The following is a 144,179-nucleotide window of genomic DNA, read 5'->3' as shown; positions in this document are numbered from 1 at the left end:
CTTCGGATTAGACAAAAACAACGCCATCTACGTTCTCAGACACAGCAACATTAAAAATAATCGCGTCATCAGATTACTCCTGATCGAAGATGATGATAATTATCATTACTGTCTAATCCAGAATCTTCCAAAATTAATAGGAAGTCAAATTACCACACATCAACATAAAATTCAAGTATGCGACAGATGCCTGAGTATATTCTACGGTCAAGGGGAAAAAAATGCTGATGAAGAACTCCGAGATCATCATGAAATGTGCAGTAAACATCCGGCTACGACTATCAAAATGCCTTCTCATGACATGATATTTTCCAATTACAAGGCGTTACTCTGGCATCCCGTGGTGATATGCGCCGACTTTGAAAGTTTCCAACTTCCACTCGCCACATGCGAACCGAATCCCAGCACATCGAGCACCACCGAAATTCTACATCACGAAGCCTGCGCTTTTGGATTAATAGTCAACAACACGGACAATCTTATTTTACATCGTGGCAATGATGCTCCACAAATATTCGTTCAAACCTTGAAGCGGATGGCCATACAATTCGCTCCTCTACTAAGAGAAGACAAAGCAATGGAGCCTCTTACCCAGGAAGAGAAGGAAGCATACGACCTTGCCTCTCAGTGTGGTGTGTGCGAAAATAACTTCACCCTCGAAAATGTCAAAGTTCGCCACCATAACCATCACACAGGAAAATATGTAGCCCCCCTGTGTAACAACTGTAATCTACAAATCAAGAAACCGAATTTTATTCCAGTATTCATTCACAATTTGGAGGGCTACGACGCCAAAATCTTCATAAAGGAGATGGGATGCGACGCTCAACCCATTAGCGTCTTAGCTCGCACCAACGAGAAATTCATTTCATTCAGCAAGAAGGTGGACGTTGGAAATGGCAATCACGTAGAAATTCGCTTCTTGGACTCCTACAACTTTCTGTCTTCGAGTTTGGCGACACTCGCGTCTCAACTCACCGACGATGATTTGATCGCCACCAGGAAATGTTTCGGCGACCAACATTTAGCACTGTTGAGACGCAAGGGTGTTTACCCGTACGAATACATGACGGATGCTTCCAAATTCTCAGAAACGTCGTTACCACCGAGAGAAGCATTCTACAGTCGTCTTAGCAACACCCGTTGCAGCGAAGAGGACTACCATCATGCTCAGCTCGTGTGGTCTACATTCTCTTGTCAAACCATGGGCGACTATCACGATCTGTATCTGAAGCTGGATGTTACGCTATTGAGCGACCGTTTTCATCTCCATCGCTCGAGAGGAATGGCAGCATATGGTTTGGACCCCGCTTTCAGCTACACCACACCGGGTTATTCTTGGCAGGCAATGTTAAAATCCACGAAGGTGAAGATAGAACTCATCAAGGACGTCAATCAACTTTTGTTTGTCGAAGAGGCAAAACGTGGTGGAATCGTCCAGTGTCCCCTTCGATACGTCAAGGCCAACAATCCATATGTTGGCGATTTCGATGCAGGGAAACCGACAAACTTCTTGGCATACTGGGACATGAACAACCTGTATGGTTATGCCATGTCCGAGACTCTGCCCATCGGAGAATACGAATGGATGAGCGAGCAGGAACTTCAAGATTGTTTGGAATGGAGCGAAGATCATGAAAATGGATGTTTCCTGAAAGTAGATTTGGAATATCCTGCATCGCTTCATCGAGAACACCATGGATTTGCGATGGCACCTGTGATGGAATCGACTCCGGAGAAGAAGCTGATGCTCACCTTCAAGAGCAAAGAGAATTACGTGGTGCATTATCGTCTCCTACAATTCTACCTCCAGCATGGATTGGTTTTGAAGCGCGTGCACTCGGGATTGAAGTTTAGACAGACCAGGTGGCTAGCGCCCTATATCGACGGCAACACTCAACGTCGAGCATCAGCTTCTTCTTCCGCAGACAAAGACCTATACAAATTAATGAACAACAGCATCTACGGCAAGAGCATGGAAGATGCGAGGAAAAGAAGAAATATCAACTTGGTCTCCGACCCGAAGAAAATAAACAAGCTCGTCGCTCAGCCCACGTACAAGAACTTCACGATACTGAGCGACACGTTGGTATTGATCGAACGTGCTCTCCGCCACATAACATTTGACAAACCAATCGCCGTGGGAGTCGCGATCCTCGAGTTGTCGAAGCTGGCCATGTACAAGTTTCACTACGACATCATGAAACCACGCTATGGAAAGGCGATCGAGGTGGCGTACACCGACACGGACAGCTTCGTGTACAACATCCACACCGATGATCTATACGAAGATCTGAAAAACATGAGCCAGCATTTCGACTTCTCTAATTATCCCAAAGATCACGCTCTCTTCGACAACAGCCAGAAAATGACGATCGGGAAGATGAAGGATGAAGTCAACGGCCGCATCATCGCAGAGTTTGCTGGTCTTCGAGCGAAAATGTACGCCATCAAAATTCAGGATGAGACCGAAATAAAAAAGGCAAAGGGGGTGGGGCGTTCGAGCACAAACAAACTGACCGTAGAAGATTACAAGTCGTGCTTGTTCGACAAAAAAATCAAACGCATGACCGAACATCGGATCACGAGTACCATCGACCAGTTGCATACATCCGCAATCAACAAAGTGGCGCTTGATCCCGACGACACCAAATTGAGGTTGCTGGACTGCAACATCCACACCCGAGAATGGGGATGCCATGACGAGGAAGAAACCTGCTCGCACCATTAGACTTCTGCATCAAAAAAGTACGTATTATTTCTTGCACCACTTTTGTTTTTAAAAAAAACACAATCATTCACACTTATTTTTGCATTCGCATTTTTTATATTTTTCTATTATTTTTTTAAAAAAAACAATCATTCACACTAATTTTTGCATTCACACTTTTTTTTTTATATTTTTCTATCATATTATGTACACTATTTTGAGGATATTTTTTTATTTCTTTCAGATGCAGCACCCCCTACGGAAACTTTTTTAGTTCTTACACATTCTATTCTTAACCAAAATTTTTTTCTTCTCTTCAATCATAAAACACACACATTACACACGGAGGTCCTCTGTAGGGAGTCATGGGGGGGTTTAAAAAAAAGAACCCATGAAACTCTACAAAGGCATGGCTTTGTTAGCCGTGGCCATTAGAACTGTGTTGGGCACCACGCACCCCTGGCGGGATATTTTCTTTTTTTTGGGGGCCAGGGATTTCCTTAACAAAAAATAAAAATTTTGATTATCACACATACACATTGTAGAAGATTACACCTGAGAGTTTTAATAACAAAACATTGTGGCAGATTACGCTGAGAGTGCAAGGTGGTGGTAGATTACACTGAGGGGTCTTACAGTAAGAGGAGACGGCCTTATAGGAAAATATCGTAAGTCATTTCAAATATAGGTCAAAGAACGATGTTAGCAAAATTTGCAGAAGGTAAAAGATAGCTTAAAATACTGATGCCAGAGCTTTTCTTCTTCTTCTGTCTAATTTTCTCTCATTGTAGGTTAGTTTAGTCCGTAAAACGGATTACGCTGAGAGCAAAAGTTTATTAGCAGGTCGTGGTAGATTACACTGAGGGGGGGCCTTACAGTAAAAGAGAGGCAGCCTTATAGGTAAGTCATTTCAAATGAAGGTCAAAAAGCGAGGTAGCATAAGAGCAAGATTTGCAGAAGGTAAAAGATAGCTTAAAAAAACTGATGCCACAGCTTTTCTTCTGTCTAATTTTCTCTCATTGTAGGTTAGTTTACCCCGTAAAACGGATTACGCTGAGAGCAAAAGCCTATTAGCAGGTCGTGGTAGATTACACTAAAAAAGGGGGGGAAGGGGAGAGAGGGGGGGGGGCTTACAGTAAAAGGGAGGCAGCCTTATAGGAAAATATCATAAGTCATTTCAAATGTGGGTCAAAAAACGAGTTAGCATAAAAAATAGCTTAAAAAGTAATGGCAGAGCTTTTCTTCTCTCCATTTTTCTCTCATTGTAGGTTAGTTTAGTGCATAAAACAAAAACCTTGGTGATTTTTCGAGTAAGAAGTTGGCAACACTGCTCGTGCCTTACGCGAGAAATCCATTAAGGCGAGAAAGTAGGTCAAAAGATGGGCCTAGGATCGGCGGTTCCACCTACTGACAGTCTTCAACACTCGATGGTCTCTGTAGGTCAACATGGGAGGTTGGCCTGCACCCTTTTGGGGTTGTACACATCCCTTCACTATAACATCGGAAACAGTGGACAGAGCGATGTTTAGGAGGTTGGAAATCTCATGCACAGACTTCTTACACAAGTGATACCCAACCACCTGACCATGTTAAAAGTCCATGAGTTCCTCAGACCATCCCATACTGCTGTCTCACCCTGTCTGCAGACTACTGAGTTCGCTGACTATGTGTTCCATGGGATAGATGGCAGTACTGTGTCGCCCTCTATGATAAACACACGTTTCGCGGTGTGTCCGGATACTTTTGATCACATAGAGTATGTCCACAAGAAGTTCTTTGTTTGTGTTTGGCTGCCTTGGTGTCATGATAGACTGGTTGTTAAAACTGCAGGGGTCACTGTGAGCGATGTTACAATGTTACATGTACAGTCATGGACACTGCTGGCTTGTAATGAATACATTGACTTTCAATGGAATTGTTACAAGCTGGCAGTGTCCGTGACTGTACATCTTGAATAAAAATTACGTAGATTTTTCAGTGAAAAAGGCAGGGTTCGATCAGGACTCGAACCCTGTCTCCAGCATACCATGCAATTGCTCTACTGGCCTGGCATCGCCTGATTTTTTGCTGTTTTACCTGTGTGTGTTCGTCTCTGCAAGTGCTACTGCAACGGGATCTGTTGCCTTTGAAACACTGTACACAGGCAAAACAGCAACAGCGATAAATCAGGCGATGCCAGGCTAGCTTGGTAGCTCAGTTGTAGAGCAATGGTACAGTATGCCAGAGACCCGGGTTTGAGTCCTGGTCAAGTCTGCATCTTTCACTCAGAATTCTACGTAGTACATCTCCTGTGTGTGCCTAATTTAATGAATAAAAACTGTATAAAATCAGTTTCGCACTGTCAGTTGACAATGATAATGGATTTTAAAAACAGATGTTAACAACTTCAAACAATATTAATATTGTCTTTGTACAACTACCCAATACTAAGAAAAAGTTGTTTCGCAAAATTGATTAGAACATTATTTTTACGAACTTTGAAAAATGATAATTAAGAATTTTGTTTAAGACCTTTCTGCCTACACCGTACTAAAATTTCATCACGATTATTTATACGATTTCAAAGAGAGCAATGGTTTGCAAAACCAAAAAATGCACTTTATTTGTTCTCACAACGATTAAGAATGTAAGGCATACTTAAAAAAAAAGTGGTTAGCATCAATTAACACAGAATTGAATAAGCTAAATTTGATATAACTCATTTTTATGTAGGTCTATTGGATAATTTTTAATTGGAGTCAAAACTCTTGTATAATTTTTAATCCGACAGTAATGGCACACATCAGTCCAAATTAAATTAACATGTCCAAAATTTTAGTACCTGTTCACACAGATTACATACATATTTGTACGGATTAAGAATTGACAGTGATAAGTAAAATATTTCATGACTGAATAAGGGGAAATTCATTTACTTTAATGAATGAGATTGGCTAATATGGCGGTTGTTACAGGTTTTTGCTTCAAATCTTGCCCTGATTATAGACTTGAGTTTCACTACTAGCTAAGTGTCAAAAAGCAATACAAAATATGCTAGATTTATTATATTTTTTAGGCTGATCATTCTAATATCTATTAAAATAGTTGTTACCCATAGTCAAAAGAAGACGCTCCTTAAAAACATTAATTACTCAATAAAATAATGACGGAATCTTTTGTATGATAGAAATTACATTTCGATGAGGCTTTGTGGGATTCCAGCAATGGGAATGGTAAGACATGGTTATAAACTGCTGACACAATACTTCGTTGCAGGAGTGGTTTAAAGAAAGATGCTCCTTAACATCTATTCATTATTCCGTGAGAATAATGACAGAATTCCTTGTGAAAATGCTTAGAAGGCATAGAAATGACAATTAAATTAGAGGTTTCTTCACATACGGCAAGCATGCAGTGGGAAAGATAAGTGACAAATATGCACCTGCTGCCACAACACTTTCCACAACATAATGACAGAATTACTTTACAACATGCTTAAAAAGGATAGAAATGAAGTTTAAATGAGATATTTCAGAACATATGGCATGCATTTTGTGGGAAAGATAAGAAACGAATATATATTGCTGCTACACCGGGTTGAAGGGAAACGCTCTTTAGAAATTAACCGTTATTCCACAAAATAATGGCAGAATTCCTTGAAAATATGTAGAAATGAAGTTTCAATAAAATACTTCTCCACATGTGGCATGCATTGAGTGGGGGATATGTATTGCTGCCACAACACTTCGTTGCAGGAGTGGTTTGAATGATTTGCTGCCACAACAGTTAGTTGCTGGAATGGTTTGAAAACAGATGCTCTTTAAAAATTATCTAATTTTCCACAACATGATGGCATAATTCCTTGAGAAAATCCATTTCAAGAAAGCAGAAATTATGTTCAAATAAAATATTTTCTTCATGTGGCATGCATTTCGTTTTGAAAGATACGAAACGGGTAGGGTATTGCTGCCACAACACTTCATTGAAGGAGCGGGTTGAAGGAAGACGTTTCAAGAATTAAATTTTATCCGACAAAAAGAAATAAAAGAAAGGACGGAAATCATTGAAGAGTGTAGATACGAAATTTAAACCAGATATATTTCAAAACGTATGGCATGTATGTTGTGGAAAAGATAAGAATCGAGTATGCATTGCTGCCACAACACTCTGGGTTGAAGGGAGACGCTCCTTAAAAATTAACCATTATTTTGAAAGTATGTAGAAATAAAGTTCAAAATGAAATATTTCTCCACATGTGGCAAGCATTTAGTGGGAATGATACGAAACCGATATGTATTGCTGCCACAACACTTTGTTGCGGGAGAGGTTTGAATGTATTGCTGCCACAACACTTCGTTGCAGGAGAGGTGTGAATGTATTGCTGCCACAACAGTTTGTTGATTAATCTGTCATCTAAGAATTCTGACACAATTTTAAAATGTACCGAATGTGAGGCTGATTGACTGATTGATTTGCTTTTACTTTACTTCACTTTTTTGCCACTTTTGGGTAATTTGCGAAGATGGGAATGAGTGATGATATGATGAAATTGATGAATGGAAACTCAGAAACATCCATGCCCAGGCCGGGATTCGAGACCCCTGGCGTCGTAGCGCGATTATGATATTGATGAGATCGTAATACATTGTTGTATGCAGTCACGAGGCCTTTGCTACTTACATGTAGTTTTTGTTGTTTAAGAATGTATGCACACAGTGGCGGCGATTATGTGTCTTAAGTGAGCAGGTTGGGGGGGGGGGGGGCAAGGATAGTTTACTTTGTACTGACTGCAATTAGAGAGAACCGTATTGAAAATTCGGTCAGATGATTTGGGTCAAATCCACTGGTAGACAAGGCTTAACCCACCATCCCTAATCATCGCCACTGACAATACATTGAACTAATATGATATGCTAAAATACGGTTCTAAATCTGTCACTTTGCCTTAGAATCCATTGCAGAATTTTATGTAGAAACCTGGTACTAACATATTAAATTTCATCATTTCCTCTACATACAGACGTTTTGAAATTCCGACAAATATCGACATACTAATGTATTGCAGCCACAGAGCAGCAGTGTCCTGTTATCTTTTAGAGTTGAACCAACTGTAGATGAAGATCTTTCAGCACCTCAGAGCTTGAACTTATATTAGACCAGTGGCGTGGCCTGGGATTTTTAAATGTGTTACCGGTTATCAGTAGGACATTTAAGGGAGGAGCCGTAAGACATGGGCGCCTGCCCACCTCATTCCCCCCCCCCCCCAATGTGTTCCAAGTAGTTTATATAATATTAATCTAGCACGTCTGCAATTCAATACTAGATTTTGGTAAAGTTATTAATCAGGAAAAAAAATGTTGACATAAGGACTGAAGTGAAATCGTAAACATTGGTTGTTGACACAATAATACGTAATTTGATACTTACAGAAACATCGAAGGCTACTTATAGAGCAGATCAATCCGACGACTCTTCTTTGAAAATAGTTATATGATGTTGTGGTCCCGGGTTCGAATCCTTGCTTGGGCATGGACGTTTGTGATGTCTATTCATCAATTTCATCATATCATCACTCATCCAAAAGTGGCACAAGCGAAGCAAAATCAATAAAATCAAATCAAAAAAGTTCTATGATGCTGTCATAAAGTGAAGTTTTTCATTTGAATTTGAATTTTTGGGTGCGTCATGGTCATGGTCCATGTTATCCACACCTGAATTCCACACTTTTCTTTCACCCGAAAATAGAGTACATGGCCAACAAAAGAGTTTCGACAACTGCGCACATCCACATAACCACGGATAGTCGTTATACCACGAAACATTGAAATGTCGGTCATATCCAGCAGACGACTTGGTTTTTAAATCGTTCAAAATAGGCTTTGGCCTTCCTTTCGCCACAATTTCGCTTTTTTCTGCAAAAGAACGAACCGAAAGATTGCTTCAAAATATCTTCTATCGCACGATTACACACACTGTTCAGATAGGATGAACCCGCCACCTCGGAACTCGGAGCAAGCTCCATTCCGCTTGTTAATTAATTGACAATGCCCGAAAACAACATCAAGACGAAATACACCACTCACAAAACTCGCACTGCACAGTCCCTCCCGCAAACCGTTGTTTACTTTTGTAACACGTGAAGCACGCTCCTTGCCCCCTCCCCTCTCAGCATCGGCGCTTCCCCAATATTTCCTTCGGAACCTGCAAGAAGTCCAGTTCTACTACTGTTGCCATCTTAGTTCTTTTGAAACCAGATTTGCCCAAATGGCGAAACTTTTCGTTTCAAATAAGACGTATGTAGAGTAGATGTAGTCTTCATCTGTTTCCTAACTACTCCCACTCCCATGTTTCGCTAAATCCATTGAAATTTCATTTCTGACACCACTACTATTTCGTATATTTTACGTCCCTTGCTACCTTTAAGGCTTTCGCTTTATAGGATAATCGTGACGATGAGGATGCATGGTGAATTATTGAAATAAAATTATTATTTCTTTGTGTAATTATTAATTTTTATAATTATGTAAGTAAAATAATAACAACGAACATTGAAATAACCATTTCTTGCTGAGGATTCTACCACCTCAAAAGCATTGCTTCAATCCGAAATTATCGCATTCCTGCGACAACGTATGTCAATCTCAATTATCAACAATTATCACAAATTCCTGTAACCGTGTATATGTGTGAAATATAGAATTTAGGTTGACATTTTTAGAAGGACAGCGGACCCCTTGACCATACCCATCCCTCTCCTCTCCTTCTCGCCCATGATGTCGAAGAAGGACAAAGAGGACTTTCGTAATCGCTGATATATTTATATATATATTTAGAGTAAATACAAAATATCACTTGGTAGTTTGCTTTTCCCCCAGTGTGATTTGATTTTTTAAAATTTTGATTTGGCGATTTAAGTCCACTCACGCACAGTAATGTTAATCGGGACAGTTTAAAGTGGGATCCGAACCACTTGTGCCTCCACCGGGTATCGAACCCGGGATCCCTTGATTACAAGGCGGCGACTCTACCATTGCGCCATCGTTCCCCAATGTAACTGGACACCTTCAGAGTAAGATAAACCCGATTAGGCGACTTAGCTCTTTTCTGTCAATTGAATATGGCAACACTGATCTGTATCCGGTAAGGATCACCGGCAACTGCCGCGGCTAAACAGTCATGCCATTAACCCGCCTCCTTCTCCCGTCGTAACAGTCTTTGCCGCGACGGAAAGTCTTTCTTGGGTGGGCGCGCCCTTTCCTCATGTTGCCTTAGGAGGGTACCGGATCAGTCCTCCTCTTCGCTTTTGCCGGTGTCAGAAAAAAATGTCAGTCTGCAATGTTTACTTTACGACAATATTACCAGTTTATGTACGTAATAATATTTTAAGACAGGTTCTTCAATTCTTTATATTTTGGTGTTACCTGCGGTAACAGCGGCTACATGCACGCCACGCCTCTGTAATTAGACTCTACTTCTGAATTGAGGAGGCCAACGATTTATTGAACGTATCTAAAAAATATGCTCATTTGCAATGCACTATGCTACTTCAAGATCAAGAAGCGTGAAGAGTGCTTCACAAACTATGAAATGACCCCTTGTGCCTCTGGCTATGGATTTTTCGGATTGACTTGATTTGTTTTAGTCTATATTAGGTCGTTTACTTACCACTTTTGGCTAATCGCGAAGATAATTGATTGATTGAGTTGGTGTTGTAAGTCCACTTTATGCACAGTAAGGCTAATCGGGACTGGAACTACAGTTTAAAGTGGGCTCCGAACACTGTGCAATGTGCCTCCACCAGGTATAGATCCTTCCGTGGCAGGTCCTGCGGCAAATAATCGAAAAAGGTGATCATCCAGGGAAACCAGCGATTTCTTTACTTCCAGATATGCATTCAATCCACACTGCAAATTGTGGGCAATCAAAGAGGTAAATCACACAAACACATCACATTTGATCAATTAATATTTCTGAAAGCACTCTACATCGTAGCCAATGAGAATTCGGATAGTCCTCTGAAGTAGCCCATACTATGGCTTGGTGGTCTTCATGTCAAGATGAGTTTCCTGGGATTTGTTGTTCATCTACTGGAAGATTCAGCAACAAATCAACAAATCCTTGAGATCATTTACGGAGGTAATACTGTTAAATCTATGATCACAGGAAAAGCGCCTCACTTCCAAGCAGTGACTGGATTTTGAAGACTAGCGAGGCACTGGGGTCTGGATTCACAGTCAGTATAATCCTCTGTAGGGCTCGTGTTGTCGTCCATATTGTCCCTTCATCCATTTCACCATATTATCATCAGTCCTCGTCTTCGCAATTAGCCAAAAGTGGCAGAAAAAATACGTAATATAAACTAAAACTAATCAAATGAATCCGAAGAAGCCATAGCCAGAGTCACGGGGGTAATTTCATAATTTATGCAGCACTCTTCACGCTACTTAAAGAACTTTGGTCGGAACTTATTCAAGAGTGGGTGGGGGGGGGGGGGCAGGTTTTCCAATTTACCAACAGATTTTTACAATCTCTTTTACCCCTATATATGTATATATATGTATATATGGGGTGGGGAGAGTACATATGTATACATACACAAATAGGCTATATGCATTATATATTCACATAACATTTAATAATTACATTATTAAATAATTACGAGACACATATTTATGTACGTAAACATACGTATATATATATATAATTATTAATACATATTATATTGTAATATATTTTTATATAGCTATTTATTAGGTATGCGTTTCTGACAAACCACGATAAATAAATTAACCCACTATTCGATGCTCTGTTGATTTCTTTAACGTCGTTTATTCTTACATTTAGCTAAACGGGGAGATGAGGGGAGGATATATAAATCTCTCCTTCCGTGGACTGTGTCAAGAAAGTGTCCATGTTGATCATACATTTTCGTAGCAAGGGGTAGGCTGTCGAGGGAGAAATGTCATCCACCCCTAAGACATCTCACTTCTTTTCGTCATGCCGACCTCCGTGGGGTAGTGGTTATTGCAGCGCGCTACGAAGACTGGGGTCCCGGATTCGAATCCCGGTCTGGGCATAGGTGTTATTTGTGAATGTCCTATCATTAATTTCTTCGTGCCATCATTCATTCTCATCTTCGCGATCAGACAAAAGTGGCAGAAAAGCGATGTAAAAATAAACTAAATCAATCAATGAATCAATCAATTATTTTTATCACAGAGTGTGTGAAGACCTCAACTGCCATAATTTTAGATAAAATTACGAGTTCCGATGAAATTTTCTGCCCTATTAAAGAAAACCGATAAACATAGGTAAATATTGCGTGTGGTACTGTTAGAAAATTAAATAAAGTGACAAAAATTTGATTCGAAGTCAACATTATACACAAGGGCTCAACGAAGCTGGATCTATGGGGTAGATTTTCGTTACATGAGTGACACTGTGGTGTTTCCTCACACATGGAAATGCTGAGCATATAAAGATTTTAATACTATACGCGCAAAAATATGCACTCAAAAATCCGTTGTCGTCGTGAAGGTGCCATGATAACGATCTAAAAATATAAAATTAATCACTATCAAACTCTGTATATTTTCAACGATCTCTGGTAGAACCTTCTCTGTAGTATGCATTATTCCCAGTCACATCTCATATATTTACATCACTTCTCCAATTTATCCACACAAAGTTGTTCTTCATCCGTCTCAACTTCACAAGTCTTGACAAATCAATAATTCTTCGGTCAGATGTTTCAGAGAATCATATGGAAGGCGGAGGGAGCGATTACCCCCCCCCCCAACTGAGATGGAGATCATGCCTTGTCAACATCTAAAACAAAATCACCCTCTCGAAGTAAATTTAAATGACCCGTGAACATAAGAAAAAATGGCGGTACTTCTAAAACTAAGCGATCAGTCAGCCACGTTTGGACACGACACAAAACTAAAAAAAAAAGAAGTCATCCGCTCTTCCCTTCCCACGTCACAAGTGCTTGATATGTCGTCTTATGTAATAATAATAATAATAAAAAAACTGAATGATTTTATTTTTTTCATATCCGCTTTTTCTATTTCTCATCACTATAGGTTGGAATATAAACAAGAAAATATACACTTAAAGCCGAGAGCGCGAAGAAGATATGATAATTGAGACGGTACTTCGTCTCGTCCTTATCTGTCCTTCAACACAGAAAACAAATGAGTCAATAAAATGCAAGGAGAGAAGTACAACTTACCAGTCTATTGCTTCTATATCAGGCGACTGACTTCAGTACAGTGATATTCAGACTTTCGGGCATTCAAAATGCAGCTGTTCTCTGTACCACCAAAAGGGAAGGGGGTAAGGGACTGCAATTTCCAAGAATATGCTATGCACTATGTCTGAGGCGGGTACTCTTTCTGGCACGGCCAATGACCTTCTTGACCGAGGGAGTTCCTAACGAGGGATTATTTCCACAAAGACCGAAGTAGCGATCAGAATATTTGCAAATGCATCTTGATCATAAACCGCTCTGTTCCTGAACGACTCGTTGGCTACTGTATTGGCGAAGTGAATGCGACTTCCTGACTTACGTCGTCTCTTGCTTCAGCTTGGAATGTTGGTTTATGTCAAGAAACTGAACACGATTTAAAAAAAAAAGTTGGGATGTTCACTTTCTCATTGCTGTATGTTTCAAAATAGACTAACCCCTTCCCCCTGAAGCTAGTTGAGGAGGCGTCGTGAGAGTCTTCCGCCGAGAGCCTAATTTTATCTTTCTCAAATTTTGAAAAATAATTTGCACAGTTGGAATGAAATGCCAAATTTTCCGGAGCCGCGGTGGTCTAGTCTGGCTGCCACATAGGAGACCCGATTTCGATTCCTAGGGTGGGAATTTTTCCTGCCTTGTTTCCGCATAAAGCGGCTCCGGGGTTCGCCCAACCTCAAATCAACGGGTACCTAGGGACAATTCTGCGGTGGGAAAGGGGGGGGGGTAAAGCCTACCGGAACGTGGTGCTCGTCACATCACCCCCAAAATGGCAGAGATCCCTTAAATGAGCCTACATGGCACGTGCTATACGCACGGGAAATGAAATGCAACGTTATAACCTTTTAAAAACATACAAGGACGCATTAAAAATATCCTCAATGAATCGATCGTAATTTCCAGAAAATTTTCGGAAAAGCGTTGGTCCGGGGAACCCTGGTTTGACTACGACTGTGACCCCAGGCGCTGAAAGATAAGTAATTACGAGAGAAGTTATTGCCAAAATGGCTGCAAGAGCAGATTGGGGCAGGTTGTGGTGCGTCAAATTTCACCTGAGGACCTTGTGTATGTGTGTGTTTGCATGGATCTCATTCACAGGGGCGGCGAATTCAAATTTCTCTGATATTGATAAATAGTTTGCACAGCTAGATTGAATAATAGCAAACACTGTGACATTTTACGACACGTATGGTAGGTCTGTGGCTAAGGGCATAGGTGCTGAACTTTGTCAGGACGGGTTGATGAGCGAGAGATCGAACACTGAGATAATTGAGGACAGGAGAAATATATTTTTTTCTTTTATGTTGGGAAGGGGGCGCCGTAAAGTTGTTATTCTGTCACTGAGGGAACAGCACCGATATGATCGAGACGGTACTTGTCAGTCTCTCGTCTTGTCTGGAAGGAGAGGTTTACCTCGTTCTCGGTCTTGTTTCCAGTTGTAAATGTTTATCTTGTATTGTGTCTCGTCTTGAAGTGTAAATACCCGTTCTGTTCGTTGTTTTTTTTTAAGATTTTACAGAGGTCTGTCTCATTCTTGGTCTCGTTTCGACAAGTCTTGGGGCCCGACCCTGTGGCCGAGTGGTTAGCACATCGCGCTGCGACGCCAAGGGTCCCGGGTTCAAGTATGGTCGGGTATGGTTGTTTGTGAATGTCCATTTTCATCCATTTCATCATTTCATCACTCATCCCCATCTTCGCAAATTAGCCAAGAGGCACAAAACGCGAAGTAAAATAAACTAAATCAATCAATCAATCAATCGACAAGTCTTGGAGGATCTAGTCTCGTCTTATCGTAGATGGAAAAGAAGCGATTTAAAATTAGGCTGTCCTCTGCCCCCTCGTTTCCCACTCCTTTCCCACCGGGGTACACTGGGTTAATTGTTTCATACCGAACTCGCCTGTACGTACAAAACCTGGTACATTCAATGGATACCTGGAAACGGAAGCAGCGAATTTCTAAAGGGATAATGCCACGTTACATTTGATTTGTGGAGACGTGGCTGCAATTCAAATCTGCACGTCAATCTTTGTGTCACGTACTTCTTGCTTGCGAAAACTTGAGGCTACGTTGGTCCAACTATCGCAAAAATATTTTTTCATTTTTTTTTTCAAAACAAGAGATAAGTTGGAGAAAATATAGTCTCATTTTTAGCATGCGATCGGGGGTGGGGTCAAAAATTCTATTTTCCCCCCTCGATGATGAGTGGGGTGCAACGGTTCCGACGTCCCTGAGCAAAGTGCATTGCAAATGAACATATTTTTGATATACGTTCAATAAATCGTTGGCCTGCTCAATTCAGAAGTAGACTCTAATGTAAGTTCAAGCTGTGAGGTGCTGAAAAATCTTTATCTACATTTGGTTCAACTCTGAAGGATAACAGGACACAACAGGACACTGCTGCTCTGTGTATTTGTATTTGTATTTATTTACATTTTCCTTGTGCGAGCTGTACGCTGTACGCACTACATTAATTTTACATTACACACACTTTCTCTTCCCTCAAAGTCGTGTATTAATATTGTACCTTCTTTACGTTAGTATACAAATAACTCTTATCAGTTGATCAGATACTAAAGAAAAAATTAAACATAATTAGTATATTTTAACAATCGAAATATTGCACATGCAAATAAAGTTGTGTGTCCGGTTCATTCGGCCTCCTGTCTGGAGACTTACTTGAATTTGAATTACTTTGTTGAATAATGTGGAAAACAAAACAGAACAGAACAAAACAAAACAAAACACATATACATTGCACACTGCTAGACCCTCAGTACACGTATTACACGCTCGGTTCACTTTGTGCGGTTTCTTCGTTCTTATCGCTGACCGCTAACGCCTTTCCTCGTCGCTCCCTCACTTCCCACAAATATCTCCCCACTCGTTGCACTAACTCACTTATGATTCCTCTTCTGTCTTCTACCACTTCCATTATTTCCCTCTCTGTTACGTTCTCAACCCACTTGTCTCGTAAATCACGCGTAGAGGGGCAGGCAGAGAGCAGATGCTCGCCCGTCTCTCCCTCCCCGCACAAAGAGCATATAGTTTCCCCTGCTTCATTCTTAATTTTTACTTGTTTCCAACCCCCCAGTCTGAACCATGCTATCCCTCCCATTTCTTTTTTGCCTACCAAATTTATGTATCTTGCTTTCCCCCAATCCCTTGATTTCAAATGATCTCTTAGTGAAGTCTTCGTCTGACAGTCGGCTAGTGTTTCTTGCCTGTCTATGTCCATAAGTCTCCCTCTAATTTGATTTTCAACTGATGTATCTACCCTCCCTCCTGCTTCCCAAACCCACCCCATCCCAATAGAGTTCAACATGTTTTTTATATCCCTCGCCCAGTTCCGTGTATTTTCTTCTCTTACTTGCATTATCAGACATTTACCCTTAAGTGTCGTGTTACCCTCCCTTGCTAGCTGAAGCCAATACTTTAAAGTTCTCATCCTAGCTTGTACTGTCTCTTTGCTTAGACCTAATTCTTTAAGTACCCCACAATTGGCAGTACTTCTACTTACACACAACACTTTTTTGTAGTATTCTGTTTGAATGCTTGCGACTGTGCTCCCTCCTCTTGCCCCCCACAGCTCAACCCCGTAGTTCAAAGTTCCTGTTATTATTGACTTGTACAAACCCTGAATCACTGAGAACGGCATTTGCGGTACTTTACTTATGGTACGTATTACTTGGTCTATTGCGAGCTTTGCTTTGCTTTTTCGTGTCTGTATATGTTGCGTCCAACTTCCAGTCATAGATAATGTTACTCCTAAGTACGTGAAACGCTTGACAGGCTCAATTACTTCCCCCCCGTAATTCCATTTTTCTTGTTTGCTGAAAGTATACCCATTTTTGAAAGCCATGATTTTAGTTTTTTTAATGTTAACTGTCATTTTGTATTTTTGGCACCCCTCGTATATGCTATTTAGTCCCCTTTGTAGCCCCTCTATTGTCTCCGACATGATGACTATATCGTCCGCATACAAGAGTACAGGTATCTCTTGCTCCCCTATAGATGGGGTTGCGCCCTGCTCCCATGATACTTCGTTCGCCACCCAATCAATGAAGAGAGAGAATAAAATTGGCGACAGGATACATCCTTGTTTTAACCCGGAATGCGAGGGTTGTAATGATGATACTCTGTGGCCATCGCATCTCACACAAAATTGTACGTTTTCATAAATAGCTTGTAGCGCCCTTATCATGCGCGCCGACATTCCTTTTTCTTGCAGTTTCCCCCACAAAATACCCCTGTGAACTTTGTCAAACGCCTTCTCGTAATCAATGAAGCACGCGTACAACTTTTTTCGTTTCTCTTTAATTCGCTCAAGTACTAATGTGTGCAATATGAATATATTATCTAGGGTACTATGCCCTTTCCTGAATCCTGCTTGTAAAGGGGAAATTTTATCAAATATTTCTGACCACTTTTGTATTCTACGGTTTAAAATATGCGTATATATTTTGCTCCATATTGGAAGCAAAGAGATACCCCTAAAATTGCCCGCTTCGCTCCTATCCCCCTTGCCTTTATATATAGGGCAAATTATTGATGTGGCCCAGTCCTTCGGGAAATGTCCCTCTTTGAAAATCTTATCTAGTAGTCTACGGATATTTTCTAACATATTAATGTCTTCCCCAATTGCTTTAAAGAAGTCCGTTCCGATATTATCCAATCCAGCCGCTTTCCCTTTTTTCAATTTCCCAATCGCCATTCTTAGCTCATCCACTCGTATATCCTCATCAAGTATCGGAATGTAGTCCCCTAGGAAGTAACGTTCCCGTGCAATTTCTGTTCGAGATGTCTCCCCCTCCCCTCCAAGTAAAGAACGACAGTGAGATTCCCAAATATGTGGCTCAATATGCACCCAGTTGTTTTTCTGACCCCTCAATGTACGTAGAACTCCCCATAATGCCGAAATATTCCTCTCCGAGATTGCCTTTCTAATTTCTTCGAATTTTTCAACTTGCCATTTTTCTTTTTCTTGCTCTAAAATGTTGTTATACGCTCTCCTGACCATGAGGTAGTTATTTCTGCTCTCTTCGCTATTTGTGTTTCTGTAGAGTTTCAAAGCTCGGTCCAACCTTTTCTTCATTATTTTGCATCTCTCGTTGTACCACCCCCCCTTAACATGTTTGCCCCCCTTCCCCTCTCCCTTTAACATATGACTTCCGGCCCTTTCGAGAATATGATATCCTAATCCCACTGCTTCCTGTATATTATTTCCCTCGATGGCTGTTTTAAAACGCTCTTGCAACATTTTTGTTACGTCATCGGTCATAATTATCTTGTATTGTTCCTCCCCCTCTTTAGTCTACACGTATTTGCGTAATATTTTCTCGGGCTCCAACGCAAGTTTGGGAGTGTCTGCGTTACTATGAGTATCCCACTGAACGTCGATTTCAAGTGGCATGTGATGCGATTGCGTTTGCGCCTGGACGTGAAAACCCTTAATTCTTTGTAACAGTTCGAGGGAGCCAATAGCATAATCAATAGTACTACTACCCCCCGCCCCCACGTATGTGAAGTGCCCCGGACAGTCTGTGAAAAATTTCCCATTTAATATTTGGAGCTTATGTAACCCGCATAGTTCTAGGAGTTGCCTCCCTCCCGCGTTTACTATTTTATCCCTGCTTTGTCTAGGTTGACCTAAGTACATGCCGTCATGAGTCGTTTGGTCACTATCTTGCCCCCCATAGACGTCCCAGGATACCTCCTCTTCCCCAATTCTGGCGTTTAGGTCACCAGTCACCAAGAAATTGGCCCCAGGATGTTCTTCCGTCAGTTGTTGAATAGTTGCCCCTAAATTGTCAAAATGTTGCTCTGAATAGAACTTGGAGCTTGGGGGTTGTCTGTAAACTGCCAGCACGATTAAGTTCAGGGACCCCGCTGCAAAATGGATTCCCAGGATTCCCTCCTTATCTATACATATCTGTTTTATAAACTTTTTCCATTTTTGTTTGAAAATGATTGCCAAGCCCCCCGGGTACCGCCCTCTGCTGGCCCTTCTACGCGTGATTTTTGAGAACCCCTCCCCCCATGACTCTGGCATGTTATTAGAGCTTCCCCACGTTTCTACGTAACACCGTATATCAAATTGCTCCACATACTCCCTAAAATTCTCGTCACAAAATCTTTTTGCTAGCCCTTCTACATTCCATACTACCACCCGTAGCCTGGGATCATCGTTCGGGTAAATTTCCTTGGGACCCTCCCCTTGAGACCCGAATAAACTGTTCCTGCACAAACTTTCCCCCTCTTTAGAGTCATTGACCCTCTTACCTTCTCTGTCGGTTTGGTCACTCTCTCCTGCCGCCTGCAAGTTTCCAATATTAGACGCCCCCTCCTCCTCTTCTTCTACGTCCGGCGATGGCCATCATATGTGCAACCCTCCGCGCCCCCTGCGGGTGGCGGGTGGGATCCTTTCTCCGTCATCCTGTCTTCGTTCCCTGAGGCGAGGGTCTCTTTGCGAGGCACTCCTTCTTTGGCCCTCCTGCTGTGAGGTAAACTGTCCACTTGATGTCGATCTCCCGTCCTGGTTGCTCGGCGTTGCCACATTGCAGTCCAGCGTCGTCTCCTCTTGCCTCCTTCGTAGCTCCTCCAGAGTCCATGGCCGGCCGTTTATATATAATGTCCTGTATTTGAGTTGCACTTTGCAGCCTTCCTCGCGAGCTTGGGTCATGAATGTCTTGAGTTCCCTTCTGTGCTGGCGCGTGTCGTACGTGCCGGATCTACAACCCTCAAAACACCGCAGTGCGGGGGAGGGGGGGCTGAGACAAGTAAGCTTTTAGGGGGCCGTCAGCCATGGATATAGTAGAGGGTTCGTATATGCGTATGTAAGAAACAAACGTAGTTACTCAGGGGTAGGGGAAACGAATACAATAGACCTATATACAGGTAAAGGTATGTGGGGGTAGGGTCCCACATATTTTCGATATCGTACATCTTGGAGATTCTGTGATCAGCACTACGCTCCGGCTGCCTTTTTGAGGCTGGTTGGGCCATGGAGCCGATTTATGGGAACAAAGCCGGAAAAATTCCGACCTTAGATCACCCACCCCAGGTCTCCCGCGTGGTAGTTAGACTAGAATCAAGTCAGACTACAATTTCACGAGAAATACAGCGGTGAAGGTTTTTTTCAACCTATCTTTATTCAGGAAAAAGTTATGACTGCATGATTGTAACAAATGCATCATTTTCCAGGTGTGAGAAAACATTGTCCTGTATATATCACATCACCACGGGCGCCGAAACTTTGGGGGGTGGGGGGAGGGTGTCAGGGCCTCCAGTTGTCGTTTGGTCTTCACCTATAAGGGGCCGAATGTATAACTTTCAACATGTTACATAACTTTTGCACACAGAAACTTCGAACACAACAGGTCGGAAATTACGCAGGATTCTGCTCTGAAATGGGCAAAATCAATAATATAGAGGCCTCTGTGATGGGGTAGTGTTAACGTCGTCGCCTTGTGGAGGCGAATGTAAATCGTGTTGTGCCTCCACCGGAATAGCGGTGGAGACACATGGCACAGTGGTTCGGATCATACCTTAAACTGTAAGCCCAGTTCCGATAAGCCTTTCTGTACATAAAGAAGACTTAAAGCAACAATTCAATTGATGAATCAATTCAATAATGTGGAACTATCACTCAGTTTGAGTGTCCAACTTTTACGCTAATTCTAAAAAATGAAGGGAAATATTTGAATATTTCTAATTAAATTAAGATTTATGGTAGCTCTATCAAACAAAAACCATAATTTAACAAATTTTTTATGTTCTATCATTTTGGTTATCTTCACCTTTTGTGTACAATGCACCGTTTTCGAGATTTTTTTAAAATTTTTAAGTTGAATTTTTGCCGCCATTTTCCAAGATGGCGGATTTTCCCCAAACATTTGGATGGGGGATCTTTAATATATTATTCACTATACCATTCCGCATAATCTGGCACAAGAAATATTTGTGTTGCAATTATTTCCGGGTTAGACCTTTTTTTCCCGTTCGTTTCCTCTACTATATACCCCGTATATCCGGGTCTTGTTATGTGAGTGTTGTCTTAAGCGGCCCATACACAGCTGTAAGATTACGTCGAAGTCATTAAATTTTGCACGCAACGAAGAAATCCGACAGTATTTGGGGAGCTGCGGATGATACGCACCGTATTTTTTGTACCCATTCAAAAGTTTAGGAGGCCTTAACTTTCAACCGTTTAGGCATCCGTAAAGGAAGACTCTCAGTGGAGATAATTGCCCCGCTGACCCCTCGGTCAAGCCTCAGCTATTGTGAACCACGAGGTACAACCGCTAATAGGTCCAGTTTTGGACCCTTTCGCGGAAAGCAGGTAGAAACGGTATAGGGGACTACCTGATGCTCTTTCTTGTAACTTTGCCGAAAAGATAACTTGAAACGCAATTCTCTGCTGATGGATCTTGACAAGCCACACTCAGACGAGTGTTCATCGGGTCCTATGGTAAAGAGATTGAAAAAAATCTTTTCAGAGTGAATATTTTCCTCTTTTATATTCACTAAATTCAAAAGACGAATTATATTCTCTACGAAATCTATTTCACTGTGCCATAAAATCTTTGCCGCTGCCTAAGTTCAGTGGTTGAGCATGTTGAGTGTAAGAATAATGATCTTTACACCAAAGGTTCTAGGTTCGAGTCCAGATCTTTATGTGTGTGTATGCCTCATCCCAATTTGTTTTTGAAATCTCTTTCATCCTATCACCATTAATCCTCATTGTCATGAATAATTTACAGATGTAGAAAACGTTAGTAATCAAATACAATGAAGACAAATATTTTCATCGCAATAAAATTGAAATATTATTACCGCCCTGACATTCTCTAAACATACATACATATTAAGAGGGTTTCTTTGTATAAAGGATTGTATGTAACCATGTGCTACAGCTAAAGTAGAAATCAAAAGTTCTGCTATCGTTGGGAGAGGGCCTTTGTAATAACGAATTCAAAGGTTGAATATTGTTCTTAGTTTTGTAATGATTAATCGAAAATCATTTCTTTTTGTTTGTACCTCCGACATGTATCTTCACAGGAAAGTTGAACTAACACTATAAAATTCATACAGATTAACAAAACTTAATTATTCAGTTTCTAAATTCAAATATTTTGGAATGACAATAACTAATGAAAATGATATGATCAATTGAGGTTAAAGTTGGAATAATTGTTTTTAAAAAAGGGGTAATATACCATAGAAAATAAGACTTTGTGGGTGGTACGGATATCATTGCCACAGGTGTTTTAAATAAATTGGAAATTTGGTGCTGAAGTGCTGCTGTTATATAAAATTGTACCTTTAATTTCATCTTCATCTCAGAAATAATGCCGAAACATGATAGATTAATAATCAGTGCTGCAAAATTAAGATTTAAAAGAAAATAGGATCGTTAACAAAAAAGACGAAAACGAAACTAAAAACATACACCGAATTTGTTTACGTCAATTGTAATTTTAACAATTTAAGTGCTTTATTGTTTAGAGTCAGTTAAAGAATAATTCATAATAATTCTGCGCAACTCCATTAATAACCAACGCTTTTTTTTTTACTTGATAATTGATATCACACTTTTCGACATGGCTAGTAAATATAATCATTTGTTTTATGTATACGCATTTATCGAGAATAGTTATTACAAAACATCTTCTGTTTCATGTCTTGCAACATCTAGGGAGTTCTTATTTACATGAATTATAATTTTGAAAGTGTGGTAACCAAAACAAAAATGAAGAACGAAAGTACGAGTGCAAAATGTCTGCTTCATACAACGAAAACATACATAACATTAAATTATAGGATAGGCTATAGAGTATAATAATAAATATCGTGGGCTTACATAGCACTTAATACACATTTTGGGGCAGGCCCTTACCCAGGATTTTTTTGAGGGAGGGCAGACCCATAGGCAAATTTTCATAAATTTTCTCTCATATTACAACACATACACACCATCACACACACACACACACACACACACACACACACACACACACACACACACACCCACACGCACAAACCCCCCCACACAAACACATATATATGTGTGTGTGTGTGGGGGGGTGTATTTGAGAGGGTAGTTAGAGAAATTTGCTCATTTTTCTACGAAATGTTGAAGAACAGCATTTTCTAACCTATATGTATGCAACCACGTGACAAATATTTGCAGTTGACCCTGACATTTGTTTCTGTCAGAGACCGAAAAGAAAAATTGTATGATGCGGGTAGACTACCATGTATGCATAAAACAAACAATTCAAGTAGCCTACGAAAAAGCAACATATGTGTGTGAGGTTGATAGATGAGGGTTCACACCCATCTTGCAAAGTCCCTGACTTTTCCATTTTACATAACTGGGTAATGATTTAACATGCTAAAAAAATAAGAGTTACACTTTTGTAAGTTAATCAAATCAATCACGTTTGTTGAATATTTTTGAAAATAAATGAAAGAACCATTTTATAAGCAATATTACCCAAAATGGAAGGTTGTTGGGAATATAAAACGTAACGTGTTTCCGGTTACAAATTCTGCCAAGCAAAAATCATTTAATTCCCCTGACTTTTCCAGATTTTGGAAGTTTTTTTTATTTCTTTAATAATAATAATTTGTTTCCAATGACCTCAGTCCTAGCCCTGTTTTCCTGACTCCTCCAGTTGTCCAGGACTTTGGAGTGAGTGCAAACCCTATAAATAAATTATCTGAAGGGAACGGCTAAGTGACTTCACCCTGGCAGTGTATCTGCTGGCATAATATTATTACTATGGTCTATTTTCACTTTTAAAATCTTATTCGACAGTAAAAATAAATGCCAGTGGCAACCAAGAAGCTATTAAATAGGGTTACATACATGTGGGATGGAAAATTCCATTTTCAATGGCTCGTAGGATCAATTTTTTTGGCCTTGATGTCCTCTGCACACTGTGAAAGTTGTCTGTTGTACGGTCACACCACTGTGCATTTATGTTCAAGGCAATTACAAGTAGAAAAGAAGAAAAGTTGCAGTAAAACAAATTCCGATTGACAGAATTTCGTAAATAATACGTAATGTACTTAATTTCTTGAGTGTTTTGGACAAATAACAATATGTGTTAAAAGTACTTCAGGCAATTTTTTGCCCCAAGAAGCTAGCAACGATTCTGTTGTGAAGTGGATTTTCCTATTTACATAATATCAATTTACCCTAAGCCATTGAGTGGCAGAATGGGCATCAGTTGCAGAAAACCCCTGATGGTGGAGAAAGAAAACAAAGTTTTTTATCCTTCTGCTCAGTGGTGGCGAAAAGGGATCACAGACCTTGCAGTGCGGGTGGAGAGCTAAATGCCCCTTATATGGTTGGTTTTGTATTGCAGTCATTGATGAACCTTTCTTCCATAACGTAAAGAGTATAGAAAATGCCCCCTCTATTCTAATTGTGAAACATTAGTGACACTGTAATAGAAGAAACAATTCAACAATCAAGGGGTTCCTATTTGTTGAGTGTGAAACAACTGTTTTTGACTCATAAAAGTTCAGACAATTTTAATAATGTACACAGTATTCTACAGAAAGTCCTACATAATCAGTACAATGTCTGTAGTGGTACAAGAGTCTTTTTTCCTTTATGGCAAGCAGTTTCCGAGCCGAGACGAAAAAGTCGGGACATGGATTAAAAGGAATGGACTGTCCCGACTAAATCGGAGCAAGCCTTGCATCAATATAGAACTAAAATAGCCCAAAATTGCAGACTGCAGACTTCTAGAGCCTGCTTCTGTCCAGAAACAACCTATTCATTTGCGCAAAGACAAAATCGAAATTAATGCAAAATTTGAAAAACTGTCAACGTAATTTTTGTAGGTTTTTATACGTTCAAATTAAAAATTTTCATGGCTCGAGGAGGCCCATGGCTCCCCTGGTCCCCTCCCCCTTGGGTACGGGCCTGTTTTGGGGATCATTTCAGGAGTTCGTCCGGTTCCTACCCCTCTTGTTGAATTACACATACTCTAAAAGCGCAGAATAAATTATGTATTATCGACGTATAGGGACGACCTTAATGACTTCAAGTTTATTTATCCCGTTCGACCTACCCGGTCGTTGCGTTGTATTATATTATATTAATTGTTAGATTCAGGAGAATGTAATTTTCGAAAATGTATGACTTGCTACATAATCTTAAAGGTTTACTATGCACATTTTTGTTGCAGATTTGTCCAAGCAACTCTTACATTCGATGTAAATAACTCTTGAATAGCCTTTCTATCGCGCTCCAATGTAAAGCTTAGGCAACCAAATGACGAACAAACTTCTTTTTGGAGCCAACCAGCTTGGCGCCGCCACCGGAAATATTTCAACAGTCTCAATCAAGTGACAATTTAAGACTTACTATGTATGTATTGAGAGCCTTGGTGATCTAATCGTTATGGCGTCTGACTGCCACACGGGAGACCCGGGTTCGATTTCCGGGGTGGGTGATATATGGTGGGAATTTTTCAGGCCCTGTCCCCGCATAAAGCACTTCTGGGGCTCACCCAGCCTCAAATTAATGGGTACTTGTGCAAAAACTAAGGATAAAGGCGGCCGGAGTGTGGTGCTGATCACATCACCTCCAAAATAACCGAGATCGAGAATATGTGGGGCCCTACCCCCACACCCCCTAAATATGCATTCATGGCACGGGGAACCTTAACTTTACTACCTTATGAAAGAACTGGATTTCCCCTTATAATAATACTTACTACTAATTATTTATTTGGCAATTTACAATGCCGTGTTGCTTACGTGATAATGTACTTGAACTTCAGTCACAAAAAAATTCCCACCAAAAGTTGTATGAAAGCAGTCTGCATCGACAAACCCATATACATGATCGACCTGAATATACCACATTTATTCCTGCCTGGTTTATGCAAATAAATGTGAGATAATTGTCCCAAACGCAGGGTGAGCGATGAAGTAAGTCTGGATTGTACATTCGCTTCAATTCGATTAATTTCATAGTCTATATTTATAGGCGAGGTTCAGCCAACCTCAGAAAAGAAATAAAGACATCGTAGAGTACATGAATATGAACATACATGAAAATTATGAGACATTACATGAACGATATAACCAACAATAACTTGTACATAAAAAAGATACTATGAAATGACAAAAGAACATAGATGAAATAGTGTGTGTGCAGTGCCGGATCTACAAATCTTGGTTCCCCTGCAAAATATTACCAAAGATAATATCTACCTACCTCTGCACACACACACACACACACACACACACACACACACTATATATATATATATATATATATATATATATATGCATCTATTTTAACGTGACTAGAGAAACAGCTTGAGTTCTGAACCATTCTGAATTTTGATTTAATCAATCCAATCTATACTTCTACGTACATTTGTAGACACAACATCATATCATTATCCATTATATTGATTGATTGATATAATTTATTTTACTTCGCATTTCTGCCTCTCTTGGCCAATCAGGATATTAAAGATGAATGGTGATAAGGTGAAATGATGAAAGGGCAATCACAAACACATATGTACAGCACATAACATAGAACACACTGACGATTATACTTGGTGAGAGTCCAGACACCAGAGTCTCGTTAATCTCAAAATTCAGTGGAGGGTGTACTAGGTAGAAGTAAGGTGAGAGAAAGTCATCCCTTAAACTCCCTCTCCCCTTTCATATTCTAATTTTTTTATGTAACATAAAACGTTTCGCGGTGCTTTCAATACCTATAGAACATTTCAGCATACAGAATTGGAATTTTACTGTTGATCGTTGAATAAGTCGAATTGTATACATTTGAAAGCAGATAAATTTTAGATAAAATTCGTTAAATGAATATAACATTTCTGCGAAATATAGGCCACCACTTCGAGAGCCTGGATGAGAGTTCCGCATTCAGTAATCTTCCATCCATAGAACCCACTCCACTGCTGCTTTTGGTTCTTGGCACGACCACCAGAGTCCGCTCGTGCTTGGAAGAATAGGGCTAGACGAGAAGAGCGTGCTGATAAAAGTGTACGTCTTTGTGTATGGGCCGAAAAGCTCGCGTAACGTACTTGCGTAAATAAGTTGCGGATTTGCACGGTTGCGTATGCGCGTCGTAACTCGCTGGATGAGTAATCTTCAATAGCAAGTTCGGTCATCGCCGTAGAGTGAAGCGACGCACACAACGACATGCATAGGGTTACCAGACGTCCGGATTTTCCCGGACATGTCCTACATTTTAGCCTTATGTCCGGCGTCCGGGAGGAATTTGAAAAATATCATAAATGTCCTACATTTTGAGCGTCACATAATATTAATTAGGAAAATACGTAACAGAAAAAAGTCATGCAAATTACAAGTGTATGGACTGCGCTTCCAAGCTCAATAGTGAAATTTACTTTGATTCAGTCATTGCACAAAAATAATAAAGTTTGTCCTGCTATTAAACAAACGGGAAAACGGAAGTAATTAATGAACAAAGTCTTGGGACCATATTCTGATAACGTCACTGTTCAATGCCTGAGCAGAATTTCTTGCCTTAGGGTTTAAACTGATAGAACAAGGTGTTGCCCATTCTTATTCAATATTCAATATAATTTGATTGTAAAGCAGGGGTATAGAGAACAAAGTTATTCAGGGTGTCTGTCAGTCGAGAAAGTCATGGAAGTCAAGAAAAAGTTAAAATCAACAAGTAGGTCAAGAAGTCACAAAAAAGGCAATAATTTAATCTTGTGGTAAAGAATCTTTGCTATTGATTGGTTGATTTAGTTTAATTTACTTCACTTTTTTCTGTCCCTTTGGCTAATCGCGAAGATGAGGATGAATGATGGTAAGATAAGATGGATGAATGGATAGTCACAAACATATAGGGACAACCGACACAATCCCCACATAAGATTATACTGGCTGTGAGTCCAGACGCCAAAGTCTCGCTTGTCTGCCAAACACAGTTCAGGATGCATTAATACGAAATTGCAGATCTAATTCTCTTCTTGAATTCAGCTTCAGTTTTCATCTTAACTGGCCCTTTGGTAGGGATTTTCATTAAATAAATATTTATTTTCTTAAGTACTAATTTCCAACTTTACCTAAGTAGGATCTAGAAAAGTCCAGAAAAAGTCAAGATTTCTGGATGTATTATTTTGGTAGACACCGTGTTATTGAACTAAAAACTTCCCAAGAGGAAACCATTTTAAATTACAGTAATTGCCGAATATTTGTTTGCCATTACAGGTCATAATTCAAATGTTGAGAGAGTATTTCATTACCATCAGCACAACAGACTCACGAGAGAATTATTCTTTCATAAAGTCTGTAAAATGTTTGGTATTGGTCCCTATAATTTCAACGAGTTTGACTGTCCACTCTAACATCAATATATAGTTTGACTAAACCTGAAATTATGATAAAAATTGTCTCCTCTGAGAAGTACCACTTAAAACAAGTAGTAAGAGGTGCATTGATTACTATGATTGCAAGTTTTAAAATTTTGCATTTAAACATTCGTTGGGAAATATTTTTTTTAAAAACTGAAAAGTGTCATTTTTCAACTACTTCCTAACGTGCTCTATAGAAATATGTATTATTTATTGAGAATGTGTTGCGTCCTACATTTTGACTTAATATCCTACATTTTGGGACAGCATGTCCTACATTTCCCTTACAGCGATCTGGTAACCCTAGACATGCAGGAAGCGATCATTTCAGGATCTACGGGTTTCGTATATTGTGGATGGCTATACAGTGGCGGAAATAAATATTTCCCCCCAAGGGGCTTCAATATCAGCAGCTATATGGGGGGAGGAATTCTTTCCAAGATTGTACACAAAGCTGTTTTTGTGGGTGATGCTGGTGAACACGTACCTCTAAATTTCTCTTACCCTACAGGGGGAGGGGGGAACACGTTCATAATTTTCAAAGGAAAGTTGAAAATTATTTTTTTAATATGGATATGTTTTGTATGTATATATGTTTCTATGTTCCTGTGTGCGTGCGTGTGTATATGTTTTTATGTTTTGTAATATTCGTACATTTCTGTGTTTCACTTACACAAAACTTTCCCGTGTCCGTTACCAATTATCAAAAGTCGGCTACATAGGCGTGCGCAGACTAATTTATTTTGGGGGTGCCTCAAGGGGTAATTAAATTGCCTATCTGGACAATGTTAGCCTAACTGTCGTAGCTTCATGTTCTTTTTTTAAAAAAACCATTACGTACATGAAGATGAAATTTAAACGTTACAGTGCCCCCAGTGGCGGAGTGGTAAGCACACAGCGCTTCGACGTCAGGGGTCCCGAGTTTGAATCCCGACCTGGGCATGAATGTTTGCGAGTGTCCATTCATCAATTTCATCATTACATCACTCGTTCCCATCTTTGCAAATTAGCCAAAAGTGGCACAAAAAGCGAAGTAAAATGAAGCAAATGAATGAATAAATTAAAAAATAAACGTTACAGTTTCTGGGTATCATTTTAGTACAGGTTTTCCTATCGTTGTGAAGATAAAATCGAATCCGAGACATCTTGATTGTGTTAAGATACGAATAGGAACAGCATTAACACACCAGCAGAAACGGCGACGGCGATACCGGTCTTGCTCCCCAACCCCTCCCCTGCAGAACTGATAGACATCAACTTGAATTCAGTAACACAATTGATGTACAAGAAAAATTTAAAGCCACGTGAAATAAATAGAACAATAATAATAACACGGTTACATTTTACCTACATTGTGATGAATACTATAAATATTGTAAGTTTGAAATTCTTTGTACTTCTCTAAAACATTGATCTTGGAGTCTAACCCTAGACTGCATTTATTCAGTCAAACGACTCTCTGGCGCCTGGGCTGTGATATAAGTTTGTGATTGTCCCTTCATCCATCTCATGGTATTGCCATTCACCTTCATCTTCGCAATTATCCCAAGTTGGAGAAATGCGAAGTAAAATAAATCAAATCAATCGGAGTCTACTTTGAAACTTGTTTGCTGTAATCGAGACTGTTGTATTCCACTAAAGAAATCGTGCTGATTACGTAGATCATTTTGCAAACTATTGTTGGCATTGTTAGCATTGTATTATTATTGCATTGGTCAAAATCATTTGTTTGACACTCGACAAGCATTCAAGGATTTCCTAATATCGCTGATGAACCCCGAATGAAAGGCCAGTGGCGCAGGAACGGGGGTGTACAGGGGCACATTGCACACCCCTAAATTTTTGGAGGGTAATACAGTACCCCCTAAATTCGTAGATCCAAGTGGTACCCTTTATACCCTCCTAAAATAATTTGACAGATGCAAGGTGCTTCTGTTAAAAAAAAAAAACTATTTTCTTAGCTCAGAACAAAAAAAAATGTTTAGTGCATGCAAACAATACCTTCTTTTCCAAAGGAATTCAAACCACTGTAAAGCCGCAGAGAGGGATGTGCGTACACGTCTGTTTTTCGACTTTACGACAATCAACAATATCAAACACCAACAAATGATCCCACAAGTTGTTAAGAGGTGGTGTTTACTGTTGAAAAGCAATTCTCAGATGTTTTCAGTAAATTTACAATGTTTATAAACTTATGTAATTGCTTTTATTTGGATAAATGATAACACAAATTTATTAACCCAGTGATAGCCTACATGATTATCTTATCGGAACATGTAATGTCCAAATTGTAATAATAATAAAAAACTAGATATAAAGGAATTCCAGGAACTATAACGAAGTTGAAGTTGTGCTGAGAACGAAGCATTTAATTATCATAGGGAAAAAAAACACGGAAAATGCAGACGAAACTAATGTGAACGCACTGGTTTTTCAAAGCAGTGCTGTTTCATCTGAACCTCAGGTTGTAACTGGGGCTCTCGGAAATGATTTGATAATAAAGCAGTTCACCTCGGTTAGTTCGTATGAACTTTCCAGCCTGATCATTACCAGTGCGTAGTTAAAGATCGGTTAGTTCATTGAACTCTCCAGCCTAATTATTACCTATTTTTGTGGGAGCAGGAAAAGGTTTTTTTGCCTTCACTCATCTCACTCAACAGGTCGATAGATGCCGTGGCTTGCCGCGAGGAGTTGATAGTTTCCTGGAGATGTGGCCTTGCTCGAAAAGGTTTATTATCCTAAAGCAGTTCACCTGTATTTGCAATGCTTGGGCAAGAGAAAAATGTAAACATACCATTGCAGTTCTTCCCCCAAAGATAATAACACAAGATGATAATAATAATAGAACTCACAATTTCATCGAGGCTGAAAAAGAAATACTTACTGAATAAAACAGCAACGTTAGCATGCCCATTTTCTTTTTCTGGTTACCTTTATGATTACAAACATTAATTAATTTTCAAACTATTTTCCCCGGTGGAGGCACATAGTGGTTCGGATCCCACTTTTAACTGTAGGTCCAGTCCCGATTAGCCTTACTGTGCATAAAGTAGACTTGAAACACCAAATCAATCAATCAATCAATCAATCAAACTATTTTCATCTTCGCACTTAATCGACTTGCGCCATTGCCAAACCTTTCCGTTAGAAGAGTCCACCCCTATTGTATCCCTAAAGAATTTCTTTCGTCATCTGGTTACATCTGGTTACATTGGAGCGCAATAGGATGGCTATTCAAACATTATTTTCAACGAAGGTAAGAATTTCTCGTGTAAATCGATAACAAAAATGTGTTTAGCAAACCTTTAAGATTATGTAGAAAGTCATAAGTTTCCGAAAATTACATTCCCCTGAACCTAAGAATTAATATATTAAAGCGCAACCGCAGGGTATCTCACACGGGCTAAATATAGTATGTTTATGCACAAAGAGCACTAAACGTGACCTAATTTGGTCGTCCCTAGCTGCCATGGGTCTATAATACAAAAATTTAGATTTTGACACTACGCCTTTATGTTTCCTCTTGTTGCGACTTGCGAGTATGTATAATTCAACGGCGGAAGTAGGAATCGGAGAATCTCCCCAAATTACAAAGAAAAAGTATATTAAGTGAGTAAGCGCATACGAATAGGAATATACACTTATCTGTGCTTGAACAGTCTTGTTCATTGCCAACACATTGGTTCTTACAAGAATGTCTTTCTGGAATTACAATTATTTTCGTCACATATTTTGTCCACAAATTTTAAAATAACAATACGATTAGAACACTCGGGTTTACACGTCATTTTCTTCAATAAAAAAGTACGCCGAGTTTTTAATTTCCTGCAGTAAAGGACAGTTTTCCTAGGTTAATATATATTTTGAAAAAATATGTATACTCCGTCCCAGCTAGCTGGGGAGCAGGCAAACGATAACAGATCTCTGCGCAAGTTGTGACGCGAGACGGCTCCACCAATGAACACGTGAGAGGAACGGAATTCCGTGGAGTGGGGGAAAGGGACTGCCTTCCCATCAGCGTCTACTGCTTCACTGTGGCCAATAGATTTGCCTCGTTTCTCTGACTCCAAGCGCGGCTTTGCTCCACAGTTAGCTGGGACAGGGTATATTTATCCTACGTTTACGTTGCTTTTCTCCGAAACTCCGAGAATACATAGTTAATTTAGTATTCTCTTCTCTTGCACCACTTTTGGATAATCGCGACAATGAAGATGAATGACGATTAGCAGTGTGGCACTACCTCCATTACTACCACCATCAACAATGTAATGATAGAATCACTACAAGATCCTTTTTTTCTATTTGTTTCGTGTATGTTCCATGTTATTTTTTTTAGTGACAGCTATACTTATTTCTTGTGGAGTTCCAATGTAAACTGCTGTAGCGCTGGCCTACGTGACGTTGAAACCCAGCTTGCAGAAGGCGGTTACTTTCAAATACTTGTTCCTTCAAGCCTGAGAGGGTGGAAAATTCCAGTTTTCTGTCTGTTTTTGAATCGCCTATATAAAGGGACCCGACTAGAAAGCGGGGTTGGCATTCTTACGTTTTTTGGGCAAGAGGGGAGACCTTTGGAATGTTCTTTCGGTGCCGGTAGAGTGGCTGGGCTAGTCATATGGCTAGCGGTCACGGATCAACCATTTGCTTTCACCGAAATTCATAGAAAAGTCCACGCATTTTTCTTGATTCGTTTGGTGACAAGCCAACGCTTAGTTTTCGGTGGACATTTGTTAATATTCTTAGAGGAACATCGTATCCGAGGGAAAAAAGGGACACGATTCATTTCAAGTATATGTCTATCCGTCGGTGAATAGGCAAGTAACTTGTTGCGCGAAATTATTAGATTAAATTTGTCGATTCGACACTGTAAAGGGGCCGGTTTTTATTTAATCTGGGATTAAAGGAACAGTGACAGGGTGGAAAAGGAATCATGACAGTTTTGTTTTTATATAATTTCAAGATCAGCGCATTATTAGTTGTTGTATTTTCAATCAAGTTTAGTCTATTTTTGCGAGGCAATTTTCATTATAAACAAGAAGGGGAGGGAATTAGAGAAACATGTCATGTAGCCTATGCTAGTGAGTGACAAGCTACATACATTTTTGAACTAGTACTGCTGGTCTAGGCCAGTGTAGAACCTCTCTTATATATATATTACAGTGTTTCAATTAAAGAGGATTATGTCATTTCTTATGTGGGGGTTATTTCTTATGTAATTCTTTGTATATATTTCATCCACGAAATAAATAAGTCTTTTTATATATTTTTAAACTGAATGTCTGGGTATCATTGAGATAAAAGAACTGAGTTTTTCCCTAATATCCATGGTAAAAAAATATGGTAGTTATTCTTTAATTCGATTGAACCACATTGTTAGTTTTTTAAAAATGTTTATGCTAATTATTTACTTGGGGAAGTAACGAAGACAAGTAACAGCCAAGGCTGGTTCTTCTCTCCAGAAGAGCAAGTAAAGCATTACAACAAAAACAACCAGCACTGTTTAAGTATCACCAGAGCAGGGCCGGATTAATCTATGGGCAACTGGGGCAATTGCCCAGGGGCCCCACCAAAAGGAAGAAGCTGTGAAGGGTCTCCACCAAAAAAATCTTTTATCCAGCTGGAAGGCAAGAAAAGTGTGTCTACTATAAGTGTTAAGCCTTTGGGAATTTTCTTGAAGAAAGTGGTGTTACTACAATTTCCACAATGAACCTGTCGGTAATTGTCCAGTAGATGGATCATGCATATGTAGTAACATATTTACTCTTAATTGTAAATAATATCATTTATAATAAATTATGTACGTAAGTACAGTCTACGGCTCAGTTCTCTGTTTCCGTCTGAACCCCTTTAGTATTTACTATATATGTATTGTAGTTACGGTGTTCACTCTTCATAATATACTGTAGACAATTTTCGTCCTGTAACTTTATTTTACTGTGCTATTCTCCCTGCAAACCTTTCTGCGATATGATCGATTGTGAATGTCTACTGATTCTAAAATCAGGTCTACCATTTCAACTGCTGAAAATTGGGTGTTAACATATTGAGCTAATAAAGCTCCTGGTAAAAAATAAAAAAAAAATGGGAGGAGGATTATTCTTGGTGGCCCAGGCTCCACCGCGTCTGTCTGTCACAAGGACCTCTATATACAAAAAATTGCCAGGTAAGATTATATCAGTGGCCCAGGCTCCACTTTGTCAAATGACCACGTCAAGGTCACGATTTATATTTCACAATTTTGATTGAGCAGAGGGGGTTCTCTCACTGCACCAACCGCCGCCAACCCTATGATAATCGTTTGAGTATCTTGAGTTTCTGTTTTAAGTCTACTTTATATACAGATAGACTAATCGGGACTGGATCTATATTTATAGCGGGATTGAACTAACTATTAGGCGTCCTCCGGATACCCAACTAGGGACATTTTAAATTACAAGGGTCACCTTTACCATTATGCTATAGGGGATGCAAAATATATCTGAAACTAAGAAGATATTTTGAATGGAATGTAGAACGTAGGAGGCACCGTTCACATTGAAGGGGAAGATGCCAGGAAATTGTCCCTCCACTTTCCTAACCTGTACATCTCTAATTTGATTCTCAGCGAAGGCAAGAATTTTATCCAATATTTTATATCACTTTTGTTATTGTTAATGAAGAATTCGAAGTAATAATTTGTCTTTAAATCTCAAGTTAGAAAGTCAGCAAAAATTATGTTTTTATACTAAATTTTACATTAATTGAAGATTTGCAAAGAAACAGTAAACCTTTTTGTTGGTTAATTGATTTAGTGTTTCAAGTCCACTTTATGCACAGTAAGGCTAAGCGGGACTGGACCTACAGTTTAAAGTTGAATCCGAACCACTATGTGCCTCCACCGGGTATCGAACCTTGAACCCCTTGATTACAAGGCGACGACGCCACCACTGCACCATCGGGAGGCCAGTGTAAACCTTTTCGTAATCGTTCCACTCCAAAAACAGATGTTTCTATAAGAGCCACATCAAGTTTGTTTGGAAGTAGTGCTGTTCTATGACACACACACACACACACACACACACACACACATATATATATATATATATATCTCCTCAACAGGTCCTATAGACCAGCAATGTCAAACTCAATTCGTGAGTAGGGCCCATTAACGATAATGTCAAAACTATCCGGGCCACACATCTAGAACCCCAACACCTTAAAATCCAGAACTAAGTGGTTCGACCCAATGGGGCCGAGGGGGGGGATTCCAGTGATTATTATTGCAGCATCTATATGTAAATTATATAGACCTCCCCCCATATTTTTTCATGGTTATAGTATTTTACATGTTACTTTCGAGTATAAATTGGTTACAATTGTAATTGTTTGTTTGCAATTATACTTTCGTTTCGCACAGATTTCACTGTTTTATTTAACAAGCTTCTCAAAAGTCTGCAATAAATTTTTTGTTAGCATGAAACTCTTAATGCAGACAACAAATGTTTTGTCAGTCATTCTTGATCATTCGGCTGTTTCATTAATCTTCATTATGGAAAACAACTTTTCACCAAGGCAAGTGCAACCAAAATTAATAAAATTTCTACAGCAAAATAGCTTATTCGAGGATACTGCTATGGGAGATACCTATAAGAAAAATCAAGGATAGCCCACCTATACGAGTTGCACTGCAATTAAATAAGTTCCATTCGAAGTCAGGACTTGCACATGCATCATCAAAAGAAAAGGGAGCAGAGCAGAACAAGATTATTGCCCTTCGCACCCTCTGAAGTCTTGAAACCTGTTTCCAACTTCATCACGTAGTATTTTTATTGTGGACAAATATTCCTGTCATTCCTGGTATTCCTGAGAAGTTGGGAAGGACAAATTATAACTTTATTAAAAAGTTTTAACATAACGGAAGATTGTAACTTTGCAAAATGGCTTCCACTTCCTTCAAAATATCAACTCTTGTGTCACGGGGAGGAATCATTCAAGTAGTTTTACTGTCATATCGAGATAAGAATCGCATCCACGAATGAAGGGAGCTAACCGAGCTAGCTCACAGACGTCCGTAATTTCGCATATTGTGAGCGAAAAAGCAACAACACGAACAATTTTCGCTTTCAATTGTTCATTGACTAAGTCATAAAACCTCTCCTCAACTGTATTTCTGATTTTTTTTATTAGCGTTGCTTCTCTGCCACGTTTGCCTAATGGCGACGATGAGGATGAGTAATGATATGATGAAATTGATGAAGGGACACATACAAAGAAAACCCATGCTTAGGCCAGGATTCGAACCCGCAACCTCCGGTGTCGCAACGGGTTGTGCTAACCACTCCGCCACAGATTATTTCAAATTTATTTCGTGATAAAGAAATACTTCTGAATGAATTTACTTTATCAGCGTACACAATTTCTACGCTTTTCAGTATTCACTTCACAACAAAAGTAAGCATTTCACTTGAAAAATCTACATTCCTCTTCTATAGTCCTTTTCTTACTCCAACGAAGTTTGGGCAGCGATATGGTTCTCTGAAACTTTTACAGAAACTGGCTTTTCTTCCAGGTAAATCCTTGAAAATCAAGAAACAGACTCATAGGCGACAGAAAGTATGCACGCTGCCCTCCCCCAGGTGACAAGATATTTTCGTACTTCAGAAGTAACCTGTCAATCAGCTTGCTTAGTTGACACAACACCTAGTCTATAATGGAATGTATACCTGTGTAGGGAAAATTGGTCAATGTGTTGAAGTTTGGATGAGTCTGGTCTTGTATCAAGAGAAAAGAGAAAACGGGATAACTACAAATGTATAGATAATTTCAAGCATGAAGTGTTAAGTGGGGCCAAGGCGGGCCGCATTAACGGATGCTGGGGCCCACATGCGGCCCGTGGGCCGCGAGCTTGACTGGCCGAAATATCAGGAGAAAAGTTGTTACCCTTCATCCACGAGACTCGAACCTGCGCGCGTCCCGTAGCTGGAGCACAATGCATGAAGCCTTAGACCGTACGGTCACGATGCAGAACAGCATCTAATGGCGAAAAAGTGGGGAACACCTGAAGATGAGTTTTTGTTTCCTAATTTTGATTTGACAAAGGGGGCTCTCTCACAGCACTAAGCGCCGTCAACCCTATGCCGGTCGTTTGAGTATCTTGAGTTTGAGTTTCTGTAAGTGTACTTTATGTATAGATAGGCTAATCGGGACTGGACCTACATTTATAGTGGGATTGAACTATTGGGCGTCCACCAGGTACCAAACTCGGGACCTTTTGACATTATGAGGGTCATCTTTACCATTACGCTATAGGGGAGGCAAAATATATCCGAAACTAAGAAGACATTTTGAATGGACATGTAGAATGTAGGAGGCAGGGTTCGCGCTGAAGATGAAGAAGACAGGGAATTCTACCTCCCCTTTCCTAACCTGTACATCTCTAATGTAATTCTCAACCAAGCCAAGAGTCTTGTCCTGCTACATTTTATGTCGCTTTTGTTATTGTTAATGAAGAATTCAAATTAATAATTTGTCTTTAAATCTCAAGTAAGCAAGTCAGCCAAAATTATGTTTTTATACTAAATTTTAGATTAATTGATGATTTACAAAGAAACAGTAGACCTTTTCATGATCCTTCCATTCTAAAAACAAATGTTTTGTAAGAGTCACATCAAGTTTATGCTTGGAAATAGCGATGTTCTAGGAACCACACACACACACACATATATGTAAGCAACAACAATAGTAGGCTATTGTAATTTGGAGAGGATGTGATTTGTGAGCGGAACAAGCATGGGAATTTAACGAAGTTCCTTTGCGAATTATGTGTGTGTATGTGTGTACACGTATTTTCTATCTGCACCGTTGACTCACAAAGTACTACATGTGAGGTAAAACTATCGAAACGTAACAAGAGGAAGCGCTACCACCCTCCCCGCCATTTCTACATTTTATTCAAATCGAACACGAGGCACGTATCTAGATATATATTTCGGAGGGGCGTCCTAACGTAATGTCTCAAAATAATAATATTTATAATGTTAAATTAAAATAAGTATAATTATATTAAATTAATTAATATATTTTTATTACATGAATAGGTAAGAAGGCGGTATAGCAACAGTGATACAGTATAACATCACGTATTCATTATCTAGCTTACGTGGAGTTAAGGTCGGCAAAATTTGTAAAAAATAGAAACTGCCCTGGCAAGGAAATTAATGTCAAATAGATAAAGAATATAATATTTATTGAGTATGAAAAAATAATGTTAGATCCAGTTGACGAAAGTAAAATTCCTGGTAATACTTTGCATGTTATTATAAGTAGTAATAATTCTTGCATAAATCTTCTTTGGTACTTTGTTAAGTCGTATTGCTTTCCAATATTTTTGCGGAAATAAACAATTTGTGATTAAACAACAACCTTATTTTCATTACTTAATTGAAGTTATTTTATGATCTCATTATTTTCATTATTTAATTTTTGTACTTGGTAAGTCTTTCGGGGGGAGGTTGGGACACCTGGACCCCCTAAATACGTCCTTCGCGGTAGGGGTCGAGATAAAGTTACTGTGTCACTGGTTCCAATTCACGGTAAATATGCTCTGCTTCTCTACACTCAAACATACACAAACTCATGGCCTTCCTGCTTTCTTGCCTGGGAAAGAGGCAATAAATCAAGCTGTGACCGCTAAGGGACCTTCTGACGAGGGGACGGAACCCAGCTGTGCAGAGGATTCAAACACCCGCGCGAACTAGCCCTCACCGTCAGCCTGAGGCAATTCGAACAGAGAAATCAAATGGCCAAGTGGCGAACTATGATGAATGAAATTCGGCTGAAGCGGCCGTATCTTTCGCCATCGATAATACATGACATTTTTAAACAATCATTTTGGGCTGTGCAAGTGACTTTTGAAAGAAAAGCCCTCCCTAGCTTAGTCGTAAAAGGATTGAGCATTACGTTAGTATGCATCATAATGGCCATTTTCGTTGGTGCTACCCACAAATCGTATAACCATTCTGTGCTTATTTATGTATTTCCTTATGGGAAATTGAAAAAAAAATAATGGAATTTGTGCACATTTATCGAACTGAAATTGCATAAATGTGTCATGTACTCAAAGTTTCATAAAGTAAGTTCACATCCACTGCGTCTTTTCCGGCAAATTTTTGTCCTGAAACGTTATATTCAACAAAATGCAAAAAAGCCCATGTTAAATTTAAGCAATTTCCACGGCGACCTTGGCCAAACTCCACCTCCCTCTTAAGTTTCCACCTTGATCTACGGGGACTGGACCGCCCCGGATTGCATGTTCACGTAAAGCGGGGTTGCTGTGCAATGTGTATGAATAGTCTATAGAGACTATGCGTGAGATCTTATGTGTGTGGAGGGATAGTGTCCGAATTGAGTACTCTGGTCCCGTTGTTATTAGTGATTTTTGTAGTTTGTAAAGCATGGTTGGTTGAAGGCCAGCGCTCTCGCTTCTGGAAGGGTTCAATGGGATACTGTTGGCCCAGAGGGGGGAAAATCCCTGTTACTTTGCCAGTTCCCTTTTCTGAGAATAATCCATGCTGGTTAGCGAATTGGCATCGCTGTAAGATTTTACCGCCGTTGTAAAATGAAGAGTTCCCTGTCCAAGGTTTGGTTTGGAAGCTACTACACGTCACCGATCACCTCCAGGCGCTGGTCGGCGAAGAATTTAACCGATGAAGCCTGGTGGTGGGTTTAAAGGAAAGGAACCCATCCCCATGTACTTTCGTTTTCTCCCGCGGTCGTTATTTGAGAGTGAAACATCAGTCACATTTGCTAATAGATTATTTTCTGTATTTAGTCTGGGCTTCAGAGATAGCCTAGCTAGCCTAGAATATACGCTACTGTTAAAAACAGTATATAAGTAGTGCATGCATCAGGAATGCTACTTGCCAGAATTTTGTTTTCTATCAAGAAGAAATCTCAAACTTCGCTGATGTTCGACAGGTTTCTTCTTTTGATTTCAGTTGACACTAACTAACAGAGTTCAGTTATCAATTTCTGTTGCTGTAATGCAAGATGCATCGTCTTCATATTTCTCCAAGAAATTAGTAGCAGATCCCACTAACTGTTTGTCGGTGTGTTCCGTTAGGGCTGGAAAATGTGAAACTTCTTTGATATGTTTCATACTCTATTGCTTACTTGATTTACTATAATATCCAAAGCACGGTAGAAAATCTTTACGTCAAAACAATTCAATGAGTCTAAAAATCCAACGCATTTGAGGACTGAAAGTGGTAAACGTTGTAAGTGCCAAAAGCGAAAGTGCTGGGAAATAGCACGTCAGTCCATAAGAACGTGCACGCTAGTGACCCCTTTACACGCCCTTTGAACCACTTAGAGAGCTACCAGCCACATTTCACGTTTACCACATTATAAAGCATGACACATTTCACAGTTTAACGTGGAAAACGGTGTTTGAATTATTGTGGCACTTACCTCGTTTACCAATTTTAGTCTTCATTTTCATGCCTGTCGTCTATCTTCGGCGACGAAATCAATGACTTGAACTATTCAGCTAATGAAGATTTTATTTTAATCTGGTAATCCACTTTCTACTTTTGTAGTGCATTTTCTGTCTGCAGTTCTAGAGGCATAAAAATACAATATATTTGATCGAAAATATATTTTAACGCCGGCAGAAAAATTTTGTGAACTATCGGTCTTTCATTTATCAATCTCACTGCGCCCCCTGCACCGCAAGGGTGGTGTCGAATGCATGCCGAGGGTTCCGGACTCCGATCCCCCACTAGTTACGCCTATGCTTGTGGCATACAGCAACCCTAATTTATTATCGATTTGCACGAGAAACCCTTCACTTCACTATGATTAATATAGCGTCTAATTAGCACCGCACACCGCTTTGTGCTTCAATGCAAAGCTTAGGACAACCTAAGAAACGAACGAAATTCTCCATTGGAAAAGTTTCTGACATCAGCGCCATCCAGTTGTCTATTTACAAGGTCTCTGTCCTCCAGACAACTGACTGTTCATAACTTCAGATTTTACCACCGTGTGGCGCCACTTTAGATTATGTTTGTTTGGAAGTTTGACTACGCGTTCGTTTCAAAGATTTCAGTATCTAATATTTCTGAAATTTCGATTTTTTCCAGTGCTTTAAACATGATACTCTCACAAACTTATGAGTACACGAAAATAATTCGTCTGTGCTTTGAAGAAGTTATTGCGGTGCTTGCTAAAATGTTTTATTTTCGTGTGCGTGCCTGTGCAAGTGTATACATTCTGTAACCAGTGGCATTTTTAAACTTGGAAACGCAAATTCTGCAATATTTCCCTGCATATCTAGATTAAAATTTATTTTTAATATTTATTTGCCCAAGAGGTTTGGTAGGGCCATGGCCTCGTATTGCCTTCCGATGTCGAACAAAAGGAATGAACCATCAGTTCGAAGATTGAAGTTGATCTACCGACGACGGAGGAAAAAAAATAAATTTTAATGCAAATTTGTTGGAAAATACTAATTATTAAAAGGTACGATTTGAAAATTCGCAACTGGCATTGCGTGAGAATACTGTGTTCAAAGTAAATACGTTGAACTATTTCCCTAGACAAGCTCCTGCTCAATTTTTAAAATTACGGCTCTTATATAAATAACTGAAATAATATGAATTATGTGTTGAATAATTCAAGGACACAAGCCTACAACTTAAATATATACCAGTAGTTAAACATTATTTCTCCTTTTCGCAGTTTTCAAATAAAAGTAAATATTTTCCTGTGATTACAGATTTTATTAGAGATTTAAAAATTGTTAAGATTTCAGACTATTTTTTTTTTAGTGCAAATGGCAATTCTGTTTCACCTTACACAAAAGATATGGAGTAGTCTGTTTTGTACCTCTTTGGTAGCTCCTAGTCCAAAGATTGCTATAGCTGCTTAACACAAGTGGGCTGCACCAGGTAGATTAGTTCTTTTTACAGTTTTTTTTAAATTTAATTTGTTAATCATAAGCGAGAGGAGAGAAATAATTGTTTATGTTGTTATTGTGTATATTTATAGTTTATAGCTTAATTATTTTGTGCATAAAACCATTTGTGGCCGCGGTGGCTCAGTCGGTAACGCGTCTGACTACCATGCTCAAGGTCCCGGGTTCGATCCCCGGCCGGTTCAAATCCGGGAACTTTTCTAACGGTGAAAGCGGCCCCGGCGCCCACCCAGCGTCGAATAACATGGGTACCTGGGGGAAACCCTGGGGGGTAAAGGCGGTTAGGGGCGTGATGCTGATCACATCACCCCCACTCACGACCGGATCAAGAAAGTGTGGGGCGTTACCCCCACACCCCCTATACGCCTTCATGGCGTGGTGCTATGCACAGGGGAACACTTTACTTTACTTTACCATTTGTGGCAAAATGTAAATGTCAATGAGGAATGCCTAAGAGTTCATATAACACTGTTGGTAATATTTCTTCTTATTATACATTTCGAAAATGTGCTTTTCATGGTTTATTTTTACTTTGGTGAACTTCTGCTTTTAAAATATTTGTAACAACTCCATTATGTTTTTCAGGCTGAGGCATAAGATTAACTGAAATGTTGAGCGTTCACCCGATCAGAATAACATCCACAATAAATTCGTCTACCATCAATTTTTTTGCACGTTTTTCACTTGTTTTCTCGAGGATGTTATAATTATTACAAATTTTCGGGATGTGTACAGTTTTTTTTTCTATTTCTGTATTCTTGTGATATGGGAATTGAAACAGGTCCAATGGGATTATGAATGTCGGCAGTGAAGGGTGAAAATTTCAGGTTCTTTTTATGTAATGTTGTGGAGCAGCTCAACTTTCAATTTCTGGATGTCAATCTTCGGCCCAAGTTACATATGTTTAATTGCGATTCCATCATGGTCTGCATGCATTTCTTACATGGTTCACTTTCGGTTTTTGTCTGTTTGGTAATGGTTCTGAATATTTGATGATTTTTTCAAAATTTCACAGTAGAAAATCAAGGTATTGCAGAATTATAGAAATGATTGTTACACACCAGTCCATAACGAAGACAACAGTAAACAAATGACTGGTGGCGAAACAAGTAGTATGTGAGAGTGTAGGGAAGTGAAAGAACATTTTCAAGCAAGCACACAGTAATAATCGGTAAAAGTTTACTATCCGTCGGACACCTATAACTTCTGAGTTCCGTCAATTTTTGACATTCGTACTTACCTATCTGCTTCGCGGAACATTCCGTGAACATCCCAGAATCGGTGCAAAATTTAAACAAAAAAATTTTTTTTGACTCAAATTTCCCACCGATTCCGGGCTCCGCCCCTGGGGTAATTGACCTACTGCCCCCAACCACTAACGGGGCCCCGCCTCCGCTCCAGCTCCCCGGCTTTTTCTAGAGACTCCCTGTTAAAGGCATGTTAGAAATTGGCCGGAGTCACCTGCTCCCAAAAGAGGCGCAAACTTTTAAATTTGAAGCAATCTGTTTCCAGGATACGGAAAACTTACCTGAATTTCACACAAAACACCTACCCGATGTTAGACAATACTACAGGAACTTATTACGGTAAGTAGTTTCTTCTGTAGAAATGAAGAAATCTGTCCGACGGATAGTAAACAAGTACCAAATAATGCTGAAACTCTGTAAGTGTGTGTTATCAGATGGCCCAAGTTCCATGTGTTTAATTGCGATTACTTCAGATTCTGTATGGTTTTACATGGTTCATTTTCTGTGTGTGCTTGAGAATGTTTTTTCACTTCCATACACTCCCAGATAATACTTTTCTTGCCTCCAGCCATTTGTTTACTGTAGTCTTGGTTATGGACTGGAGTGTAACAATCATTTCTATAATTCTGAAATACCTTGTCTACCTCCTATGAAACTGAAAAAGTCATTAATGATTCGGAACTGTTACCATAAAAAAATAATGCAGACCATGATGGAATCGTAATTACACATATAGAACTTGGGCCGTCTGCTAACACACTCAAAATTTCAGCGATTATGTACTGTGTGTTTGCTTGAATGTTTTTTCACTTCCGGACACTCCCACATAATTATTTTCTTGCCACCAGCAATTTGGGTACCAGTTAGATATAGTGAAAACACATTTAACTTATTTATTTCCGAATTATTTACATTTGTACTTACCTTATATGCATAGCGGAACATTTTTCAAGTTGAGATTTTTTTTTTTCACTGAAAAAAGTGTAATTTTTCACATTACAAGTATTTATTGGTCGTTGCTAATTCGCTTTCGTTACACACAATATGGCGGGCAAATCTTGACTCACGTTGTCTATCGTCAGCTCATATGCAGTGTTTCCAAACTTATGAACCGAAAAATGCCACACAAACTATTCACAAAAGATTTTTAAGCGAAAATTGATCCACAAACCATTCATAGAAGGTTAGGTTAGGTTCAGTTAGGTTAGGCAAACATAGAAAATTAAATTGGGAAAAATAACGCTCATACATCATCTTGTAAAACTACCGCGTGGTTGCTACACTAACACTTATTCACGGAAAAATTGTTTTTTAGGCTAGAATTGATCCACAAACCATTCACGGAAGGTTAGGTTAGGCAAACAGAAAATTTGAAGAAATGTGTTTTCACTATATCTAACTGTTACCTTACCACAATTTGTTTACTGTCGTCTTCTTTATGGGCTGCCATGTAGCAATAATTTCTATAATTATGCAATACCTCGTCTATCTCCTATGAAACTGAAAAGAATCATTAACGATGCGGAACTGTTACCGTATGAAAGCTTGCATACCATGATGAAATCACAATTCCACATATGCAACTTGGGTCGTCTGCTAACACACACTTAAGAATTTCAGCAATTATTTACTGTGTGTTTGCATCAGAATGTTTTTCCACTTCCGCACACTCCCACGTAATTCTTTTCTTGCCACCAGCAATTTATTTACTGTCTTCTTCTCTATGGGCTGCTATGTAGCAATCATTTCTATAATTCGGCAATGTTTCGTTCTTCCCTTAGGATACTCTGAAACAATCATTAAACATTCCGTAACGTGGCCCTAGTTCCATGTGTTTAATTGCGATTTTGTCATGCTTCACATGTATTTTTTGCATGGTTTTACTGTACATTTTGCTTGGGCCAGTACAGAAAACCCCTTTGTACCATCACATCACCTAGATGGCAGCATCAGTCCATAACTAAGACTACAATAAACAAATGGCTTGTGGCAAGGAAACTATTATGTAGGAGTGTGTGGAAGTGAAAGAACATTCTCAAGCAAACACACAGAAAATAATGGCTAAAACACTTGAGTGTGTCTTAACACAAAATGGCCCTAATTGCTTTTATAGTAAGATTATGCAGATCAGGTTTAGGGCTGTTCATGGTAGTGATTCAGAATGTTTAATGATTTTTCAAAGTTTCACAGTAGTAACACGAAGTATTGCAGAATTATAGAAATGGCTGTTACACAGCAGTCCATAACAAAGACAACAGTAATCCAATGGCTGGTGGCAAGAAAAATATTATGTGGGAGTGTAGGGAAGTGAAATAAACATTCTCAAGTAAGCACACAGTAAATAATCACTGATACTCTTAAATATGTGTTCTCAGATGACCCACGTTCCATGTGTTTAATTGCGATTTCTTCATGGTCTGCATGCATTTTTTACATGGTTCATTTTATATGTTTTTTTGAGAATTTTTCTTTACTTCCATACACTTCCAGATAATACTTTTCTTGCCTCCAGCCATTTGTTTAGTGTCATCTTAGTTATGGAGTGCTGTGTAACAATCATTTCTATAATTCTGCAATACCCCATCTATCTACTATGAAACTGAAAAATCATTAAAGATTTGGAACTGTTACCATAAAGAAGCATGCAGACCATGATGGAATTCCAATTACACATATGGAACTTGGGCCATCTGTTAACACATACTTAAGAGATTTCAGCGATTATTTACTGTGTGTTTGCTTAAGAATGTTGTTTCACTTCAGTAGACTCCCACATAATACTTTTATTACCACCAGCCATTTGTTTACTTTCGTCTTATTTATGCTCTGCTGTATAACAATCATTTCTATAATTCTGCAATACCTCGAAGAAACTGAAGAAAATCATTAAGGATTCGGAACTGTTACCGTATGAAAGCTTGCATACCATGATAGAATTACAATTACACATATGGAACTTGGGCTGTCTGCTAACACATGCTTAAGAATTTCTGCGATTAGTTACTGTGTGTTTGCTTGAGAATATTTTTTTCACTTCCGCACACTCCCACGTAATTCTTTTCTTGCCACCAGCAAATTTTTACTGTCGTCTTCTTTATGGGCTGCTATGTAGCAATCATTTCTATAATTCTGCAATGTTTCTTTCTTCCCCTAGGATACCCTGAAAAAAAATCATTGAACATTCCGTAACATGGCCCTAGTTCCATGTGTTTAATTGCGATTTTTTACTGTATATTTTGCTTGGGCCAGTACAGAAAATCCCTTTGTACCATCACGTCACCTAGATGGCAGCATTGGTTCATAACTAAGACGACAGTAAACCAATGGCTTGTGTTAAGAAAACTAGGTAAAAGTTCGGTATATCGGAGACACATTAAAATCGGATATTTCGTGTTTCGCATGGTTCGTACTTACCTATTGTGTAATACGGAACATAGTTCAAGGTGCCATTATGTTTTTTACACGAAAACAAACACAATTTTTCACATTTACAGTAATTTTTTTATTCCTTTCTTATCTTCCGTGACACACAATATGGCAGGCACGTTTTGACTCACGTTGTGCTAATGCAGTGTCTCCAACCTTCTTCACCGAAAAATACCAATTAAGGTGTTCGTCACGTGTGCAAATTGTACATTATGCACAGGTAGCTGACGGATAGCCCCACGAACCATTTCCGATAACATTACGTTAGGTTTGGTTTGGTTAGGCAAGCATAATGAAAAAAGGAGGGTTGGAAACACTGACAGGGGATTGTGTCAGGAAACGTACGCAGCATGCAGTTCACGTAGGCGAAGCAAATGAAAGCAATCGCAATTGTGCGTCGGTGAGATATTTCTCTTGAAAACTACATGATTTCCCGGTCAAATATATTCCACGATGAAAGAAAACACCTTGACGAATGTTGGAAACCTTGTAGAAACTCATTTCCATAAGTGGTTTCTAATGTAGAATTGAAGAAATGTGTCTCCGATATACCAAACTTTTACCGAAAACTATTATGTGGGAGTGTGTGGAAGTGAAAAAAGATTCTCAAGCAATATGTGTTAGTATGCAGCCCAAGTTCCATATGTTTAATTTTGATTCCATCATGGTCTGCATCTTTTTTAGTGTAACAGTTCCGAATCTTTAGTGGGGGCCTCCCCGATGGCGCAGTGGTAGCGTCGTCGCCTTGTAATCAAGGGATCCCGGGTTCTATACCCGGTGGAGGCACAAGTGGTTCAGATCCCACTTTAAACTGTAGGTCCAGTCCCAATTAGCCTTACTGTGCATAAAGTGGACTTAAAACAACAAATCAACCAACCAACCGAATCTTTAGTGATTTTTTTAGTTTCATAGGAGATAGACAAGGTATTGCAGAATTATTGAAATGATTGTTACACACAGTCCATAACTAAGAGAACACTAAACAAATGGCTGGTGGCAAGACAAGTATAATGTGGGAGTGTAGGGAAGTGAGAAAACATTCTGAAGCCAGTCCAGTACACAGTACATATTTGTTGAAACACTTGAGTATGTGTTATCGGGCAGACCAAGTTCCATGTGTTTAATTGCGATTTCTTAATGGTCTGAATGCATTTTTTACATGGTTCATTTTCTGTGTTCCTTTGAGAATGTTTCTTCACTTACATACACTCCCACATAATACTTTTCTTGCCTCCAGCCATTTGTTTACTGTCATCTTAGTTATGAACTGCAGTGCAACAATAATTTCTATAATTCAGCAATATCTTGTCGATCTCCAATGAAACTGAAAAAAGATAATTAAACATTCAGCACTGTTACTGTAAAAATTCATGCGGACCATGGTGAAATTGCAATTAAGCATATGGATCTTGGGCCGTTTGCTAGCACATACTTAAGAATTTCAGTGATTATTTACTGTGTGTTTGCTTGAGAAAGTTTTGCCACCAGCCATTTGTTCACTGTCATCTTAGTTATGGACTGCTGTGTAACAATCATTTTTATAGTTCTGCAATACGTAGTCTTTCTCCTGTGAATGTTTAAATCATTAAACATTTGGAACTGTTACCATGTCTTAAACCTGACCTGCCTAATCATACTATGAAAGCATTTACTGTGTGATTAAAAATTATAGGTACTTGAGTTTGAACTCAAATTAAAAATTAACCAGTAGACCTTCATTAATTCGGGTTACATCAGAATTTTGCTTATTCAATTTTGCTTTAATCTATAGTAACTAATTTTTTTCGAGCATGCTTTGTTGTTTATATCGTTCTGAGAACATAAAAATTGCCAAGTCTTTTTTTTTAGTTTTGCAAATGATCGCTCTCTTTGAAATTCTGTAATGAACGGGTTGTCCAATCATTATGAAATTCTAGTAGGGTGCAGGCAGAAAGGTTGTAAACACAATTTTTAATTTTCAGGTATTCAAAATTTATCAAATAACTGTTTTTAGCAATCTTGTGAAACAATATTTTGTTGTTATTGTCGAGTCTTACAAATACAATATGTACATGTAACATAACATCAATCTTCACCAGAGTATTCCAAATTTAGTGAAATGAATTAGTCCTGGAGCACACACGAATAAGGCAAAATATGAAAAAATCTGCCCCTTAATTATAACACAATTCTTATTATTGCAGTCAGATGTGTAACAGGCACTCTGTTGTTTCTCCTTACAGGTGATAGTTGTAAATTCTTTCAGTGCTCTTCAGGCATCTGTATTCCAGCTTTGTATTGGGTTTAGGTGAACACTATGTTGCCATTCGTCACCAGACACCCCATACCAGTAGGTTAATCCGGTCGGAGCACCACATCACTATCGTGTAGGACCACCTTTTGCCGCAATGACATCCGCAACCATTCGAGGAAGGCTTTCCACCAATTTGTGATACGTGTCGACGGGAATCTTGCCCCATTCCTCTTGCAAAGCGGCAAACAGGTCAGTGGTGTTTTTTGGATGGCATGGCCTGCCTCTCAAGCGGCGCTCCAACTTGTCCCAAAGGTGTTAAATGGGGTTGATATCTGGACTTTGGGCTGGCCAATCAAGTTTTTGCACACCCATGTCCTCGAACTACGTGTTGATAATGCCTGCCGTATGACATGGAGCATTGTCGTGCTGAAACAGGTATGGGCCAATACCGAATTGTTCCCACAATGTCGGTAGCGCAGAACTTTTTGGTACGCATCGGCATTCATGTTTCCCTGAACTAAAACAAGAGGACCAAGACCATACCACGAGAAGCAGGACCACACCATGATGCCACCTCTGCCGAATTTTACTGTTGGTATGATACAGTCCTGTAAGCAGCGTTCACCGGGCATATGCCACACCCACACACGTCCATCGGACCGCCACATCTGGTAGTGCGATTCATCACTCCATAGGACGGATTTCCATTGTTCGAGAGTCCAATGGCAACATTCCTTGCACCACTGTAACCGATGGGTCGCATTGCGGGCTGTGATATGTGGCTTGTGAACTGCTGCGCGACCATGAAAACCAAGTGCGACAATCTCCCGGCGGACAGTACAATCACTTGCTGCACTACTGGAAGCCGATTGAAACTCCTGTGCCACCATCTGTAACGATGCCTTCTGGTTTGACTTCACTACACGTTTCAAGCATCGACGGTCACGATCTGTTAATATTACTGGGTCTGGGTTGGCATGTCATGACCCCCTCTCACTTCCACTTCCTGATAACATCACTCACTGTCGACCGGGGTATCTGAAATTTGTTGGATATCTCACGGGTCGAATGCCCAAACCTGTGGGCTCCAGTGATCATACCTTGTTCCGCCTCACTCAGTTCACGTCGTCTGTCCATATTGACTGCTGTAGCTGGTATGAGTGTATTCTCAACTGGCAACTCCTTTTATAGGTTGTATGACGTGTACAGACAATCGCAAGCAATTTTTGAGGGGTGTCCGGTGATGAATGGCAACATAGTGTATATTATATACCATAACTAACAAGTATTATGCACAGGCGCATGGAAATATTACCCTGAAATGTGCTATTTTCTTATTTCATTAATAATGTATTATTTGTTACAATATATTTTTGATTTCGTAAAAAGGTCATTTTTACTAATTGTATTTTTTTTTTCATTTGTATTTTTGTAGACAAGCCTTTAATTGGTTGCAGCCAACTGGAAACGTAAAATCAGGCACAGGATGTTGGAAGGGAAACATATCCATTTCAGCCCGGTAGATAATAAACCTTTATGCTCTTCTTCCGATATACTCTGCAGGGAACATCGCCTTAGTGGCTATGCCTTTTGTATAAGGTAAGATGGTTATAGAATTGTAGTTAAGACTGTTGCTTTCTTTGAGAGTATGGTATTGTTCTATACAAAAATTCTATGTAGTCAGACCAGTTCAAAATAAAGTATTAGGGCACAACTCCTATTTCATACATATGTTAGAAGATACCTGATTTTAATGTTTTTTTTAAAGCTACTTTAGATTATATTTTTATGTAGTATGAGACTAAACATGCATCTTCATTCCTGCAACTTTATATTCCAGCATTGCAAAACTCTCAAAATGATAACATAGTGATGAAAAAATTAGAAGAATTACATATATCCTTGTCCGTGTACCACAATCTTGAGTTCCAAATACGTAGGAAGAGATATGTAAATTAACTTGTAAAGTGCAACATTTTCACTGTGATGCAAGTATGTACATATTGTTGTTTGGGTTGACTTGTGTGAGATAACATGTTCAAGAGCTCAAATATTTTTGTTTTTGTGCTGTACTGGCACTGGGAAAAAATACAGGAGATAACATGTGACAGAGGATTACCGTAAATGTGTCTTTGTAAATGCAAGAAAAGATGTCAAAAGTGGTGAACAAAAATGCTTGGAAGATGGTAAAGTTTAGATACTCATGAGATGCTCAACAGCATCTAATTTCCATGAATTTTTGTGATCAGAAGCACAAGGTTCTAACTGACCTGAAATACTTGAAAAGATCTGAGAAATTCAGGGATTTTAGCCGAGTTAAAATTTATACATTATCCCTCTCAATACTTAGTGTTAAAGGAAGAAGACGAAAATTGAAATTTTTGAAAAAATTGGCATTTGGCTTCTTTGCCCCCCCCCCCTCTTTTAATAGACTGAAGTGAATGAAAAAGTTAGTATGTATCAGTGGTACATTTCTACAACCATGCAAAGTTATTTGAAGATGGACTGATACTTTTTAGCTAATAAAATAACAACAACATATAAGAACAGCAGTGTTGCCAACTTACTTATGGAACAATATCTGAACATTTGCTTCTAGTGTCAGCCTATGGATGGTGAATGGACCAGATTTTGAGGGAAGGACATCAAGAGACCACTCTTTGAGGACGTGTAATGCCAGTACCCCAACTTTGAAGAAAAGAAATTGGGAATTTTGGCATTCAGAAATTATTAATTGCAGAAATATTTGAATTTTGGGCCTTTTCCCCCTGTCTCCCCTGGACCCTTAATTGTCATACGTTGCTTGTAGAGTTGCTTCTTTCTTAATATTACATGTAAAATTAAAATTTTTCAAGAAACTTGCAGTGGTTGAGGAGTTATAGCTCTTTTCTAATATTTATCACATAGTAACAAATTCAAAACATATGCCCAAATTTTATATGCAATGCAGTTTGTTTTTCTGTGAAGCAAATGACTTCTTGTAAAATATTATCAATTTTAGCAGAATTATCCAAAAATGTTCAATTGTGGTGGAATATACAAAGGTCAAGCATCATTTCCTCCCCCCATCCCTTTCTCAAATTCCATCACAGTTGTCAGTTACATCGAACTTGAGAGCAGAAGCACAATTTCATTCCTGCTTTGCAGTACTTGCATGCACCTGCATAGCAAGATGAGAAGGAACCCATGAAAATTAAACACACGTGCAATACATTTACAAAGCTTGCAGCTCTTCCTCCCACACTTTCTGGTCACATTGAAAACATTGAAAAATCAATGCAAGTGTCACAAAATCATGGAATGACCCTGTATGGTTTCATGTTGGCTGTCCAATTTATTCCATGCATAATACGCACCACAGTTTTTTTGGGGGGACAAAAATTTTGGAACAAAGTGCATATTATACATGAGTAAATATAGTATAAAGTTTTGGCAAAGTGATTGTTGAGGAAAGAGAAAATCAGTCTTCTTGCCTATGTATGGAAAAGTTAATTTAAACCTTCTTGGTGCAACTACACTTTGTACAGTAGATGCTTTTTATTTAATTCAATGTAATAATAATAATGTCATCAGTGCATGTGGTGTTGAAATATTCATGCTTTGCCACCCATAACTTAGGAAACAGTCTGGAATTATACAAAATTTAATTGTGAAAATTACTTTCTTTAATATATTTTGATATATCGGTGGAGGCTCATAGTGGTTCGGATCCTACTTTAAACTGTAGGTTCAGTCCCGATTAGCCTTACTGTGCATAAAGTGGACTTAAAACACAAACTCAATCAATATATTTTGATATAGAATTATGAAAAATTGCATGTCTTGCACTTTTGTGATCTACACTAGGGTGACAATAAAATAGACACCCATGATACGGAACACCAACATTTATTGGCAAAGCAAATACACAGGCAGTTACTGTGACTGTGGAATTTAGTACTTGGTTTGTCAGCTTTTGTGAGCCACCAACGCCAGTAACCGACATGGCATGGTTTCAATCAATCCGTCAATGGCACCTTGTGGTACACGCCCCCATTCCTCCGACACATGTTCCATTAACTCATGTTTGTTGCAGGGCTACTGGGACCTCTTGTCCATGTTTTGTGTGCATAAGATGCTACACATTCTCAGTTGGATTCAAATCTGGCGATAGGCCAAGGCAAGATACGGATCCCTTGCTGACATTTCCAAACAGTTGTTTTTTTTGGCTCTGTAGCATGGGGCCCCGTCTTCCGTAAAAATATACCGAGTTTTATCCAGAATGTTGTGGAACACTGGAAGCAGTCCATCGTGCAAGATGGCAGTGTATTTTGCTGCATTGATATGTCCATCACAAAATATGAGTGGCGAATATCCACCATGCCAAATTGCGCCCCACACCATCACACTGATGCCGCCATATTTCACCCTCTGCTTGACAAATCTGTCATCCAGCTGGCTCAAGGCATGCCTTCACACCCAAATCCTCCCGCCATCATTGAATTGGCAATACCAGCTTTCATCAGAAAGATGACAGTTCGCCAAAAGTTGTCGCCGTGCGATGTCATGTTCTTTGCCCACTTGCAACGTCTGTTTTGTGAGCAGTGGTTTCTTTTTTGCCACTCGTTTATAAAGCCCTTCCCTATAGAGATAATGCTGAATTGTTCTTTTCGAAAGTTGTGCCGCTTGCGCGACGTCTGCCACACCGTTCCCTGGATTTCTGATAACGTGTCTCACTATCGCTCGTCTGACACGTGCTGATGGCCCTGATCGGTCGGGTTTGTGATATACACTTGTCTTCCTGTCCCTTTTAAATTGTACAATCACCCTGTCACTGTGGCCAACGGTATGGCCAAAGACGTACTAATCTCTCGTTGAGGTGCACCATGGTCCCATTGCCCAATGATGCGCCCTCGTGTAAAGTCGCTAATATATTTCGGGCCTGTCACACGTGGCATGGTTGACAGTCTCACTTTCTTCCTTCCTGATGTTTGTTCAAACTTGGAATGGAAAACAGCATCAGTTAGAAGCACCATATTGGTGACGATGCTCTGTCAGCAGGTGTCTATTTTATCCTGTCACCCTAGTGTACATTTTCCTGCCTCCCTGACCTATATTTGCTACTAGGTACCAATATAATCCGCACAATGTTAGAAAACATATCCTGTTTCAAATTCTGCCATTTTTTGCTGTGATTAATTGATGGATTATTTCTAAACATTTTTCTTACTTCCATTGTTATTACAAGGTAACCAATAAAAGTTCTTGCCACTCTAGAGCAGTGATAAACAAAGAGCAATACAGTGGACGGTACATACCTTTAGGTTTCGAAGTTATCTCCATCAGCATCCAACACCTTTTGCCAACGTTCCTGCAGCTGCACAATAACCTGGTGATAAAACTCGGCGGGCTTGGATGCAAAGAAGTCCGTGAGTGCGTTCCGCAGGTCTCCCTCATTTGCGAAGGATCTCCCATGGAGGTAGTTGTTGAGGGAATGAAACAGGTGGTAATCTGTTGGTGCAAGGTCCGGTGAATATGGTGGATGGCACAGTGTCTCCCAGCCAAGTTGCTGAAGGGTCTCTCGGGTCCTCTTTGCCACATGTGGCTTGGCATTGTCGTGCATGAACAGCACACCCTTGCGAATCACTAATGCCGGCGCCTTCTGCCGCAATTCACAGTGCGCCCTTTGCAACTGCTGAGAGTAGAGATCAGCAGTGATGGTCTGACCAAGTGGAAGGAGCTCGTAATGCACCACTTGCCGACAATTCCACCATACAGAGAGCATAACCTTTCGTGGGTGCAGAGGTGGTCTTAAGGTGTGAGGAACAGGGTCACGTGGCGACAACCAATGTCTGGTACACTTGGCAGTGTCATAGAGGACCCACTTTTAGTCACCAGTGAGCAAGCGATCAAATATGGGTGTGTTCAGGTGCTAAGTGAGCAAGGACAAACAGGCTGTCACTCCTTGTTCCTTGTTGGCTGCGCACAATGTGTGGGGCACCCACTTGCTTAACTTGTATGACTTCCCCATCCCATGCAGGTGCAGTCTGACTGTTTATGCGGAAACATGGAACCTTTCTGCAAGTTCATCACACATTACACCACTGTCCTCCTTGATGGCTGCTTTCAGGGCCTCGTCATCCAACACATGTGGTTGTCCACTGCGAGGTTCATCCGAAAGGCTCACATCTCCCAAACGGAATTTCTGGAACCAATGCCTGACAGTACGTTTGTTCACGGCATTCTCCCCAAATGCCTGGCAAATGCGGCGACTTGATGCGGCAGCTGACAGGCCCACTTTAAAGTCATACAACAAACATGCGAACAAGCTGCTTCGACACTGGACGAGCTATGACTCCTGTGTGTGTGCAACGTGCCTGTATTACTGACAGTCGATGGTCAGACTAACTCCCGATCGCTTGGCAGGCACGTGCGTCATTTCGTTTCCTCTCTGGGAGCGCATGATTAACAGGACGTCAAAAATGGCAAGAACTTTTTTGGTTACCTTGCATTATATATTCAAGGCAATGAGATCTGAGAATGACATACAAAAGTGTTAATGGTGTGATAATAAACAGTCAGTTTGATTTAGCATTGTTTTCAAATACTTAGTTTATGTAAAATATGCTGTTTTTCTTCAGTTTGCATGCTTATGTATTTTATTTTATGGTTTGATGAAATAATACATCTTTTTTTTTACTTTTTGTTTCATAATTGTTTTCAATTATTTGTATTTTACAGGCATATTCTGGAGGACAAATCAGCTCCTTTCAAACAATGTGCATATGTGGCAAAGAACAATCACCAGAAATGTACCAATCCTGTACCTTCAAATGAAGAAAAGGGGTAGGCAGAATTATTCATTTCATAAACTAACATTAATGTAGTTATATTTAATTCCGAACAATAAAGTACAAACTAAATTGTAAGATACCTATACCCTATTGAAACTAATGAAAAACCCAGTGTTGGAAATGTAATTCTCAACACATGGGATGTGACAAACTTCTAGGCTTTAAATTGTAGGTTTCATTATGATGAAAGGGAACATTTTCGTAATCTCTATTAAGCCACATAAAAATGCTCAATAGATCATGTTCCTATTGGTCATGCATGAACAAGTACCAAATATAATTTTAAATGGCTATTTTTCCTGTGTTTATTTCTTATTGTTCCTCCTGTGAACTGTGGCTGATATAAACATGCAAGAGCAAATTATGTGTTTATGAACCTCCAGGGTGGATGCTATTTGTAGTCCCATTATATGCATTATGCATTTATTTTAGAAGTACAATTGTATAATGCAGTGGTTCTCAACCTATTTCCTATCATGACCCCCTTTTATCACATCCTCTTTCCAGCAACCCCCATATGTAATTTCTGGTTTGTAATAAGCGTTTATGGGCCTTCCCGATGGCACAGTGGAAGCATCGTTGCCTTGTAATCAAGGGGTCCCGGGTTCGATACCCGGTGGAGGCACATAGTGATTCGGACTCCACTTTAAACTGTAGGTCCAGTCCCGATTAGTCTTTCTGTGCATAAAGTGGACTTAAAACAACAAATCAATCAATCAATAAGCGTTTATGTGTGTAAGCATATATACAACTCTGCGAAGAACAACGAAGAATCCCAAACAAAACCAATTTCTTTCCAACTGTCGACGAAATCATTTCTCAATTGTTGATTTAATATCAAACACAGGACAGCTATTGTGAATTGGTGCTTAGCCTTTGTAATTACCTCGGCACCACCGAGAAAATAATCAATTGTCAATTGTTTACAAATATAGCTGCTGCAACCTCAATGCTTCTCCAAAACAATGTCAAGATTTACTATTGTTAAAGATTGCAAACATTTTTCCTTCTCGTTCCGGGTTCTTTATTGTTCAAGCAAGGTTCTTCAACTGTAGTTGAAATGTAATGACATCTACGCATGATTGAGTTCAGTCAGTACTTCCGTCTGTGTTGCCAGTTTTTGCACAAACGTAGCTAATACACGGGCGTTGCGGTGTTGTCGGTTGACTTGTGATATTGTGTACTGTAGTGGCGTGATTTGAATTCTGTGCTATTAATGAAAAATCAAAATGGATAAGTTCCTTCAAAGACCTGGAAGTTCTCGTTCCACAGTTGATAAACCATCAAGAAGACAGAAGGTCAGAAGATACGATGAAGTTGGATTTCACGGCATGGTGGCTCAGTCGGTAACGCGTCTGACTACCATGCTAAAGGTCCCGGGTTCGATCCCCGGCTGGTTCAAATTCGGGAACTTTTCTAACAATGGAAGTGGCCCCGGCACCCACCCAGCGTCGAATAACATGGGTACCTGGGGGAAACCCTGGGGGGTAAAGGCGGTCAGGAGCGTGATGCTGATCACATCACCCCCACTCACGACTGGATCAAGAAAGTGTGGGGCGTTACCCCCACACCCCCTATACACCTTCATGCTATGGTGCTATGCACAGGGGAGCACTTTACCTTTTTTTTTCACGGCACGGTATGTGCTGTGTAATGAACTGTTGTCTGCTGAAAGTATGAAGCCTTCCAGGGGCCTCCTCCATGGTGCAGTGGTAGCGTCGTTGTCTTGTAATCATGGGGTAATGGGTTCGATACCTGGTGGAGGCACATAGTGGTTCGGATCCCACTTTAAGCTGTAGGTCCAGGCCCCAATTAGCCCTACTGTGCATAAAATGGACTTAAAACACCAAATCAATCAATTAAACCTTCCAAGATGTTACAGCACCTACAATCTAAACATCCTTCGGTGTAAGATAAACAGCTCGAATTTTTCCAACACAAAATCTCTGTACTTCAAAATCAGAAGTTAACCATCACCCACATGACCAATGTTAGTCAAAAAGCACTTCAGGCATCATATCAAGTGTGTGTGATAATTGCCAAAAAAGGCAAACCACACACTGTTGCAGATTTGATTCTTCCTTGTGCACTTGATAAGGTGTCAACAATGATCAACCCCGAAGAGGCTATGAAAATATCAAGGATTCCATTGTCGAATGATACAGTGGCAAGGCGTATTTCTGATTTGGCCCAAAATGTTCGCGACCAGCTGAAGGAGAACATTAGAAAAAGTGAATTTATTTCTATTCAACTGGACACAGATGTAACAAATTGTGCTCAGTTCTTGTGTTTCATCAGATTTCAATCGACTGAATCTGTGGAAGAGGATATACTGTTCTGCAAACTCTTACCTCAACATACAACTGGTGAATATTTATATCAGGTGTTTCTTGAAGCTACAAATCCATTTGAAATAGAATGGGAAAGTGTATTTCAGTCTGTAGCGATGGTGCCAATGCCTTAAATGGTAAGAAGAGTGGGCTTGTGGAAAGACTAAGTGAGATCTATCATGACAAATGTGAAATGGGTGCATTGTTCAAGATGGATATTAAACCCCTTCGATGAAGAGGCCATCAAAATAGCCAATGTAAGCCCACAACTTCTTGACGAAATGATAGAATTATTGTGTGACAAATCTTTGCAACTGGCATTTTGTAATGAAGACCTGGACAAGTTCTGGCTGAAGAGAAGAGAAGAATATCCTGGTCTGGTATCTGCTGCTTTAAAAATCATAATTCCCTTTGCTACATCGTATCTGTGTGAAAGTGGTTTCTCTTCCATGGTAAGCATTAAAACAAAGACCAGAAACCGCTTGTCAGTTGAGAATGACTTGATAATGTGCGTCATGAAAATTGAACCGGACATTGCTGCACTAGTGAAATCACACCAGGCTCAGGTTTCACACTAGCCTTCATTTTGCATTGTATTTCAATATGCAGTTTTTGTTGTATTTCAATATGCAGTTTTTACTAGTTGCATACCTCTTTTATTTGAATTGTTTTTGAAACGATCCTTCATCTGTTGATAAAAATGTTTAATATTTTTTTGCTATATTTAACCATAAGCATAGAAATAAAAATATGTCTATCAAAATAAATTCAAAATAATTTTTAATTTTTTTTTCTCTACTAGACCCTAATTACTAGGGACATTGAATTTTCACGATGCGCGAAATGTGAATAAAAGATGCAATTTTGAACATTCTGGACGTAACTACACCCCCAATGATGAAATATGCATGAGTTTTATTCGTGAAGTAATGCGAAATGTGTGCTTTTCCACGAAATGAACGCTTTTTCGCAAAATAACTGTGAAATATCAAATTAAGTAGAAAACATGCAAAAACCGGCAATCGAGATTGTGCGCGCAAACTGTCGATTTGTGACTAAACGTTTGCCTAAAGTTTCGTACCACTTGCATCTGAAGAACGTTTTATCTTCGATCACATCAGGAAGATGCTGCAAATTGGGATTTCCCATGCACATAATCTCAGTTCGAAAACTTTGCTCCCTGTAAAGCTGCATTCCTTTCTTCCCCCGAATGTCTACTCAACTTCCAGTTTCATTGAACTTGCTAGCTGTAGCAGCGATAAGATTAGTCTGTTTTTTTCCACCGCTGGTATATACCGCTGATCTAACATTTTATTTACCGCTCTCCTCAGTTTTTATTTACCATATATTTGTCTCCCTACTAATTACATTTATCATTTTTGCCTCCCTTCACGACCCCCATGAAATCCTCTCGCGACCACCCCAGGGGTCATGACCTCCAGGTTGAGAAATATTTAGACTAAATTATTGCCTGCTTAATATGTATCACTAATGTGATTCAAGATGTTCTTCTATGCCTTCTACTATAAAATACATTTTTATCCATTATTTAACATTGTATACAGCACATAAACAAAAGAGAAAACTATGATTACAAATGCAAGAGTGGCAGCTGTTAGATTAAATGTTTTGTCACAAGTGGTAAGTCATCTTTTAACTGAATTATGAACATATGTAATTCATAGTAGTTGCTTCTTCATTCAGTTTGAGGCACTTATAAAGAATTGTGCAGTTTTAAGATGTTATATACTGAATAAAAATGTATCAATGAATTAATGGTACTATTACCATGATGGTAGATATTTTGTGTACTTAAGAAAATTATCATCTTCCGAAAAACATACAAAAGGCATATGGTTGTTGAATTTTCTGTTCTTTCTCTACTGGGCTGTGAATGTTAGCAGAACCATTATTTCTTGTTAATTTGAATTTTAACATACTGATAATGTGCGAATTACTCACAATTAAATATAAACTTTAGGCTAAAAGATTAAAAATCGGCAACTTACGTGTGTGAGTATGAGATTTTTCGTACTACGTTTCGGAGGTTACACTACCTCCTTCTTCAGGTTGAAACGATGTTATTCAGACACCTGACATGGTGCCTCGTCGTGAAAGTGTTGTACTAGTATTGCGCGGTTTTAGATGTGTAATTTATATTCTTTTTTAGAAAGTGTCCTTTATGCAACTTTTTAACCTAAATCCTTAACCTTCACTTTCACGACGAGGCACCATGTCAGGTGTCTGAATAACATCGTTTCAACCTGAAGAAGGAGGTAGTGTAACCTCCGAAACGTAGTACGAAAAATCTCATACTCACACACGTAAGTTGCCGATTTTTAATCTTTTAGCCTAAAGTTTATAATTTGAATTTTGTGAACATGGTGATTAATGTGCTCATTTTTGTTATAGGTATTGTAACAGTCACATGCAGGAGGCTGACATGGCACCGAAGAAGGAACATCAGTGTAAGAAAGACAAGATGGTTCCCAGTAAGGAAGAACTACCGCCTCCTCCAATGGGTGGAAGACTGAAAATTTCTGACCGAATCAAGGCTCTTGTGAAGTCTGGAAGTAATGCTGTTGTCACACTTATGGATGACAGCGATGAACCTGAAGATCCATATGCCTTCAGTAAACCAGAACCTGTACCCAAGCCATTGAAATTATATCAGAATGCATCCCCCAACTTAAATTCACATGTTGATTCCATAGTTGGAATGTCAAATTTGCCTGTGCCCAAACTTCTAGCAGTAGGAACCAGTGAAACGAAAGTTTCTGATGATGAAAGTTCCAAAATAATGAATAGACTATCATCTCCTGGTCAACAATCAGCTCTTCAGACAGTGAAACCATCTTGCCATCCAATAACTTATAGATCACACAACAATGCTTCCCAGACAAGTTTCGTCACCATCCGAGCCAAGCAAAGTCATATCAAAGGTTCACAAACTCAGGTTTCAGGATGCACAGTTCAGAAAGCCACTTCCAAGTCTGAAATGCTGCCGTTTACGTTGACAAGAGTGAAGCAGATTTATGCTACCATTAACGAATCCAAGCAGGACCTATATCCATTAGGTAAGATTGGTTTCTCTAAGTGCATATGATCTGAATTGTTTGTTTATGGGCTTGAATTTTTTTTTAAAAAAAAGAAGTTACTAATATATTCACAACAGTGCACAAGAAGTGGTGGAAAGGTTAAAGCCAAAACAAAAGTACAGAGCATTCCCTGACATTCGCTACGAGACACTGCGGCAAACGACCTGGCATCGGCGCTTGTCTTTCCCGGTGAATGGGTCCGTGACAGTCGCTTATATTAAACCTCGTAAAAAAGTTTAGAGTAACAGGGTCAGTTCTGAATAAAAGTGGAAAGAAAAATGGGGAAATAAAGTATACAAAGACAATCCACACACCATCCGTGAGTTCAAAGAGAGTATTGTACAAAAAATTGGGAGAATTACAGTAGACAAACTTGCACGTGTAAATGCCAATTTCCTTCGGAGATGCCAGGAATGTGTTGCAGGAGAGGGACATCATTTTCAACACCTTTTGTAGTCAAGGTTAGTACACAATATGAAAACTGTAATTTTAATAGTCGACGGTTGCTGACCTGTTCACCGGGAAAGACAAGCGCTGATGCCGGGCTGCTTGCCGCCGAGTCTCGTAGCGAATGTCAGGGAATGCTCTGTATAAGTGGAATAAAGTAGAAAGAGATAAATAGTTTTAAAACTACAGAGGAAGATGGAGAAAAAAAGATCCCCTGTGCTTTGCACTATGCCATGAAGGCATATAGGGTGTATAGAGTTAGTCCCCAACACTTTCTTAATGAGGGCCAAAGGTGGGGGTGATGTAATTAGCACCATGCCCCTGGCTGCCTTTATCCTCCAGAGTTTCCTCAAAATATACCCACTTTATACGACACTGGGTGGGCTCCACAGTCACTTGAACAGGTGGAAAAAAATTTGGTTGTCCCCTGCTGGGGATGAAACCCAGGTCTCTCGCATGGTAGTCAGATGCCCTAACGACTGAGCTACCATGACTATATGATGTTACTGTATATTTTGTGCTTTTAAGCTGATTCTCAGCAACATACACAATATACACAACCATACATTTTTGAATCCTTGTCCCGAGGTTCAAAAGTTGCAGTACCTGAAGTTCTGTGGATGCTAGTTTAGGCAATAGACACGTACCTCTTCAAATTACAACTTAACGCCCATTTCCTTTTAGATATATATAGGTTTGTTCATATTATATTTACAGAAGTTAATTCTTGGCCGTTATTCGCAAAATTACATTCCGGTGTGCCCTGTCCCCCCTTCCCGAAGAGAGTGTGTAGACTCGCGTAGCCACTGGCTCCACAAGTAAAAAAAAAATATAACGCTCAGTACCAAAAAAGGTGGCTGAAGGTATGTGTGTTGTTTACCCGGTTTCCCACATGAAATAAACTATTGGAATAATGTGAAATGAGCAAGTGTTTGTATTAAAAGAAAGAAAGTTAACATCCCCGCCGTCGATTCACATAGTAAGGTAAGAATGCTCGCCCAGCCGCTCCCCTCAGAGAAAAAGATACCTCTTACATTGCTGTACTTTGCCAAACGTCTGAGGTCGACTGCTCGCCTGCCCTTCCTATTTATAGGCCCCGCTAATGACCTAAACCGTTACTGGAAACTTACCGCTCTCCAAAGGCCAAGAACCCAAAAGTACAGGAATACATAGCCGTACACAATTTATAACATAAAAAAAAAGGATCCAGTAATGATCGCATCATTACAATGAGGAAGATGGAAAGGCATGACTTGAATCATAATTGCCTGTGTGAGGAACAGAACAGTTGGCATATGAGAATTCCAGATGCAAACCCTGTAAAATTACAATTTGTTGCCAACTTTCATTTAGTTATTTCCTCTTGTATACCAGGAACTATTTGTTTGATTGAAGGAATTGTAGCACCTGGGATAGGTTTCCAGGCTGTTCACTAAATTTTCGTAGCTTTATTGTTCAGTTCTTGTAATACATAAACATGTTTCCTTTGCCAAGCACATTTTACATACTGCGTAAGATTATGTCATCCAGTAATCTGCCGAAGCCAATTTCTGATATTTCAATACCAACCGAAATTGGGTTATCAGAATCCATAAAAATGTGACATTTAAACTGATTCTGATGCTCAATATTTGTTACTTTTAAAAGCTTGGCATTGTCCATGTTTATTACAATGCAGTCGTAATTTTTTTTAAGAAAAGAAAACTGAAAAAGTGGAGTGGTAATGCTCTCATTCATCTGATTTATTTCTAATATATGTGAATAGCTGCTCCTGTACCCATGTAAAATCTCAAGAATATCAAGGCAAACTTACTCCTTTTGTAGCAACTGAAACACTGACAACAGAACAGTACAAACACTTCTTGCGAAATGATTGGCGAGAATGTTGGAATCTGTAAAGACAGTGGAACTGCAATGTTGGACTTTTCAGGGAACCAAGGTGGAAAAACTTAAATGTCAGAAAAGTACACAGAAAGATTTTGTAACTTGCAGCTTTGTGCAAACCATGAAGATAAAATGAGCAATTCAGGAAACATAAAACCAGGGTTCCACTGTATCCTTCTTTCTTTAAACTTCAATCTAGTAAACCTTGTGTAGTTTTTACAATATCATTTGATCTTATCGCATAAGTATTGAGAAATCTCATTAAATGTATTGTTTATACTTTTTTTTAACACCTTGCTGTAACTGTTACAGGGTTGGAAGTGTCGGAGAGCGAAGACAGTGATTGTGATTCATCGAGCATGGTTCAAAGGCATTGGTTCTCCAGATCATTGGAGAGGCCACTACCAGATGCACCTCCATTTCTTCGATTTAACACTAAGGACACTGAATTGTGTCTTCATACCGGTCATAGTGAAGGTAAAAAGAACTCTAGTTTGGATCCTGATGGATCTGGGACGAAAATGTCCTCTTCTGTGCGGCAGGTTAGGCTAAATCAAGTTAAGGCTGAGTTTCGAAGGAGGTTAAACCAGTATCATAATGCAGAAGTTGTAGCAAAGGCGCAACAAAGAATGAAAGGAAATGTAGTGAATGCTATTATTGAGGCAGCTCGCAAGGATCCAAACAAAGCTGCCACTCTCCTTCAAAATAAAGGGAAACAAGGCCATCGTAAAGTGAAGAAAAGGTGAGCAACTATTTAGATTAGAAAATTTTCTACATTATGTGATTGGAGAAATACATATGCAAGAGCTTTTCTTCACAAAGAAAAATTAAGCACATGTGCATTCTGAATCTTCATCTGTACTCTGGTATTGACTTGCAACATTGCTTAGAATCAGGTTGTTTACAAGATATGTATTATGTAAAACATAATAGTATGGTTCAAAATCAGTAGACTGCAAACAAATCCAAGGAATTTAGTTTTTGATTTGCAAAATTGCAACTGTTCATATAAATTGATATAACAGGATTCAAATTAAAACTTGATATGCTGCTTCCAGTCAATAATGCATGAGGTGAATGTACACCATCAGTAAGAATATGTTAAAGAATTGCTTTAATGCAATTCCAGTTGCTTAATATTTTGTACATTCATTAAATTTCATCTAATTTACATTGATTTGTAATGTACCTAAGAACAGTTGAAGTATACATCGGGGGGGGGGGGGGATATTGTGCACTCTGTTAACATGATCATTTGCAAACAATTTAAACAGATATACAATTATCTGAAGGGCATGAGTTTATTGAGATTTGGGTCTATACTGGCATCAATTTGAATTTAAGCACCATAGGAATAAACATGTTTTACTGTGCATGATGTGAAGAGTTATTGTCTTTGTTGCAGTGCTCACATTTTGCTAATAATTATTTAACACATAAATTATGTTCCTGTTATTTTCAGTTCAAAGAGGACAATGCTGATCAGTACAGTATGCAGTTACAGAAAAGGTGAGGAAGACGCATGTACAAAAATAGCTCTTCCCTGTACAAGCCATTGTGTTCGACACATCATGTGCAATGTCGATCAACTTTTATTTGAACCCTGTTCATCCAAGTTTTTGGATAATACTCATTGCTGTGTACCTGCTTTTCTCATCCGCCATGGATTACCTCTTTGTATAGAACATGCGAGGGAAAGGGTGAGTTGATTTCCTTTTCATTTATGAAGTTACATGCATTCTATAGCTGTATGATATTAAAAATGTGTACCTGTAGTGTGATGCTATTTGATGAAGAAGGGTATGTGCCACAAGTGTTAAAAATGTGATACTTTGAGTTTGCAGTTGTTCAGCTCTAATACAATTTCATGTGCACTTTTGTAAAAGAAGAAAATAAAAACTATATCTTTATTACTAGTGAAATATATTTTTTGTATGCCAGTTAGTTTCCACGGCCCACCTACACCCATCATAAAAGGCTCTTTGGTTTGTGACTGGTGGCAGTTAAAATCAGTGGGCAAAAAGTACAAATATATATTTCACCAGTAACACTGACTTGGTGTTTATTTTTCTTGTAAGAGGCTGTTTGTTCTATGAATTTAAGTTTTCATTTTTGTATCTGCTCGTTATTGTGTGATACAACTTCCAAAGGAAACAGACTGTGCATTGTAAAATACTTGTATTTGCTTTATAATACAGTAATAAACAATTAGCCATATTGGAATGAGTTTGGTGCAGACACTTCATTGCAAGATAAGTGACCAGAATAACTGTGAACATTCTCATGTGTTAACTTTCGTTAGTTACCTTACAGGTCAAATTTAATCAAGATTTAGTGGTGTAATAACAGTTTATTCATTATTCCCCCTTTATTTTAAATTTGGATTTTACTGAAAGTTATAAAAGTGTTATTTTATATTTATGGTTACCTTTCTTGAAGAATAGATGGATGTGGTTTAAAAATCTTAAATCACATTTCTTTCATTGCCATATTATGCCTCGCCCAACCCTGTGGCCGAGTGGTTAGCACATCGCGCTGCGATGCCAAGGGTCCCGGGTTCGAATCCCGGTCAGGCTTGGTTGTTTGTGAATGTCCATTCATCAATTTCATCATTTCATCACTCATCCCCATCTTCGCAAATTAGCCAAGAAGCACAAAACGCGAAGTAAAATAAACTAAATCAATCAATCAATCAATCATATTATGCCTCAATGCAGAGCCAAATTATTTTCTTATGCAAACTCCACACTGATTAATCAGTACCATTACAACCAAAAAAATCAACATTATTACCTAATCTTGATATATATGTGTGTATGTGTTCATGCATGCATTCATGTGCATTCAAGGAAATAAATATCACAGATTTTGCAACTTTTTAACATTGTGTTAGATTTTTCTTATTTTTGGCAGAGTTCAGATATCTACTTCCATGGAAATTGAAGCTTCAGACTTTTTTATTTATTATTATTATTATTATTATTATTATTATTATTTTTTGCAGGACAACTATGACAAAATGTATTCAGAAACAAGACCAAAGAAAGCCAGTAAAAAGGTTAAACCTTTACCTATGACCCGCAAACGAAGGAAGAAGAGGCGAATTGATAATGTACGCTCAAGGTCACCTGAATCATCTGTTCCAGATCTATCTGTGCCTCAGCAATCTGAAGAAGTTGGTAAGTAACTTTTGAATTTACCATTTCACGCCTGCATGTGAAATTCAGTGTAATTTAATATACAGTTAACTCTCGATACAATGACCTTTCACAGTTCCCGGGAAAGGGGTAGTTTTTCAAAGGCATCGTTATTGGAATTTCCACCAATTTTTAGGTTAAACTGAGCTCAAATGGACACATAGATTCCTAGGAGATGGTAACACCATTTTTCCTGTTTAGTTATACAACCTGTTATGCACAGGATGCATGTTGTGAGAAGGAAAATAGAACATGAAAACGTTTTCACAAAAAAGGATTTTAAATGATGTAATTTTCTTTTAATTGTGCAAAGTCGTTGGTCTTCCCCTAAATTCTTTTACAGTAAAAAAAAGTATAAAAAACTTACGTGAGTGAGTATAATTGTTGCAGAGGACATTTTGCGAAGCTACGCTCCACTTCTTCAGGTCTCTTTTCAGTACATAGAAACTAGTTTGACACTTTCGAGATCAGAAAAGAAGAAACTTATTGAAAACTGTAAGAGGGGTGAACTTCCTATCGCTTTCGGTATTCCGAAAACTCATAAAGAAAGGATCCACAAGACCGATTATACCCATGTATTCTCACCCAGGGTATAAACTGGCAAAAACATTAGTAGAGAGGTTAAGGGAGGTTGGGGGGAAGACCAAATTCAGTGTTGAGAATTCTTGGGAAGTGAAGAAGGGATTGGAGGGGATAAACCTAGATGAAGAGGATGGAATCGTAGCTTTGATGTCATTAATTTGTATCTTAGCGTCCTTCAAGATAAAGCCGCGGATTGTCTTCAGAGGTGGGTTATAGATAAGGGAACTGATGTTGTGACAGCCTGAGAGTTCGTTCGGTGGTTCCATTTAGTATCATGATACAATTATTTCTGTTTCAATGGGAAAATTTATAGACAGATCGAAGGACTTGCTATGGGAAACCCTGTTTCGGAAATAGTTTCCAGCATATTCCTTCATTACATTGAGAAGGATTCACTGAGTGAGGTTAACAATGATATTAAATATTTTTGTAGATATGTTGATGACATCTTGGTTATCGGGAAAAAAGAAATATTAGATCGTATTTTTGAAATCATGGGAGAACAAGACAATAGAATAAAATTCACTTGTGAGATAGAAAACGAAGGAGTAATTAACTATTTGGACATGAAGATTGAACGGGTTAATGGCAGGTTTTGGACTGGGATTTACCACAAGAAGTTAGCAGGGGACAGATATATCCACCAAGATTCTGAACACGCAAACAGAATTAAGAATAATCTATACATGAACTTCTACATTCGGGCAGGGAGGCTTTGTAATTGTAGGGAGGAAAGAGAGAGAGAAGAAAATTGGATAATGAAGGTGAGGTTAAGAAACGGTTATAAAGTAGAGGAAATGAGGAGAATAAAGAGGGGGCACTTAAAGTCTTGAATAAAGAAGGTGGAAAGAATGGGATAAGGAAGAATCACGAGGTAGGGGAAATAGACTACAAATACGTTGGCATCCCATATGTAAAAAGGGTGTCCGAAAAATTTGATAAGATTTTAAAAGACTTCAGGTTAAACGGGGGAATGAGAGCTCCCCGAAATATAGAGGAATACTTTACTGAATACAAAAAGGATGGAAAGGGGTGAAAAGAAGTCAGAGATGAGAAGGGCGTGTATAAGATAACTTGCTCTTGTAATAAAGCATATATTTGACAAACTGGAAGAAGCATGGGAACTCGTTGGGACGAGCATGACAAGGATATTAGGGAACAATCTCCGAAGACCAGGCTTTCTGAACATGTTTTAGAATTAAATCATAAGGTTAGAAAAAGAGAAGTTGTAAAAAGAGTTCATAAACAACCTGATATGAACGTTCATGAGGCTGCAAATATTTGTGTTGATAGGGGGAAGAAACTAAATAGGGATGATGGTAACTTGAATGAGGCCTGGATTCACTTGTTTAAACGGTGGGGAAAAAATAGTGAAGAGTTTGTTAAATTCCATGTCACGCCGGAAGTGACTCGCGCTGCGTCGGAATCTGTGGAGTTCTCATTGGAGGGGATGTAGCATTCGTATGCTACAGTAGTCATTCATTCTGTATGGTAATATGGGCACACCTTTCTTTTAGAATTATCTCTTAGCCTCATGGCATTTTTATCTTCATGTAATTTTAAATTCCATATCCAAACACCTTCTTTTACCTAATCCTGGATTTTTTACATATATGAAGAAGTACTTTATGTACTGAAAAGAGACCTGAAGAAGCGGAGCGTAGCTTCGCGAAACGTCATCTGCAACCATTATACTCACTCACATAAGTTTTTTATACTTTTTTTTTTTTTACTGTAAAAGAATCTATTTAGTGAGTAAACGCACAGATTTCCAAAATGTATATATATACTTCCCCTAAATTCTTACAATTCCAGTCATGAGAAACCCTTTTTGCACTGAGACCTATGGAAAGGAAAACAATCTCTCGTTTATTGCAAGCAAAACTTGAAGAATCTTGACACCAGCCACACTGGTGCCAGCAAGAGTCGGGAGAGATAATCGGTCAGAATGAATGTTGGATTTTATATGGGTCTACTACAGCATTGTCTGTTACAGGATTGACTGGTAAGATAAAATCTCTCGGGAAACACAACCAGTGGAGTGTGACTTCAATAACGTGAGTTGTGGTCTTCATCAGGTTGGCGGTGCGAACAATATCTGTTGGCAGTGCACCCAAGCTATGTGTTTCTCAGTCACGAAGTATTTTATAGTTCTACGATAGATGTCAAGCCATCGTCAACTAAGAGTGAAATCAACCACAATATACATTTACTGATCCTAGTTACAGTGAATGTTTTTAGGACATCTACTTGAAAGCTTTGTTTGTGTTTGTTTTATGCACAGATAGGCTAGTTGGACCTGGCCCAGCAGGTTAAAATGGGATCCACACCATCCAATGGTTGATGTGGACAACGATTGATTGATTTGTTGTTTTAAGTCCACTTTATGCACAGGAAGGCTAATCGGGACTGAACCTACAGTTTAAAGTGGGATCCGAACCACTGTGCCATGTGTCTCCACCGGGTATCGAACCCGGGACCCCTTGATTGAAATGTACAACGATGTGGGGGTTATCTCCAAGGCAGAAATATCTATGCAAGCATCCCCACCTGTCCTATTTTATTATTTATTATTTTAAAATGTAGGAGCATACAACAACTGGACTCACAGCTTGAGCAAACACTCCTTTATCTAAAAAGTTCCACTTTGAACACTCTCTCCGCCAGTGTGATATCGAACCCGACACACATTGATTACATGGCAACGAAGTTACCATTACACCACCCGGGATGCGATATGTTCTTATGCATCATGTCCATTATGTAACACAGTGTTGAACTTCTTTCTTGAATAGGAAACATGATAAATCTTATCAAGTGTTCCATTTGAAATAGATTCCCTCATTGAAATCTGGCCCTTATTTCCCAAAGAAGACTGTAGACATCTTAAAACTAATTATTTATTAATTAGTATTAGTTGTGAATCCTTCATATTTGCTGCTTGTAATATGAAGCTTATATTACACAGTGCTTCACATTGATATTTATTTCCACAAAGCATTTACCATACTTTCTGTCATCCAGTGCTGAGCTCATTTTCTTTTGGGAGAGTTAGCATCACTCATTTAACGTTCGCCAACCCCTGCGAGCACAACTTTGAATTTGAAATGACCGATTGGTTGCCACCGCCAGTTGGACAATGGACGTGGATGGACAAGGATGCTGCCGCGTGATGTATGGAGGCTGCTTTGATTTTGGTTTCGTTAACAACAGCAGTGTGCTGTGTAATGCACTTTTATCATAATCTATAGCTGCAAAATAAGTTATTTCGCTCATGCTTACATTGAAGAGAAGATGATATTAACAGTAGGATATTTAAAAGGTAAAAAGGAGAAACTTAGAAAATTTTTGAAATACATTGGTTGTTACAACTCCTCCCCTCCCTCTCCTCTACACAGCCTGCCATCTAGCGTGCCCACAGAGAAGCAAATTGACAACATAGTTGGATGCACTGCCAATAGATGTCACTAGTTTCACCTGTGACATATTAAGACCACAGAGTATAACATAGAGTTGACAGGTCTCTCTTAGTAGTTTGTCTATTGACACAACACAACATTTCTAGGCATCAGACAAAAAAAAAAAAAAAAAGAAGCGGGGCTGTAAATTTTGTTCTGCTTCGGCTCTGTAAAATACATCGTAAAAAAAGTCGTGACAGTCATGTTATCTTTGCTTCAACCAACTTTATATTCATCCCCCTCCTGCATTCCAGGAAGCAGTCCAAACTCTTCTTCGATTTGCATTGTAATCCAGCCTGGAGAAGGAAACACGCAACTTGCGATTTGTTTGCACCAAATGTGTATTCTAGGACACATTAAACAGCATCGCACTCTATAATCATTAGGGTTTGGAATTGGATTTCACTTTAAACTGTATATTTAGTCCCGATTAGCCCATCAGTATAAAATGAACTCAAAACAAGCTTTATGAAACCTATCACCAAGCAAAAGCTTTGCGCTCTCTGGCTTTGCAGACGCTAGATGAAATACTGGCACCAGCTGCAGCGCAAGAACAAGGAGACTGACTGGAAGTTTGAGCAACAGGTGGCTCAAGAGAAAATGCTCTCATATAAAGATAATACAACTGTCGAAGAGGGAACTTTTATCAGCAGTGTGAAGAAGAAAGAAATAATCCTTGCTTTACGTTTTACCATAATATAGGCAATATTTCCTATGCAGACAATAGCATTTAAAAAAACAACAAGTGAATGCTGCAATTTTCACATTGCCGTGCACACCAGTGGTGGAGAATGAGCTCTGAAAGGGGGGGGGGTGACTTTTTTTTTACTTGTACTATGGTTTTTGTTTGCTTCATTTTAGACATCAAAGGAAAGGAGGAGGGGTCTACTTCAACCCTCACCTGTAATCAGGCCATGTGCACACACAAGCAAGAAAATCGTGGATGAAACAATCGGCATCTACCCCCCCCCCCCCCACACACACACAGGTTTGCTGACAAGAAAAGAGGGAGAAATCACTCAGGCAACATAACACGTTTCGGGCAAATATTATGGCATCAGCACAGTTGGGAAAACATATGAAGTAGGGAAACTGGAGTTATGATGCACGTAAGATTGAACGATCTTTAGTTGGCCTATGTGGTTATGATTATCTCTAACAGTTTCGCTTTTTTATGAAATGTTACAGGAAACAAAGAACATGTTTTGAATGGAAACGGTTACTTGAAATTTTTGGCTACAAGGCCAAGAGTTGCTCACTTACAGGAACCTCTGTAAGTCAGAGCTGGAAAGATGGGAGAGACTTCTAGATGCCACGCGTCTGTATTTTGGAACATTCCTGTGATCTTCTCTGGCATGCCCCCCATCCCCACTCCAAGTTGTCAGCAGCTCTTAGGACAAGGAAGCAAGTCAAGGTCGATTTAAAATAACATCGAAACACATTATTAGATCTTCTCTTCTTGCGTATGCAAGATCAATTAAAATCACAATGGGTTAACAAGCCTGGCACGTTGGGTAGGGGCATTCGGGTGTGGGGGAGGGGAGGGCAAAGGTCAAGTGCTATTGGATATATCACTCAAGTGTGGTGTGGTGGTGTCTGTTTTTGGATCAGATCCACTTGCAAGTGGTAGAGCGCTCATGAAGGGAATGAGTGCAACAAATGTATTTTTTGGCTGATTTCCTTCAATTTTTCAAATTTTTTCCAAAGTTTTCACGGTTCCCAGGAAAAGAGTCGTTACTTTTAGAGGGTTATTATATCCGCGGTTGTAGAATTGAGAGCCGACTGTAGTTCACTAAGTGCAGCTAAAATGTTTTCTTTCTTTTTAATTATTTTCCATTTAGCAATAATAAATGTACTTCAGTGAATATGTCCAAATATTTTGCAACTTCAAGCCTGCCTCTGAAGATATGTAATCTAAATTTTATATCACTGAGTCTACCCCAACTGATTGATTCTAATCAGATTCTATTTCAATAAACATAATATTTTCTTCATCAAAATTCCTTACATATAAATAGAGAATGGCATATAAATGTTTGAGGTATATTCAATTCTTTTTGAACCTGAAATTGCTGTAAACTTGCTTATATTACTCCCTTATAATCTCCAGTTCATTAACAATTTTAGTGTGATAAAAATTGCATTTTACCAATTGTAGTTTGTTTGTTCTAAATTGCTGTGAGGGTTTGAAATTCACTTCCCCAGCACAGAATATCGATGTATTTGGATATATTTACTTTTGCTCCATGATAGATATTTTTCATATTGATTTTTCACCATTATATAAGGGTTGCCCAAATGAAACTAAGACTTTTGTCGTAGCTTAACTACGCAGAGCTTTGTGTTTGCTCTGGTAGGTGGCACTGTATGTAAGGAAGCAGACGGTCTGGTCTGACAGTGCAATGTGTTGTTTGCATGTGCAGAAGAACGTTCACAACATAGATTCATTTGCACGCAGTGGGTCCCCAACCATCTTTCTGAGGAGCAGAAGGTTGGACGAATGGGTGTTTACGTGGAGCATCTGCTGCATTACCAAGGAGAGGGGAGTCAGTTTCTTTCCAAAATTGTGGCCGCAAATGAAACATGGTACCACCACTTTGATCCAGCCATGAAACGGATGAGTATGGAATGGAGGCATCCGAACTCACCATGCCAAAAGGTGCATTCCTGCTTCAGAGCTGGAAAAGTGATGTTCACTTTTTCTTTGACGAGAAGGGCCCATTGCTTTTGGATTGGCTGGATGCAGGTGGGACTGTAAACTCAACCACATACTGCACTACCCTAAACAAACTGAAATCGGCCCTCAAGAGTAAGCGACCTGGCATGTTGTCAAATGGGGTTCTTGTGTTGCACGACAATGCACACCGTGTTGCACAGGTGTGCTGTGATCTGCTGCGGCATTTCCGCAGGGAAGTCCTCGACCATCCTCCCTACAGCCCCGATCTCTCACCCAGCTACTATTACATCTTCTGGCCACTAAAAAACATCTGAAGGACAGCCGGTTTGCCAATGATGCTGAGGTCCGTGATGCCGTTTGTTCCGCAGTCAACCACGGACGTTCTTCGCTAAGGGTATCCATACCCTTGTGATGCATTGGGACACTTGCTTAAACAGACAAGGTGACTATGTGTAGAGGATATGTCACCCTTGGGCCACTTTTACTTCCTGTATGTTCATATATTCCAACCTATAAATCATTACAGAAAAAAAAAAACAAGAGTCTCACTTTCATTTGGGCAAACACCTAATAACTGCTAGTATCAGGTTTTTCATAGTACAGTAATTTCAACCCTTTAGTATCATGAATTAAAATTATCACTTCTTATTGCATATGTAAGGTTTCACATTTCCACATTGCAAATTGGATGGAGAAAACATCCAAAGTGGAAACACAAAACTTTATGAATGCAATATTAAAACTGCATTTTCCGCTTCCATCATGAACATCACTTTTTACTTTGCTAGATATGACTGTGGAGAAGGTATCATCTCTGGTGGACAGTGCAAGTCACTATAGTCTTGATGAGTCTGCTGACAGGCTTAGTGGTCCAGAAAATCCATGTACAGCAGAAGAGAAAGAAGAAGGCTTTCCTGAAGATATTAAAGGTAGAACCTCCAAAGTAGGCCTGCATACATTCAAGGGTATGTACTTGTTGTCCTGGTGCCTAAGAATATACCATGTGAGATTACAAATATAATACATATAATGAAAAAGAAATATTGCATGTCGAGACACAATATAGTGTGCAATATATTACATGAGATGCATTTTCTGTTCTGGTGGCCAGGACTGAGACTTAACTTTGTGAGTGATGGTTTGTTCTAATGTTTAATTGTTACAGTGAAATTAGTGACATTTCCAAAAATTACTCCAAAATGTACAATACATTTATAAAGTTTACAATTACATTTATAATTTTTACATTAGTGACAATGACAATTTGTGAGTGATAACATTACGCAATTAATTTTAGACCAAGACAAACATTTCCCCCCAACCTCAAAGCGTCACATCGACATCAGTAATATCTAGATAAATTAACTTTTAACAAGTTCCCAATTTGACTAGTTCCCAAAATACCAATCGATATAGATGATGTGTTGTGAATTGATTATTAGTTCTTAGCATTTAAGGCAATTGAAATATTTATTACGGGTTGTTCCATGTTTTTAACTTGGGGCCATCAATTATTGGCATATTCTAGGTTAATGAAGCAGTGTATCGAGGCGAGTCCAAACTTCATCTGTTCTGGTGTTCCAGAGCAGTTTTCCGTATTAACTTTAACAGGAGTTGCCTTGTGCATATTGTGAAATGACAAACACAGGACCAACGTCTCATTCTAGAATTCCATAGCGAGGTGTCCTTGGCAGAAGGAGGCCGTTTACCTTCATGTGCGGAGCTGCCTATTTGACACGCTCCAAGATAAGAATGCTGCATCTGCATTCTTTGGTGTTAGCAGATATTGGGACTGTCCAAAGTACAGCGTCCAATCAAAGAATTGTTATTTTATGTTTTGCAGCTGTCGAGAATCTGAAAGCCAAGAGGGGGATTTTCTGTTTTTTTTTATGAATGAAAAAAGTACAGAAGTAGAGTCTCATTCTATCATGCCTGCTTCACTTCCCTGAGGTCGTGTGGGATAATTACCGTTGTTCATTCACGTTGTTCGGTGAATATCTTCTCCACTTTTGTTTGGTGTGATTAGTGAGTTATGAGAAAATTTAATAAAGTTAAGTTATTAATTATTACAATATTTCATGAGCATGTTTATCAGTAAAGAGATGAATTCATATAATATTGACACCAATAAGTTTTTGTACAGGAGTATATGTAATAGATAGTGGCGGTTCATGGGGTTTGTAAGAGGCAGGCCACATTCAAAATATAGGCTAAAATCTTAGAACAGCAGCATTTAATATATATAAAATGAAACACATGTAACACTTTATGTTTTCAGTCTCCTACGCCACTTTTAGTCCATGTGTCTTCTTCGTTGAATAAAATGTATGGAACAGAAAAAACAGAATTAGCTACAGGACACCCGCACATCCTTTTCCACTTTTCGTATATATTTTTATTAAATTTTATGTCCTACGTTCTGTTTTTACCTTTAAATGCTTGATTTAGGCAAAGCTCTGGTCTTGACAGGCCTAATTCTTTGGCCAACAATTGGTTTTGGTGATTTAAAATTTTACTTTGTAAGTAAGTAAGATTCATTTCACTTTATTTTCATGTGCACGGTAACACTTCAATACTCACTAATTACAAAAATGTATAAAAAAAATTTCAAAGCACATCAAACCTCGACAGCAGACTTCCCACGGTTCTACCTCCTACCTTTTGTTTGGTAAGCTACGGTAAATGGACCCAGACACCATCTGGTGCGAAACCGATAAACAGTGCTCCAAGTGTTGGGTCTTGGTGATACTGTGACCATTTGCAATGAAAACACCCATAACTCCTCCGACCCCTCCCGCAGCTCAGTACGTAGGAATGATGTTAAAAGCAGTGAGGCAGGAAGTCCATGGCCAGAATGTGACCATTGCTATGTTGCCAAGTTTCGTACAACCCACTGTAGTCTTCGCTCCGATGAAAACTTCTTGCGGCACAACAAATACAAGTGTAAAGTATAAGTATAAAGTGCTATAATTGTAGAGATACGTAATGGATGGAGGGGCATGTAACCATGTGACCTAAAGGTAGAACTGTGCCTGGTAATAGATAGACAGAGGAAAAATTGTTGATAATTATTATTAAGGTTCTTATATGGGTTTAGAATTACTTCAGTTAGTTTAAATTAAAGTTAAATGATATTATTTAAAAACTAGATTTGATTAAAAGGTTGAATAAATTTAAAATAGAAGTTGAAATTTAGTTAAATGTTGATACAAAATTGGCATGAAAATTTTCACCATATTCAAGATCAACCTGAAGGGAGGCGACTGACACCCAGTGGATGTCAATCTGTAATCTTGTTCTATAATTTATTTTCAGTCCGTCGGGAGTGTACCTCCAGGATATCAGTATCAGTTTATTACTTTACCTGATTTACATTCAGTCCTCCCTGGAGTTTAAACTCATTTAACTCGCTCAGTTATTTACATAGATTATCTATTAATATATTAAATTAATAATTCTTCTTATCTTCGGCCTGTCCTTTTCATATAGTCCTTGTGAAGCGCACATGGGCAGATGGGGTGGATGGATTCTTCTTCTCTCCCCTGCTTCTATTCTTCGAGTGGAGACGATGTAGTGGTGGTGCCTCGATGCTTCCCCCTACGGTGGTTCCACTTTGGGCCACCGTTGTTCTGGAGAGGGCTACCAGGGCGTTGCTTGTTCTCTTGGATTTCTTCTGCACTCTTGGATGGGAGGTTGGGGGAGTGGGGCTAACACTCATTGGTAATTGTCCCGATTGAAGATTTTAAATTCCTCATTGGACACCATGTCTGCTAAAGTATTTAATTTTTCAAAGTGTGTACTTCGTAGCAGTTCAAATATAGTGGTGTTAGGGAGCTCCCACCATGCCAGAATAATGTCCTCCTCAGACACCCGCCAGGAAAAGACTTTGTGCTTGTGCGTGTCAATCTTCGTTAAGCAGGTCCTGCACAGATCACTATTTCTTCTCCCCGTTTTTTGTAAGTGGGTGCCATAGGGTCAATGGCCCATGAAGTAGGTGAATCATGCCCCTGGAGAATGCCTTCTTTTTGTGCAGCAGTTTCTCTTGGGTGCTGGCCAAGATCTGGTTGAGTCTTCGACCCTTTTCGGAAGCACCCCACTCTCTCTGCCAGTCACAATTTATTCTTCCTTTTGTGTCTTGGAACGTGTGGTAGAAATTCCCCAGCATTGTGATTATTTCTGTCGTTGCCCTTCCTGAAATTATACGAAAGGGCCCTTAGCTTTATTATGTAATCCGCTGGTGGAATTCCTGTTATGATGAGCATGCCTCCATGCATGTTGTCTTGAATTCCCCGGTCAGTCTCAACAGGACCTTCCTCTGTGAAGATCTTGGTTTATTAATGTATGTTTTATACACCAAGGATGCTGCCCATGCGGACACACTGTTTGGAATTATTGATTCATAAATTGAGACTAGATAGTTTTTCAAAATTGGCAGTGGTAGGTTATATTTGTGAGAGGCTAGTGTTGCCACCTTATTCATTATTAATTCTCCTTTCAAGGTGATATTTTTGATGTCTCTTTTGAATAACAAGTCCTCATGTAAGGTGACTTCTAGGTATTTTGCTTCCCTGACTCTTCCTATGCTTTTGTTATGTAATTTAATTATCAGGTTGTGGTTGCTTCCCTGTAAATAAAATGTATTTATTTTTCTTTTCGAACAAATCCAATTTTGCATTTTTGCGCCATTTAGTTAAGGTGTTGCACTTGTAGTGCATTTTTCGATATCCAATCTTGAGTTTCCCACAATCACTAGGACCAGGTCATCTGCATAAGTGATGCATCTATGTACTTCTTGCAAGCCCTGCATAAGTTTTAGGCATGGTTCGGAGTTGATGTTCCACAAGTGAGGGCAAGGACCGATCCCTGTGGGCAGCCTTTTGTTGTAATTTTAGAAACTTGACCGTCTGGAAGAGGCAAGAACGCTTTTTTATCTCTAAAGTAGCTTTGTAAGATGGAGTGGAGTGTCCCAGGACAGTACATTTGTCGGAGAGTTTGGAACAGGATGGGCCACCACAGGTTGTCGAAGGCCCCTGATATGTATGCCATAACCGCCACTGTATATTTGCTATTGTTCAATCTAATTGCATGGTTTAAATCGTTTATTGCATCTTCAGTGCATCTTACCCATGTGAATCCATATTGAGCTCCAGAGTTGATTTTTAAGGCAATGAATTCCAGTAGTCTTTTTGTTATAATAACCAGGTCTCTTGCATGGTAGTCAGACACCCTAACGCTGATCTACCGTGACTTCATGAGGAAGATGGAGAGGCATGTCTTGAATCATAATTGCCTGTGTGAGGAACAGAACAGTTGGAATATGACATGAGATTCCAGATGCAAACCCTGTAAAATTACAATTGGTTGCCAACTTTCATTTAGTTATTTCCTCTTGAATACCAAAAACAAAAATACGTTAGAGTATTGAATTTCGTCTACTTACATAAGTGAGTATGTATTCATTGTAAACTACATTTCGGAAGCTTTACTGCTTCCTTCTTCAGGTGGTCGTATTTTAGGCTCAGAACATCAAGCCACGTCGGAGAAGTGTCATGTGAGAATACCAGGTGAAAGGTTTGGGTTAAAAACACTTCATAGTGCTCGACATATACAGAATTAAAACTACCTTTGTTAAAAACCCTTAAAACTCTCAAAAAAAACATGTTAAAATCACCACCACGGTGTACTTGAGTGGCCGTCGAAAGCCCTAGTTCCCTGCCAATGTGAAGCATGCGAGCAGCTGGTGCCACCATGTTGTGGTGGTTTTAACATGTTTTTTGAGAGTTTTAAGGGTTTTTAACAAAGGTAGTTTTAATTCTGTATATGTCGAGCACTATGAAGTGTTTTTAACCCAAACCTTTCACCTAGTATCCTCGCATGACACTTCGACGTGGCTTGATGTTCCGAGCCTAAAATACGACCACCTGAAGAAGGAAAGAGTAAAGCTTCCGAAACGTAGTTTACAACGAATACATACTCACTTACGTAAGTAGATGAAATTCAAAACTCTAACGTATTTTTGTTTATAGATAGTGAGTAACACTCACGTAACCAATATGCTCTTGTATACCAGGAACTATTTGTTTGATTGAAGAGTTGCAGCACCTGGGATAGGTTTCCAGCCAGTTCACTAAATTTTCTTTGCTTTATTGTTCAGTTCTAAAATATGTTTCCTTTAACAAGCACATTTTGCATACTGCGTAAGATTTTAGATATCATGTCATCCAGAAATCTGCCGAAGCCAATTTCTGATACTTGAATACCAACCGAAATTGGGTTATCAGAATCCATAAAAATCGGACATTTAAACTGATTCTGATGCTCAATATTTGTCACTTTTAAAAGCTTGGCATTTTCCATGTTGATTACAATACAGTATTGTAATGTTCTGTAAAAGAAAGAAAAGTGAAAAAAGTGGAGGTTCGGAACATGGTAATGCTCTCATTCATCTGATTTCTTTCTAGTATATGCATGTGAATATCTCCTCCTGTACCCATGTAAAATCTCAAGAATATCAAGGGATACTTACTCTTTTTTGTAGCGACTGAAACATTGACAACAGAACAGTACAAACTGTTCTCCAGAAATGATTGGCGAGTATGTTGGTATCTGTAAATACAGTGGAACTGCAATGTTGCACTTTCAGGGAACCAAGGTGGAAAAGCTTAAAAGCCAGAAAAGTGCAGTGAAAAAATTTGTAACTTGCAGCTTTGTGCAAACCATGAAGATAAAATGAGCAATTCAGGAAACATAAAACCAGGGTTCCACTGTATCCTTCTTTCTTTAAACTTCAATCTAGTAAACCTTGTGTAGTTTTTACAATATCATTTGATCTTATCGCATAAGTATTGAGAAATCTCATTAAATGTATTGTTTATACTTTTTTTTAACACCTCGCTGTAACTGTTACAGGGTTGGAAGTGTCGGAGAGCGAAGACAGTGATTGTGATTCATTGAGCATGGTTCAAAGGCATTGGTTCTCCAGATCATTGGAGAGGCCACTACCAGATGCACCTCCATTTCTTCGATTTAACACTAAGGACACTGAATTGTGTCTTCATACCGGTCATAGTGAAGGTAAAAAGAACTCTAGTTTGGATCCTGATGGATCTGGGACGAAAATGTCCTCTTCTGTGCGGCAGGTTAGGCTAAATCAAGTTAAGGCTGAGTTTCGAAGGAGGTTAAACCAGTATCATAATGCAGAAGTTGTAGCAAAGGCGCAACAAAGAATGAAAGGAAATGTAGTGAATGCTATTATTGAGGCAGCTCGCAAGGATCCAAACAAAGCTGCCACTCTCCTTCAAAATAAAGGGAAACAAGGCCATCTCAAAGTGAAGAATAGGTGAGCAACTATTTAGATTAGAACATTTCCTACGTTATATGATTGTAGAAGTACATATGCAAGATTTTTTCTTCACAAAGAATAATTAAGCACATGTGCATTCAGTTTCTCCGTCTGTACTCTGGTATCGACTTGCAGCATTGCTTAGAATCAAGTTATTTTAAAATATGTATTATGTAAATTATATAAGTATGGTTCAAAATCAGTAGACTGCAAACAAATCCAAGTAATTAAGTTATTTTCATTTCGAACATTCCAACTGTTCATGTAAATTCATATAAACAATGAGAAAATTAGGCTTAAAATGCGGGATGACGGCCCTAGAAATATTGAAAAGAATTTTACTGGGTACAAAAAGCGGGTGGGGGAACAAGGATAACCGGGAAGAATAAAAAGGGGTATACCAGATCGAATGTGAATGCAGATGGGGAGAAACATGGACACTAGATGGGATGAACATGATAAAGATATTAAGGAAGGGGTACCAAAAACAGGCCTATCTGAACATATAATGAGCAGACATAGGATTATAAAAAGGGAAGTAATTAGGAAAGAGGAGAATAAATTAAACAGGAATGTTTATGAAGCTCCCTTTATATGAACAGGAAAAAGGAATAAGCTTAACAGAGATGATGGTAATCTGGAGGAAGGGTGGATCGCCTTTCTTAAAAAAGTGGGATAAAGTGGTAAATACCGACACTAAAATGGGTTTTCATGTCACTCCCAAGGTTGTGAAGGCCGTCGAAGAAGAGAAGGAGTCCACCTTGGAATGGTGATGCATACGATCGTAAGAGGGGAATGCTTTAGGGGAAATTTCACCTTCCAATGAGGATAGGAGCGCTCACAGTCCATGTGTTCTACCCAACACTGACGGAAGTCACTAGAGGACTGTAATAGGTCTTCGATTCTTATTTGTTTTATTTGTGGTTTTTGTTTTTAACATAGGGAATTTTTAACCAGCGAAGACTTCCATCGTAGTTTTTATGCTGTCACCGTAAGTGTTTTACCTTTTCTATCCTCAACCTGAATCCTCAACTTACGATTTAACAACGCGGTACCATGTTTGGCACCCATAGTTTTTATTTTATTTTATTACCTGATGAAGGGAGTAGTACAGACTTCCGAAACGTCGTTCTGAAACATTCCTACTCACTCACGTAAGTTATTTACATATTTTTATTTGGATATAAAAAGATTCATATTAAAGCTGATATGCTGCTGCCAGTCCAAAGTGCTTGAGTTTTGTTTATTTTACCTGTAAATTTTGTCTATGGCTATCTACAAAAGGTGAATATGCACAATCACTAAGAATATATTAAAAAATTGTTTTAATGCAAAATCCAGTTGCTTAATGTTTGTACATTTATTAAATTTCATCTAATTTACATTGATTTGTAGTGTACCTAAGAACAGTTCAAGTATACATCAGGGGGGGGGGGGGATATTGTGCACTCTGTTAACATGATCATTTGCAAACAATTTAAACAGATATACAATTATCTGAAGGGCATGAGTTTATTGAGATTTGGGTCTATACTGGCATCAATTTGAATTTAAGCACCATAGGAATAAACATGTTTTACTGTGCATGATGTGAAGAGTTATTGTCTTTGTTGCAGTGCTCACATTTTGCTAATAATTATTTAACACATAAATTATGTTCCTGTTATTTTCAGTTCAAAGAGGACAATGCTGATCAGTACAGTATGCAGTTACAGAAAAGGTGAGGAAGACGCATGTACAAAAATAGCTCTTCCCTGTACAAGCCATTGTGTTCGACACATCATGTGCAATGTCGATCAACTTTTATTTGAACCCTGTTCATCCAAGTTTTTGGATAATACTCATTGCTGTGTACCTGCTTTTCTCATCCGCCATGGATTACCTCTTTGTATAGAACATGCGAGGGAAAGGGTGAGTTGATTTCCTTTTCATTTATGAAGTTACATGCATTCTATAGCTGTATGATATTAAAAATGTGTACCTGTAGTGTGATGCTATTTGATGAAGAAGGGTATGTGCCACAAGTGTTAAAAATGTGATACTTTGAGTTTGCAGTTGTTCAGCTCTAATACAATTTCATGTGCACTTTTGTAAAAGAAGAAAATAAAAACTATATCTTTATTACTAGTGAAATATATTTTTTGTATGCCAGTTAGTTTCCACGGCCCACCTACACCCATCATAAAAGGCTCTTTGGTTTGTGACTGGTGGCAGTTAAAATCAGTGGGCAAAAAGTACAAATATATATTTCACCAGTAACACTGACTTGGTGTTTATTTTTCTTGTAAGAGGCTGTTTGTTCTATGAATTTAAGTTTTCATTTTTGTATCTGCTCGTTATTGTGTGATACAACTTCCAAAGGAAACAGACTGTGCATTGTAAAATACTTGTATTTGCTTTATAATACAGTAATAAACAATTAGCCATATTGGAATGAGTTTGGTGCAGACACTTCATTGCAAGATAAGTGACCAGAATAACTGTGAACATTCTCATGTGTTAACTTTCGTTAGTTACCTTACAGGTCAAATTTAATCAAGATTTAGTGGTGTAATAACAGTTTATTCATTATTCCCCCTTTATTTTAAATTTGGATTTTACTGAAAGTTATAAAAGTGTTATTTTATATTTATGGTTACCTTTCTTGAAGAATAGATGGATGTGGTTTAAAAATCTTAAATCACATTTCTTTCATTGCCATATTATGCCTCGCCCAACCCTGTGGCCGAGTGGTTAGCACATCGCGCTGCGATGCCAAGGGTCCCGGGTTCGAATCCCGGTCAGGCTTGGTTGTTTGTGAATGTCCATTCATCAATTTCATCATTTCATCACTCATCCCCATCTTCGCAAATTAGCCAAGAAGCACAAAACGCGAAGTAAAATAAACTAAATCAATCAATCAATCAATCATATTATGCCTCAATGCAGAGCCAAATTATTTTCTTATGCAAACTCCACACTGATTAATCAGTACCATTACAACCAAAAAAATCAACATTATTACCTAATCTTGATATATATGTGTGTATGTGTTCATGCATGCATTCATGTGCATTCAAGGAAATAAATATCACAGATTTTGCAACTTTTTAACATTGTGTTAGATTTTTCTTATTTTTGGCAGAGTTCAGATATCTACTTCCATGGAAATTGAAGCTTCAGACTTTTTTATTTATTATTATTATTATTATTATTATTATTATTATTATTTTTTGCAGGACAACTATGACAAAATGTATTCAGAAACAAGACCAAAGAAAGCCAGTAAAAAGGTTAAACCTTTACCTATGACCCGCAAACGAAGGAAGAAGAGGCGAATTGATAATGTACGCTCAAGGTCACCTGAATCATCTGTTCCAGATCTATCTGTGCCTCAGCAATCTGAAGAAGTTGGTAAGTAACTTTTGAATTTACCATTTCACGCCTGCATGTGAAATTCAGTGTAATTTAATATACAGTTAACTCTCGATACAATGACCTTTCACAGTTCCCGGGAAAGGGGTAGTTTTTCAAAGGCATCGTTATTGGAATTTCCACCAATTTTTAGGTTAAACTGAGCTCAAATGGACACATAGATTCCTAGGAGATGGTAACACCATTTTTCCTGTTTAGTTATACAACCTGTTATGCACAGGATGCATGTTGTGAGAAGGAAAATAGAACATGAAAACGTTTTCACAAAAAAGGATTTTAAATGATGTAATTTTCTTTTAATTGTGCAAAGTCGTTGGTCTTCCCCTAAATTCTTTTACAGTAAAAAAAAGTATAAAAAACTTACGTGAGTGAGTATAATTGTTGCAGAGGACATTTTGCGAAGCTACGCTCCACTTCTTCAGGTCTCTTTTCAGTACATAGAAACTAGTTTGACACTTTCGAGATCAGAAAAGAAGAAACTTATTGAAAACTGTAAGAGGGGTGAACTTCCTATCGCTTTCGGTATTCCGAAAACTCATAAAGAAAGGATCCACAAGACCGATTATACCCATGTATTCTCACCCAGGGTATAAACTGGCAAAAACATTAGTAGAGAGGTTAAGGGAGGTTGGGGGGAAGACCAAATTCAGTGTTGAGAATTCTTGGGAAGTGAAGAAGGGATTGGAGGGGATAAACCTAGATGAAGAGGATGGAATCGTAGCTTTGATGTCATTAATTTGTATCTTAGCGTCCTTCAAGATAAAGCCGCGGATTGTCTTCAGAGGTGGGTTATAGATAAGGGAACTGATGTTGTGACAGCCTGAGAGTTCGTTCGGTGGTTCCATTTAGTATCATGATACAATTATTTCTGTTTCAATGGGAAAATTTATAGACAGATCGAAGGACTTGCTATGGGAAACCCTGTTTCGGAAATAGTTTCCAGCATATTCCTTCATTACATTGAGAAGGATTCACTGAGTGAGGTTAACAATGATATTAAATATTTTTGTAGATATGTTGATGACATCTTGGTTATCGGGAAAAAAGAAATATTAGATCGTATTTTTGAAATCATGGGAGAACAAGACAATAGAATAAAATTCACTTGTGAGATAGAAAACGAAGGAGTAATTAACTATTTGGACATGAAGATTGAACGGGTTAATGGCAGGTTTTGGACTGGGATTTACCACAAGAAGTTAGCAGGGGACAGATATATCCACCAAGATTCTGAACACGCAAACAGAATTAAGAATAATCTATACATGAACTTCTACATTCGGGCAGGGAGGCTTTGTAATTGTAGGGAGGAAAGAGAGAGAGAAGAAAATTGGATAATGAAGGTGAGGTTAAGAAACGGTTATAAAGTAGAGGAAATGAGGAGAATAAAGAGGGGGCACTTAAAGTCTTGAATAAAGAAGGTGGAAAGAATGGGATAAGGAAGAATCACGAGGTAGGGGAAATAGACTACAAATACGTTGGCATCCCATATGTAAAAAGGGTGTCCGAAAAATTTGATAAGATTTTAAAAGACTTCAGGTTAAACGGGGGAATGAGAGCTCCCCGAAATATAGAGGAATACTTTACTGAATACAAAAAGGATGGAAAGGGGTGAAAAGAAGTCAGAGATGAGAAGGGCGTGTATAAGATAACTTGCTCTTGTAATAAAGCATATATTTGACAAACTGGAAGAAGCATGGGAACTCGTTGGGACGAGCATGACAAGGATATTAGGGAACAATCTCCGAAGACCAGGCTTTCTGAACATGTTTTAGAATTAAATCATAAGGTTAGAAAAAGAGAAGTTGTAAAAAGAGTTCATAAACAACCTGATATGAACGTTCATGAGGCTGCAAATATTTGTGTTGATAGGGGGAAGAAACTAAATAGGGATGATGGTAACTTGAATGAGGCCTGGATTCACTTGTTTAAACGGTGGGGAAAAAATAGTGAAGAGTTTGTTAAATTCCATGTCACGCCGGAAGTGACTCGCGCTGCGTCGGAATCTGTGGAGTTCTCATTGGAGGGGATGTAGCATTCGTATGCTACAGTAGTCATTCATTCTGTATGGTAATATGGGCACACCTTTCTTTTAGAATTATCTCTTAGCCTCATGGCATTTTTATCTTCATGTAATTTTAAATTCCATATCCAAACACCTTCTTTTACCTAATCCTGGATTTTTTACATATATGAAGAAGTACTTTATGTACTGAAAAGAGACCTGAAGAAGCGGAGCGTAGCTTCGCGAAACGTCATCTGCAACCATTATACTCACTCACATAAGTTTTTTATACTTTTTTTTTTTTTACTGTAAAAGAATCTATTTAGTGAGTAAACGCACAGATTTCCAAAATGTATATATATACTTCCCCTAAATTCTTACAATTCCAGTCATGAGAAACCCTTTTTGCACTGAGACCTATGGAAAGGAAAACAATCTCTCGTTTATTGCAAGCAAAACTTGAAGAATCTTGACACCAGCCACACTGGTGCCAGCAAGAGTCGGGAGAGATAATCGGTCAGAATGAATGTTGGATTTTATATGGGTCTACTACAGCATTGTCTGTTACAGGATTGACTGGTAAGATAAAATCTCTCGGGAAACACAACCAGTGGAGTGTGACTTCAATAACGTGAGTTGTGGTCTTCATCAGGTTGGCGGTGCGAACAATATCTGTTGGCAGTGCACCCAAGCTATGTGTTTCTCAGTCACGAAGTATTTTATAGTTCTACGATAGATGTCAAGCCATCGTCAACTAAGAGTGAAATCAACCACAATATACATTTACTGATCCTAGTTACAGTGAATGTTTTTAGGACATCTACTTGAAAGCTTTGTTTGTGTTTGTTTTATGCACAGATAGGCTAGTTGGACCTGGCCCAGCAGGTTAAAATGGGATCCACACCATCCAATGGTTGATGTGGACAACGATTGATTGATTTGTTGTTTTAAGTCCACTTTATGCACAGGAAGGCTAATCGGGACTGAACCTACAGTTTAAAGTGGGATCCGAACCACTGTGCCATGTGTCTCCACCGGGTATCGAACCCGGGACCCCTTGATTGAAATGTACAACGATGTGGGGGTTATCTCCAAGGCAGAAATATCTATGCAAGCATCCCCACCTGTCCTATTTTATTATTTATTATTTTAAAATGTAGGAGCATACAACAACTGGACTCACAGCTTGAGCAAACACTCCTTTATCTAAAAAGTTCCACTTTGAACACTCTCTCCGCCAGTGTGATATCGAACCCGACACACATTGATTACATGGCAACGAAGTTACCATTACACCACCCGGGATGCGATATGTTCTTATGCATCATGTCCATTATGTAACACAGTGTTGAACTTCTTTCTTGAATAGGAAACATGATAAATCTTATCAAGTGTTCCATTTGAAATAGATTCCCTCATTGAAATCTGGCCCTTATTTCCCAAAGAAGACTGTAGACATCTTAAAACTAATTATTTATTAATTAGTATTAGTTGTGAATCCTTCATATTTGCTGCTTGTAATATGAAGCTTATATTACACAGTGCTTCACATTGATATTTATTTCCACAAAGCATTTACCATACTTTCTGTCATCCAGTGCTGAGCTCATTTTCTTTTGGGAGAGTTAGCATCACTCATTTAACGTTCGCCAACCCCTGCGAGCACAACTTTGAATTTGAAATGACCGATTGGTTGCCACCGCCAGTTGGACAATGGACGTGGATGGACAAGGATGCTGCCGCGTGATGTATGGAGGCTGCTTTGATTTTGGTTTCGTTAACAACAGCAGTGTGCTGTGTAATGCACTTTTATCATAATCTATAGCTGCAAAATAAGTTATTTCGCTCATGCTTACATTGAAGAGAAGATGATATTAACAGTAGGATATTTAAAAGGTAAAAAGGAGAAACTTAGAAAATTTTTGAAATACATTGGTTGTTACAACTCCTCCCCTCCCTCTCCTCTACACAGCCTGCCATCTAGCGTGCCCACAGAGAAGCAAATTGACAACATAGTTGGATGCACTGCCAATAGATGTCACTAGTTTCACCTGTGACATATTAAGACCACAGAGTATAACATAGAGTTGACAGGTCTCTCTTAGTAGTTTGTCTATTGACACAACACAACATTTCTAGGCATCAGACAAAAAAAAAAAAAAAAAGAAGCGGGGCTGTAAATTTTGTTCTGCTTCGGCTCTGTAAAATACATCGTAAAAAAAGTCGTGACAGTCATGTTATCTTTGCTTCAACCAACTTTATATTCATCCCCCTCCTGCATTCCAGGAAGCAGTCCAAACTCTTCTTCGATTTGCATTGTAATCCAGCCTGGAGAAGGAAACACGCAACTTGCGATTTGTTTGCACCAAATGTGTATTCTAGGACACATTAAACAGCATCGCACTCTATAATCATTAGGGTTTGGAATTGGATTTCACTTTAAACTGTATATTTAGTCCCGATTAGCCCATCAGTATAAAATGAACTCAAAACAAGCTTTATGAAACCTATCACCAAGCAAAAGCTTTGCGCTCTCTGGCTTTGCAGACGCTAGATGAAATACTGGCACCAGCTGCAGCGCAAGAACAAGGAGACTGACTGGAAGTTTGAGCAACAGGTGGCTCAAGAGAAAATGCTCTCATATAAAGATAATACAACTGTCGAAGAGGGAACTTTTATCAGCAGTGTGAAGAAGAAAGAAATAATCCTTGCTTTACGTTTTACCATAATATAGGCAATATTTCCTATGCAGACAATAGCATTTAAAAAAACAACAAGTGAATGCTGCAATTTTCACATTGCCGTGCACACCAGTGGTGGAGAATGAGCTCTGAAAGGGGGGGGGGTGACTTTTTTTTTACTTGTACTATGGTTTTTGTTTGCTTCATTTTAGACATCAAAGGAAAGGAGGAGGGGTCTACTTCAACCCTCACCTGTAATCAGGCCATGTGCACACACAAGCAAGAAAATCGTGGATGAAACAATCGGCATCTACCCCCCCCCCCCCCACACACACACAGGTTTGCTGACAAGAAAAGAGGGAGAAATCACTCAGGCAACATAACACGTTTCGGGCAAATATTATGGCATCAGCACAGTTGGGAAAACATATGAAGTAGGGAAACTGGAGTTATGATGCACGTAAGATTGAACGATCTTTAGTTGGCCTATGTGGTTATGATTATCTCTAACAGTTTCGCTTTTTTATGAAATGTTACAGGAAACAAAGAACATGTTTTGAATGGAAACGGTTACTTGAAATTTTTGGCTACAAGGCCAAGAGTTGCTCACTTACAGGAACCTCTGTAAGTCAGAGCTGGAAAGATGGGAGAGACTTCTAGATGCCACGCGTCTGTATTTTGGAACATTCCTGTGATCTTCTCTGGCATGCCCCCCATCCCCACTCCAAGTTGTCAGCAGCTCTTAGGACAAGGAAGCAAGTCAAGGTCGATTTAAAATAACATCGAAACACATTATTAGATCTTCTCTTCTTGCGTATGCAAGATCAATTAAAATCACAATGGGTTAACAAGCCTGGCACGTTGGGTAGGGGCATTCGGGTGTGGGGGAGGGGAGGGCAAAGGTCAAGTGCTATTGGATATATCACTCAAGTGTGGTGTGGTGGTGTCTGTTTTTGGATCAGATCCACTTGCAAGTGGTAGAGCGCTCATGAAGGGAATGAGTGCAACAAATGTATTTTTTGGCTGATTTCCTTCAATTTTTCAAATTTTTTCCAAAGTTTTCACGGTTCCCAGGAAAAGAGTCGTTACTTTTAGAGGGTTATTATATCCGCGGTTGTAGAATTGAGAGCCGACTGTAGTTCACTAAGTGCAGCTAAAATGTTTTCTTTCTTTTTAATTATTTTCCATTTAGCAATAATAAATGTACTTCAGTGAATATGTCCAAATATTTTGCAACTTCAAGCCTGCCTCTGAAGATATGTAATCTAAATTTTATATCACTGAGTCTACCCCAACTGATTGATTCTAATCAGATTCTATTTCAATAAACATAATATTTTCTTCATCAAAATTCCTTACATATAAATAGAGAATGGCATATAAATGTTTGAGGTATATTCAATTCTTTTTGAACCTGAAATTGCTGTAAACTTGCTTATATTACTCCCTTATAATCTCCAGTTCATTAACAATTTTAGTGTGATAAAAATTGCATTTTACCAATTGTAGTTTGTTTGTTCTAAATTGCTGTGAGGGTTTGAAATTCACTTCCCCAGCACAGAATATCGATGTATTTGGATATATTTACTTTTGCTCCATGATAGATATTTTTCATATTGATTTTTCACCATTATATAAGGGTTGCCCAAATGAAACTAAGACTTTTGTCGTAGCTTAACTACGCAGAGCTTTGTGTTTGCTCTGGTAGGTGGCACTGTATGTAAGGAAGCAGACGGTCTGGTCTGACAGTGCAATGTGTTGTTTGCATGTGCAGAAGAACGTTCACAACATAGATTCATTTGCACGCAGTGGGTCCCCAACCATCTTTCTGAGGAGCAGAAGGTTGGACGAATGGGTGTTTACGTGGAGCATCTGCTGCATTACCAAGGAGAGGGGAGTCAGTTTCTTTCCAAAATTGTGGCCGCAAATGAAACATGGTACCACCACTTTGATCCAGCCATGAAACGGATGAGTATGGAATGGAGGCATCCGAACTCACCATGCCAAAAGGTGCATTCCTGCTTCAGAGCTGGAAAAGTGATGTTCACTTTTTCTTTGACGAGAAGGGCCCATTGCTTTTGGATTGGCTGGATGCAGGTGGGACTGTAAACTCAACCACATACTGCACTACCCTAAACAAACTGAAATCGGCCCTCAAGAGTAAGCGACCTGGCATGTTGTCAAATGGGGTTCTTGTGTTGCACGACAATGCACACCGTGTTGCACAGGTGTGCTGTGATCTGCTGCGGCATTTCCGCAGGGAAGTCCTCGACCATCCTCCCTACAGCCCCGATCTCTCACCCAGCTACTATTACATCTTCTGGCCACTAAAAAACATCTGAAGGACAGCCGGTTTGCCAATGATGCTGAGGTCCGTGATGCCGTTTGTTCCGCAGTCAACCACGGACGTTCTTCGCTAAGGGTATCCATACCCTTGTGATGCATTGGGACACTTGCTTAAACAGACAAGGTGACTATGTGTAGAGGATATGTCACCCTTGGGCCACTTTTACTTCCTGTATGTTCATATATTCCAACCTATAAATCATTACAGAAAAAAAAAAACAAGAGTCTCACTTTCATTTGGGCAAACACCTAATAACTGCTAGTATCAGGTTTTTCATAGTACAGTAATTTCAACCCTTTAGTATCATGAATTAAAATTATCACTTCTTATTGCATATGTAAGGTTTCACATTTCCACATTGCAAATTGGATGGAGAAAACATCCAAAGTGGAAACACAAAACTTTATGAATGCAATATTAAAACTGCATTTTCCGCTTCCATCATGAACATCACTTTTTACTTTGCTAGATATGACTGTGGAGAAGGTATCATCTCTGGTGGACAGTGCAAGTCACTATAGTCTTGATGAGTCTGCTGACAGGCTTAGTGGTCCAGAAAATCCATGTACAGCAGAAGAGAAAGAAGAAGGCTTTCCTGAAGATATTAAAGGTAGAACCTCCAAAGTAGGCCTGCATACATTCAAGGGTATGTACTTGTTGTCCTGGTGCCTAAGAATATACCATGTGAGATTACAAATATAATACATATAATGAAAAAGAAATATTGCATGTCGAGACACAATATAGTGTGCAATATATTACATGAGATGCATTTTCTGTTCTGGTGGCCAGGACTGAGACTTAACTTTGTGAGTGATGGTTTGTTCTAATGTTTAATTGTTACAGTGAAATTAGTGACATTTCCAAAAATTACTCCAAAATGTACAATACATTTATAAAGTTTACAATTACATTTATAATTTTTACATTAGTGACAATGACAATTTGTGAGTGATAACATTACGCAATTAATTTTAGACCAAGACAAACATTTCCCCCCAACCTCAAAGCGTCACATCGACATCAGTAATATCTAGATAAATTAACTTTTAACAAGTTCCCAATTTGACTAGTTCCCAAAATACCAATCGATATAGATGATGTGTTGTGAATTGATTATTAGTTCTTAGCATTTAAGGCAATTGAAATATTTATTACGGGTTGTTCCATGTTTTTAACTTGGGGCCATCAATTATTGGCATATTCTAGGTTAATGAAGCAGTGTATCGAGGCGAGTCCAAACTTCATCTGTTCTGGTGTTCCAGAGCAGTTTTCCGTATTAACTTTAACAGGAGTTGCCTTGTGCATATTGTGAAATGACAAACACAGGACCAACGTCTCATTCTAGAATTCCATAGCGAGGTGTCCTTGGCAGAAGGAGGCCGTTTACCTTCATGTGCGGAGCTGCCTATTTGACACGCTCCAAGATAAGAATGCTGCATCTGCATTCTTTGGTGTTAGCAGATATTGGGACTGTCCAAAGTACAGCGTCCAATCAAAGAATTGTTATTTTATGTTTTGCAGCTGTCGAGAATCTGAAAGCCAAGAGGGGGATTTTCTGTTTTTTTTTATGAATGAAAAAAGTACAGAAGTAGAGTCTCATTCTATCATGCCTGCTTCACTTCCCTGAGGTCGTGTGGGATAATTACCGTTGTTCATTCACGTTGTTCGGTGAATATCTTCTCCACTTTTGTTTGGTGTGATTAGTGAGTTATGAGAAAATTTAATAAAGTTAAGTTATTAATTATTACAATATTTCATGAGCATGTTTATCAGTAAAGAGATGAATTCATATAATATTGACACCAATAAGTTTTTGTACAGGAGTATATGTAATAGATAGTGGCGGTTCATGGGGTTTGTAAGAGGCAGGCCACATTCAAAATATAGGCTAAAATCTTAGAACAGCAGCATTTAATATATATAAAATGAAACACATGTAACACTTTATGTTTTCAGTCTCCTACGCCACTTTTAGTCCATGTGTCTTCTTCGTTGAATAAAATGTATGGAACAGAAAAAACAGAATTAGCTACAGGACACCCGCACATCCTTTTCCACTTTTCGTATATATTTTTATTAAATTTTATGTCCTACGTTCTGTTTTTACCTTTAAATGCTTGATTTAGGCAAAGCTCTGGTCTTGACAGGCCTAATTCTTTGGCCAACAATTGGTTTTGGTGATTTAAAATTTTACTTTGTAAGTAAGTAAGATTCATTTCACTTTATTTTCATGTGCACGGTAACACTTCAATACTCACTAATTACAAAAATGTATAAAAAAAATTTCAAAGCACATCAAACCTCGACAGCAGACTTCCCACGGTTCTACCTCCTACCTTTTGTTTGGTAAGCTACGGTAAATGGACCCAGACACCATCTGGTGCGAAACCGATAAACAGTGCTCCAAGTGTTGGGTCTTGGTGATACTGTGACCATTTGCAATGAAAACACCCATAACTCCTCCGACCCCTCCCGCAGCTCAGTACGTAGGAATGATGTTAAAAGCAGTGAGGCAGGAAGTCCATGGCCAGAATGTGACCATTGCTATGTTGCCAAGTTTCGTACAACCCACTGTAGTCTTCGCTCCGATGAAAACTTCTTGCGGCACAACAAATACAAGTGTAAAGTATAAGTATAAAGTGCTATAATTGTAGAGATACGTAATGGATGGAGGGGCATGTAACCATGTGACCTAAAGGTAGAACTGTGCCTGGTAATAGATAGACAGAGGAAAAATTGTTGATAATTATTATTAAGGTTCTTATATGGGTTTAGAATTACTTCAGTTAGTTTAAATTAAAGTTAAATGATATTATTTAAAAACTAGATTTGATTAAAAGGTTGAATAAATTTAAAATAGAAGTTGAAATTTAGTTAAATGTTGATACAAAATTGGCATGAAAATTTTCACCATATTCAAGATCAACCTGAAGGGAGGCGACTGACACCCAGTGGATGTCAATCTGTAATCTTGTTCTATAATTTATTTTCAGTCCGTCGGGAGTGTACCTCCAGGATATCAGTATCAGTTTATTACTTTACCTGATTTACATTCAGTCCTCCCTGGAGTTTAAACTCATTTAACTCGCTCAGTTATTTACATAGATTATCTATTAATATATTAAATTAATAATTCTTCTTATCTTCGGCCTGTCCTTTTCATATAGTCCTTGTGAAGCGCACATGGGCAGATGGGGTGGATGGATTCTTCTTCTCTCCCCTGCTTCTATTCTTCGAGTGGAGACGATGTAGTGGTGGTGCCTCGATGCTTCCCCCTACGGTGGTTCCACTTTGGGCCACCGTTGTTCTGGAGAGGGCTACCAGGGCGTTGCTTGTTCTCTTGGATTTCTTCTGCACTCTTGGATGGGAGGTTGGGGGAGTGGGGCTAACACTCATTGGTAATTGTCCCGATTGAAGATTTTAAATTCCTCATTGGACACCATGTCTGCTAAAGTATTTAATTTTTCAAAGTGTGTACTTCGTAGCAGTTCAAATATAGTGGTGTTAGGGAGCTCCCACCATGCCAGAATAATGTCCTCCTCAGACACCCGCCAGGAAAAGACTTTGTGCTTGTGCGTGTCAATCTTCGTTAAGCAGGTCCTGCACAGATCACTATTTCTTCTCCCCGTTTTTTGTAAGTGGGTGCCATAGGGTCAATGGCCCATGAAGTAGGTGAATCATGCCCCTGGAGAATGCCTTCTTTTTGTGCAGCAGTTTCTCTTGGGTGCTGGCCAAGATCTGGTTGAGTCTTCGACCCTTTTCGGAAGCACCCCACTCTCTCTGCCAGTCACAATTTATTCTTCCTTTTGTGTCTTGGAACGTGTGGTAGAAATTCCCCAGCATTGTGATTATTTCTGTCGTTGCCCTTCCTGAAATTATACGAAAGGGCCCTTAGCTTTATTATGTAATCCGCTGGTGGAATTCCTGTTATGATGAGCATGCCTCCATGCATGTTGTCTTGAATTCCCCGGTCAGTCTCAACAGGACCTTCCTCTGTGAAGATCTTGGTTTATTAATGTATGTTTTATACACCAAGGATGCTGCCCATGCGGACACACTGTTTGGAATTATTGATTCATAAATTGAGACTAGATAGTTTTTCAAAATTGGCAGTGGTAGGTTATATTTGTGAGAGGCTAGTGTTGCCACCTTATTCATTATTAATTCTCCTTTCAAGGTGATATTTTTGATGTCTCTTTTGAATAACAAGTCCTCATGTAAGGTGACTTCTAGGTATTTTGCTTCCCTGACTCTTCCTATGCTTTTGTTATGTAATTTAATTATCAGGTTGTGGTTGCTTCCCTGTAAATAAAATGTATTTATTTTTCTTTTCGAACAAATCCAATTTTGCATTTTTGCGCCATTTAGTTAAGGTGTTGCACTTGTAGTGCATTTTTCGATATCCAATCTTGAGTTTCCCACAATCACTAGGACCAGGTCATCTGCATAAGTGATGCATCTATGTACTTCTTGCAAGCCCTGCATAAGTTTTAGGCATGGTTCGGAGTTGATGTTCCACAAGTGAGGGCAAGGACCGATCCCTGTGGGCAGCCTTTTGTTGTAATTTTAGAAACTTGACCGTCTGGAAGAGGCAAGAACGCTTTTTTATCTCTAAAGTAGCTTTGTAAGATGGAGTGGAGTGTCCCAGGACAGTACATTTGTCGGAGAGTTTGGAACAGGATGGGCCACCACAGGTTGTCGAAGGCCCCTGATATGTATGCCATAACCGCCACTGTATATTTGCTATTGTTCAATCTAATTGCATGGTTTAAATCGTTTATTGCATCTTCAGTGCATCTTACCCATGTGAATCCATATTGAGCTCCAGAGTTGATTTTTAAGGCAATGAATTCCAGTAGTCTTTTTGTTATAATAACCAGGTCTCTTGCATGGTAGTCAGACACCCTAACGCTGATCTACCGTGACTTCATGAGGAAGATGGAGAGGCATGTCTTGAATCATAATTGCCTGTGTGAGGAACAGAACAGTTGGAATATGACATGAGATTCCAGATGCAAACCCTGTAAAATTACAATTGGTTGCCAACTTTCATTTAGTTATTTCCTCTTGAATACCAAAAACAAAAATACGTTAGAGTATTGAATTTCGTCTACTTACATAAGTGAGTATGTATTCATTGTAAACTACATTTCGGAAGCTTTACTGCTTCCTTCTTCAGGTGGTCGTATTTTAGGCTCAGAACATCAAGCCACGTCGGAGAAGTGTCATGTGAGAATACCAGGTGAAAGGTTTGGGTTAAAAACACTTCATAGTGCTCGACATATACAGAATTAAAACTACCTTTGTTAAAAACCCTTAAAACTCTCAAAAAAAACATGTTAAAATCACCACCACGGTGTACTTGAGTGGCCGTCGAAAGCCCTAGTTCCCTGCCAATGTGAAGCATGCGAGCAGCTGGTGCCACCATGTTGTGGTGGTTTTAACATGTTTTTTGAGAGTTTTAAGGGTTTTTAACAAAGGTAGTTTTAATTCTGTATATGTCGAGCACTATGAAGTGTTTTTAACCCAAACCTTTCACCTAGTATCCTCGCATGACACTTCGACGTGGCTTGATGTTCCGAGCCTAAAATACGACCACCTGAAGAAGGAAAGAGTAAAGCTTCCGAAACGTAGTTTACAACGAATACATACTCACTTACGTAAGTAGATGAAATTCAAAACTCTAACGTATTTTTGTTTATAGATAGTGAGTAACACTCACGTAACCAATATGCTCTTGTATACCAGGAACTATTTGTTTGATTGAAGAGTTGCAGCACCTGGGATAGGTTTCCAGCCAGTTCACTAAATTTTCTTTGCTTTATTGTTCAGTTCTAAAATATGTTTCCTTTAACAAGCACATTTTGCATACTGCGTAAGATTTTAGATATCATGTCATCCAGAAATCTGCCGAAGCCAATTTCTGATACTTGAATACCAACCGAAATTGGGTTATCAGAATCCATAAAAATCGGACATTTAAACTGATTCTGATGCTCAATATTTGTCACTTTTAAAAGCTTGGCATTTTCCATGTTGATTACAATACAGTATTGTAATGTTCTGTAAAAGAAAGAAAAGTGAAAAAAGTGGAGGTTCGGAACATGGTAATGCTCTCATTCATCTGATTTCTTTCTAGTATATGCATGTGAATATCTCCTCCTGTACCCATGTAAAATCTCAAGAATATCAAGGGATACTTACTCTTTTTTGTAGCGACTGAAACATTGACAACAGAACAGTACAAACTGTTCTCCAGAAATGATTGGCGAGTATGTTGGTATCTGTAAATACAGTGGAACTGCAATGTTGCACTTTCAGGGAACCAAGGTGGAAAAGCTTAAAAGCCAGAAAAGTGCAGTGAAAAAATTTGTAACTTGCAGCTTTGTGCAAACCATGAAGATAAAATGAGCAATTCAGGAAACATAAAACCAGGGTTCCACTGTATCCTTCTTTCTTTAAACTTCAATCTAGTAAACCTTGTGTAGTTTTTACAATATCATTTGATCTTATCGCATAAGTATTGAGAAATCTCATTAAATGTATTGTTTATACTTTTTTTTAACACCTCGCTGTAACTGTTACAGGGTTGGAAGTGTCGGAGAGCGAAGACAGTGATTGTGATTCATTGAGCATGGTTCAAAGGCATTGGTTCTCCAGATCATTGGAGAGGCCACTACCAGATGCACCTCCATTTCTTCGATTTAACACTAAGGACACTGAATTGTGTCTTCATACCGGTCATAGTGAAGGTAAAAAGAACTCTAGTTTGGATCCTGATGGATCTGGGACGAAAATGTCCTCTTCTGTGCGGCAGGTTAGGCTAAATCAAGTTAAGGCTGAGTTTCGAAGGAGGTTAAACCAGTATCATAATGCAGAAGTTGTAGCAAAGGCGCAACAAAGAATGAAAGGAAATGTAGTGAATGCTATTATTGAGGCAGCTCGCAAGGATCCAAACAAAGCTGCCACTCTCCTTCAAAATAAAGGGAAACAAGGCCATCTCAAAGTGAAGAATAGGTGAGCAACTATTTAGATTAGAACATTTCCTACGTTATATGATTGTAGAAGTACATATGCAAGATTTTTTCTTCACAAAGAATAATTAAGCACATGTGCATTCAGTTTCTCCGTCTGTACTCTGGTATCGACTTGCAGCATTGCTTAGAATCAAGTTATTTTAAAATATGTATTATGTAAATTATATAAGTATGGTTCAAAATCAGTAGACTGCAAACAAATCCAAGTAATTAAGTTATTTTCATTTCGAACATTCCAACTGTTCATGTAAATTCATATAAACAATGAGAAAATTAGGCTTAAAATGCGGGATGACGGCCCTAGAAATATTGAAAAGAATTTTACTGGGTACAAAAAGCGGGTGGGGGAACAAGGATAACCGGGAAGAATAAAAAGGGGTATACCAGATCGAATGTGAATGCAGATGGGGAGAAACATGGACACTAGATGGGATGAACATGATAAAGATATTAAGGAAGGGGTACCAAAAACAGGCCTATCTGAACATATAATGAGCAGACATAGGATTATAAAAAGGGAAGTAATTAGGAAAGAGGAGAATAAATTAAACAGGAATGTTTATGAAGCTCCCTTTATATGAACAGGAAAAAGGAATAAGCTTAACAGAGATGATGGTAATCTGGAGGAAGGGTGGATCGCCTTTCTTAAAAAAGTGGGATAAAGTGGTAAATACCGACACTAAAATGGGTTTTCATGTCACTCCCAAGGTTGTGAAGGCCGTCGAAGAAGAGAAGGAGTCCACCTTGGAATGGTGATGCATACGATCGTAAGAGGGGAATGCTTTAGGGGAAATTTCACCTTCCAATGAGGATAGGAGCGCTCACAGTCCATGTGTTCTACCCAACACTGACGGAAGTCACTAGAGGACTGTAATAGGTCTTCGATTCTTATTTGTTTTATTTGTGGTTTTTGTTTTTAACATAGGGAATTTTTAACCAGCGAAGACTTCCATCGTAGTTTTTATGCTGTCACCGTAAGTGTTTTACCTTTTCTATCCTCAACCTGAATCCTCAACTTACGATTTAACAACGCGGTACCATGTTTGGCACCCATAGTTTTTATTTTATTTTATTACCTGATGAAGGGAGTAGTACAGACTTCCGAAACGTCGTTCTGAAACATTCCTACTCACTCACGTAAGTTATTTACATATTTTTATTTGGATATAAAAAGATTCATATTAAAGCTGATATGCTGCTGCCAGTCCAAAGTGCTTGAGTTTTGTTTATTTTACCTGTAAATTTTGTCTATGGCTATCTACAAAAGGTGAATATGCACAATCACTAAGAATATATTAAAAAATTGTTTTAATGCAAAATCCAGTTGCTTAATGTTTGTACATTTATTAAATTTCATCTAATTTACATTGATTTGTAGTGTACCTAAGAACAGTTCAAGTATACATCAGGGGGAGTATTGTGAACTCTGGTAACATGAACATTTGCAAGGAATTTAAACATATATACAATTATGTAAATTTATACAGAGTTGGGTCTATAGTGGCATCAATTTGAATTTTGTCACCATACAAGTAAAAAAAAATTACTGTGCATGATGTGAAGAGTTATTGTCTTTGTTGCAGTGCTTACATTTTTTTAATAATTATTTAACACATAAATTATGTTGCTGTTATTTTCAGGTCAAAGGGGACACTGCTGATCAAATCGGTATGCAGTTACGTGAAAGGTGAGGAAGACGCATGTGCAAGCCCATCTCTTCCCTGTACAAAGCATTGTGAGCAAAGGGTGAGTTGATTTCCTTTTCATTTATGAAGTTTTTTGTATTCTATAGCTGTATGATAATAAAAATGTGTACCTGTAGTGTGATGCTTTTTGATGAAGTGTATGCGCCACAAGTGTTAAAAATTCTGATATTTTGAGTATGCAATTGTTCAGCTCTAATACAACAGTTTCATGTGCACTTCTATAAAATGATAAAATAAAAACCATATCTTTATTACTCGTGAAATATACGGTATTTTTTGTATGCCAGTTAGTTTCCATGGCCCACCTCCACCCATCACAAAAGGCTCTTTGGTTTGTGACTGGTGGCAGTTAAAATCAGTGGGCAAAAAGTAAAAATATATATTTCACAAGTAACACTGACTTGGTGTCTATTTTTCTTGTAAGAGGATGTTTGTTCTATGAATTTAGGGTTGCGTGATACAACTTCAAAAGGAAACAGACTGTGCATTGGAAAATTCTTGTATTTGCTTTATAATACAGTATTATATAATAAACAGTGAGCCACATTGGAATGAGTTTTTTGCTGACACTTCATTGTAAGATAGTGACCAGTATAACTGTGAACATTCTCATGTGTTAACTTTTGTTAGTTGCCTTACAGGCACTGATCGGAACTCTACATTTTAAAAGTAGCTTTGCTACAGCTACCGCTACTCATCCTAAAATGTACCTAGCTTTGCTACAGTTACAGCTATATTTACCAAAAAGTAGCTCGCTACGCTACTGCTGTGTGCTACTCGCTACTTTTTCGCTACTGCATGAACAAGAAACAAGTCATGCATATATTTGAAACTTCCTAGCTGTTACAGTTAGATAATAGGTAGTTATCACAATACCAGTCAATTGATATATTTTTGAGTTACCATCTGACTTGTTTTAACATTTTTGGTGGCAATAATTAATTTTTTAATGACAAATATGAAGGAAGCATTCTGAACAAAAAGTTTCAATTGCAACTTTTCATAAACTCCTGAGAGAATTATCAGGAGCATGAACCCAGAGAATTATGTCAAGCAAAATCTAAATTTCCTACACATGAATCATTTAATTAATAAACAAATCTTTAGTAATTTGAATAGTGGAAATCCAATATCCTCAATTTGGATATCTAGGTACCTTTGTATAGTCATCGGATTACCTGACAGCATTAGTCACATTTCGGCACCATGAATGTATAGTAGGAATGAACTGATACAGAGTCCCATGCATTGAATGGAATCACAGATGCTGACTGATACTTTTCCGGAGTCGGGTGGTTTCCCAGAGTCTGCAAAAATGTCTCGGCACTTTGCAGAGGGTAAATATTTATAGACATTGGGAGTAAAATGAATGAGGTGATAACGATCATCTTGCATGAAAATTAATATTCAAGACAATAACCTAGTTCCACTGGGGCAGTATCATATAAAAGAAGAAGGAAGAACTTTAAACTACAAGGAAGTGATTCTTATGATGTTTTGCAGTTATGTTCAATGGCTCTCTATACATATATTTTTTTATGGAGTAACTATTTTCACCAGGTGGTGAAGCTAGCTTTGGAGCTATTTTCACCAGAATTTAAATTCGCATGTGTATGATCTACAACCTGGCCTACTACATGTATGTGTGCATTCTTTAATTGTTCATGTGTAAGAAACTTATGTCGGCATGCATTTATTTTCGTACGGACAGAACAAGTAATTTTTCTTCGCACTATGAAGTTGGAAAAATACCACAAGGTGTTCTAATATGAATTGGTACTGCTAATGTGTCACATGATGTAGTATGAAGGGGCATTGCATTCCTTGTGCTTTCATTGTTAGGTTAGGCAGGTCACTTCCAGCATTAAAATTATTTCTGTAAATACTTCCCAACACCAGATCATGTAATTTCTGGTCTTAGCACTTTCTGCTATTCTCACTACTTTGTGACAGTAGTAGTTGCACCAATTTTATTTTAAATTAACTCCTTAGCAGTAACTTAAGTATTGGGTTGGTGCGAATGAAATGTCCGGGCCAGGTGCATCATTGCCAAAGGCCAAAAAAATCAAAACTAAAATACCTGGTTAATCAAAATAGTCACCGTCTGCAGCCACACACTTTTGTCATCGCTCAGCCAACAATTGGATTTCATGGCGAAAGAAGTCTGGAGTGTGCGACGCAAAGATCTCCTCAACGGCATGTTGCACCGCCCGATCATCAGCAAAGTTCTTCCCTATCAGGAAGTGATCAAGATGCCAGAAGAGATGGTAGTCAGTGGGAGGGAGGTAGGGAGAATATGCTGGATGAGGAAGGGTTTCATATTGCAACTCATGGAGAGCCTGCACCATCCTTTGCACGACATGTGGGCGAGCTTTGTCGTTCAACATGAGGACACCATGTCTGTGGACCATTTCTGGATGCTTGCGGAGAAGTTTGCGGTGCATTTCATGGAGTTCAGCACTGTAATGATCTGCAGTGATGGTTTCACCTCATCTGAGAAAGACATGATGGATCACACCCACCATAGACCACCATACCAGCAACAACACCTTCCGTAGGTGGAGAGGTGGTTTCGGAAACAGCCCTGGATGTTGATCACGATCCAACCATTGTCCTGATCATTTACGATTGTCATAGCAGATCCATTTTTCATCTCAAGTGACAATCCGATGCAGGAAACCATCCCGGCTATTCCTTACACTCAGAGAACTTCACACCTCCAGACGGCGAGTCTTGTTGATCGGTGTCAATTCATGTGGTACCCATGAGTCCAACTTTTTCACTTTACTGATCGCACGGAGCTGCCGAACGACAGTGGTATGGTGTATGCCTAACTCGTCTGCAATGGCACGAACACTTTTCTGAGGGTCTGCTTCCACGGGGTTCCTGAGGAGCTCATCTGAACATGATGTTGGTTGATGGCCACGGGGTTCATTTTGCAATGCTGTGTCACCGGAACGAAATTTGACAAACCAGCGGCGAATGGTGCATTCATTTACCATTCCTGGCCCAAATACACTGTTATAGTTTTTGGTGGCTTGCTGAACAGAATGTCCCAGTTTGAATTCGTAAAGACAAATCGCTCGCAATTGTGTGTTCTCCATGGTGCACTTTCAAATCAGCAACACACTGCCTCCTGACTGTCTGGGTGCTCCAGCCTGTTTGCTGGACGTATACAGAGTTTATGACGTTAGACCCGTGACCTCAGTCAATCCCTGTGTCATGTTGTTGAGGTGAGTTTCCCACCAGACGTCAAAGCGGACATTTCATTCACACCAACCCAATACTACTGCCCAATGAGATTATAAGTCCACTTTATGCACAGTTAGGCTAATCGGGAGCGGGCCTACATTTTAAAATATGATCTGAACTACAATGTGCCTCCACTGGGTATCAAACATGGTACTCCTTGATTACAATGTGGGTAACGGTTTAGATTATTTCATTTTTTTTTTTTTTTAAATTATCACACTAATCGTAGAATTTTGGCAATCATTATCACACGAAATTTGAACCTTCCTTGTATGGATTTCGAAAAAAGTTATTTATGTTGAAAAAAACACTTAAAAATTATCTTAGGCAAGCATGCGTTCTTCCCATGGACAATGCATTTTCCATTGTCAAGCGACTTAAGTATTGTAGACTGGTGGGAATTAAAAAAAAGTAAAGTGCTCCCCTGTGCATAGCACCACGCCATGAAGGGGTGTAGGGGGTGTGGGGGTAACGTAGAAGTAAATCAGAAGTTTAGTAGAATGCATTTAGGGACTTTATTTTAATGCTAAGAAAACCAAACCTGGACCACCTAACACAACTACGAAAGCATACATTGAACAAAATCTTAAGTAATCACTAAAACTCCACAGTATGTGTTAACAGACTTAAATCGAATCATATAAATATTGCATTTGTAGCATGATGAAATCACAATGTAACAAAAGAAACTTGTGCCAAATACAATGCTATGGTCAGGTATTTACATTTGTTGGTGAAAATAGCCTCATATGCTATTCCCACCACCTGGTGAAAATAATCGCTTCCATTTTTCTTATGTCTTTTGTGGTCATATCACACGTGCATGATATTAAATGACAATGAACACCACATTGACTTAAGAACTACACATTGTAGTAGCATCCTGATTAGTGATAAATGTATTAAATTCATTATAACTCTGTAAATTTCAATTTTCGCACTGTGAAATTCTCTGCAATTCCTTTGAAAATTCTTATTTAAGCGGAAAAAAAAAATCACTTCGATTGAAGACGTTGATCAAAATTCCAAGCAACAAACATTTCGTAAATGGTTTACAATATTTTTTGCTCTTCAAAAAGGTTAGAAATAACAGTACGTTGGATAATTTGCACGGACTTAATGGTGTATTCCTAATAAATTACACAAAATGGCAGATTAGGCACCGAATATTACTATATTCATGAGAAAATGATTCGGCCAAGCAAGTAGGTTAGATAATACCGAGCTTTATATTCGGGTCTCGCTATTTACGGGCGAATATTTACAAATTGAGGTTAACACACACACCTCAATTTTATGTGCACGGAAACTTTGGAAATTACTTTCCAGTACTAAATTGGTGCACAGTTGGAGCTTTCTTCAACTAAAACTAGGTGCACATTCTGCACAATTTCTCGGAAACTTTTGCTTGCTTCAATTAATCCTTCCAAAGTAATACATTGGATAGAAGTCGAAAAGTTCATACTATTTAATGAAACGAAACACTTTCCAACTTCGGTGAAAAACGATTTAAAATGTACAATTGCATGATAAATGTTAATGGTTACCAACTGGCAGGTAAACAACGTAGCATGTAATTGCATTATTTCTACATTTACACACTTTCAAGAAATTGTAATGAAACATGTGGCCAAGCTTATCTCTCCCCTTTCATTATTATATTATCCTTTAATTTTAAACTTACCTGTAAGTGAATTTTCGTATTGTACATGCTGATGTTTGTTACTGACAATTTGTTTCCTATTACGCAAAGATTACAGCTTACAATAAAATTTCCATTTTTCCCTGTCCTCTTGAAAGTAACTTTTCGCGTAGTTTGCTTCCACATTCTTCGCTGTCGGTATCACTCATTATTAAAATATGTGGTACTCTAAAACAATGCCCATGCACAATATTAATGGGCTCACGAGCTCCAATTACTTATAACAAACAAAATAATCAAATAAGAGTGAGAGACCAAAGACAAAGGTATTTATACTTTTTGCTTTAGGAACAAACAACAAAGTTAACATGCTACACAGTTGCATGGTAACCTTTCTTCTTCTTCTCCTCTGGTAAACACTGTTGCCATGTAAACATTTACCTCAAAACACCAACAAGAAAAGTATTGGCAGCGAGGCGATTTTCGCTACAAAATACAGGAATTTTGTAGTGACGCTACAACTACAGGTACAATTTATAAAATGTAGCACCGCTACAGCTACAGCTATAAATTTTGTAGCTAGCTACAAGTAGCACGCTACTTCAGACCTCTGCTTAGAGGTCAAATTTATTCAATATTTAGTGGCATAATAACACTTTATTCATTATTCCCTCTTTATTTTAAATTTGGATTTTATTTCAAAGTTATAAAAGTGTTTCTTTATATTTATGGTTAAAATCTTGAAGGTTAGATGGACGTGATTTAAAAATCTTAAATCTTAATCTTAAATCTTAAAACTTCTTTCAATGCCATATTATATCTCAGTGGAGAACCTAAATATTTTTTTAGGCAAACTCCACACTGAGTAATCAGTACCATTACAACCAAAAAATCAACATTATTACCTAATCTTGATAGATGTGTGTGTGTGTTCATGCATGCATTTATGTTCATTCAAGGAAATAAATATCACAGATTTTGCAACGTTTGAACATTGTGTTAGAATTTTTTTTCTTATTTTTGGCAGAGTTCAGATATCTACTTCCATGGAAATTGAAGCTTGAGATTTTTATTTATTTATTTATTTTTGCAGGACAACTATTACAACATCTGTGGAGAAACAAAACCAAAAATAGCCGGAGAAACGTCTAAAATTTCAACTATGACCCGTCCAGGTACAGGAGGGAACATGAAGAGGCAAATAAATATTGATTGCTCAAGGTCACCTGAACCATCTGTTCCAGATCTATCTGTGCCTCAGCAATCTGAAGAGGCTGGTAAGTAACTTTTGAATTTACCATTTCATGCCTGCATGTGAAATTCAGTGTAATTTAATATACAGTCAGCTGTCAATATTGGAATTTGAACCAATTTTTAGCTTAAACGGAGCTCAAACGAACACAAAGGTACCCAGGAGATGGTAACACCATTTATCCCCTGTAGTTATACAACCTGTCATGCACAGGATGCATGTTGTGAGAAGGAAAATAGAACATGAAAACATTTTCACAAAAAGGAATTTTAAATATTGTAATTTTCTTTTAAATGTGCACAGTCGTTGCTCTTCCCCGAAATTCTTACAATTCTAGTTCATGGGAAACCATTCTGGTTTCGGCTGTGTAAAAAACATTGTAAAAAAAGTCACGAAAGTCACGTTTTCTTTGCTTCAACCAAATTTATATTCATCCCCCACCTCCATTCCAGGGAGCAGTCCAAACTCTTGTTCGACTTGCATTGTAATCCAGCCTGAAAAAGGAAACACGCTACTTGTGATCTGTTTGCACCGAATGTGTATTCTAGGACACATTATACAGTGTCGCACCTCATAATCATTTGGGTTTGGAATTGGATTTCACTTTAAAATTTATATTTAGTCCCGATTAGCCCATCAGTATAAAATGAATTCAAAACAAGCTTTATGAAATCTGCTCATTTTCAGGTACCAAAATGGGAGATCATTATTTACTGTCATGTTAATCGATGATTTAATGTTTCTTTTAATCAATCTCTGCATCCATTTCTACATTAAGCACTTTTCCCTTTCCTCCTACATGAATGGTTCTAAAGAAAAGTGATGATTATATTGTGTACATTTCCTATCAACACTGCTCTGACTGTTCAGGAAGTTTATTCTTGTGTCAGGTGCAAAATAAGATTTACAGTTTTGCTTATCAGAAGGCACAGAACATGAAGTTGTTTTAACTCTTGTTTTTCTTTCTGGCGATCCAATGATCCAATTTCATTATCTTCAAATCAAAACAGCTTTGCGAGATTCAAAACAATGACTTTTTCCTTCATGCTAGATGAGTCATTGCTGTTATCAGAAAGTGAAAGCTTTGCGCTCTCTGGCTTTGCAAATGCTAGATGAAACCCTGGTGCCATCTGCAGCGTAAAAACAAGGAGACCAGCTAGAAGTTCGAGGAACAGGTGGTCGAAGAGAAAATCCTCCTATATAAAGAAAACACAACTATCAAAAGACGGAACCTTTATCAGCGGTGTGGAGAAGAAAGAAATGATCCTTGCTTTACGTTCTACCGTGCAACAAACAATAATGTAGCCAATATTTCCTATGCAGGCAACGGCATTTAAAAAAAAAACAACTGAATTCTGCAATTTTCACATTGCAGTGCACACCAGTGGCGGAGAATGAGCTGGGAAGGGGGAGGGGTCACTTTTTTTTACTTGTAGTATGGTTTTTGTTACTTTTCAAGAATGTGTCGAGAACTGTTTGCTCCATTTTAGATGTCAAAGGAAAGGAGGAGGGGTCCACTTCCACCCTCACCTGTAATCAGGCCATGTTCACACACGAGTAAGAAAATCGTGGCTGAAACAATCGGCATCTATCCCCCCCCACACACAGGAAAAGAGGGAGAAGTCACTCAGGCAAAAGAACACGTTTTGGGCAAATATTATGACATTGGCACAGTTAGGAAAATGTATGAAGTAGGGAAACTGGAGTTATGATGCACGTAAGATTGAAGTAAACTTTTGTGGAAACCTGGATGACAATGCATTAAGCGGGTTAATGATCTTTAGTTGGCCTATGTGGTTATGATTGTCTCTATCACTTTCGCTTTTTTATGAAGTGTTACAGGAAACAAAGAACACGTTTTGAATGGAAGCGGTTAGTTTTCGGCTACAAGGCCAAGAGTTGCTCACTCATGGGAACCTGTTGAACTCTAGGTCAGAGCTGGAAAAATGGGAGAGACTTCTAGATGCCACACCACGCGTCTGTATTTTGGAACATTCGTGTGATCTTATCAAGGAAATATCATGGAAAAAAAATTCAAGTTCATGTGTTCTGTCACTTCTGTAGCTCAACTAGCAATGATTCATATGTTCCTTCTCTCTGGTATAAGTTCTTCACTTTGAACACCAAGTTAGGAGCCACCTTCCAAAGTTGACAGGATTTGTGGTATAAATGGGTACAATGATGAATATGACAAAAGAGTGGCTCAGTAAAGCACTTGGAGAATATGCAGAAGTTCAACTGATGTGCCATTTTCAAGGAGAACAGACAACTTGCATGTTCACCAAACAGAAGCACCATATCCACATTCTGCTTCTGAACACTAGTTACTCCATAAGACATTGGAGCAAGCCTACATACATTTGAATGCCAAAATTGAAACTGACCTCAAAAAAATGTATCCTTATCCATCTTTTGCTGCTTTTAACCCTTAAAGGATGCGCCGTGACACGGGTGTCACATGCATCTTTTTCTCGTAGTATGTTACTTTCTTAACATACTGTAACTTGGATAATCATCAGAGATAGATGTTTTGAGTTCTGCATGAGTCTAGAGGTATGTAATTACTTGCACTTTTATTGGTTCAAATATTTCCCTCAATATTTTCCGTTCAAGTAAGTCCATCATTTCAGCTGCACTTTGATTAAAGGTCCATGTTTCACTCCCGTATATCGTAATGCTTCGAATTAGGGTTTTGTACAAAGTAACTTTATCTCTATCGTTTACTCCATGATATTTAATGAATGGCAGTAATGAGAAGTATGCTTTATTGGCTCTTTGTATTCTATTTCTTACTTCTAGTATCTTCTCATTTTTGTCTGTCATATATAGTCCTAGATAAGGGAAACTTGATACCACTTCCAATCCATGTTCTCCAATCCTTATATGATTTTCCTTTGACTTTGCTTTCTTCGTCTGGAGTAATATTTTTGTTTTGTTCGTGTTAATTTTTAATCCAATTCTTTTCCCTTTCTTGTCTAGTGTTTCCACCACTTCTTTAATTGATCTTATTTATCTTCCTCTGATATTGATGCCATCTGCATACCCAACTATTTGCATCGACTTACATTCTAATGTTCTCCTAGTATCTATCATTAGTTTCCTTATCACATATTCCAGAGATAGATTGAACAATAGCAGTGCCAAACCATCTCCTTGTTTGAGGCTGGGTTGGTATTTTGCCATTTTTTTAAAAAAAAACCCAACCTGGGTGTTTTTTTGTTTTTTTGTTTTTTCAGATAAAACCCGATTAATCCCAGGCAAAACTGGGTTTTATTGGTTTTTTCATGTTATGTTTATAAATATATATTTTAAAAATTAAATCCATTTTTCCCTGATAGCAATATATTGGAACATTCAATGTGTATTGTTTTAGTTCACAATCAAAAACTATTTAATGTTTTCTGTTAACATAGTTAAGAATTGACAATGAAGTCTCACCTCACACCTTTGAAATGATTAAACTAAAAACATACATAACCTGGTAAGAATTTACAATACTGGACCCTTCCGTAATTTCTATCCTACTTCTTATACTCACGAAATACCTAGTCGTGATGCATTATCTGATGTTAACATCTGGGGGTGACATATCGAACTTGTTTATTAACGTGTAGAAGTTGTAAACGTTCTCAATTTTAGCAATTATTCTCTGTATACAAGCATGGGCACCATGTTTGTTAATATGAACAATTTATTTTTGCGAGCGTTCAATTGCAGGTTATGAAAATGGCATCTTCCGTGAAGAAAGTTTGCTGTTATAGTGCTATGAAAATAACATTTTTTGTCTGTTGGTGATCGCAATTGGACCATAAACCATTCTCGGATAACCCCACAAACGATTCTCGGTAAGGTTAGGTTAGGCAAACAGTTAAAATTTGGGGTCGTAGCCCCACAAACCATTGACAGATAGCCCCACGAATCTTTCAGGGTATGGTTAGGTTAGGTTAGGCAAGCATAATTAAAATTTTGGGTCGTATTAATATCAGGAATATATTAATGTCATTCTAAAACGTAAAATAATGCAGTAAACGTTGTTTTCTTGGAGAATTACAGGGTTTCTTTTCCGATCACGGACCACTCAATTTCGCTTATTTTGCAATTTCTAGACATGACCCCCAAATTTTAACTTCAAATTCGTGATTAGGAGGCCTCAATTAATGAGTATGCAAAATATTATGAAAATCGGGGAGGGGTCCGATATTGTAAATTCACTCCCATAACCCGTGGTGCTTGTGAGGGCCAGGGCCTACCTACAGACTGCCGGCCTCACTCCCACCACCAGAAGTGGAAGATCATCCAGCCAGTTACGAGGTGATGTGTGGTCAGCACGACAGGCCCCCAGTTGTTGTTGTAGGTTTTCATGACTGGGTTACGCTACTTTTTCGTAGCTCCCCAATATAAACATGATGGTGAGTGTTCACCAGTTTCGTACACAGGCCAAAATCTCAGGAGAAAAGCTGTTACGTTTCCCCAAGGAGACTCAATCCTGCATGCATTTCGTAGCCGGACCCCAAAGCATGACAGCACAGCCACAGTGTGGGACAAATGATTAAATTATCTAAAATACTATGTTCTGAAAAAATTGACCAACAGTTTGATTCTACTCTTGCTGGATGGCGTAACAGTTAATAGATCTGTGATCAGTTCCCAGGGCTGCGCATTGCAATACTATACTAATACTTGATAGCTGTGGTGATTTAGTCCCCCTCCGTGGCAGAGTGGTTAGAACAGCATGCTGCAATGCCAGGGGTCCTGGGTTTGAATCCTGATTTAGACGTGGATATTTGTGTTTGGCCCAATGATAACAGAGAAAATACAGTAAATTGAGAAAATAAATAGAAAAAGGGGGTTACTAGATACTGCTTAGCGGTATTACTTTTATTATGAAAAAAAAAGTAGACAGGCTGGCTGACTTCCATGCAGAAGACCCAGGTTTCAATCTTGGGGTGGGTGATCTAAGGTCAGAATTTTTCCGGTCTTGTCCCTGCATAAAGCAGATATGGAACTCACCAACCTCAGATCAATGGGTCCTGAGGGGTTAAGGCAGCCGAAGTTTGGTTGTGATCACATCACCTTCAAAATGGCTGAGATCAAGAATATGTCAGGCCCTACCCACATATCCTCTGAATATGCCTTCATGGCGTGGTGCTATATCAGGGTGGCCACTTTAGGACCATGATAACATTCAAGTATAATTCCCAGTTTTCAAGGTGAACTTTCCAAAAATTGAAGGTCACCAGAAGATGTTTTCTCTTTTTCAACCTTATGTATTACCGCTTCTCACCACCCACACACATACACACACAAATATATTAACAATATAAAGTTTCTGTGTGATTCCAATGTATCCAAAAATTTTAAATCAATTCAAATAAACAGCACATATGTATATTAAAAATATTAAATTTAAGGTGTGGAGTTTATATTTGGATTTCACATATTCACTCAAAATACATCTACAAACAAAAGTTACTAATGTTACGGGATATACTAATGTATGACAAATTGTTAATTGTATAAGAATTTTAAGTTGAAATTTACCAATTCAACTTCAGGTTATATTATCTTGCAATAATCTTCCGTCTATCAGATAGATTGTTCTACAAAGGACAATAAACGGATCAAGAGAATTCAATTTTATTTTTCACATAGCTTCTTTTCCTTCCTTGATAAAAATAAAATTGGTTAAAAACTTGCCTCAGAGCATTTAAATTCAATGTGATATGGTTTGATTGATTAAGTTGGTGTTTTTAAGTCCACTTTATGCACAGAAAGGCTATGCATAGAAAGGCTAATTGGGACTGGAGCTACAGATCAAAGCCGGATCCGAACCACTATGTGCCTCCACCGGGTATCGAACCCAGGACCCCTTGATTACAAGGCAATGATGCTACCACTGTGCCATTGCGGATGCCCGTAGTGCGATATGGATTTAATAAATGTTGCAATTTTTTAACATTACGGAGCAAAATTCACAGAGTCAATTATTTATGCATAATTCCCACAATTGAAGGAATTCCCGGTAAGTAGCCACCCAGGATATGCAAGGGGAACTTTACTACCTACTATACAACATACAGTAGCTGCATACACACTTTTAAATCTGCTTCAATACAGTTTGTTCACAGTTGTGTTTTCCCAATATTTTTGTGGATGTGTCATGTTTAAATATCTCCTCCGTGTATTAACCATGCCAAAATTTTGGTTCACATATTTAATTGTCTTGACTGATTTCATCCAAATGGAATACCGTATCCATCCTCCAAAATATCAGGTTGCTATGAAACTAACAGTTCCTATGGACAAAACATTAGTGGCCCCCATTTGGATCCCAACATACATATGCACTATATTGTTAAAAAATATATATTTGTCTGGCCATAGCTTAACAAATGCCCTAAAATATTTAAGCATATTTTCTTAATGTCCAAAAATGTAGTGTAGGCAGATATTTAACAGTGGCATCAGAATTTGGAGCTACCTCGGAATATGAAAAATCAATTTTTCATCCACCATCTTGAAATACTTTCAACAAATGCAAATGCAAAATAAAATCATTCCCTGGGTGTACCTATTTGCAACATGAATTTCAGCTTAAAGACTCTAAAATTTCTAGATATCCTGGTCTCAAAATTGGTGACCCTTCCGAAACCCCACACTATATTACAGTTTTTTTAATTAAAAACTTCAAGCTCAAGTAATGTCCTAATGTAGCTGAGACTTGGTTTTCTTAATCTATGAAAATCTAACCTCAAATATTTGCATAACTTAAAGCTTTCGCAAAGCATGTTAAATCAGTGTGTCGTCCACCATCTTTAAACATGGTGACAATTTTTCTCAAATACAATATGACACCAATCCTTTAAGTTATCTTGTAACTCTAAAAATTGCAACTCAAAAGCTTTACATTTATGGCAAAATGTATGTTTGCGATTTTACCACCACTCCTAAACTCTGAAATATAATTTTAAAAGTTTTACTGTAAAATTGCGGACTGACGGATTATCTACAATGACTGAGTTTAGTTCCTTATACTCTGAAAATGCATTGTAGACAATTTTGGGGAAAAAGAGAGCATGGTATAGAGCATGCGTGCAACATGAGGAAAATCAAGTTTTTCATTCACCATCTTGAAACACATTGTTCAATTTCACTCACATGTAGTACCATTGCAGTCTGTCAAGTTTTCTAGCTGCAGAAACATGTTATCATGGTCACTAAATAGATGACTTGTCTTTCTTTGCCTATCCACCCCACCCATGCTCCTCCTAAATTGTGCATTAGGTTTCGATAATTTTATTGTGAATTTACAGTGCAAGTAATGTCACAATGCTCCTGAAAGTTTCATGCACAAGCTCGAAATTGTAGTCTCTAAAAAGGTTTGAAAATGTCAAAAATGGCCAAAATATGAAAGTATACATATGCATTGTATTTACTCAAGTAAGTACCCCACACCCTCTATATTTAAGATGAAAAGAAATTGTGGTAGATTATGAGTGTGCTAGACTTCTTGGGCATAGAGCTCCTAACCACAAATTACATTTATCCTACATGGGCAAGCAACCCATTATGTTCAATCAATGCACTGAACTGTAGGGAGGGAGGGGTCACTGTCTCAGTGGAAGGCATTGGAAAGATAACAACATTTGCGCACATACTAAATTTTGAGAAATGAAATGAATCATTTGAAAAGTGTTTGGTTTAATTATACCACAATTAACTATATTCTACTTTCACGACATTTCAATAACATGTACTCAATCCTTCTTTGTAATGTTTTATTCATGGAAAAAATTATTGTAAAAGTTGATTGTCAGAGGTGAAACTATGTGGCTTGCGCACATACGGAAGTGACTGATATCTAAAGTGCTACCACATTTCAAAATTATAAGCTTTGTTCGTTCAATGTTTTATCTAAATATTTTAGACCTTTTGATTTTTTTGCTTCTTGGATGTAAGTTTGTATTATTTCTGTTAAAAGTCCATTTCTAGCATGATTTGAGAAAAATATCCTGAAAAAAAATCACTGTGACTTGTTCCACATTAATTATTTTGAGTATTATAAGCTTGGCTAAGCTTTTATTTTATAAACTTTCTCAAGATGTTGACAATTCTAGAACCTTACAATTATTTAAAGCAATAAATTACAACATTTTCTGAAAAAAAAAGCACATTTTGAGTGGGGTTTTCTGTAAAAACCCGCATGGGGAAAACTGGGCTGGGCCCACTCGGGCCAACCCTGGTTTGAGTCCTTGTTTAACTGGAAAGTTCTCTCCCATATTTGCTTGTATCTTCACACATGCTGTGGTATTCTTCATCATCATTTCTACCAATCGAATTTGCAGGTATTCTGAATGTTCTCAATATGTTTCCAATTTTAGTTCTATCAATGGAGTCATATGCTTGTTTAAAATCGACAAAGACTTGTGTTATTTCTATGTTCCCTTCCCAACACTTCTCCAGTATCTGTCTTCTGACTGTATGTATTTGATCTGTTGTAGACCTGCCTTTTATGAAGCCGGCTTGGTATTCTCCTAATGCTACTTCTGCATATGGTTGTAGTCTTTCTCTTAAATATGCTTGTCAATATGTTGTATGCTACATGCAGCAAGGATATTCCCCTGTAATTTTCATACATTTGTTTATACCCTTTCTTGAATATATGGCAAATTATACTCTCTTTCCAGTCATCTGGCATATGTTCTAAGCTTTTTTTTTTCATGGGAGTAAGTGTAGGGATTGTAACAACTTCTTCCATCCATATTTCTGCTGGTATCCTATCTTTCCCTGGAGATTTTTTTTTTTTTTTTTTTAGATTCCGAATAGCTTTTTAATTTTCTGCTAGTGTGGGTGGCTCTTCTGATTCTTCTTCCGTCCTTGGTCTCATTTCTCGGTCCTCATTTTGTAGGTCTGTGTTGTTCAGTAACTGTTCAAAATATTCAGTCCATCTATTGAATATTTGTTTTTCATTCCCCAGTAATTTTCCATCTTTATATTTACAGATGTTTATTCTTGGTTTAAATCCTTCCCTTATATTCTTTCTTTCCTTGCACACCATATATTATTTTTTTGTTCAAAGTCTTGATTAATTTTATTTATTTTCTCTGTTATATGTTTTGTTTTCATCTTACGACATTTCAGCATGGCTACTCGCCGGGAATTCCTTGAATTTTTCTCTGTAGATGTGAAAATTTGCAACTTTTATTATTTTATTAATCCAAATCCCATTGAATTTGCATATATTTATTAATGCCTTGAGGCACATTTTTCACAGTTTAGCTTTTATTTTTATCGAGGAAGGAAAAGAAAGGAAAGCCACATATAAAACAAAACAGAATTCTCTCAATCTGTTTGCTTTGTTAATGTCCTTTGCGGAACAATCTATCTGACATACAGAATATTATTGCAGGATATCTTTGATGTTCTTATACAATTGACAATTTTTCGTAGATTACTTTATCTCATACCGTTTGTGACTTTGTTTTAGATGTATTTCGAGTGTGAGTATGTGAAATGTCAAATGTATATTCTCTACCTTAAATTAAATTAAATATTTTAAATATATGTAGCCTACCGTTTAATTGAATGGAATCACAAAGACCCTTTATATTGTTAATATATTTGTGTGTGGGTGATGAGAGGTGGTAATAAGTAAGGGTGAAGCAGAGAAAACATCTGCTTGTACCCTTGAATTTTTGGAATGTTCGTCTTGAAAACCAGGAATTATGCTTGAATTTTAATATGGTCCTAGAGTGGTCACCCTGCATATATTATACACTCTCTTTCCTAGCTCCTCCACTTTTTGTTTCTTTGCTCTTGTTGGTCTATCTAGATACGACTCGTATACTGTATCTTTTTCTTGGATGGCCCTTTTACATTCTTCATCAAAACGTTCCTTCCCTTTGTTATACTGCATTGGTCCTAACACCATCCTTGATGTTTCCTCAATATTTGATTTTATCTTCCATATTTCTTCCACTTCTGCTTCTTCTGTTGCTTGCATGGTACTTGTTCTATTTTGTGTTCTATTTCCTTCTTAAACCTCTCACTATGTTTCTTTTCTGCCAGTTTCTTAATATCATATCTCTGATTCGGTTCTGTTTTGTTTCTTGATGATTTTGTTATTCGTCCTCTGAAGACTATTTTGACTAGGTACAGGTCTGTTCCACAACTGGCCCCTCTGTATTATATCATACATTTAGAATACTTGTTGCCCTCCTTCAATCTATCAGAACATGATCTATTTGGTTGTTGTTTTTTCCATCAGGTGATCTCCACATATATTTATGTATTTGTTTGTGGATTCTATTATCATATTTTTACTAATTGCCAAGTCAATGAGTCTATGACCATTATCGTTGGAATTTCCATGTAAGCTGTGCCTTCCAATTGTTTCTTTATAAATTTGTTATTTGGCTATCTGTGCGTTCAGTTCCCCCATTATCATCTTCGCATCACTGGATGGTACACTGTCTATGGTCTTTTCTAGTTTATCATAGAAGTCGTCTTTTATTAGTTGTTCTTTTTCTTAGGTAGGTGTATAGACATTTATAAATAGGGACACTGATTTATGGTAAATAAAAGTCAGAGTTAAGTAGTCTGCACCTACCTTTTGTCAGTTAAAGTGTACACTTAACATAACCTCTCCATTGCATGGTTTTAAATTGTATCTGTGGTTGGTCATTATATATTGGTCAAAAAAAGTTTTGCATATAACAAAATTTTTATTTTCTGCATCACAGAAGTCACACATGTCGATACCTCCGACTAGGGCAATGAAAGTACAAAACACAAAACAGTTGAAAGAAAATTCTGAAATATGTAACCAAAGTAACAAAAGAAACAAAGTTGTTTTCCTAACAAAAGTAAGATGCAACAAAAAGATGACCAATTACCAAGGTGAGTAAACCTATTAGAAACCCCTCACCGTCTAGTCAGTAATGTGTGTGGCCTCCATGAACACGTAGATATTCTCGAACACGACGGGACATGCTGAAAGATTGTCCCATTCCTGAATGGCAGCATGTATCAGATCACGTAGGGTTTGTGGTGGGTGAAGGCGGTTTGCAATGGCATGTTTCAGAAGGTGCCAGGCATGTTCGATACAATTCATATCGGGGGAACGATTAATTGAAACGCTGCTCATTTGCTCTCCAGACACGTATAGTGTTGTCATCGGGGTGCAGACTAACCCATACTTCATCTGTAAATAGTGTTTGTGACCACTGTTCCCGGGTCCAGTTTTCATGTTGTCTAGCCCATCTTACGCGTAGTGCCCTATGTCGTGCAGTGAGTCGAGGAACTTTCAAAGGTCAAAGGGCATCAATCCCTATATTGTATAGTCGGTTTCGCACCGTTTGGGTGGACACCATGATCCCTGAGGTATCACAGAGCTCCTTCTGGAGTTGGGTTGCTGTGGACGTAGGATGTCTGCGTGCAGAAATACGAATATGCCTGTTTTGTGCAGCTGTTGTTTTTGTGTGGTCTTCCTTCTCTGGGCCTATCTGCTATTGAATGGGTCTCCTGGAATTTCTTCCACACCCTAGAAACATCACTTTGATTGCTACGTCCAGTTGCTTCACACCTTCCTGTAGTAGAGTCACTATTCTGGTTCTATCCACTGCCAAAAGTGTGTTTCGTGGCATTTCTAAAATGTAAACTCACACCATGACAACCATTACAACCTTCCTTGAGACATTCAGTACTTTATACTCCCCCTTCTCACGAACTGCGAGACAATCTGTGGGTGAATTACGAGGTTAAAATGTGAAACATGCTTCAAAACCCGGTGACAGACATGTACCTGCTCTTTTGTGTGTTGAATTGGCCTTCAGTTGATGTGTGCGCTTCAAAGGTATGGAGATTTGTGTCAGTGATGCAGAATATGAAAAACTTGCAATATGCAAAACTTTTTTTTGACCAGTATATTACCATAAGCTGAAAAAGCACTCACAGTCAACAATACTAACAGGAACCCACAACACTTAACAGCTAGTGACACAAAGCTTTCGTGTTCATCTTTAAGTGCTAGCAGCATATTAATTAAATTCAAAAATGCACCTGACACTTTCACATCACTCTTTACCATATCCTGAAAAGCTTTGTACTCTCTCAAAGAATCTAATTGTGAACATGCTTTTAGACTAGGCACATTTTTGCAAATGTCGCACAAGTCTTCGTTGACAATATTTCTTGCAACATTCTGCATATTAAATAAAACATTAACATTTTCAAAAAAAAATGTTTCCTGGATCTTCGCGGAGCAAGTAATTTAATTTTGTACAAGCCTTGTTGCCTAACATCTTAAATTGCCCTTTTAGAACAGCCACTTTCAGCGTAGAAATTTTGTTTAGAACCTTTGATGTTCTTTCTCCTAACACACCATCAGCCACAAACTGTGCTGTATTTTTTAACTGACCAACTTCTCTCACAAGTCTGTGACACATTGGCTTGTTGGATGTTTCAAATTCTGTAATGGTTGCAGCAAACTGCTGAAAATGTTCTACCAAAAAAAGGGCTTGGCATTGTATGGCAAGAATTTCAGTCTGAGTAAGATTCTTGAAATAATCAATTGCACTACAACTTTCACCATGAAGTGAGCAAAAGTATTAATCCATTTCTGTAAGATATATTTCGATATATTTAACAGCATGATACCAGGAATTCCATCTTTTTAAAACTGGGGATGGAAATATATTGGGGGCTTTTTCATCATTAGGATACTTCTCCCTTAAGAAAGTAACATAATTATGTTTTCTTTTGCGAGTATTTTGAAAAGCTAGCTTACATTTGGAAATACACTCATTCAGTTGAGGTAATGCTGAAGGCCACTGTGACTGTACAAGGTTCAGTTTATGGTCCCAACATTGAACATGAATAAATTCCTCACAGAGCAGCACCTTCAGAGAGTCTATACACTTCGTCATATAATAATAATAATAATAATAATAATAATTCCTTTATTTAGGGGGCGAGGTTCAACCGTGGGCTGCTCTGCCACATGCACTGCCACTAAGAATGCATACAATATTCTCGTAAGCTATTTCATATATGTGGAAGCAATCCTTAATGTTCATGCACATTCTGTTGCTGTTGCACTATTTAACACTTTCACATCAGTAACAAATAGTTCAGGTTCTGGACACAGAGTTTTGAACAAAATTATGAACACTATGAAAAATAATCCTACTGTAACATTTGAGTTTTAGCTACAAAAACATAACATTAACAGCAAAAAACTAATTTCCGTATTTTCTGCATGACAGCAACATATTTACACATTACGTTGGAGCAAGATAGCCTGAGTTGCAGGAATGGAGAAATGAATGAACGGAGAAGAAAGAGGCTAAATACTTATCACCAACACCGCTTGCACTTTGGATGATGTAAAACTCTTTACGCAGTCATTGTCACCTGTAATGAAATCTTAACTTTCATGAGCAAAATAACATTCCAATGTTCAATGTTTTATTATGAAAGAAGGTAAATTAATGTTTATTTTGTTTTGATAACTGAATTTCGGTGTTATTTTGTGAATTTCGACACTTTCATTTCGCATCTTGATTTGTATTTCGTGGAACTTCGGGAATAAATTGGAGTAAAAAATGGTCAAAACTTACGTCCACTTCACTCGAAACAAAATCATGCACACTTTAAAGTAATTTTCCATTTAAAGCATTCGCGAAATTTCAGTGTCCTTATTTATAATTTTTACATTAAAGAATTTAGTTCTCATTCTTATTTTCATCTATTGGTTTAGAATCAATTACGTTCTCTTTCATTCTTCTCTACAAGGAAATAAAGAAGCTGGGGTGGCCTTCATTTCTTTTTGCCACTACTGTATATAACATGTGCCTTTGTTTCCCATATGTTATTATCTGTCCATCTTGTTTTCTGTAGGGCAGCTATCTGTATGTTATTTGAGTTGCTGTTTTAAGTCCACTTTATGCACAGTAAGGCTAATCGGGACTGGACCTACAGTTTAATGTGGGATCCGAACCACTTGTGCCTCCACCGGGTATCGAACCTGGGACCCCTTGATTACAAGGCAAAGACGCTACCACTGCGCCATGGGGGAGGCCCTATCTGTATGTTATATTTAATCAGTTGGTCTTTGACTATTTTCAGGGCCCCTGGTTTGAGAAGTCTTCTGATGTTCCATGTACCTCAATGTCCATATCCTTTCGCCTTTGTCTTAGTTTATGTACATCCTTCCGAGGCTCTGATTGAGGTTTCGTAACTGTTGGATTTTTTCAGGGCTGAGGTGTCGGCAAAGTGCCCAACCTGCAACCTGGGAGACCAGGATTTTCTTTCAGGGTTTACTCCCTTAGCCTTTGAAGTTACCCTTCTCCACAAGGCAGTGTTTTCCCTCTTCTCCCAAGAGGGTGGGTTGCCTCTTCCGCCATCTCTGCTGTTCCGAAGGTCTCCTTCTCCACCACAGATGATGTTGCAGTCTTCACCGTATTCCTGGTAAGGTGCACTTACAAGGTGCCCATCGACCATTAGGTTGCTACTTATTCTGGCTCTTCATCCATTAGCCTGCCCGACATGGGACAGACTGCCAGTAGCTATGCTACCACCAGTATAGCCTAGGGGATCATCAGAGCACACAAGCCCCACCACCAACTACAAGGTCCTGCAACCACTAGGTGGGGATTTCTTTCACATGCAACTTGGATTTTGATGATCATAATTAGTTCTTTTTGTGAGAACATTGTTTCAGAGTGCACTACTCAATATGGCTACAGATGTTGTAGTGCTGTTGCCGCACCTCAATATGTGGAACTACATGATGTCACATGTAGAAGCAGGAATAGAGCCATTTTTTTGAATCCATGATTAATTGTTGCTACCAGTGACAATGAACAAATTCTTGAGTAATCACTTTTTTTAAAAATGATCCTCATAACAACACACTGCAACATATTGTGTATGATTTTCTGGAAAAAAAAAATCTCGCAGAAAAAAATTGGTATTTTCAGACCAATCCGCAAAGTATTGATTTCAACTTGTGCATCTTAGTGGTAATTACTGTTTTTTGCTCTTTCTTTTATAGTGAACTTTCTGTTAATTTTATTAATTTCATCTTGTGCATGTTTATGGTAATTACTGTTTTTTTTGCTCTTCCTTTTATAGTGAATTTTCTTTCTCATGGTTGCGATCGTGGCAAAGGTTTTCATTTATTTTTGGGTCAAACAGAAGACCAAGACAAGAGGAAGTAGAAATTGCATAGCAATTGAAACCTGCCAAAAGTGTCAGAAGTGGTGAATGAAGCTATTTATTGCCTGTTGACATACTCTTTACCAGCTGTGATGTTGATGGAATGTGTTTGTAAAGACAAAAATGGTACAGTAAGATACTGATCACATTATGTGATCGAGAGGTACAAATTTTGTTGTGATAATACTGTGATAAGTCTTTTAATAGTTTATGTAGGTATGGAATTAACGTTTAAATTTGTTTTTGAAAGTTTAAGACAATAATATATTACTTCCTGTAAAATTTCATTGTGATAATACTGAAAGTATTTTAATTGTTTGTGTAGGTATGCAATTAATGTTTAAATTTGTGTTTGAAAGTTTAAGACAATAATATATTACTTCCTGTAAACTAAGGAGTTGATATTTTCCAGTGGAACTATCTGTGTTTCATTGTGTATGCAGACAACAGTTCTATTAAAATTTGTCTTTCGATTATGCTTGACTATTATTTTGGTGAAATTTGAAACTTTAAAAACCTTAAAATACTGCAATTGAGCTGAAATTTTGGTAGGTATCCTTTATTATATATTGGAACAAGATTAGAGGTTTGGAGCAGAGAATTTCAAAAGTTTTAAAATAAGGGCCACTCTAATATATACGGGGTGTCGCAAAACTCTTTCAACAATGCTTGGGTGCTGGTAGATATCACAAAAACAAGTAACTTTTCCCTATAAAGTTTACCTCGAAAGCGCTTAGTTTCTGCGCTATAAGCGCTTAAAGTCTATCCTGTATGTATGCAACCCAACACAGCAAACGCTTGCTCTGACATATCTACCAGGGGTGCGTGGCAAGTTTGCCACTAGCGTTCCTCGTTAAGGGAGACGACTTGAAAACAACAACTTGGTAGTCTTCCCTGAGCAAAATCCAAAACATTAATGGTACTTGCGATGTTGTAAGAATCATTGACAGTATTTATAAACTGACCAAGACAAATAATGGGCAGACTGAAATTCAAGATTACTCATTCTAAAATATCTCCATAATTGATTGATTGATTTGGTTTATTTTAATTCGCTTTTCTGCCACCTTTGGCTAATCACGAAGATGAGGATGATACGATGAAATAACAAATGACACCAATGTCTAGACCAGGAATTAAACCCGAGATACCTGGTGCCGTAGCGAGCTGTGGTAACCACATCACCATGGAGTGTTTCGTGTATAATGCAATATCAACAATTGCAAGGAACACGTGAGATAGAGGAAATCCATGAACAAACAAATGTAAGCATGATGTGTTTGCTGCCTTGTTTCGAACACGCAGTCTGAAATGTAGAAATTTTCAGCGAAAAATGCAGGCTCGACCAGGACTCGAACCCGGGTTATTACAATTTATTTGAAAATTATTCCTATCTGTGCTAGCATTATTGCTAATCGTGTTGTCTCATAAGGAAATAATTGCGAGGCTCTTTTAATTTAATGATTGATTGATTCATTGCTTGATTGATTTGCTTTATTTTACTTAGCTGTTTGTGCCACTTTTGGCTAATTTACGAAGATGGTGATGAGTGATGATGATATGAATAAATTGATGAATGGACACTCACAAACATACATGCCCAAGCCAGGATTCGAACCCAAGATCCCTAGCAAATTTTAGAAAACAGTGGCAACCTATAAATTTTACTGACAACTGATATGCATGTAAGAAAAATTATGTGTTTTAAAATTGGTATCAAGAAAATTCCAATGATTATTTGCAATACTAGGAACATGCGAATTAAAAACTCCCCCCCCCTCTCTCTCTCTCTATCTCTTTCTCTCCACTCAAACTGGTTAATCTTGAAAGCTGTATTAAAGAAGTTGTAGGAAGAAATTAATATTTCATTGAAAGGAATTACATTGAGTTCGGTGCATACTTACTGTCTGTACTAGTTTGTTCTGCACTTCACGATATCGTTTGATATTGGTACATCAAGAGAAATCCTCGTGATTTACACTCTTTTCATGTGTGCGAATTAGTTTTCTCATTTTGCATCTTTGCTTTGCATTCTTATCATGGAACGTGAAAAAAAAAATCAAAAGGAAACCATTGAGTACACGTCATAAATTGTACATATTTATTATTCATTGTAGTAATTGATATCAACATTGAAATGTAAGAGTAATATTTTCAGAAGGCACCAAAATGTCAACTTTTAGTTCACCCTGGAAACAACGTTTTGTAGCAAATGAGCAAGATTCTGACATCTAGATGAATTTCCGGAATAATTCTTGTGAATTTATATTATTCTCATTGTACATAATTTTCCTGCACTTTCGGGTAAATAGTAAATATGAGGACAAAAGATCCGGTGACATTTTTGTCCAGGTTGGATCTTGTGTCCGGAAATTTTGGTAGAGAGAGATCATGTGTCGATCACTAAACGTACTCAGTCACCGAAGTGGCTCAAGAATATTCATCTGCCGGAGATTTTTCTTTCTTTTCAGCCTGCTTTTTATAACAAACTTGATTTGCAATAGCGCTAGTTCAAAATTTTCTAATAAATAATTTGTAATAACATTACAGTCTGCTTGTTTGAAACGAGGCCTCAAACACATCATGCTTACATTTGTTCGTTTGTGGATTTCCTCTATCTCACGTGTGCCTTGCAATTGTTGATATTGCATGATATACGAAACACTCCGTGGTGATGTGGTTAGCACAGCTCGCTACGGCACCAGGTGTCACGGGTTTAAATCCTGGTCTAGACATTGGTGTCATTTGTTATTTCATCATATCATCCTCATCTTCGCAATTAGCCAAAGGTGGCAGAAAAGCGAATTAAAATAAACCAAATCAATCAATCATTTATGGAGATATTTTAGAATGAGTAATCTTGAATTTCAGTCTGCCCATTATTTGTCTTGGTCAGTTTATAAATACTGTCAATGCTTCTTACAACATCGCAAGTACCATTAATGTTTTGGATTTTGCTCAGGGAAGACTACCAAGATGTTGTTTTCAAGTCGTCTCTCTTAACGAGGAACGCTAGTGGCAACCTTGCCACGCACCCCTGGTAGATATGTCAGAGCAAACGTTTGCTGTGTTGGGTTGCATACGTACAGGATAGACTTTAAGCGCTTATAGTGCAGAAACTAAGCACTTTCGAGGTAAACTTTATAGGGAAAAGTTACTTGTTTTTGTGATATCTACCAGCTCCCAAGCGTTGTTGAAAGAGTTTTGCGACACCTTGTATATATACACACACACACACACACACACACATGAGGGTTATTTTTTAAGTAAGGTCTGTTTTGCAATAAAAATGAAGTAAGTAAATGTTTTTCAAAAATCCATTCTTTTCTAAATTTACATACACTTCTCTATTTTTCTACATAATTTCCTTGCTGGTTTAAACATTTATCATAACGAAATAAGAGTTTTTGGATACCCTCTTCATGGAACTCTTCCGCCTGTGATGATAGCCAGTAAGTCACGGTCGTTTTCACTTCATCAGTGTCTAAACGCTTGCCGCCCAGGAAGATCTTCAGATGGGATAAGAGGTGGTAGTCGCTAGGTGCAAGGTATGGACTGTATGGCGGATGATCAAATACCTCCCAGCGGATAGATTGGATCAGATCTTGGGTTTGAGCTGCAGCATGTAGCCTTGCATTGCCATGAATCAGTATGACACCAGCTGACAGCATTCCATGCCGTTTGTTCTGGATTGCTCGATGAAGTTTTCTTAAGGTCTCACAGTAGGAAGCTGAGTTAATTCTTTTTCCTTTCGGCAAAAAGTCCACTAACAAAATACCCTGCCTGTCCCAAAACACTGTTGTCATGATCTTGCACTTTGAAAGTGTCTGTTTTGCTTTAACTTTGACCGGCTGGGAGGTATTCGATCATCCTCCATACAGTCCAGACCTTGCACCTAGCGACTGCCACCTCTTCCACCATCTGAAGACCTTCCTGGGTGGCAAGCGTTTAAACATTGATGAAGAAGTAAAAACGACCGTGAGTAACTGGCTATCATCACAGGCGGCAGAGTTCTATGAGGAGGGTATCCAAAAACTCGTATTTTGTTACAATAAATGTTGAAACCTGCAAGGAAATTATGTAGAAAAGTAGTAAAGATTTTTAAAAAAAACAACACTTTTTTTCTGAACTTACATTCACTTCTCTATGAAGTATATACACAAAAGAAGAAGTAAAATACAAAAGAATAGTGATGCTTGTGATCTTGTAAGAAGCATATATGTATATGTTATGTTACAACATCACAAGTATCATTATTCTTTTGTATTTTGCTCAGTTAAGACTGCAAAGTGACGCTAATGGGAACCCTGCCCCGCATTCCTGTAAGTACATACATGTACCATGCACATATACATTAAAACAAACACACATTTAATAAACATGCAATTTTTAAATTGTATTGTTTTGTATATGTTTTAAAATTGTCCTTTTCAGTGTTGAGGTTGAGGAAAATAGATCCACACTTTTTTCACATTTAACAATCTTGTTACATGCCATACACATACTCCAAATTGGTGATATTTCAAGTGCATTGGTTCTACTGCATTGGCGAGAGAGTTGCTTTCTTGGTCGTAACTTACTTGAGGGGACGTAGAACTCCAGCTGTGACAGGGTGAAAGTAACTTTAATGTGATTATTTTGATAAGTGTTGTTAAGTAAAACTATCGGAGGAGGCTCTCACAAGATTGCATTTGAGGGTAACTGCCATCTTATTTGTATTTTACAAGTCTCAAGAATTTAGTCTGGATTTGTTTATGTCTTGCTGGGTTTAAGGGTGCAATACTACACATGTGTATTCGATCTCGTACCTGACGTAAGCATTATATAGGGTGGCTCAATAAGTCACTTAACACCCCCAGTACAAGGCCACTGCGGCATGGAACGTGAAAATGGCGATGACCAATCATTGCCTGGCCAAGGGGGAACCACATTGACATCACCCGCATAATCGGCAGCCATCTTGATGTCTGCTATCTTGAATTTAACTTCAGAAATTTAAATGGGAAGGTGGTCGTGCACATATCAAAATGGGCTAGAATTTCAATATTTAAAGCAGGGTGTCTTCTGGCACGAGAGGATTGGACTCCCTTGTTATTTTTATGCTATTAATATTACTTAAGGCGATCTCCTACTCCGGCAAAAAGTTTCAGCATATTTCATATAAGCTTATGGGGCTAACTTTAGTCACGATTATCTCAAGAACCAGTTGACAGAAAATTTTCAAACTTTAACTGAACACTGAGAAAGGATGTTTCTAGAAAACCACTGATTAATATTTACATTTTCTGCATCAACATCCCGAAAATAATTAATTCATTTTTATTGCATTTTTTAAACTTTTCTTGACAGAGAAACACTGATGCGGTCTGCTGGCTCACTGCAGGTGCTCACGGTCTCCTAATCACCTTGTAGAAAGAGGGTTGGCACATGGCGAGTGGCGACTCACCACACCACACAACAGATTTAGAAGCTGAACAGAAAGCAACATGTCTATTGAACTTCTAACTGGGTAGCTTTTAAATTGTTGGCAGGAAATAGTGGAATGAAATTGATGAAGTATGTTCTGAACCCACGAAAATATGAAGTTGGGATGTGGTGCGAGAATATGCGTCAACTTACTGCAAGGGTGAATTGTGTTTCTAAAGCAGTGGCATTCCCATAAAGGGGCTGGTTGTGACATTATTATTGTTAATGTAAAATACACTATTGCCGATTCTTCCATGAATATAGATACGGATCATACTTTATATGTAAACAAACTCATGGGTTTGTTTTTAAATTTGTTTTATGCACAGAAAGGCTAGCCAGCCTACAGTTGGAAGTGGGGTCCGAACCACAATGTGCCTCCACCGTGTATTGACCTCGGGACTCTTTGATTACAAGGCAATGACATTATACCACTATGCCATCGGGAAGGTTCGTGTATAAATACATACATACTAGGAATGGCCAACAATGTAATGTTCTGGGTAACCAGAACCGGGCACCTAGATCTGGATCCTAGAACCGAGTGTCTGTTGATTAACTGATTAATTTAGTTATTATTCTTCACTTTCTACTACGTTTGGATAATTACGACAATGATGGAGAATGGGGATTAGATGAAATTGTTGAACGACAACTCACAAAGAACTCCAATGCCCTGACTTGGTTTTGAACCCATTGTACCCAGCATATTGGCATGCTATGCTAACCACTTTGCATGCAAGTTGGCCAAAGCATCTGGATTTTGGGTTGTGGATGAATGAATTTTAGACCAATTAACTATGAAACCAATATTTCGACAGCTATCACAACAAAACCTCTCACACACAAAATACAAGTATTTATGCCAATATAATATTTCAATTCCATTGCAAACACTATAAAAAGGTAAAGTTCCCCGTGCATGTTGCATCGTGCCATGAAGGCACCGTTAAAGGATGTGAGGGTAGGGTCCCACACATTCTAGAGCTCTGTCCTTTTGGAGGTAATGTGATCACTACCACACTCCGGCTGCCTGTACCCTCCCTTCTCAGGATTGCCCCCAGGTGCCCATTAGAGGCTGGGTAAGCTGCTTTATGCGGAGACAAGACCAGGGAGATTCCGACCTTAGATCACCCACCATAGGAATCAAACCTGGGTCTCTTGTGTGGCAGTTAGATGCCATACTGACTTTTTTTTTTTTTTCAAAGAGAAAACTCAAACCTCATCTCAATTAATCTCAAATCTCGACTTGTTCATTGAAGACAGAAAATCACAAACATCCATGTCTAAACTGGGATTCGAACCCGAGATCCCTGGCATCATAGCATGCTGCAATCGCCACTTGCTATGGGGGTCGACAAACTAGACCACTGCAGCTCTTGTGAACACTATAGAACATTATAAATACAGTATCAACGTTCATCTGTTTTCCATAGCTATTATTGTTTATTTCTGACATTTTCCCTCCTGCCACCAGATTGCTAGGCCAGTTTCCGTGGAGGAAGAAACTGGAAGTAGGTTGGGTCTGCTGTGGTCAAATTCCAAGAATCACCCCCCGAAGTATCATGTTTCACCGAGTGCTGTCCCAAACGTTTGGAAGTCTCAGGGGGGTGGTCTTGTGTTCAGAGATATTCATAACCATTCGTGAACCTCGACGGGTGACGTCAGCCATGGGACATCTCAAGAATCAACATGCACAGAAAATAAATTCTTATTTCTTCTGCATTTGGCAAATGAAACTTTTAAAAATGGCATGAATGTTCTGGTACTGTTTTACTGACTCGCGTTATTGTCAGGTAAACCATCTATCGAATAATCAAAAAAAGTGGAAACGAAAGAAAATATGCCACCAGGCAATGTTTGAATTGAAGAAAATGTAGAACAGGGAGGGATGTCACAGCTTCCTATTTTCACATTTGGCCTTTTGTTCCTTCGGAAGGCAAAGCAGGAAACATAATTTTTTCGAAGGGTGTGTAAAGAACAATCCTTTTAAAACATACATGCCAATTCATTTCCACTTATCAGGGCTCAAAGCTACATTTGATTGTCCGGGGGGGGGGGGGGGGGGGGTTGATGGGTTATCAGAGGGTGTGGCTTTGTAAACCAAGTCCATGTTTCAAACGTTTAACAGTAATGAAGGAAAATTATGTGTGTATGGGGGAGGGGGTCATTAAGTTATTACAAAACAAAACATTTGAAATATCGTACAAATACTACAGTTTTTTTTCTATATCTTCTAAAACATCTATTGAAGTGTTAATTGACTGCTACTGACATCGTTCCTTACTACACACTCCATACTATGTTTGATGATACAGATATTTATATCATACAAGCAAAATGCATTAATATTCCATAATAGTGGATGTGGAAGGAATGTGAATGATGATGTCAAAGTCACAGATGTTTGTCTAAATGGGGGGCTGCACCAGGGGCAGCGAAGGTACAGATAAAGAAGCTCCTCTATGGAAGAACTTTCTAAAGTCTAGAAAATCTTTTAAATACTTGCAGCTACTTAGACTTCTGCTCGAAAAACAAAATGAACTAATGTAACATTTGCTGTTCATGTTCTGTGAATTTATCCTTCATTAAGTTGTGAATATCAAGGGTGCTGACGGCAGTGCTCCCTGTCTGGCTATGGACCTAGTTTATAGCAAAGGATACCAAAATGCAAATATTCAAATAATGTTCATCATCATCATCATCATTATTATTATTATTATTATTATTATTATTATTATTATTATGTGCAAACGTATAAAACACATTATTTTTATCTTCAAATAATAGATTGAATTATATTTGTACACACTCAGAATAGTTGATAGAGATTTCTATGAGGAAAAACTTGACAACAAAATCCTTTCTATTTAGATATATATTGAGTTTTTAGTTTTGTTTTTTGAGTTCACACAGATAGGCTAATTGGGATTGGAACTACAGTTAAAAGTGGGATCCAAACCACAATGTGCCTCCACCAGGTATCAAACCCGGTACCCCTTACAAGGTGACAACGTTACCAATACGCCACCGAGGAGGCCCTAGATATATTGTAGAGATATGGAGATTATTAAACCGAGAAAACTTCGTCATGGTAATATTCAAGCTTGTTTATTTCCTGGAATTGTCCGACCAGCGGGCGATCCCAAGAATGCGCTAACTTTGTAACTTCCGTTAAACAAGGAACTGAAAGGCAAACGCGTGGATCTAAACAAGATCTAGCACGTTCGAAAGGTTTAACAACCTTTCGAAGCCTAAGATTATAAAAGGGAGCTCACTCCCTGAGCTCGCTCTCATTTGAACTACACTTATCATCAACGCTCTCTTTTGGATTTTGACGCTCATTCGACGCTCATATGGATAATTAGTCTCTGATTACATTTTACTCTACAACACATTAACACTACTGAACTACGACGACGGAACACGGAGTTATGGCTGCCTAGCATGCAACGAGTCACAAGGGATTGCTCGGTTTGGTGAGCCAAGGGTCGCAGGATAGAACCTTGGCACCTGTCACAATTCTTTCTGCAAGAAGCATCTGGACAAGAACATCACACACCTGCCAGGTATGAACAAGCGTAAATAACCTTTACATTCAACCTTCCATATCTCTACCCTCTTAATCGGAGCAGGTTCAGCCAACAGATACAATTAAGCTCTACCTAAATGTATAATTGAAACTTCCCTGTGACCTCAGATCCCAGGTAAACGGGATTACAACATGGTGGAGGTGCTTCAGGCCCTTTTTGCAATTGATTACCCTTCTGTATGAATTGCTTTAAATTAAATTAGTCTTTACCCCCCTCCCACTTTGGGAGCATTTTTTTTAAAGTAAATTTTTAGTAATTCCAATTCATACTCCCACAGTACTCTTAAGATGCATCAGACCCAGTGACAATTTTGTATATTACCCTATGGAATACAACCCCTCTTTTCTCTTTTATGCCGAGTCCCCCCCCCCAACAAAATGTAGTTCTTCTGCATAACATTCACTCTGGACGTATTTGAGCATCATTCACACAGAAATGAGAACAATTGCTTATATTCATTTGACAGACGATATATTAATGACATAAATAACTGCATACCCATACTTTCATTTGTTCTTGGGTCAGCATGACGAACTTTAGTTGATGAATACGTCACAGATAACATTGCACGAACACCTAGATTCCTCCCTCGACCAAATCATAGAGTTAGCTACTGCAATCATGGCAAACCCAATAAATTCACGACCTTTATCACCAGTCCCCTCTCCTCCGCTAACACGGTTAAGGTCTGCTAACAGAAACTACCCTCAATTTGTACTGGGACTGGAAACACCCAGCAAAACCCGACCCCAGCCCCTAGCAAGCACTCCAGCTCACGTCCCTACACCCTCTAACCATACTAATAGCCCTGATAACGTAACTGTAGAAATTCCCACCACTAACATGGCCACCCCAATCCCAGCTGCGTTATACCCGGCGCCATTTAGCGGGAATGACCCAAAAGACATTGACCCATTTTTCCTCAAGTTTCAAAATGTAGCACACGCCGCGGGATGGTCGGAAGCTAAGCGTAAAGAGATGTTGCCTTTATTTTTGACTGACACCGCTTTAACTTATTTTCATGACATACAGAAACGACCTAACTTTGTAGACCTTACATACACCCATATCAAAAACGAGCTAAGTACTTTATTTAGAGGCTCGTACCTATCAGCGGATCCCGTTCAGATCATTCTAGCAAGAAAGCAAATTATTACAGAACCAATCCACACCTATGTTATTGCTAAGAAGGCATTAGTCCAGCAATACTTCCCGAACGCCACTGAAGAACAAACTCTATCTTATATAATCACGGGACTGCGAGCCAAATACATTGGCTGTTTAACTAATAAGCACATTGCCAAAACAGAGGAATTAATTGCCCACCTACAAAATTTCGAACGCCAGCAGTTATTAATTAATTCCCGTATGATAGAGGAGAAGTTTGAAATTGACCAGGCAATAGCGTCAAGCAAGCTTGCTGCACCAGACATTGACCCAGACGCCACTTCACAGCTGTTCTCATGCAGAGGTCTACTCCCCCTCCCAAGTAATCCACCGAACCCGAATCAGCAGTTTGTACCATATAACCAGAGTCCATCCTTTTCCCCCCAACCACCGGCTCATCAAGTCCAAAGTCTGCAATCAAATCCCGCTCCCGTCAATAACTCCCACGCAATGTATCAAGGAATGTATCATGTACCGAGTTCTGACGTTGCTCCCTGCGCGGCGCCACCAGCTGTAGCCACTATGGAACACGCTCAAAGTGCTGCCTCTAGTGATGAGATAAATAAACTTTCGTCAGAAATGTCGAACATAGCCCTCTATTCACAGGAACAAATGAACACAGCCTCTCTTTTTAATTTCTGCTCAAATGTTCTGGAATTTGCGAAAAAGGCTAATCAAAACGCACATGACAGAGGGAATAGAGCTCACAACAACGGGAATAATAACTCCCCTTCCTACAGGGGTAATAATAGAGCTAATCATAGAGGAAACTTTAGATCGAACTCTCGAGGCCAATTCAGAGGTAATAGTAATAATAGCTTTCAACGTCGAGATCAGACTCGAAATATGGGTAATCGCGACGATGCAAATACATCGGCCTGTACGTTCTGTGGTCGCTATAATCATCTGAGCGATAAATGCTATTACAAACCACAAAGGGACAGTAGTTTAAACTAAAATCATCTTCGACTTGCAGGAACGAAATCGAGGATAATAGTAGATTAGACAAAGTTCCTATCATTGAGAGAAATGGCCTATATTTTATCAATAGTAGCATACAAGGGAAAGAAGTAGATTTACTTATTGAAGTGGGTTCCCAAATATCAATTTATCCCTCCCACCTCCTTCCTTCTGAAAGAAAAACTTACAAGGTCAAGTCCACAATCCAAGGTGTGTCCGGATCAAAACTGAGTGTGTCTGAAATTGTAGTTCTTCCTATCATAATTGAAAAGCATAAATATTCGCACCCGTTTAGAATTATAGACTCAACAAATGTCCCTCCCCTTTTAGGAAATGACTTTTTGCGAACGCAGAGGTGCGAAATGTCGTTAAAAGACAACACAATAACTCTTCATCATTTAGGACGTACTCCAAATTATAGTATTTTGAGGTCAAAGTACATGACTCACCAGGTGTCACATGACATATTCAACGAAATTGAAAATGCAAATGTGTATGAGGGAAAAGCTACCCTTTCAAACACAATTCAGTTAAGTCCACGATCAAAAACTTATATCAATTTGAAACTTACCACTACGACACCTAACACCCCTAAGCCGGTACTTTTTACCCCATCTGCTTCCCTTATGACCCAGCATCCAGTAGTCCTTCCCAATGCTATAGTAAACCCTCAGTCACCTGTCATTCACATACACAACCCTACGGAAACCACAATCACTTTGGAAAGTGACTTAATATTAGGTGAAATATCGACCTGTGAAATTTTAAGTGACGTTACTTCCGTTTGGGAAAATAAAAGCGATGATGTCGCATTTTCATACTCTTGTAATGAAAATAGCACAGTAAAACAACAAATCAGCGAAAGTCAACAGAAATTTGACCCCTCCCTCCTCACAGTTAACCCTGATATTCCCCGAGAAGAAAGAGAAAAAATCCTAAAGCTCGCATACACGTATGCAGATATTTTTCTCTGGCCAGGGGATAAATTAACTAAAACTAATGTTTTGGAATATGACATCAAGCTCACAGATGACACCCCAGTGTATGCCAAGACCTACCCTATACCCTTTCATTACAGAGAGCCTACGAAACAGGAAATTCAGAAATTATTAGACCGAGGTGTTATAGAGCGCTGTGAAGGGAGTCCCTATCGACACCCAGTCCTATTAGTTAAGAAACCCAATGGGACTTATCGTTTTATTTCTGACCTTCGCGACTTAAACAAAGTAATAGCTCCGATTTCATTGCAATCCCCAGACATAAAAACCATCATGACAGAGATGGCTGGTAAATACTACTCAATTTTGGACATGTCTAGTGCATTCTTTCAGGTTCCATTAACAGAGCGTTCTAAGGACATTACCGCCTTTTCCATTAACAACCTTGGTAGTTTTAGATATGCTAGGTTATGCCAGGGATTGAAAACATCCCCCCGGTGTAATGAACCGCGTAAGCGAACTTGCCCTTAGTGGAATAGACAGTTCAGAACTTTCTGTTTACACTGATGACATTATTATTTACAGTTCAAATCTCCCACACATGATTAACATTCTGGACAGAGTGTTTCAAAAGTTACGAAAAGCATCCCTTAAATTGTCACCCTCTAAGTGTAGGCTAGCTTTTACCGAAGTAAAAGTCCTCGGTAACCTGGTATCTCAAAAGGGATTTAAGATTTCAGAACATATTCTGAAAGCTATTTTGGAATATCCCACCCTTACCACCAAACGCAAGCTTCGTAGTTTTCTAGGACTTGTAAATTTCATTCGACGATTTGTGCAAGGATTTGCAGGACCCACAGAATGTTTATTCAAGCTTCTCAAAAAGAATGTTAAGTTTCAATGGACTGATGAACACCAGAAAAGTTTCGAAACACTGAAAGAAATGATCACTTCCGCCTCTATCCTCCGCCCTTATGACCCTAAGCGCCCCTCATATGTATACATTGATGCCAGCGGAGTTGGGATTGGCGGAGCGTTGTTACAGTCTGATGAAGAAGGAAATTTACATCCTTGTGCTTATTGTTCACGAGCCTTAACAGAAACAGAGAAAAAAGCTGACACATTTTCCCTCGAAATTGCAGGTGCATATTATGTTTTGAAAACTTTCAAATGTTCCCTTATGAATCAACATTTTGTGGTTCTCACAGACAACAAAGCCTTATCCTATCTTCGTTCAACTAAACACCATAGTTCTATTTTAGGAAGAAGAGCTCTTTATTTTCAGAATTTTGATTTCGAAATAAGGCATGTCAGCGCCAGTAAAAATGAACTTGCGGATGCACTTTCCCGTGCAAGCTTACCGCTAGAAAAGACTAATCCTGACAAGAAAGATGATGATGATGACGATGATGCTTTATTCTTTCATCAAGTATTTCATGGACAAGCAGCAGATTTTGATATTAGTTCAGAACAACGTAAAGACCCCTATTTAAGAGACATTATTGACGTTTTAGAAAACAAAGACAAAGCTAGTAATCCTAAACTAGAAAAACTTTCGTATTCTTATGTACTCAAAAATGGCGTCTTATACAGGACTAATAAAATCAAAACTGGTTATCGGGATAGACTTTGTATTCCCCATGCATTACGAAATCAAGTTTTCGATCTTATTCATGCACACAAAATGAATGGAAGTCACCAAGGTGCACAAAAGTCATATAATTTAATGCTTATGCGCTACTTTTTCCCTAATATGAAGAAATTTGTGTACGATAAGGTTCGACATTGCATCCCTTGCCAGATCTTAAAGAAACCACAAGGTTCTAAACCACATACCCTACAAATATTTCAACCTGCCCAAATTCCTTTCCAACGAATTCATATTGACGTATGTGGACCATTAGTCTCTTCTAAAACGCACAAATACAAATATTTTCTATCAGTAGTTGATAGTTGTACAAGATACGTCATTACAGCTCCTTTGGCTAATCATGATGCACAAAACATAGAAACAGCCCTAGTTGAGAAAGTCTTTCTAGTCCATGGCCTCCCGGAAACAATCTATTTAGATCGCTCAACACCCAATTCAATTTTACTTTTACGGGAGTTAGCTAATATTACAGGCGTACAACTAAAATATGTAGATACTTGTGCACATTTCACGAATGCGTTAGTTGAGAGTTCCTTTAGCTATTTAAAGAAAGTTATGAGAGTCTTTGTGTTGGAGAAAAAGTCTTCGTGGTGTGACTATTTAGCTAGTGCAACGTTCAGCCACAACATTACAATCCATTCTGGATCCCTCCAGAGCCCGTATTTTGCTTTGTTTGGCTACAACCCAAGGATCTTAGCAGACGCAGTCCTTCCTTCGAACCCCGACAATATCTCCCAGACGAACGCACAGAGACTTGAACTCCTGACATCCATACGTAAGACCGCTCACGACAACTTACATAAACGTTACGAACAGCAGAGACAGTACACAGACCGCACTTCTAGGCAAATACAGTACTCACCAGGCCAACATGTGTGGATTCTAGATGCCACTCCGACTCCAGGCGTGTCAAAAGCTTTTGCGTCCTCTTATAAGTATAAAGGAACTATTCTTCGCAAAGTTAACGAGAATTCCTATGAGGTCACTTTCATCGACGGAAGGAGTAAACAAAAGACCGACACTATTACTGTTTCTAGACTCAAAGCCCGCTACGACTAGTGCCATAAAAAGAACACTAACATATACGCTAACATTCATTAACACTCCACTATGTTATCACTCTCTTTAGCCTCCTCGCTACGTACATTGCACATGCTAACATCCCATGATCCAGCATTTTCTCACGCTCATCCACCCCCCCTTTCTTCACTTCCCGTGCTCGCAGTGCACTTCTGCGTTAGAACGAACTCATTTTTATTTTTAACAAGACCAGGATTACAGAATGCTATCTCAATCGTCGGAACATTTATAATAAATCCCTTGCCTAATAATTTATTTCTACTGATATTTTAATGTTATTTTATAATTTGCGATTATACGCATAGTAATAGTCAGAACATATCACTTAGCTGATTTGACTCATAAGTATACTTAGCGCGTTTATGATTCTCACTAGCAAACATTTTTTTCCCATTTGCTGGTACATATACGCTCAAATGAAAAAAAAAAGTACAAAGAAAGAAAGAAAGAACTAAGATAGAACAAGATCAACGATTTAAAGAACAAATGAACTGCGTAGAACTTGCTGAACTATTGGCTTTCTGGCCATAGCAATTTTTTTATTTACGCTCAGGTGTAACGCGAACTGATTCTTTGAAAGCTGCAATGCACTAAATATGTTAACAAAGCATATAATAAATATAGGCAAATGTTCCCACTCTCTCCTTTAATTTTATAGTTCAATTATTGATAGCATACAACATGGTATAGCTCATATCCCATGAAATTAAAACCTACTCTCTTTTTCCATGAACTTACTATAAACATATTACTTACTCTTTTTCACTTCTTTTTAATTTTTTTTTTGGTTAGCAGCGAATCGAAGGCGCTTAATCGTTTGCCCACAATACACGTAAAATTCTTGCAATTATTTTTATATACGACATTTACACATATTACAGACGGAAAGTCTCGTAATCACTTAATTCGTTCTATTATCGCTGAACTCCCCTTTCTTTTCTCATTTCAGACTTCTACCACAAGATGTCTCCCGCTCATTATGCTATTCTCGCATCCATCGTGATAGCTCTTCTCGGCATACTTATTTTATTGGTATTATTAATTATATCTTGCTGTTGTTCCCCCAAATCACGTGTTACAACACCCCAAAAACGATTAGAGAAACCTTCCATCAGTGCCCCGATTGCTTTACAATCAATTTCGCATGCCCCGGAGACAACAGTTATTCCCCCACCCCCCCCTCTTCCCCCGACCACTTTCACCTCTGGTACGAAACAAATAAATACTCCAACTCAAGGTACCACCATCTTCCGAAAGGACGTCGACTTCCGGCACCTCAAGTGAAGCCACCGCCGCCCCCGGCCCCTATTTCGGCTAGTCCGGTTATTCCACCTATTCCCCCCGTTGCCCCCCGGCGAACTTTTCTCATGTAAACCTGTCACTCATAAACAGGTCCCCTTAAAAATTCTGCGTCATATAAACAACAACGCCCCTTCGCCGTCACTGCGATCAGATATTTCCTCCCCTCCCCCCGAAATAATTCCCAAGTTTTATCTGAAAGTCCTTTTTCTGTCGACTTTATAACCCGCCATCATTTATTATAACTCTGCTCCACTACCTTTTACATTTTTCCTAATTTTTCCCTTTTTGCGCTTGTTTCATTCTCATCGCCACGAATGCTACCGGATGGATTCATCATGACGACCTCCTGCCTGTGCCTCCGTGAGAGAGATCTTGGCTCATTGCAGAGAACGACGACGATCTTGTGGACTTCCAGCACCAAAGGACCCAATTCTGTCTGGACCGCTTGGCTGATCTTTTTCCATCTTCCCGGATGCGATGCAGAACTGGAGCGCTTTACTCAGGACGTCTACCGACCCGAAGCGCCATCGTAGGCTTGAATTCCAGACTGCCCTTCCCATGACGTCACGGCGACCTACATCGGCAAAGCCCCTCCCACTCAGAGCGTGTTGTGTTGCCCTTGTTTATCTGCCATCACGTGATACGCATTGTCGTTTTTCATCGGCTAAAAGTGTGTTCCAGTGTTCAGCCTCCATCAAATACCGTCAGGCGCACATATTTAGTACACAAATATGTTGTTTACAGCGCCAAACGTTGTGACCACGGATGATGATTTATATTTTAGTGGATCTACATTTTCACGCCCTGTGTGCGATAAGAGTCTTTGTTTTGTGTTTTCTCGTCTGCTACAGATTACACTCTGTCAATAGCGCCGTGCAGTCTACGGATTTGCCATGGTAACATTACCTCAATGCCCCGCCCGACCGCGTGTGTGTTATTCAGTGTGTACTTTGAACTCCGCAAACAGTCAACAACACCACGTGTGTTATGCGGCGTTCCTTCACTGAGTGCTGACATGTGTTTTTCTGTTATCGTGTTGTCATGTCTAATTCAAAACTAGTTCAGTGTCAAACCTATACGATTATTTTTTTTCTATATGCCTCAAGACATCGTTATTGGTGCTCGTACTCTGTGAGTACACAAGAGGCTTTGACCTACAGTTTTAATTTTTTTCTACGTGTTTTTATTTTTTTTCTCAACGGCGTTTTGATGCTATGACTCTTCTGATGATATCAATATTTTTTTTTTGGTGGTGATGTGAATCTTATGGTGAATGGATTGATGTATTGGTTTTCTACGGATTTTGAAATTTTTAATAAATGATAAGCTTTAAATGTAACCTCCTCCGGAGCTAGTCGCCCATCACAAGAGTGGATCGATTAACTCAACAAGGGGAATGTAGAGATATGGAGATTATTAAACCGAGAAAACCTCGTCATGGTAATATTCAAGCTTGTTTATTTCCTGGAATTGTCCGACCAGCGGGCGATCCCAAGAATGCGCTAACTTTGTAACTTCCGTTAAACAAGGAACTGAAAGGCAAACGCGTGGATCTAAACAAGATCTAAGCCTAAGATTATAAAAGGGAGCTCACTCCCTGAGCTCGCTCTCATTTGAACTACACTTATCATCGACGCTCTCTTTTGGATTTTGACGCTCATTCGACGCTCATATGGATAATTAGTCTCTGATTACATTTTACTCTACAACACATTAACACTACTGAACTACGACGACGGAACACGGAGTTACGGCTGCCTAGCATGCAACGAGTCACAAGGGATTGCTCGGTTTGGTGAGCCAAGGGTCGCAGGATAGAACCTTGGCACCTGTCACAATTCGGTCTGCAAGAAGCATCTGGACAAGAACATCACACACCTGCCAGGTATGAACAAGCGTAAATAACCTTTACATTCAACCTTCCATATCTCTACCCTCTTAATCGGAGCAGGTTCAGCCAACAGATACAATTAAGCTCTACCTAAATGTATAATTGAAACTTCCCTGTGACCTCAGATCCCAGGTAAGCGGGATTACAACAATATATTGAAAACCAACAATAATTTAATGCGGCACCTATACTATCAAGTTGAAACTTGTAAATTGTACACTAACGCCAGTTTTGCGAGAAAAAAAATCAAAATTGAAATTTTAGTGTAAAACCCAACAATTAACACCAATTTACTAGTGTGAAATTAGTCCTTCTCTGTGGCCGTGTGGTCTAAGATAGATTCAGTGTCTGGGTTTCAGCCTGTGTATAGGACCGATGGCAACCCGTCATCGTGAGGAAATTGGGGAGCTACGAGTAAGTAGCGTAACCCGGTCACGAATATCTACTATCATGGCTGGGGTTTTGACATGCTGACCCCACATCACCCCATTACTGGTTGAAGATCTCCACACCTCTAGGTAGGATTGTGGGAGGGAGACTGGCAGTCGGGAGATAGGCCCTTCCAGGGCAGTGGAGCCACGGGTTGTTGTACTAGTGTGAAATTAATTATAAAGATTCATTAATAAGCACAAATATTATATGAAACATGGTTGGGAATTAAATAAGATGTAGAGGTGGAGAAGAAAATGTAGAGAGGGAGAGATTCCCTAGCTCCCCCTTCAAATCTGTCACTGCTACCAGCCACAATATGAAATTAAATTAAAAAAAGATAACTCGACATGTCCAGCAGAAGAGTACGGAACAAGACACCATGATATAGCTACACAAAACACACACACCAGGCACATGGAATAGACATAAAGGGACCACTTAAAATAGTTGTCCATTTCACTTCACACCATAAGTGCTTCATTTGAGAACCAGGTTCTACGGGTTTGTGCATCTTATGGAGTATCAATCTAGACCAAGGGTGCCAACAGGGTGATAATGATGAAGAATGCACCATCAAAATTCTTGGGTAGGGGTAGTTTTGCTTTCAATATCATAAAATTCAACATATTTTTCTAGAATATATGTATGTATAAAGAGGACATCATGCTGCAATGTGTGCAATGAGGCGGAGAGGAACATGTTTGATTAGTAATTAATTAACTTTAATTGGTTCCAAGTCCCTTTTGCTACTAGGTGCATATTTAATGCATATGCATGTTTAATCAGCTAGAAGAAAAGGAGTAATTTGGAGGAGGGGCAGATCAAGTAAAGTGAAAAAGCAAAAAGAATGAATTTCAGTAATAGGACAGTAATAGACAAGCAGTAGTAATAAAATACTTTATGGGAATTATGGCATGATCTGGGAGGGACGTGCTATTGTCCATGTGGGAGGGGCGAGGCTGATCTGGACAATTCTTAGAAATTCATTATTCAGATATTCATGAACTATTTAACCTGCGGTTTATTTGGTTTCTTCAAAATTTCGAGAGGGACTGTAGCCCTTGCTCTCCCCCCTGCATACGCCAGTGATAAGACAGATATTTTACTTTCTTGTCATTCACAGAATATCAATATTTTATTCCATTGCCGAAATATTTTTGAAATGGGCATTATGTAATTAATCTCTCTTCTTGACATCTGAGATACTGGGGAATATGTCGCCCTCAACCCCTCCATGAGAACATACTTTCGCCATCCCGGTACTTCGAGAAATTTCATGCTCCAGACTAAGTGAACATATATCGGTGCTGATTCTGTTTGCATTCCTGAACATTTTCTTCAGTTCATTTTCAATCTAGCCCTATAATTTCAAAAATATCCAATTCAATATTCACAGAGCTTTCCTCCCCGGATATACGTACGTATATACCCAAGACCAGTCTATGCAGCTCTAAAACATCTGGTGAGCTCTCCTCGGACCTCCCTCCCCTCTCCTCCCGGCTCATTAGTCATGAAGGAGGTTCCGTGAAGAGCCGACTGGGCTCTCTGCAGGGTTGCTCTGTCAAGAAAAGTAAAAAAAAGAGTAAAATGAATTAATTAATTTTCGGGACGTTGATGCAGAAAATAAAAATATTTATCAGTGGTTTTCTAGAAACGTACTTTCTCAGTGTTCAGTTAAAATTTGAACATTTTTTGTCGGCTGGTTCTCGAGATAATCGTGACCAAAATACCCCCAAAATCCCATAAGCTTACATGCGAAATGCTCAAACCTTCGTCGAGGTAGGAGATCGCCTTAATACTAAATCTAACGTTCGTTCATTATCATTTTATATGTCATATTTAGTTGGTGGAATGGCATGGAATAACTACCTAGTTGTGCCATAACTTCTGATACACATTCCAGGGAGTATAAATAAAACAGAGGTCTAGGTTGACAACTAAAAGGTCAAGGGGCTTCGTTGTACCTCTCAGATGTACAGTAATACAACATTCACTCCAAATGGGCACCTTTTGCATTGACACAAGCCCGAAGTCTATCTGGCCATGCATCTATTGCGGCACGGATCACCTCAATCGGAATTTCAGTGGTTGCTTTCGTCAAGGTCCGTTTCAGACTTTCCAAATTAGGGTTACGCTTTTTGACAGACATTGCCTTCCAACACAGACCAGCGTTTGTAGTCCAGTGGGTTCAAATCAGGACTGCTCGAGGGCCAATCATCAGCTGCTATGAAGTGAATCATATTGTTCGTGAGCCGCCTCTGGGTGGTCTTCGCTTTGTGTGCCGGGGCCGAGTCTTGTTGAAACGTCCAGTCCTCTCCATGGAACAAAGTTTCGTTGAGGGGCTTCACCACGGGCTCTAAGATGGTATCTTGATACACTTTTGCAGTGGTATTAACCAGTGGCGTAGCATGGGCATTTCGGGTGGGAACGCCAAGTCCGAAGGAAGGGTCGGCCCTTTCTTGCTTAATAATTTACTTATGGTATTGGTATTAGTCGCCACAGGTATTATTTGCCTGAAGTCAGCTTGGTTTTCAATAAAACATCATCCATGCATGTTTTAGCTAGAAAATTAGATGCCTCACTATGCCACAAATGTTTTGAACTCTGGAGTTTTATACCTTTTTTTATACCTTTCTGCATGATGCAAGTAAATAAGAAACCTACCTGAATCACAAGCGCCTCTGAACAACAGTAGACACCATTGTTGCGGATGATCCAACTACTGATTGATTTGGTTTATTTTACTTCGCTTTTCTAATACTTTTGGTTAATCGCGAATATGAATATGAGTGATGAAGTTGATGAAGGGACACTTACAAAGAACACCCGTGCTCACCCCCGGATTCGAATCAGGGGTCTCTGCAATCTTGGCGCGCTGTGCAAAACACTCTGACACGGAGGTGGGTGGATGATTCAACTATAGTACACTCAACTGCCGTAACAGTGCCGATTAGTAATTCAGACCACTGTTTATTACATCTTGAGAATGTTGATAAACATTTTAAAATAATTTTGTCCAGAGATAATTCGATGTTAAGAGTTTTCAAATGATTGATTGAATGATTGATTTAGTTTATTTTACTTCGCGTTTTGTGCCTCTTGGCTAATTTACGAAGATGGGGATGAGTGATGAAATAATTAAATTAATGAATGGACATTCACAAACAACCAACCCCGAGCGGGATGCGAACCCGGAACCCTTGGCGTCACAGCGCGATGTGCTAACCACTTTTTTTTCTTTTTTTTTATTGTCTCATTCTGATATTCAAGTTATGGAATTACATTGTTTTTGACATAAGTGTATTACTGCTATTATAATTTGTATTTCTATCTGGTTAACCTTTACATTTTTGTTTGACCTAAATTAAGTATAAATTTGATTTGATTTGATTTGATTCAGTTTATTTTACTTCGCGTTTTGTGCCTCTTGGCTAATTTGCGAAGATGGGGATGAGTGATGAAATGATGAAAGTGATGAATGGACATTCACAAACAACCAAGCCCGACCGGGATTCGAACCCGGAACCCTTGGCGTCGCAGCGCGATGTGCTAACCACTCGGCCACAGAGTCGGGCTTAAGTATAAAGCACTAATAAGAAATTTGCATACCATTTCTTCCTTGCTTGGAGAGGAATTTTTTCCTATTGTTCTTGCAAGAAGATACTGAATTGTTTCTGAAAACTGCTCTCGTCATTGTTAAATATATATAATAAGTATTCTGTTATCAACCATTGTACTGCTCGTTGTTTTGTTGGTGGAAAAAAATTTAAATCGGGAAAAACTATATCTGTATCCGTAAACTTTGTTAATGAGGCATATACGACTGAGCATTGTTCGCAATTTGTTCCATGCCGTGGAGGAGTTTCGACACTGCGTTATCCTGTGGGCTAAAGAGTCAGGCACGTTGCATGATATACAGTTAGGAGAGTCACTGATTCCATATTGGTATGTCCTATCTCTTGTCACTATAACACGATGAACCACTTTGTACCATACTGATTGGCCAGCTTTTGAAAGGTGTTTGGCGGAGACATTTTCCCATATTCGTGGCCAATTGTGTGTATTGAAATCCCTGGCTATTCGTGGTACTGTGTGCTTGAAACTATTGATTTCA

General features: G+C 38.7%; 2 protein-coding genes across 2 annotated transcripts; both read left to right on the top strand.

The window, feature by feature from the left end:
- The first annotated feature begins 41,424 nt into the window (after positions 1-41,424).
- Positions 41,425-81,028, top strand: LOC145982671 (INO80 complex subunit D-like). Its single transcript, XM_083116044.1, has 9 exons — positions 41,425-41,819; positions 50,615-50,778; positions 55,900-56,004; positions 60,755-61,419; positions 64,084-64,513; positions 65,234-65,471; positions 66,776-66,950; positions 74,474-74,650; positions 80,595-81,028. Exons 2-9 carry the CDS (start codon positions 50,666-50,668, stop codon positions 81,026-81,028), a joined length of 2,337 nt encoding a protein of 778 aa, XP_082972170.1. The 5' UTR covers positions 41,425-41,819; positions 50,615-50,665.
- Positions 81,029-82,704: 1,676 nt separating this feature from the next.
- LOC145984451 (uncharacterized) lies at positions 82,705-122,022 on the top strand. Its single transcript, XM_083118110.1, has 7 exons — positions 82,705-82,938; positions 84,246-84,420; positions 91,944-92,120; positions 98,065-98,494; positions 100,155-100,260; positions 106,208-106,391; positions 121,502-122,022. The coding sequence occupies exons 1-7, from the start codon at positions 82,714-82,716 to the stop codon at positions 121,585-121,587; spliced, it is 1,383 nt and encodes a 460-aa protein (XP_082974236.1). The 5' UTR covers positions 82,705-82,713; the 3' UTR covers positions 121,588-122,022.
- The last annotated feature ends 22,157 nt before the right edge of the window (positions 122,023-144,179 follow it).

This window comes from Lepisma saccharinum, chromosome 2 (genome assembly GCF_977018435.1).
Source record: "Lepisma saccharinum chromosome 2, izLepSacc3.1, whole genome shotgun sequence".
NCBI classification, from domain to species: Eukaryota; Metazoa; Arthropoda; class Insecta; order Zygentoma; family Lepismatidae; genus Lepisma; species Lepisma saccharinum.
The sequence above is the reverse complement of the archived record's forward strand: the minus strand, read 5'-3'. Positions and strand labels throughout refer to the sequence as shown.

Excerpts from the sequence above, each read along its gene's own strand:
- LOC145982671 (XM_083116044.1), top strand. The coding sequence starts at position 50,666 with ATGTTGGAAGGGAAACATATCCATTTCAGCCCGGTAGATAATAAACCT. Across the intron at positions 65,472-66,775 it reads TAGAACATGCGAGGGAAAGG|GACAACTATGACAAAATGTA; the intron begins GTGAGTTGATTT and ends TATTTTTTGCAG. Across the intron at positions 74,651-80,594 it reads AGGCCTGCATACATTCAAGG|GGTTGGAAGTGTCGGAGAGC; the intron begins GTATGTACTTGT and ends TAACTGTTACAG.
- LOC145984451 (XM_083118110.1), top strand. The coding sequence starts at position 82,714 with ATGCTGATCAGTACAGTATGCAGTTACAGAAAAGGTGAGGAAGACGCA. Across the intron at positions 82,939-84,245 it reads TAGAACATGCGAGGGAAAGG|GACAACTATGACAAAATGTA; the intron begins GTGAGTTGATTT and ends TATTTTTTGCAG. Across the intron at positions 84,421-91,943 it reads TCAGCAATCTGAAGAAGTTG|ATATGACTGTGGAGAAGGTA; the intron begins GTAAGTAACTTT and ends TTACTTTGCTAG.